The following is a 144,179-nucleotide window of genomic DNA, read 5'->3' as shown; positions in this document are numbered from 1 at the left end:
CTTTGAATTATGATAGTTAAGATCTGTGAAATTCATTCCAAATGAAATGCTGCAAAATTCAAGAACTACCAGCTTGATAATTAATAGATATTTAATAGAACATAATGTTCTAAGATAATGGAATTCTCCTTACCACATGATGCCAAAAAAAAAAAAAAAAAAACCACCGTAGAAAACATTTTCAGTGCAAAACATTAAACACCCATAGCATAAGTACAACTGTTGCAGATAAGAAGTGGGTGGCCAGGGAAGGTGACTGTCACAGCTGGACTTTTCAGGCCAAGGAAGTTAGTGGCTCTTTTGTCTTGTGTTTCTTTAAAATCCTACAGGAAATAATCCAGACTCACTTCCTCTGCACACACCCCTTGACAGCATTAACTGAACATTCACCCTACCGCTGAGCGTGTGAGGTTCACAGCCACTGCAAGACACATAGCCAGCAGAACCAGCAAGAACAGTGGAAGCAAAGAAGCTCTCAGGGATTGTCATAGACCTCAGCAAGTTACACAAAGTTCATGTTTGTAGCCTGTATGTGCTCCTGCATCAAAACTGCAGAGACTTGAATAGAAGAAGAAAGTAAAGCAATAGAAAAGAGAAATATGATTGGGAGTCTGACTTTATAAATATCCGCTCCTTTCATAATCCTGTTTTACTAAATAAAGCTTGGAGCAAGATTTTCACCTCACATCACTCAACAAAAGTTCTTTGGCCTTGACAGAATGAAGCCATGTCAGATCAGTTAAGATTATTCATGAGTAATTCTTTTGTAATACTTTTTTTTTTTCCTGCACACACAAAACCTAGGTGACAATACGATAATTGGCTTTATATTCAGATTTCAAACAACTATGATGAGTCTCCCCAAATACAGGACATATAAATGCTGGTACTTGAAAGTCTTCTAGAATTCTTGAAGCAAAACACTTTGAAATAATGATGCATGGACAAAAACTAGGAAAATTCAACATATAAGTAGAGCCTGTGTTTTGAGGTGCCCTACCTATGGAGTAAGTACTCCTGTATGTAAATACCGCTGAGAAGAGTATGCACATACAAATCATTAGTGAAGGTTTGTTCTTTTCCAGAACAGCTTCAAATGTGAGCCAAGCCACTTCAGTCTTCAAAGGCGGTAAACTCTGTGACTCAGCAGAAGCTGAGACTGAAAATGCCTGTTTCAGCAAGGACTGGTGGTTTTAAGATCCTAAAGTATCCAAAGGCTTTTCTAATCCCCTTAAGATATTTTCCATGCTGTTTTCCTATTCAGTAAGTTGCAGACATTCAAGAGAGCCCCACTGAGTTCCAGGCTGTATATTCCATGTTTGCACTATTTTGCTATCCAATGTCATTTTATTCCCCTGGCCTTGCATATTTGGGACTTGCTTATGGTCTCCCCTTACTCAACTTATGTTTATAGACTGGGAAAAAAAAAAAAAACAAAAAAGAGGATGATGGGAATACAAAGTCACCCACCAAAACACAGCTCACAGAGGAGCTAGAGAGAACAACAGGATCTGTATTCAGCAGCGTGGAAGAACTGCTCAGTTGTTTGCAATATGAAGAACTTTCTAACAAGGATGAAGAGAGTCAAAAGGAGGCAAAAAGAAGATTTTGTTCCAGAGTGGGCCAACCCAGCAGAGTTAAAGATGTCTGTTACATAGTACTCTACATCCACTTACATAGTCCTATGTAGATTTGACTTGGACATCATATATAGGCATTTCATTACATCTACAGAGTTTGTATCTGTTTGTAACAAAACAAACCTTAGACTATTTTTCATAAACTTGCCTCTACATTGAATTACAGTGGGAAAGTTGTGAGTAAATAGTATGACTGCATATATTCAAGTGGTTATAATTCAAGACTTTAATAGCTTATAAGCTTACACTTTGCAATTTCATTAATGAAAATTAGATGGTATGCTATCTGTTTCTGGATCTCATCAGTTTATGTCTGAAATCAAGAACTTTTACATTGATTTAAATTAGAGAAAACCAGGAACTCATGCGAATATTTTCTTCACTGTCCTGTCAGTTCTAATGGGAAGTATGCAGCTGTGGTCTAGGCTTGTTTCAAAGAGCAATTTAAATGTCTGAACATTTTTCCTTTCATACAAGTCAAAGCTCGTGTGTGTCATTTTGTTATTCACTTCACCTCAGTATAAGAGTAGAGACTAAGCCTTTTTACATGTCAGGAGAGTCCATAGCACCAGAAAGCCATTAATGTTGATCAGATGACTACATTTACTGTACCCTACTTACCCAGTATAGCCTGTCCCAGAATCTTGGCCTCTAGCTTTCGCATTACGCTTCTTACACACTTAAAAGGAGTTAACACCAAATGATCTCTGTAGAAACATGCTTGTCTTTGCATTGCAAATTCAAGCTTGTCTGTAAACTGAATGCAGGATTTTGGCAACCATGAGGGAAGACTGAGGGTAGCCATTTTGGAGGTGGTTGGTTGTAGCAACTGCTCAGCAATTATTTAAACAGTCTGTAGGCATAGTACCACTGCCTAATCTTTAGCAGGTAAATGTGCATAATGTCACAGAGTCACATACTGCCTCAGCGTCTCCATTGGTAGTACTGCACATTAGGAAACATTAAAGACAAGTTTAAGAAAAGCATTTTTTTTCCTGTGTCTATCAGAATATCTTTTGAATAAGTACAAGAAGCAAGAGGCTCTTCCTGTTTTAATGTAGTGATGCACTAGCATCATGTAATTTTCATCTGACACAGTTTCCAGGGCTGACAGAGTCTGGGTGTGAATATGACCTTAGGCACAGTCAAAAAAACACGTGGTTTAAGCCAGAGAAAGGCACTCATCTGTTTGTAGAGCTGATCTTCTAGTCCCATGTTTCTGGAGCCATTTTGTATAGAACTAGTCTTGATCATAAATTGCAATAAAACAGAGGACCTTCAAATACTTCCAAAAGACTGTGCCAGAGAAAGCCTATAGACGGTGGTTTCTCATGCATGGTTTATACTTCTGACCTTACCTCCTGTGCTGGCAAGGAAGTTTTGTTGGAGAAATTCCAATCGGTCATATGCACCAGGTCTATGGTCAGAATTCTCCAGTAGATCAAACTGCAAATGACTGGAGTGAATAGCATGAGAAGGAAAGGGGAACGTCTTAAACATCTTGAAAGGAAGTTGTCAAACTGAACATTTGTATAATATGGTAGATTCAAAAAATATCGTGGCTAGTCCTACTAGGTTTGGATTAGCAATAACTAAAGCATTAAGTTTCTAAAGTAGAGAGAAAAGAAGTCTGTAGAGACAGGTAAATTCCATGTTCTTCCATATATATTTTTTAACCCGGAAAAATGGAGGAGTAGGAATTGCTGAGGAATTAAAAGAATTAGAAGTGGACCTGACTCCATGAAGTAGAAACAACCACCACAAACACTGGTGAATACTTTTGTCTGACATATCCATTACTCCACATTGATCACTTCAAGTAACTTCAGATTTGGTTCTCTTTCCAGATCTTAGTTCAGAAACTCTAACCCTTACATTAGTATTTTTTTCTTCTTGAATTGATGTTGAGTTGCAGAGAAATTATGAGGGAAACAGCAACTTGGTGATGGGCAAGTGAACCAGTGGAATATAGCAGCATTGCAGACAGCCTTTTTTTTTTTCTAAAAGAGTAAATGACTGCATAGTTTAAAAAATGATTGATTTCAGGGGATCTGCCTTTTGTAGCAAGTCCTTATTGTGGTTCCTAAGCAATTTCTATAGTCTATACTAATTTTCATTTTAAGTATGGAAACATAATTTCTAAATTAGGAAAAGAACTTTCAGTGTGCTTCATGTATTTAAAATACCTTGAAATTACATGATCTGCAAATAGATGTTAGGTTGTTTTTAACTTTTGTTCCTTAAGCTTTACTCCTTATAGACTTTTCAAGTCACAGCTGGGGGAAGGCATCATTTAGGATGAACTAGCTTGTTTTTTTCAAAATGCCTCTAAGCAAAACACCAATAGCATTTTTTAATGCTTAGGAGATTTTGATTTTTTTGGTCTTTTTGTTGTTGCTTCATTTGTGACTCTTCTTTCCCCTTAAAAATTTTCAAGAAAATGTGTTTTTACATTATCTCTGTTATATCATTCTAGAGATGATAAAAACATATGCATTAACAACCATATCTTCACATTTTACTCAAAATGAACAGAAAACTGAAATTTAGACATAAATTATTTCCATATTGATATACTGGGAGAAAGCATATAAAACAGCAGGATGGATGGTACACACAGTTTTATCATTGTGACAATTCTGTAAGTGTAGAAGATGCCACAGATGATAGATACAAATCCAAGTGAGAGAAATGACCCATTGTCTTTACTGAACAATGGAGTGAGTTTCATGTCTTTACCCTCTACATGCATGGACATACCATCATCTCCAGAAGAGAAGAGCTCTGGGAAGACATGGCAAAAATGAGGCAGAAAATTGAACTGTAATTTTGTGCTAACTCAGGAATATTTTTGTGAGGGTGGAGTAAACTGAAGTAGTAATTTACATCAGTTGTCCAAGACTTCCTACCAAAGTGAATCTCTAGTTTGGGATGTACCTGACAATCAGTCTGTCTAAGAGACACTAAATTCTGTCTCAGGATGAACCCTTCTATGGATGCTTCTGTATCCACCTTTCAAAAGGGATGATCCCCACAAAATGCTTGGAATGTTCTTCCCTTTGTGCAGACAAACTAGGACAAGCCAACCTTAAAGCTATGACTCATTGTTATTATTTAAGAAACACATCAAAGTGTCATTCTTTGTGTTGGTTCTTGTGTAGTATCTCAAATAGCTGTAAATTCACTAGTAATGTTCTGCTTAATTCTTCTCTTCTTTACTAGTAGGAAGGAAAAGAAGTTTGGACTTAAAATACCAAACACATTTGAAAGTAGCAACATGACCACCACTGCTTGATTTTTATATACGTATATATATTTCAAATAAAAAAGAAGTTGATTTTTTCTATAGTCCAATCCAGAAAAGTCAGGCATTGTGGGTCTTCAGTAGGGATTGATACCTATAAGGGAAGCAATTGGCAGTGTGTGAAATCTCAGCCTTACCAAAATCAATAGCATGCTCTCTTTGATTCTAAAGGAAACAGGATTTCATTCCAGAAATTGAAGCCAACTGTCAGTCAAACCATCTGATTATGTAGGAAAATGTAAACTAGAAGCACCAATTTCATAATGTAGGATCTAGGCTGTATGTAAGAAATGCTTTAAAAATTATGTGGTAGTATCTTATTATTATTATCTTTGTTTGCCAATAAATATATATTTATATTCTGAGGCTCAGGCAAGATCTGTATTTCAGTAGCTCATGCTGAGTGATCTTTTGTTTCCATGGCCCATGTTGAGTGATCTTTTGTTACCATGATTCTTATTTCTCCAGTAGTATGAGAGTATCTATATCTAGTTCTGTAAAATTTCAATTCAAAGTAGGTCCAGATGGATTAAATCAAGAATATTGCAGAAATAAAATGTGACTGGGGAAAATGAAGAGGGAAGGGAGGAGGCTGGATTGTAATACTAGAACAAAAGATATGTGAACTTATAAAAGAGTGAATGACAATTGGAAAACGTATTTATACTAAATTAAAACTTTATTGACTAATATTCTCCAGACAACATGATCTGATGGACTATGGTTGCATACATGCAATGAAGTTGAACACAACAGTAGTTTAACATGGAATGTCAAACACATTAATATATCGTATTATATGAAACCATTTATCTGTGTTGCTGCAAAATGAAACCAAGCTATGTATTTCCTTGGTCAATTTGTGTTGAACTAAGAGGCAACGCATTTGAAGAAACTGGTAGATTTCTTTTGAGCATAGATTTCAAATAAATTAGCTAGAATTGTACTGTTTAAAAATCCTTTCAACTTCTCTTGCATTTCAAACAAAATTTAAGTGTAAACACCAAAGTTGCTAGAGTCATCTAGAAAGTCCTGTCACATGTGGACTGGGCATTACAGTTCAGTAAATGTGAATATGTGGCACAAGAAAAATACCAGTTACTGCAAAAGTCATGTAGGCACACTTTATTATTAAACCAGCACAAAGCATTTCTTCTAAGTTTCTCACATAAAAGACTAAAGCTTGCTTACAGTACTACAACTTCTATCGTTCAAGCATCATTATTATCTATCAGGGAAGATTGGCTAGATGACCTAATGGGTCTTTTCCAACCCTAACTTCTATCTAAGAAAATCACTCATGCCAGCAGGAACATGGTTCGCTGTATCTTGGGCTTGATCCTGTAGACTTTGTTCAGGCAAAACTCCCACTGTCTTAAAAGGGAGTTTTTGCAGAGAAAGATATCTAGGATTGAGCCCTTTTTATTTATTTTATTTTAAGGATCCATTCCGGATATATGGATAACATTATATAGAATTAAAAAAATACATGACGTGTTTCACTTGCATTGAAGGAATCAGAGAATGTAAACACCATTGTGGCCCACATCTTCACAATACTCATGAGAAAGTGTCAACTGCAAATATTCTGTGTGCATATGTTCCTCACTGTATGCTTCTGAGGGTGTTTGTGTATACATATACCTCCTAAACCATGATCACACACATATGTACACTCCTAACATACACAGAGGTGTGATAAAATTAACTAAAGGCAGTTGATTGCCTCAGTTAATACTTAAATCTGCAAGTGGTAGCAAACTTTTTTTTTTATATGATACCAATTACACAGTATGTAAGCAGCAGGACATGAATATTGCTGTAGGCAAAAAAGAGTGGATGCTAGTTCTACAAGTGTGGATTCATCCACTTATGCATGTAACAAAGTCTACCTGCATGAAGAGTTAAAAAAGCAGGTGACTAAAGATTTTTTTTTTTTTCTGGTGGGCCATGTCTGAAATTTGAGTTTATCGATTCAAAGGCTGTAGATTATCCTCACAGAAGCCTTTCAACAACCTGAAGGACAATACAGGAAAGTTAACCTTCAAAGTGCACTTTTTAAGAATGGAATGTTCTTGACAGGGAAATGATCAGAGGCAATCCTGGTCTTTTTATCTGTTGAATAGGAAAACTGTTTTCATTTTCAGGCAGCACTTCACCCTGACAAATGTGAGTTCAGTTATTATTGGGTTTCAGTATTACAGAAGATTCTTTAGAAACAAACATAATAGTACACACATACACATACACTCAGATATTTACAGCCTTTCTAGAAAAAAAACCCAACCCCCTACCTTAGTAATGACTACTTATCTTTTTCCTTTTTTCTTTTTTTTTAGTATTTAAATTCTTTAAACCAGCTACATTAAATACCAAAGTGTATTGTACCACCCCACACCAACCCCACATTCCCCCAAAACAGCAAGTATTTTTAAAAGTTTGTTTGCTTGTTTGTTTTTTATGATTGTTAAAATTTCCTGCTTGAGACTGTTAAGTACCACCTCCGCTGGAACAAGATCAGCACTGACTGCATCTTCCAATGCACGTCGTTTCATAGTTGAGCAAGTATTGCAGCGTGAAGCTTAGATCTCCAGGTCGTCAGGTCGAGGCCTGCTGCTGGCTCGGCTGCTGGCTCTGCTGGGGGGCCTTTGGTCCACAATGGTGAGGGGTTGCAGCTCGTGTCCTGACGCTAGTTTTTTAGTGTTCTGGTGCTCATCGGGGAAGTCGAAGGGCTGGGCATGTGAGTTGGAGATGGTGCTGCCCGCCTGCCCCATCCTGTTTTGCTCCGCACTGTAATTGGCCCAGTTTTGCTCACTGGCTTGCTTATTGTAGTTACGACAGGAGGAATTGTTCCTGTCTCCAGTAACAAGCTTGTACCCTGGGGGAGACATAGGAGACAAGGGGGCGGTGGGTGAGGAGCAGCCATTGTAATAAGCATATTTCGGGGAGCCACAGTCCTTGGAAGGGCTCATGGCACCGCTGTGAGAGTAAGGGTCGGTTTTCCCTTTCACGCGATCCTTGACACCCTTGAAGAACACATAGAAAAGCTCGATGATGTTCAAGGCCAGAGACACCAAAGATACCACCAGCATGAAGAGAATGAAGATGGTTTTCTCAGTTGGACGGGAGAGGAAACAGTCCACTCTGTGTGGGCATGGGTCTCGCTCGCAGGTGTAAATGGCATTCAGGCTGAACCCATAAATGTACCACTGTATCAGCAAGAAAGCCACCTCGAAGACAGATTTGAAGAGGATGCTGATGATGTAAGTACGGAGCAGTCCCCCACGCATTTTCACTTTGCCATGTTCTTCGATGCCATACTTAAATTTCTTAATTTCGATTTGTTTGAGGTGCATATCCACATTCACACCATCATTTTGGACCACTTTAAGCTCTTCCTCTCTTTTGTTCAGCTTCTCTTCTTTCCTCATCACATAGAACACATGTGCCAGGTATAAGAGGGTTGGTACAGACACAAATATGATTTGCAGAACCCAAAAGCGAACATGGGAAATGGGAAAGGACTTGTCATAGCAGACATTCTCACAACCAGGCTGTTGAGTGTTGCACCGAAAAGCAGACTGTTCATCTCCCCAAGCAGATTCAACTGCTGTCCCCAGTAGCAAGATTCGGAAAATAAAGAGGACAGACAGCCACACTTTCCCTCCTGCAGTAGAATAAGCTTGCACTTTGTCAAGAAGTTTTCCCAAGGCACTCCAGTCACCCATCTTCACAGGATGCTGGCTAAAGAAGGACACAAACAGAAACAAATAGTGATGGTTAGGAGAGATCTTTGATACTTTTTATTGTACTGAATCACAGATCAATGCTAAGAGTACAGCTTTGTTTTAATTTGTGTGCACTGAGAAATGTCATATAATGTCTCAGAGCAAAAAAAAAAAAAAAAGAGCTTTCTAATTTTACTTCCATTTTCAAGAAGTCCATAAGGACCTTCGGTTGCCACCACTTTTTGCTCAAACCAGATTCCTTGGTGGCAATCTCATTTCAATGATCAATAACATCTGGCTGATGTGTAAAACAGCTGTAACTCAGTGCTAATCAGGGTGTGGAATTTTGTATTGGCACTGCCTGTGTATGCTAGGAATAAATGAAAGATTTCTCTTTTTTGAATGTGCATCACTTATGATAAATTTTATAGTCACTCCTTAAGAGAAAAGCAGAACAAAACATTGCACAATCTCAACGCAAAAAGTTGTATTAATTTAATGTTAGGGTTGCATACCTAAAATTGCATCATCACAAAACATATGCTAAATTTCCTATGGTTGTATTAAACTGAGCTCTTGTATATCAGTACAAGATGTATAATACATTTAAGAGTATAGTTCTTAGCATTACAAAGTTCATAGCATGCTCAATTTCAGATAAAATTTGATGTCTAAATGAAGTTTATACATTAATGTTTGCAGCACAAAGACCAATATTATGTTGCTATTCTTTATCTATCCTTTTAAAAAGGTATAGTACTTGCTAAATACATGAAATGGCTAAGCTCATATTACCCTATTAGACGAACTGCTTTCTTGGTTATCTGTGACTTCCTTAGGTTTTTGTAGCTTCAGCTTTGTAATTGTGTCTTTTTACATTTAAATCTCTTTGTTTTGTTATGAAAGGGGGAAAAAAAAGATTTAGTAAAGAACAAAGGGAAATGTGCTCTTTCTGTTTTAAAAGTAACTTCTGGCTGCCTTCAACAAATGCACCACTCATGCAGTGCGTATTCCAAGGGCTGAACATGGCAAGTTTAAATCATCTCAGGTGAGATGAAGTATTTTACTTGATTTTCTTGATTCATAGAAAAAACAAGGATCACTATGTTTTTTTTTTTTTTTTCAATTGGAGTATGGTAATCTTATCTACATGGGAATTTACATTCTAACTTGTCCCATATGATCAAGCATGTGAAATCAGGTACCTAAGAGAAACAATAAGCACAAAGCTTCCCTTTAAAGTAGGTACTGCCGGGTAGAGAGATTTATCCTGTGCATGCTGAGTAATCTCTTCCCAGTATTTAGTTTTGATAATGTTCAAATGATTTCCTTCCCATTGCATCATGGATATATTCCTTAGTGAAGGTCATTTATTTAAAAAATAAGAATAAATGCTTGTAATTCATAAAATAGGAATTTTTAATACCAAAGATACTTTCTTTCAAGAAGTAATGAGTCACTGGAAAAACAGGATTTTAAATTTGGCAAGATTAATTATAACAATAGATGCCAAACAAAAAACTACCATCCCTTCTTGTTTTCTCATAGGAAAAAGTCTGCGAGTATAATGGAAGGCAAGTGTTTAAAGTGCTCGCTCTGATAGCTCTGAGATGTCAATTATCTTTGAGGCCCTGAAAAATATCTCAGGGCCATTTCCTCAGCACACTTGGTCTGGCTTGCTCTCACATGTGGAGGAAGTTTACCTATTGTCGCCTTCAGACCCTTCCTCACAGAATTAGTTCTTCACATGAATGTTGTCCCATCAAAGGATCAGCCCTACTTTAGACTTTAAAATCTGGACGCTTCAGCGGAGGGATATATGGTGTGTTTATCTCTGACATATTCTTTTAGTCACTCAGAGCTTTAGTCATCCCAGGAGGGAAAGATTTGTTTGCCTTTATTGGTTCAGGTTGATAGAAAAGAGGCAGGCACAAGAGCTTGGAGGTCTCTGAAAAGGCTGGAATGCAATGTTACGGCGGCGTTCCTTCTCCAACTGAGATTGTTAAAACAGAGAACAGTCTGTAACTATACAATATGTGAAGTTTGTTCTAAAGGCAAGCTATTTTCTCCATGTCCTAGAAGTGGAAGTGGACAGAAGAAGCCTTTTTCAAGAAATAAGTTCTTGATTTAATTAGACAGCTTTCTGATGACTTTAAACTACTGAATTAACAGACTTTCCTCACATTCAATGTATTTTTTTACTGTCTAAATGTTATTTCAGATTGGCGGTTTGATTAAGAAAACAGAAGACATGTTATTTCTAGGCGGTTATACGAGGTTTGTTTTTTAATTACCCTCCACTCTGGTCTAATAATGTAAAATGACTTACTTCAGTTTTGACTGACTTAACCCCACAACAGTAATATTTCGAGAATTTAGAACCTCTTTTTAAATCTGCTTCAGCATGTGAAATTGCTAAGTTTCATTGATATCCTCTGGCAATATAAACTCCACGAGGAAACATTCCATGCTTGAATTACTCATACATAGTTTTGAAAAGCAACTTTTTTTTTTTTTTTAAGAGATCAGTTACACACTAGCATTTGACCGTGATAAAAAACCCACATCAATTCATAACATTGTACTGTTAATCAGATAACCTTGTGGTGGCACAAGTGTATTATTCCTTTGCTTAAGCGAATTCTATTGTTTTGTGAAACACAGTACTTTTTTTGTTGTAGAGAAAATTCATTCATCAGATCTGACTTGAGGACATCGAAAGAGTCATTTATTAATTGACTGCAGTATTTATTTACTGCCTATAAAGAGGGTATTTATATCAAGCAACTATTAAAGTATTCCAGCATTATAAATAGTTTTAAATGGATGGAAGATTACGTCTAGAAATATTTCTTCAGCATTTTGCATGTAAACTTCTCTTAGCGTTTCCAAACTTCTTAAGTGAGTCCACTGAAAAACACGAATTGATCTGATAGATTAGTATCATTTCAGTACTTCAGGAATTCAGGGATATGCCTGATTATGAGAATATGAGTTTTGCAAGGTTATACTGATTATTGCTTTATAGTACTATATCCTTTCTGGGATGGACTAATACAGGCCTAGCAACTCTTTAAAAGATGGATTTGTTCCAGGTTCTACTGTGTGTGTGTAAAGACAGGAAAAAAGCCATACAACAGCAGGAGATAGCATTTATCTGCATCAGTTCTGGATGACCACATATATAAGAAATTTGATTTGTAAGCCACAATTAAGAAATTCTAGACTTATTTTTTATGGACAGCATTTATCATGTCATCTGGTTCATATTTGCCAGGGAGAATATTTGCCAGGGAGAATGTGGAAATGTTCTCAGGTCTGACTACTGTGTCAGAAGGTCATATGCTGGTGAATGGAAGAGCAATAAGGGTCAGAATGTGATCTAAAATGGGGTTGTGCAGCTGAAGCAGTTGGGAAATTAGCCAAATCCTTGGTTGTCCTACAAAAGCTTGTGCTTGAAATACCCATAAAAATAATAATAAAAAAGAAGATTCTGGACAATAGCCAACTTTAGCATTTCCCCAAAGTGGCCAGATTACAGAGACGGCAGGTAAGATGTGCAACTGATACTGTTTAAGTGGATTGGAAAAGGGAAAACTATTTTACGAAATCCTATTAACATTAAGAGAATGTTTTTCAGATATTCTCCTGGAAAAATTAAACTCATCCCATAGGTCTGCAAATGAACTTGAGTTCATTTCATCCACAGGACAAAGATTACACACTAAATGGTTGCAGTAACTGGAATTTAAAATGTCACAACAGTTTGCCTTTTGGGCTATCTGCTGGTAGGCACTCACCCCTCACTAGTGGATCTTCCCCCATAGCCTTTGCCTATCACATGCTGCATTCCCTCTACCTAAGTTAATTTTAAATCATAGTTACAAAAGGTCCATAAGCAACCATAAGCATTTCCTTAGGCATTCTGTCATTGTACATGCCAGATTCATCATTTATGTTATTGCTCGAATTCACCCTTCTCCTAGCACAATGCAACTCACTTTGAAACTAAGATAAGAAACTTAATTACTTGAGGGGGACTCAGGCCTTCTGCAGTTAATGCTTGCTTTTAAATATGGAATTCTGAAAAGTGCGTGTGGTATAAACCATAAGGCAGGTGCCTCCACCCGAGATGCACTGGTGGGTAGCATTGGGCAGGATACCAGAGAACAGGAGAAGGGGAGCAGTGATGAAATGGACATATTGCTCAATGTCATCTAATTGTCCTTATGCCCACAGGAACTCCTTCACCTAAACTAATGTTTATGTCAGAGAAAAATATAATTAATTTTTCAGGCTCGCATTACACGAGAGCTGCAATAACTCTACAATGTTTAATCTGTTTGTGCTTCTGCATGTATAATAATTCAGAGTTATGTCACAAATCAAGTCCCTTGTGTCCCTCTCTTCCTTTTGAACTCAGTAGCTGCTCACCCTGCTCCTATTTGTGTTTGTTAGGTATTGTGGTTCGGTGCCAGTGTTTGGCTTTGAAGTTTTTGAAGGAAACACTTCAGTAAACATCTCACTAGAGTAGAGGCTTGAATTCTATGCTGTGGTGTGCTGTCCAGATGTTAAAAATGGCAGGATGAAAACTTCACACAAGTCCTCCAACTTTCTCCATGCACATTCACACAAACAGAAGTCAGACAGAAGGTGTTCCTTAGCTACTTTTTGTTACCATTACCACAGACTTTCATGAATCTCATGCGCCAAAATCTAAGTGAATCCTTCATAAGTATGCCGCTTCACAAGGCTCGCTAGTTATCTTGCAGCAAAATGTGAGGACACACATAAGCACACAATATTCTTGTTTAATTCCAGAATGTGCTACTTGATAAGATAGATCCTGTGCTTCTTATTTCTACTGAAGGTTCTTTTTCCTGCTTCCTCACGTTGTTCTTTAACTACTGGCAAGTGGCAGAAAACAACAGCAAAAAGGAACCATAGCAAGTACTACAATTTAAAAAGCTTTTTAGTTCTCCAAAAGAGAAGCATTGCTCAAGCATTCCTTTCCTCCACATCTTGATATTAGAGCCTTCAAGGTAATATAAAGGGAATGTGTCATACTGGAAGTATGACACATTTAAGACGATTCTTGCTAAGTTCTTCCCAGAAAACTTTCATTTATATCCACCCAAGACTTTCACAGACACTGCCAACGTGGTACGGCATATCATGATATCTTACATTCCTTTGCTAAAATCCTTTACTGAGGTTGCTAAAACAGAGTAACTATATACAAACTAGGTTAAAAGTCCTTAGCCTATGTCTGGATTTCATCACATCTATTTTAAAAGAAGAGGGAAAAATGATCAGGAAGACCACGTGAAGTCACCACTTCGGTAGCAGCAGCACTTAACAAAGCACCTAATTAAGAACCTTGTTCTGTACAAACTATTCTGCATCACTCAGGATTTCTATGGGAAAGCAAAATGTGTGGGGCAGAAATGGGACATTCTCAGAAGAAGGTCTCACTGTTACGAACTTCAGGTTGTTATCAACAGAAGAGACTGGAGCGCATCGAGATATTTTTTTCTTTAAAGCGGTTCATTTAATGCTAGGTAAGTACAGATAGTAGCGATTTTGCCAGCACACTAGCAACAAGTCTGCAACCCAGCTCTGCAGTCAGAATTTCACCACTTTCTTTATGGAACAAGGTTAGAAGTTGAAAAACTATAAATTCAAAGAAAGGTGTAAATATATTGCAAAAGAAAACAAAAAATAATACCTAGGAACTTGAAGTTAACATTTTAGGAGGAGTTATATCTTTTTTATTTAATTATTTATATTGTTTAAAGCTGGACTTCATATATATTCAACCTTGCGAAAAACAATACAAAATTATTGAGGAGGAGAAGTGCTTTTAGGAAAAAAAAAAGAAGAAGAAGAAGAGTATATGCAAAAAGAAGAAAAAGGAAATATGAAAAAGGAAAACTTGCCACTTACCCTTGCTGATCAGCAGTGAAACGGGATAAGAAAACTTCTTTGGGGGGTTAAAGTAAAATGGAAGAGCCCGTTCAGGCACTCAGACCTGTCTATTTAAACTTTAAAAGTCTACTGCTGCTTTGTATTTTTCATCCTTCCTTCCCCACTAATGAAAGAAAAGTGCTGATACCTCGTAAAAAGTTTTTTCTAACTTGGAACACTGGGAGAGCTTTTAACAAGTTTTCAAGCCTCTGACTGTGAGAGAGGAGGGGAAAAGGAGGGGTGGCAGCCCAGGAGGAGGGCTCTGAACTCTGCAAATGGAGAGGAGGAAGGTGGGGGAGGAGGGAAAGAACTGAAGGCGCAGCAAAAAAAAGTGTACGGGAAAGCGGGAGAGTGAGTGCATCAAGGTCCAGTGTGGCTGATGTCATCCCGCGAATGACAGGGCGCTTGGTAGACACCTACCACAGATGCCAAGGGCACCTGAGTAGCACTTTAGCCAGAGCTGGGCTTGCCTGGGACAGCCGAAACAGCTCAGTGTGCTGCCGTGTGCTGGGAGTTTCAATGTAAGCCAAGAGAAAAAGACACGAAAGGCATTAATTGGTAGCCAGAGTGAAGCTCCTGGGTGCTGAGAATAAGAACTGGGCTCCAGGGCTGCTCTCTCCATTCATCTCCTTGCCAATGCACAAGGGAGGAAGTTGTCTCAAGTCCTCTCAACTTCTTGTTGCTAATCTAGCTTTGTTTACTTGGGTCCTTTTCCTTTACGTGCACACATGAAAGCACACGGAAGTAGCAGAGTGTTTGTTACTTCAGGAGATACTCATTACCCTTCTTTTTTTTATCATTCATATTTGTGTGAATGTGTGTGTGCGTGTGCTTGTCTGTCTGCATGTGTGTGTGTATGCACATTCTATGGGAGAAATGAAGAAACGATCTCACATTCCAGGAAACTCTTTCCAGGAAACTTTAGGAAATAAAGCAGGCTACAGAGGTTTCATCCTAAATAGTGAGTAGAAATGCTTCTAATATTTTTTTCAGCTCATTTTGCTGGATAAAGGCATGCTCTAAAGCTGATCTATTTAATTAGAACAAAGCTTCTTTGGTTTTGCTACTGACCAGTTCCTAATCAAACAGTCCCATGAAAATTGCCTCCTCTGTTAAACAGACCAGGATTTATTTCTGTCTCAACATTAAGTTCCTTAGACATGGAGTTCAAATGGCATTAGGAATTGGTCTTCATTTGCTAATGTCATAGGGCATTAGCTTCTGAGAGGGACTGCTATACAGCTGTTCTAGAGGTGTTCAGTGGCTAGATAGTTCTCAAAGAAGTTTCACATTTTTGGTTCTAACAGGCTTACTTGGACTTCGGTTCTCATTATTCTTATGGGCTATTTCTAAACCCACTCATGCTCAGTATCTTCTTTTTTTCTTGAAACAGTATAAAAGAAGGAAGAAGTCAGGTAGTTCAGAGGTTCTCAAATAAAGCTTCTTTATATAATTTCTTCCTGAAACATTCTTCTTAACAACACAGGCTTATTACTCTTCATTTTATTTTTCATAGTCTTTACCTATGTCTTTTTTTTCTCTAGGTAAGAAAACTAAGACCTTTGTAGAAAGGTACTCAGTGGTGAGCTTTGAAGCTGAGGAAGAAACCAAGGATCCTGATTCTGCCTTTGGAGTTCTTTGTAGCAGACCACACTGCCTCCTATTTGAGAAAAGGAGCTAGTACAGTAGATCTGTACTAACCTTCCAGTCTTATTCCTCTATCATTCCTCTGGCTCCTCTGTCTATTTTCTTTCATTTTCCTCCTTTCCACTGATACTGGCTGTTAATTTTGACAGTTTTTTTTATTTTTTACAACTGTAAAACTGTTCAAGCCATGTGGCTAGCAAAAAGAAACCCTTTTTCTTTGTCTTCTGACTGTTGTTTTCAACTTGCTTTCTCTTTACAGCTTGAGGAAAAGAAAAGCAGCAAGAAGCAGAGCTTTGTGTCCAATAGTCTCTGGGCCCTTGCTGAGAGTTAAAAAAAATATAACATACAAGCCATACTGCTTCACTGCCTCATGTCTGTGGTATAGATAGTGAGTGGAGTGCACAATAATAATCCTGCTACTGCCCCTTAAAGCACCGGTTATTCTAGTGCAAAGTACTAGATGATCAGGTGGCTCCTTGTGCACCATTGATGATGAGGAGATTTGGAAGATCATATGCACTGGTGCTGAAAAAGCTGCCCCTTCTGAAAACAGCTAAAAATGCTAAAAAAGCATGGTGTCATATCCTGTCAAAATGAGGAAAGTCACACAGTCCATCTTGACAGATGTTGCAATTGCATCTTTCTTTATAGGCTTTGCAGGCTTTGAAGCATTTTCAGAAGAAAGACTGAGAAAGATTTCTCCACTTAAATAAAAAAACCAATATTCATGAGAAACCCAAAACTCATAAAATCCACCTCGCAAAAGTAAAAAAAAAAGTATGTTAGTAACAGGGAAGAATAATCTTGCAGTAATAATATGTGTAATATTTGGTTCTGATATAGCATTATCCACATGAAAAAAAAAAATCACATGCACACTATTTCAAGCTTTCACAATGCTACCGTGGCTACAGTCTTATAGTGTAGAATTAGGATGAATTGTTATTGTTCCTGCTAAAAGTGCCTTGAAAATGTCTTTTAGAGTTCAGAAACATATGTCTCCATGATCACCTTTCATGGCCTCTTACCAGAACATTCAGCTTCAGATACTGCTATGATCCCCCATTTCACAAGGTGACCAAAAGTTTCACACTCATTTGCATCGCAAATGTAAATAGCCTTTTCAGTTTGAACAAATGCCTTCATACACGCAGAAGTCCTTCACAGCAGAAGCTGGGTTCAATGGGAAAGCATGAACGTGTCAGTCTTCAGATATTGGATCTTAATTAAGGACTAAGAGATGGGTGAAAAGATCACGCTTAGATGTGAAGCCTCCACCCTGCATGGGACACAGACCCTTTTTACACATCAGAACTGAAGATTTTGGAGCCCTGAGCAATTTGGCACTAATACTGCCATCACTGACATTTTGTCTCCTGAAGCAACCTTTCAGCTAAGCAATGTCTGACATCCACCACCGGGCTGAGCCTAGGAGGTGACTTCCACAAGATTTCTTTCTGTTTTCTCAGGGAATCTTCAGTTAAATCAATGAAAGTTCATGGTATCCCTGCTTTTCTACACAGACTCAGCAATAGCAGCTCTAAATTCCAATGGATTATTTAGAATTTTCAGCCTTTGACACAGAGACACTGTTAATACAGAATCAGTCCATTGTTTTCTATTTGCTACCCAAACATAAATACACAAATCTATAGACAAATATTTTCCTCAGAGATGAAATATGTTAGCAAGCTGATTCACCTTCCTGGTAAATGAGCCCTAGTAAATGAGTTTTATTTGATAAACTCTTCAGTCCTATGACCCTTAAAAAATTATCATTGATACCAGCGAGGTTATGCTCTTCATGCGCTGCTCCCAGTTAAAGATGTTTGCGATTTATGGAGCTCTTAAGACACAGAGCACGTCTTCACTTGTTTGAAATTTGTTTGCAAAATTCACTTCCCTTACTCCCATGCACAGCACTATCCTTGGCCTATGCAATCTGGGAGAGGACTCTGTGAAACATAAATTAAACCGAGATGAATATATTCATGCAACACAGATTTTGTTGGGTGCATTTCAAGGCAGCTGTGCAGTCACCCACATCCCCGGGTGGCACGTAAGTTTTGACACGTTTTCACTGATATCTTTCCTCACGCATTTGTCTTTAAAGCCAGACTTGTGACTAATGCGTGGCCTGGCTTCATGTCTTACTGAGGTAAAGCTTCTCAAAATGCCCAGGGAACAATAATGTGGTATTTTTTGATTACTTAAGCACATAAATGTGCAGACTAATATTTTTTGGAGTAGCCTGTGTTTTTTTTTCCTTGTTTAAAGGATTTCTATCATCTAGAAATATAAAATAGTTTTGAATCTTTTGTCCGCAGCACTCACAGGTTCTGTGAGCTGAAGCTATGGGGCTAGGGGTCACTGAAAGCGCTGGTGGCCCCACACAGCTTCCTTGTGTCAATTCTGCAGAATGGAGCTTCCTCCCCAAATTTCAGAGGTCCATAGCTTGTTGAAAGCAAAGTTAAGTGACTTCCCTTAAGGCAGCAGCTGCGTCCACTTGGACTACGTGGCACATAGCGTAGAATATTGTCAGATAATAGCAATAATAACAGCAGTAATAACAGTATTAGTAATAGTAATAATTGTCATAAAAATAGAAAGTAATAAGAGCAATAGTAATAATAATAATAATAAGTAGGTTAATCAAAAGATTCTCTCTTAGTGAGCACACTTGCTGTTCCTTGTCAAAACTGGTCTCTCCTATTCATTGTGTATTGAAAAAACATGTTCACTAGGGGAAAAGGATGCTTGCTCAGCACAAGGCAGATTCTGCTCTTACTGATCTACCCACAAAATAAATAAATGCTGCTTTAAAAGAGACCCTTCTGGAAACACATCAAGGCTGAATCACCTCAGATGAAAGTTCAGAATTCTTAGTGAGAAACACCATCAGATCAGAGTCCAGCGTATAGCGCTAAGCCTAGCGAATACTCACTATTCTCTCATAATATTTTGCACTATTGCACAGTCATCTGTCTAGAAATAAACTGAGTTAGGTTATATTAACTTCTTTTACAAATAGAGGAAGCTTGTCATGAAAAATGTCAGGAACTCGACTGAGTCACAGACAGCTAATGACAAAATCAGAATTAGAATTCAAATTTTTTAACTCCTCGCCCTATCGTTTAAGCAGAACATTATTCTGCCCTGTCTTCTGGTTTCTTTTTGAAATACCAGCTGGCAGTGAAAATAGCTAAGTAGAAGTTTCTTTTTAAAATTTATGGGAATCACAAAGATCAAAAATAGAGTTTAGAGTTTGGGGTGATTGTTTGCTTTCTGTTCTTAGATTTTAAAATGATTTATTCCAACTTTGTATCTGTATCTCCTCAGGGACAGCTGCTCCTTTTATAAAACTGCAATGTATACTTAGGACAGTAGAAAACCATTCAAACCAAGAATGAAGCATGAGTTCACATATACTTATGATTTGGCTCCACCTTCTGTACACAGTGAAAATAAACATGAATTATATTCTACCTTGAATGTCAACTAAGCTTTTTTGTTTATTTTATTTTTCATTTAACTTTCAAAAGCCCTTCATGTTCTCACAGTGTTTTGTGAGGTTTTATTACTCAAATTGGTGTTGATGTTTTCCAGTCATTTGGTTCCAAAAGATGGGTGTTTTTAAAACAAAGTTAGCTGTTTCAGGTTATCAAAGTTAACAGCGATTTTGAAACTGCTGAAGGCAATGTAGTCTTTGACAAAACAGTCTTTTAAATTACTTTGGGGGGTTGCAGTAGTTGAATACATTTACATTTTAAAACAAAGGAAAATTATAGAATGTGTATTGGCATGTTCTGCCATTTAGTCTGGTGACTAATCTCACTGGATTCAACAAGTCTGCACACATTAACTATTATCCAGCAGTGTGAATAAAGGCTATGCAGTGAAACTCCAAAAAGAAACATATATGAATAAAAGAAAAAGTGAGTGGGTCATTCCACAAAATTCCTACCTAGCTGGAAATACCTTTTTTACCTTTACCTTTACTAATTGAAAACATTTTCACTATACTTTAAGGAAAAATCCTTTGCGCAATATTCCTTGTGCTTCTGATATTTAGAAAAGGGGAGTGGTTTTGACATAAATTCTATACTTTTAATCCAGGCTTCAGAAAGGATAATTGATTCTATATACTACTCTTTTGAAATAGGGTAGAGATTGATGAGTTTTTCCCATCTGGCTGAACTGTACAGCAAAACATTTACCCACATGGGAATAGCATGAGGAAATAATAGAGAGGTGGGTGAATGCCCTCCTCCTAAGAAAATGTGACCGTCTCCATCCTGCCCTCAGAATTTCCTCAGGATTGGTTTTGTTCAAATTTTTAATCTTCCATTTCATGCTGTTCCAGGGTTTTTCACTCAGGATTTGAATTAATTTTTTAATGGCTGAGCATGATGTTTTATTCACAGAGTGATATTTTATGTTTGTTGGGCAACATCATATGGTTACAATGAAAAAAATGGAGCTACATTGATACATAAATAAATATTGAAGTCTAATGAAAAGTATTCTTTTATCCATAAGATCACTTATGGTGTTCTACAAATGACTTAGAATATGGAAATGAGTCTCCTTCTCTACCACTTTCTAAACAGAAAATGGTGAACTAGAACCAATTATTAATAGACTCTCATTTGTTATTCCATCCATTTGAAGAATATTTGTTAATCTAATTGTCTATTTATTTATTTTCATTATTCTCAAGATTAAGGCTTAAAAAAGCCTTTTTTTCTGGAGATGAAGTAATTTTGGGGCTGATTAATTCATTCACATTTAACAGTGTGAGTGTGTTCACTCATTTGAAGATGGTACAAGCTGGTCATTTTAATTTCTTCTCACACAGCTGCTGTGCAAACAAAAAGGATTGCATATACTCTTACTTTAAGGTTTTTTTTCAGGCTGCAAACAAAAGAAATTTAATGGGACCTGAGAGATTGGAGCTGAAATATTTCAAAAGAATTCTTATGGTTGGAGGCAGGGTGCTTGGGATGTTCCTGGCTGGGAGGCAGAAGCACATCTGGAGAATTTTTGGACAGTATTATAAGGGTGTTTGAGGATGTGAAAATTTCAAGACTTCATTCCCATCTTTCTCAGGCCACTTGAGAACTCAGAAACTTGTCTTCAGCTTTTTGCACAGTTGCATATTTGTTGGCCAGAATCAGGTGAGGAGCATAGCTGTCCCTTTCTTTTCATGTGTCCACATAATTAACTATGTTGTAGACATGAAAGTGATGTCTGTAAAGAACTGAAGATGAAAAAAAATGTAAAAGCTAGTAAAAAACATTAATAGAGTTGACAGCTGGTAAAAAGCACCAACTGGTTGAAAATATTATTAATTAAGAGGTTCCCAGAAGAATGGCTTTCGGAAAGCAACTGGAAAATTAATCTACTGGAATTTGCAGTCACTGTTATTTATAAGAATTCCCCAGAAAATAATCTCCCAGTATAATCCATGAGTCTTTTTCCCAGATAGTAAGGAATACCAACTATTTTGGTAGCCTATTTTGAACTAAAGTGCATATACTTACGTTTATTTAATCTCTCAGAAATCTTAAAGCAAAATGAGCTAAAAAAGAAAAGGAAAAGAAGAAAAGAAAAAGTAATCAAGTTACACAATGTATCAGTAATGAGCAAAGTAGGCATAAAAAAAAATCCCTGACTGCACAGTTCAGCCTAGGAGCTGCTCATTAACTGCTTAGCAATCATGAAGAGTACATAAGGAACAACCTCACGTAAGAGATAACTATGTCTTTCATCCATTAAGGTATAACAGAAGCTATATTACATCAAAAACATTCCAACATATCAAATAAAAGCTATAAAGTGAGAAAAAGAGGTGTAAACTACTGAACATTATACTAAGGGCTATTTTTTACATGCAAATTTTTGAAAAAGACAAATAGTAAATTTGAAGTTTTATAAAGCTGCATTCTAAAGTAAAAACTTTCAATACCTGCCCTCAAAACTAATAGTAGTATATTATCCGTAAGTGTAGTTTGTGTAAACTTGATTACAACAACAAACACAAGTCTGGTGAAAATTATTTCAGACTATTTTGCATCTAAATAATATGTTTAGAGGCAAGAAATGCAAGACCTCAGTGCTCATTATATTCAACCAAGGGCTTATCTTGCAAATTAATTGCATATATTGTACAAATTAACCCATATAAAACCTAAGCAAAAATGCTTAGGCAAAGCCGATCAGATGTTAACTCCTATGAAATATAGTATCTGTATATGAATAAGTGATTTTTAAGCATGGTGTAGTTGCAACCTTATGGTACAGATTAAATACGGAATTTAGATCTTACTATAGATCACACGCACAAGGCAGGCACGTGAGCCCTAATTTTTGGTCCAGTGACCTCAGTGACTACCAGCCCCTGAAAAAATGCATACTCGTTTAATTTCCACACATCGCTTGTGGTTTTCCTTTTGGTAGGCCCAGAGCTATTCTAGGTTGTGCTTTGAGCCTATCTCTTGGCCTCTTTCTGGTCACTAAGTAGAAACACCTAAAAACTGGAAATGCTGCCACTGCCACGTGGTGAGGCTTGATTTTGTGGCACATCCTGGATACCAGCCGATCACACGCAGACTGGATGGGCTTCCCTCTTAACAAGTTTCTTCACCACGGGAACCTCTTAGGGTTCCACTGCTGCCATCACTGAGGCTTTTGCTAACTATTTAATGATCAGAACATATGCCCTCAACACAGTAAACCTGTTTGCGAGCTCTGCCACAACTGCGAGCATCAAAACTGTGTCTTTAGCTTTCTAGCCCACTGCTTTAATTAGCAGCATAGAGGAGAGCTGAGAGGAGCATGCACCTTTCAGCCCCACAGAGTAAGCTGCATGATTTTGCAGAAAGAACTGAAAAGTTCACGGCCCTGAGAAATAATTCAAAGGAAAATGAATGTGGGAATGTTTGCAGAATGTTAACAGGCTGCTGCTTGAACCAAAGCTGGAGCCCTCTCGCTCGCTATGAAGTTAAATCTCGCCCCTGGTTTTCTTTGACCATGCCCAGAAACTCTAGGAGGAGAATTCATCTCTTCTGGGGGACCTTGAGCTCTCCCCTTCAGGCAAAGAGAACGATAAGCCAAAGAAACTCTGCCTAATGACTGAGATGGTGTTGTACTACCACCACTAGCAGACTAATAGCATGCACAGAAATAATCCCTATGCAAGAATCAAGATCGCTGAAGTCTTTTTACCAGCTAGGCATTCGAACCACTAAGGTAGAAAGTGAGGTTTTCACCTTGCAAACCTCCTTTTCTTTTCGCCATTTTCAGCAAGTCTGAAACTCAATGCAGAATATCACAGTTTCAGGAAGAAAAGATCATTTAGGCATATATTGTTTTGTGATCAATACACACTTCGTATTGTAACCAACTGCCAATATAATTTTATGACCTTGGGAAAATATAGATTTTTTTGATTTTATTTTATTTTTGGAACACATAAAAAATAGTGGTGTGACACAGCACGTTTTTTCTCTTGTCTACTTCACAAAAGGTTTGGAGGATAAAAGTTGACTGTTCACCTCTCTGTTCATACAGAACAGAATGCACATTTTTCAAGTCATGCGATATTGTAAGCAAGGATTGCCTTTCTTCAAAAATTGGATTATCATAAATTCATTATCTCCAGTGAATAAAAACAATAATATGTAAATAATAAATATGTAATAACTTTAAATAAGCAAAATAAATAATAAAGAAATAAATAATCAAATTTGAGGAAATATGCAACATAAATGCAATACATTTTAAAATCTTCCATCTCAATTTCTGAAATGTACACTATAAAAATCCAAAGACTTTCACAGCACATCCTGTAATAAAGTTGTGTTTACATTTTTTGGCAGCTTAGAATGCACAACACCGCCAAATTAGATGTTTTCAAAGTTTTTTCTTTTTTAAAGTAATTTTAGAAAGGGTATATAGTCATAGCAAGATATCTGAAGACAGGATGTTTATCTTTGACAATTTCAGGTGGGCACAGAACAAGCCAATACAATCCACATAATTCCAAGAATGCCTTTGCCATCCATTGCACACTAGCTTTTGGATATTGTGAGTGCTTACAATGTTTTAAATCATTGTTTATATTCCCCTAGGTAAGTTCCTGTTTTGAAAGCTAGAAAGTAGCTGCAACTATGAAGCCAGTTAAGCTGATAAGTATACAAGAAAAGTGCCAGAAATATTTAATGATAAGGAAAAGAAAATCATTTGTTCAGTCAAATAAGATGATAGAGAATGAGGGCTACTTTTAAGTACCATAAAGTGAAAATAAGCAATAACAACTGCAAGTACAACAGTAAAACAAAAGTAAAATCTCTCTGGATTATTTCATTAAGCTCCTAACACAAGCCACAGATAATTTTACAAATTCATGTTCCAGGAAGAGTTGTAGATACTGATGCACCTGAAGTTTTCTTTTTTTATTTTTCTTTTACTTTTTTTTTTTAATTTTCAATCCATATAAGTAGATCTTTGTTACATATTCAACTTTTGTTCCATGCTCTCAATACCATTTGATTTCAGTAGGAATTCCAAATCAGGAACAAATAGGGCCTCTACCAACATTTGAAATGGAAATGAAGACTTCTCAGTGTGAAATTGTAAAAGTCCTTGATATGCAATCTGTTTGACCTGCAGACTATGTCTGGAAAGTGCTGGCATACGTGCTGGAAGCCCTGGTGCTATACAGCATCATAAAACAGCTTGCCTCTTCCTCAAGTTGGGTCTCTGTTATAACAATTTAACAGGAGTTTTAAAAAAAGTATTTTATTTTATTTTTATTTTGATTGTGGATAAATGTATATATTGCATACATATATACAAAATATATACAAAAGTATATATTGCATACATTTACCCTGAATTTCCATGAAATCCTGGAAAAAATATTTAAGAGAAAACTATGCATTGAAAAATGTGTGAAGCCTTGTTTTGGCTCCTCTGCAAAATCCTCAAAGCAGGACTCATAGTCAAAAAGCATATTGCTTCTTTTATTCAACAAATTATCCTGAGGAAGATTTATTCTCATACATTGCAGGCTGTATGCCAGTCTTTTGAATTTAGGGCAGAAAACAAAAGCAACTGAAGAATGAACAATAAATGCATCATCATTGCCTATCTCATTTATGAAGATACTAAGAACAACCAGACAAGCAGGATAGTGATGAGCTTTGGTGATCAGATCTGTAAAAAGATCCCAGCACTGCAATGATAATCAATGTGAGCATGATGATCACTGCAAAAATAACCTGTTTGAATTCTTGTTTTAATTTAGGAAGATTGTTTGCTTGCACATTGCCCACGTATATGCAGGCATCTGGCAGCTCCAAGCTCTTTAGTCTTGCATGCTTGCAAGTATTCCTAGAAGGAAGTAATAAAGGGACTGCTAAGAAAACAAGATGATAAGGCAACTGCTGACTTTGAGCTTTCAGGCTATTACAGTGTTACCTAAACACCTAAAATAGAATGCAGCATCAGCAATGTTGTATATCTCTAAGAAAACAAAACGAAACAAAACAAACAAAAAAAACTTTCTCATAATTCTATGTGGTTATGCTTATCTAAAATCTTTCTTTATGTCACTGTTAATTAGTATGAGTCAGCATTTCTATGCAGCTCTTCAAAGAGAGGATACAGATAGATATTAGTCATGATGTTCAGATCGTGCATAGAAGAAAAACTGCTGCTAGGAAAAAAAAAAAAAGGAAAAGCCTGATGCATTGGTTAACCTCCTGATCCTAACCAGGGTTTGGAGTATTAGAGACTAGAAAAAATATCAGCTGCAGATAGAGAAAATTAATCTACAAGATGCTGAAAGGCAACAGACATGAACCTCCGTATTGTCCTTATTCAGATTTGCACAGCATCTGCTTATAACAGAAGCTCTGTACTTGGAAAAGAGATAAAAGTGCAACTTAAGTCATTAATAAAATGTTGAAAAGATAGATTTTTATGTATTAACGGTGCCTTTATTATTCTGAGTCTGTTAAGGATTGCGATTTGATTCAAGAGCAAGGCTTAAGAAGATAAAAGTTTGATGAAAGACGCAAGATTCACAAAGCTGAGGGTCTTGGAAGAGCCATAGATGTTAAAATTTTGTGCCAGGTCCCACTAGGGGGAGATGTTACATAAAGGAGCTCTGTTGTGGTCCAGGATGTGCTTGTATGAGTTTGGTACCTCTGCTGTAAATATGCTTGCTTGGATGGAGGTTAAAACAGCTGCACTTGGCCTTCAGGGAACTGATTTAGTGGTGGTGAAGGAAATCTGTGAGTCACAGAAGGCTGCCGACCACTATTAGCAGTGCTCGAGGTGGTGCACCCATCATGGCAGTAATTGAGAAACCACTGAAACATAATCCTCATCATCAACAGAAAGGCACCAGCAGATCTCCACTGGTGCTCAGTTTCATCGATTCCTTATTTTTCTGCCTTACTCAGCCCATGGCCATGTATTCACACATAATCATTTCTTCTAATGAATATTTAAAACAAAATATGTTTTCGTGGATCTATCAACAAAAATTAAGGAAGTTATTGAATACAACCTTTAACCATGTTCAGGGTTTACACTCAGACATTAATAGTTTTAGTTCTTCTGGCCATCCTTCCCTTATTTCAGGAACTACAATCTGCCTAATTGAAACTAATGAATTTTGGAGGGTTCCTCTCTGAAACAGTAATGTTCTTGAAATATTTTTTCAGGTTTCTTTTTTTTTTTTTTTATCATGGTCTATAATATATACTTGCCATAAGATTTGCAAGCTCTGACAACTGGACGATTTAGGCCCAATTTTAATTTTTCAATGAAAAACAAGATAAATCTCAGGAATATTCACCTAGCTTAAAATCAATTACCTTGGGACATCTGCAAAATCAATCAACTTTTGTCAAGATGAGTGTATCTCAGAAAGTCTTTGTGTTTTGTACCAGAATTACTGCAAGATATATGAAATATAAAGTATATAATCTTGTGGTTTGGCTTACACCCCAAAATTTTCAAGGTCTATTAGTACAAAGAATTATTTGTCATTAATTTTCCTCCAGATTCTTTACTATCATTCACACTCCTCAGTAAACCTACGAAACGTAGACATTTTTCACTAAGGGTGTCAATGAGTTGTATACAAATGTCCCTGTATTTGATTACTTATAATTTATTTGATCAACTCTTTCTAGGTAATACTCTAGAATAATTGTTTTAACAACAATTTCAATTTCAGAAAATGTGTTCAATCCTAAATATTTCCTTCTGGAGACTGTGTTCATCTACTGCAAAAGAAATACTGTGTATGGTAAATAAACCATAGATATTGTGTGGAATAAATGGAAGATGCAAGTAGCAGAAATGCAACTCTTTCTTATAACTATATATAGTATAATTAAATCACAAGCATCTGTCCAGTTCCACTGCAGAGACAAATTAATTTTAAGGGAAAGAAATTAAGAAATATCAGTGGTATTATCACAATTATCAGTTGTAAATTGCTATAGCAGTCATGCAATGTTGACTACAATATTCAGAGTAAATAGAATATTTAATAAATTTAGACTTATTCCTTCTTTACAAGTTATTTGCAAGAGTTTGATTATTATAAATGCACCCATTCACAATCATCCACTTTAATGTATATGGTAAGCTATTTTAACTTCAGGAATGCTTCAGGAATCCTGATATTCATCATTCCAATTCATTTCTAATGCAAGCTATCTGTAGCCCGTAGTTTGTACTGAAGGAATGAAAGTGTTTTTTTCTACACCTTGATTGATTTCTTTTTAAACCCACAAGGGACTTTTCAGTAGATAATGTGAACGCTTCTGAGTCACCTCTAATAAAAAGATATGTACGATAACACATCCACCTGATTCTAATATTTGTCCTTCAGACAAATAAGGTTTATGCTGCACAACTGTCCTTATTATTTGGCAAATAAGGTTGATGCTGCACAACTGTCCTTAAAAATGTTATTTGGCTCAGCACAAAGATGTAAGAATGAAAACCCCCCAAAAAGTAGCATAACAAGTTGCAATGCCTAAGAGGTCAAGATAATCTAATGATCTCTCATAGTCATAAGCTTTATGACTCCACTGATCATATTGAAGCAGACAGAAATTTTAATTAAAAACACATTTTAACAGAATTTGTCCTGCAGAAGTTATCTGTGTCTGTAACAAATCTTCTGATGCAAACTGCATCTGAATTACACACAGACAAACCTAGGCAATTTACAGTCCGAAACTGTAATACACAGATTGGAAACAATGGGTACAGATTTAGGGTATTTTCCTGCTTGATTACTTGGTTTTCTGCAGGCAAAGAGAGGCAGTAAAAGAATTAAAAACAGAATACAAACTACTAAATACATTCTGGCATGAAGGAAAATCTTTTGCAACTATGAGGGAGTTCAAACTAAAAATTCATCTTGGGGAAAATAAGTTGTTCTCTGCCTCATCAGTCTTTGTATGGTCTGAGTTGTTTACGACTAAACTGGACCAAGCCCTTGAAAGACACCAATTCTTAAATGGCAAAACCATAAATGAGGCCACCTAATAAATGCTTTTTACAGCTCTAAATCTTCTGAGTTTGTAGTTCAGCGGTCGAAGTCCGCTTCTTCATTATAGTTGGGAAAGCTGAAATATAGCCTTAAGAAAATTGGAGAAGACTGCTTCCTGCATCCACCTGGAAGGTTGTGAAGATTAATCTCTGTGAAGGGGACAGCATAAACAGAAATTTCCTGAGTCATGGATGATTTTTAGACATCAAGACAAAGAAGATGAAACTATTCAAAAAAGAAACATACTACATAAGGATGAAAATACTTTATTGAAAGTCATTCTCTGCGTGATGCATAGGTAAAATTATTCAAAGCACATGTTTTCCCAGAAATTTCTAGGAAACTCTTATCTTTCAGAAAGCATGTCACGATATTTCAGAATGTCCAGTAGTTCAAAAAGTACAGAAACACACAATCACACTTAATAGTGGTGCATCCTACAGGCTTGTGAGTAATTTTCACTGAAGATCTTTTAAGAATACACCTAAGTCTGAAATAATAACGAAATAAACTAGACAGTGACAACATGACTCAGTGTAATTTTACTTCTCTAATTGTAGTCTGATTTTGTGCTCTTTACAACCAGATTGAGGTTTTTGCTTCATCGTGGCCATCACACTAACTTAGATTTTTTTTGTTTACTTCTTTTTTCTTCACTTCTTCACTAAAGTGAAAGTAGAATGAGAAATTCACTCAGGGATAGTTATAGGTAGAGAAGGATATTCAAGTCTACAGGGACTCTGTAAGCCCCAGTGCCATCTTCCTAAGCTCTCAGTTCATCAGTATTGCAGTTATCTCCTGATCTAATTTCTCTACAGACCATTCCTTCCCTTCACAAAAGGCCACCCAGCATGTTACTCAAGGCATTGCTGCCAAGGCCGAGCATTTGAATACATTAATGTGGTAACCTCCTGGTATTTGCCAAATGCTGATGAAGCTCTGTGGAAGGCAAAGAGTTGTTGTCTGAAACTAACCCTACCTCATTAGCAGGAATATGTCCTGAGACTGCTCAAGCAGGCAGCCGAGTGTCCCATGGCACATAGTGCGCTCATCCAAACAGGTGAGAAATGACATCTCCGTCATGGGACAATCAACTGATATTGGATGTAGCCATGAAAAAAATATGGTCACTCAAAAACACTCTTCTTCTTTCAGCTGATGATCAACAGGAGACCGTATTATTCTCTTATTTCCAATAGTTTTGAATCAAGAATCTTTTATTTTCCAAGAACAGTTGTAAGTAAAATTCTCTTCTAACAGACATAGGGATTTTTCGAGCAATTTAACTCAATCTCTACCAGACTGTAGTAGTGAATCACCTTATGCATATTCTTTTACTGAGCTGAAAAAAACAAATAGAGGCATAAGAATTCCCTTTAGAAGATTTTCAAAATAAACTTGGCTATCAGATTAACATTCACTTTCTGTTCCTTGGTGTTCTTTACTCCACTGTATGGTTTGCCAAAGGGTAAAACTGTTGAATTTTCTTTCTACCTTGAATCTGGGCATGAGAAAACAGCTGGCTTGCATATGTTCTTCACTTTGGAATTTCATTACTAATATTTTTGAGACTGCCATGATTTTGAATGTTGCTGAATTATTAAATAATGCTTCAGGGTAATGCAGTACTTCTTGGTCTCCTTATTTAAAAATATGACAGTAATTTTATCAACATTTTTAACAGAAATTCATATGGAGGCCCAAGTAGCCAGCTACTAATCAGAAAAATTTATGACAAGCTGATGTAGGAATATTGATAGCTATCTATTTGTCAGAGTGCAGAAAAAAATAAGATTGAAACCATTTTAATAATGGTTTCCCCCTCAGGAAGATTTTAGTTGAATTTTATTTCTATTATCTATTTGAATTATTTAATAATCTGCTGGAGTCCAATTAAAAAGTTATAATGGATGACAACTATTTTTTTGGAAGAATAGGGAATCTCAGTTTCTACTGTTGTCAAAATTCACAGAATAACACAGAATTACAGAATGGTTGAGGTTGGAAGGGACCTCTAGAGATCATCTAGTCCAACCCTCCTGCACACGAAGGGTCACCTGTGCACGTGGCACAGGGTGACATTCAGGCAGGTTTGGAAGATCTCTAGAGAAGGAGAGCCAAAAACCTCTCCGTCTGTTCCAGGGCTCTGTCACCCTCACAGTAAAGAAGCTCTTCCTCATAAGGAGACGGAACTTCCTGTGTTTTAATTTATACCTATTACCCCTTGCCCTGTCACATGAGAAGAGCTTGGCCCCATCTTCTTTCCATTCTCGCCACAGGTACTTATACATGTTGATGAGATCCCCTCTCAATTCTCTCTTCTCCAGGCTAAACTGGCCCAGCTCACTTTCAGTCTTTCCTTGTAAGACAGATGCTCCAGTCCCTTAATCAACTTTGTTGCTCAACACTGGACCCTCTCTAGAAGTTCCACATCCCTCTTGTTCTGGGGAGCCCAGAACTGCACACAATACTCCAAGTGCGGCCTCACCAGAGTTGAGTAGAGGGGCAGAATCCTCTCCCTTGACCTGCTGGCAATGTTCCTCCTGATGCAGGCCAGGATACCATTGGCCTTCTTGGCCACGAAGGCGCACTGCTGACTCATGGTTAACTTCTTGTCAACCAAGACTCCCAAATCCCTCTCCATGGAACTGCTTTCCAGCAGGTCAACCCCTAACCTGTACTGGTGCCTGGAGTTATTCCTTCCCAGGTGCAGGACCCTGCACTTGTCCTTGTTGAACCTCATGAGGTTCCTCTCTGCCCTACTGTCCAATCTGTCAAGGTCCCTCTGAATGGCAGCACAGCCCTCTGGAGTGTTGGCCACTCCACCCAGTTTGGTATCATCTGAAAACTTGCTCAGGGTACACTCTATGCCCTCATCCAAGTCACTGATGAACAAGCTGAACAGCATTGGGCTGTGGGACACCACTGGCCACAGGCTCCAACTAGGCTCAGCCCCCTTTAAAACCATCCTCTGAGCTCTGCCATCCAGCCAGTTCTCAATCCACCTCACTGTCCAGTCATCTAACCCACACTTCCTGAGCTTCCCTATAAAGATGTTATTGGACACTGTGTCAAAAGCCTTGCTAAAGCCAAGGTAGACAACATCCACAGTTCTCCCATCATCCATTCAGCCAGTCATCCCTTCATAGAAGGCTATCAGGTTCGTCAAACACGACTTCCCCTTGGTGAATCCATGCTGACTACTCCTGATCACCTTCTTTTCCTTTCGATGCCCAGAGATTGTCTCTAAGATGACCTGCTATGTCACCTTTTCAGGGACAGAGGTGAGGCTGACCGACCTGTCAGCTCCTCCCTCTTGCCCTTTTTGAACACTGGAGTGACACTGGTTTCTTCCAGTCCTCCGGCACCACCCCTGCTCTCCATGACATCTCAAAGATGATGGAGAGAGGCTGAGCAATAACCTCCACCACCTCCCTCAGCACTCTTGGGTGCATCCCATCTGGGCCCATAGATGTATGGGGGTCCAATTTGCCTAAGTAATCCCTAACCCAATTCTCGTGGACCAGCAGAAAGTCTTCCTCTCTCTTGATTCTCTCTCTTGTCTCCAGACTCCGTAGTTCATGGGGACTGGCCTTAGCTGGAAAGACAGAAGCAAAGAAGGCATTTAGTAACTCTGCCTTCTCTGCATCCTCTGTCACCAAGGCACTCTCCCCATTCAGCAGGGGACCCAAATTTTCCCTAGTCTTCCTTTCACAGCTGATGCATTTGTAGAAGCTCTTCTTGCTGTCCCTGATGTCTGTTGCAAACTCTAATTCCAAATGGAATTGGCCAATGGAAGGTCTTGGCCTTCCTTGTTGCATCCATGCATTCTCTGATGATATTCCTATATTCTCCCCGTGTGGCCTGGCCCTTCTCCCACATTATGTACATACTATTTTTCTCATTAAGTTTACCCAAGAGCTCCTTGCCCATCCACACAGGTCTCTTGCCTGCCTTGCTCAACTTCATTCTTGTAGGAATGCATCAATCCTGAGCTTGGAGAAAGTGTGCTTGAATAATAGCCAACTCTCCTGGAGCCCCTGTCCTTCTAGGACCCTGGCCCAGGGGATTCCTCCAAGGAGGTCTCTGAAGAGGTCAAAGTTGGCTCCTCTGAAGTCCAGGGCTGCAAACCTGCTTCTTGCCCAGCTTCCTCCTTGCGGGATCAAGAATTCCTATGTTTCATGGGCACTGCAGCCAAGACTGCCCCCACTCTCACATTTCCCACTAGACCATCCCTGCTTGTGAGTATCAGATCTAGCAGCACCCCTCCCCTTGTTGGCTCATCTACCACCTGCACCAAGCAGTTATCTGCAATGTTCTGAAGGAACCTCCTGGACTGCCTGCTCCTAGCTGGGTGGCTATCCCAGCAGACATCAGGGTGGTTGAAATCCCCCCTAAAGACCAGGGCCTGTGATCGTGAGGCTTCTTACAGCTACCTGCAGAAGGCCTCATCCACTTCCTCTTCTTGGTCAGGGAACCTGTAGTAAACACCCACCACAGTGTTGTCCCTGGTGGTTTGTCCTTTGAACTCCACCCACAAGCTCTTGATCCCAGTTTGTCCTCCCTTAGGCAGAGCTCCATGCATTCCAGTTGCTCTCTCATGTAAAGGGCAACACCACCACCTTCCCTTCCTGGCCTGTCCTTCCTAAAAAGCCTAAAGCCGTCCATGGCCATGTTCCAGTCATGAGAGCTGTCCCACCATGTCTCAGTAATTGCAGTGAAATCATGGCCCTGCAATTGCACATGCATCTCCAATCCCTTGTGTTTATTCCCCATACTGTGTGTGTTTCCATAGAGGCATTAGAGTTGGGCACCCAATGTGCTCTGGAGTTAGGCAGGTATGAGTGGCATGGCAAGGCATCGCCTTCCTTATCACCTGTTTCCCTAATGATCCCTGATGATTCGAGATAAAACTCGAATGTACTTTTGTCTTGGGTAGGCTTGGCGGTGGGGATCCTTGAATATCAAGCAGCTTCCTAGCAAGCCTCTTCCCTCTCGTGCCCTATGCAGTGGCACAGTACCTCCTGGAGAAACACATCCTTCTCAAGCAGTGAGGTGCAATCTCTTCTTTTGCCATACATGTGTCAGGCACTTGATTTAGGAGAGCAAATTGCACCAAAAGGACTTGGGTATCTCTTTAAAGGCCAAGCAACAGTGAAAAGTCAGGGAAAGAACATCCCTGCAGGGTTTAAAGGCATTTGGACTGGGGCTGAGGTGTAGCCTGCACACACGGCTACTTCTATTTCAGTGTCTGCATGCAGGCATTCCCGTGAGCCTCTCTGCATTTGAATCTTTCTGCAGAGCCCTGGAATGGACCCAAGTCAAGGTGAGATCTTGCTGCCTGCAGGATGGTGTCTGCAGGCATCTGTGGTATCCCCAGGCAATGCAAGGACTTTCCTACTGCATCGCTAGTGGAGAGCAGTCCTGCTGTTTAGACAAGATAATTTTTCCCTAAACTCCTTCCCTGAGTGTGCTTGGAGACGGGATTGTCTTTTCTCATGTTCCTGCCATATTTAGACACCTAGAGAGGAGGCTGACCTCTGGGTTGAGTGAGTGCAGAGGAGGTGTGAAACTTGGCATTTTGGGGGCACCATGTGGGCCTTGGCCCTACTTGACAACTCCAGCCCTGGGCTGGCTGTGCCAGCATGTGCAGGGCATGTTGCAGACACGCAGGCAGGCTGCCCTGTGCCCCCACAGGCCCTGGCCCCTACCCACCAGCGCATCACAGCGTGGTTGTGGCATCACAATGGGTGTCAGTGGCACCGAGGTGGCCTCGGCCACCAGCACCCGCCCGTGCCCCAGTGCGCAGCTGTGCCAGCGCAAGAGAGCAGGGAGACGTGGGCTCCCGGCTGAGCGGCACAGCAGAGCACGGGGACAGCGGTCCCAGTGTTTCCCAGGCCTGCTCGGCTCCTGGCGCTGCTTGGCCTTGTCACCTGGCCCTCGGCAGCGCTATGGGGCAGATGTGCTGTGGTGTGCGGGGCTCTGCCGGCCCCGCTCCCAGCTCGCAGGCCTGGCCCGGGGCCCCTGGCTCCACTGCCAGGAGCTCCGAGCTCCTGCTGGTTGAGCGTGTGCAGGTGACGCGGCACCAGCGCACGCAGGGAAGGCACCTCCTACTCTTCCCTGACGCTGTCGCCTTCGCCAAATTCAAGTAAGCACAAGGACCTCTGCCCCTCTGGCCCAGACCACTGCCTCTGCCAGCAGCCCCAGGCCCCGCTCCTTCCCGCTCCTGCTTCTGCTGGAGCCTCGAGGAGCCCAAAGGTCCTTGGAGGGACCCCAGCATGAGCCCTTCCTCCTGGCCTTGCAGCCTGTGCTATGTGTGGATGCCTGGGCTCCTGACGAGCTCTCGCGCTCCAAATGACCTGCAGCTCCCTGCACAGGTGTCCCTGCGCTGCCAGGAGGGACGCACTTGCCCTTGAATGCAGGGTGGTGTGGGAGGAAAGGGGCTGGCTCCTGGATGTGCCATCCTCATGCACAGCCCGTGCGCACCCTGCTGCTCCTGAGGCTTGGGGTAGCCGCCCCGAGGCTCTGCCGCGGGCAATGGCTCTGCCCTGGGGCTGCCCCCAGAACACCACCTCCAAGGGGCTCCCTGCTCTTCCTCCCACAGACTTGGCACCTCCTTCCTGCTCAAGCGCCGGGTGCCCCTGCACGAGCTCTGGGTGCTGTGCGGGAAGGAGGAGGCGGCTCATGGAGGGGAAGAGGAAGAGGAGGCTTTTGGCCTGAAATGCGCCAAGAGCCTCCTCCTCGTGTGGCCCAGCAGCAGCTGTGTGGTCACATTCGAGTGAGTGTGGGGCCTGGGGAGCTGTGGCTCTGCAGAGCAGCGGGAGGAGGATGGGCCCTGAGCCTTGTCTCTCCCGTGGGCTGCAGGTCGCAGGAGGTGAAGGAGCTGTGGCTCAGCGCCATGCTCAGGTGAGGCCTGCGGGCAGTGATGCCGATGGCGGCACTGGGTGTCCAGGCTGCCGGTGCTGCAGAGCTGCCGGGGAGCTGTTGTGGGGTGCAGGGAGCTCCTGGGCAGAGCTGCCCTGGGCCCTGTGCACGTGGAGGGGGCGCAGGCAGCAGCACCGGGGCCGTGCAGAGCGGTGCTGCCCGCGGGCCAGCGTTGCGGGCAGGTCTGCAGGGGAGGGTGGCTGGAGGGGCTGCGCTGCTGTGCGCGCAGCGAGCAGAGAGCCGGGCAGTGACCCAGCTCTGCCCTGGGGGCTGCCCTGTGCCCAGCAGGAGCCCGGGAGACCAGGGGGCCCGCGTCACCCGCCTGGCCTCGTTTGAGCGGCTCCTCACAGAGGTCATCAGCGTCCACGGTCCCGTAAGTGCCCCTGGGTTTCCCACTGCTCCCCGAGCACCCAGGCCTTTGGGGAAGAGCCCCTGCGCCCAGCGGCTCCCGCTGACCCTCTGCTCTCTTGCGCAGTCGGCGTCGCTGAGCGCCCGGACCGTCGAGGCGCTGATTTCGGCAGCGGTGAGCGGCTGCTCCCGCTGCCCTGGCCCTTGCGGGTGCTGCCAGCAGGTATCTGTGTTTGTGGAGGGGAGGTGTCAGGGGCTGCAGGGCTGGGGACAGCAGCCGCTGCCCAGCGGGGCAGCCAGGGAGGAGCTGCCCAGGCTGGAAGCAGCCTGGGAGGGCAGCCCCTGCCTGGGGCCATGTTTGGGCACCCTGTGCCCAGAGGCTGCAGCCTCTTGGCACCCAGCAGCCCCCCAAGGAGCCCGAGGCTGTGGGCTGCAGGGCTGGCTTGGCCTGGCCCTTGCAGCCCTGGCTGCTGCTGCAGGCAAATCCGTGACCGGGGGCCGTTTCTTGCAGGCTGGTCCCATGCAAGGAGCTGCCGAGGTCCCCGCAGCTCCTCAGGAGGGACCCTGCCCTGCACCCGGTGAGTGAGCTGGGCAGAGCAGCGGGGCAGCTGCCCTCTCCCTCAGCGCCCTGCACGCACACAGCGCTGCTCCTGCTGCTGGAGCCTGACGCTCGCTTTCCTCTCACCGGCAGCTCGTGGACCTCCCCAGAAGAGGAGGTCAATCCCGTGGTCGTTTGCTCGGCACCGCAGCTCGGCCAGCGGGAAGTGCCCAGAGGTGCCGGTTGCCCAGAGCCTTCTGTTTGGGCAGCCCCTGGACAGGCTCTGTGGGGCAGAGGGGAGCCTGCCCCAGCCCATCCAGGTAGGGCAACCAGGCCGCTGGGGACTTGGCCTGCACACGTGCTGCTCTGCGGCAAGGCCCAGCTCCCATCACTAGTGGCCTTTGTGCACCCCAGGATCCCTTGTGTTTGCTTCTGCCGGCAGGATATCCTGGGAATCTTGTACAGGGAGGGACCCACTGCAGAGGGCATTTTCCGGATTGCTGCCAGCGAGCGGGATCGTCGGCAGCTCAGGGAAGCCCTCGATACAGGAGGCAGCGTGGAGCTAGAGAGCAAGCCTGTCTACCTCCTGGCTGCTCTCTTGAAGGTGAACTCCTTCTCCTCCTCCTCCTCCTCCTCCTTGCCCCCCTTGGAGAGCAGGGAGCTCAAAGCTGCTGCCTCCTGGGGAGCCCAAGTGTCAGGGATGCTCCCTCTGGGCTCAGGGCTCATGTCCAGAGCCTCATCTCCATACCCTGGTCTTGCAGGATTTCCTTCGAAACATCCCCTCCACGCTGCTCTCGGTGGCCCTGTACGAGAGATGGATGCAGGCTCTGGCTAAGGCAAGCAAGCAGGAGCAGATGCAAGAGCTGAAAGAGTAAGTGTTGTGGGCAGTGGCAGTGTTCAGGGGTGTGTGGGAAAGCTCGGGGCCTTCTCTGCTAATGGGCAGGCTCCTGCAAAGGCCCATCATTTCTGCGAGCTAGTGTTGATAGTGCACAAGAGGACCCCAGACTTTCATGGGCCTTTGCAAAACCTGCCAGCCCCTCATGTGCTGACGTCCTCCCCTTTCCTCACGCTGCCCATGTCCTGAAGGGCAGGCACCTTGCTGAGACACTGGCCTTTGAGTCAAGGTCTTGGCCTTGCCGCTCTTGCGCTTAAGTGGCCGCTCAGCTGCCATTGGAGGATTCTCCCCAGGACATGTGTAAGGCAGTGAGAGAAAGCAGGGGTCCTGCTCTCTGTGGAGGACACACTGTTTGTGGGAGTTTCCTTGAGACTCCTTGCTCCCAGGCAGAAGCAGCAGGCACTGCCTCCTCACGTCAGGGCCCTTGTGTTTGTGTTCATGCAGGGTGGCTGAGCAACTGCCGCCATCAAATCAGCTCTTGCTGAAGAACTTGCTTGCCGTGCTCAAGCACATCAGCCAGAGCTCTGCACTGAACAAGATGACCTCCAAGAACCTGGCCATCTGCATTGGGCCCAGCATGCTGGGTCCAGGCCAGGACAGCACCTTGCCGCTCCAGCTGCAGATGGAGATGAACATCAAGGTGTGTGGAAGATGCCACGGAGCTTCCCGCGTTGGCCACAGCTGAGCCAGGCCCACACATCCCATGGCCTTTGCAAAAGCTACCTCCGCTCGGCAGTGCGCAAGCCAACAGGCAGAGCTCTTCCTGCAGCTGCAGCCATAGAGCTACAGCCCTGGGGACAGAGCCATCAGTGGGGAGCAGCAAACACTGCTGATACCTTTTAAGGCCTTTGCCTGACGCCCATGGTTTCTGTGTGCAGGTGGCGGTGCTGGTGGAGGTCCTCATTGAGAACCACAGTGTAATATTTGGGGAGGACGTGGCCTTTCCTGGCAGCCCCTCTGCTGAGCAGCCCTCTGAGGACACCGGCAGCTCGACAGGTCTGTGTGCAGAGGGGTCAATGGCTCCTGGCTAAGTTCTTTAGCTGGCAGCACTTGCCAGGAGTTGGCAAGGACAGTGCTCACTCCACACAAGGCTTCCTGATGTTACACCCTGGTAGAGCTCAGCTTTTTGTAGCATTGCTCACTATGGGCTAGGACTGCTCTCTGCCCATGCGGGATATTGGTCCCAGGAGCTCTTGTGTGTCCTGAACTGATCCTCCCCTCCATAATGGCTGAGGTTGCAGCTTGCCATCCTCTGGGGTCTGTGTAGTCCCACCGGCAAAGCCCCCTTTTTCTGCAGGGAGACACTCAGAAGTAGCTAAGAGGCTCTTTCTGCCCACAGGACACCCAGGGGCTGCTCGGGAAGATTCTTTGGCCAGCTCCAGCCCCGCGCCTGAGGCATCCTGCATCCTCCCAGGCTCTCAGGGGCAGCAGCAGCAGCAGCAGCCCCGTGGGAGAAGCCCCAGGGACAGCACGGCTTATGCAGCATGTGCCTCTGCTCCTCCACTGCTGCCTTCCAGGGAGATCAATCATGGCACAATGGACAGGAGCTACTCAGTGCCAGCCCTGTCCATCCCACAGTGCTCAAAAGGCAGCACAAGCTCCCATAAGCGGAGCAGGAGTGCAGACAGTGTTTCTGTTTGGCAGCAAGAGCCGCATTTGGAGCACAAGGCCCTGGAAAAAGAGCCTGCCAAGGTGTCTGCCCCATTCGCCCACGTCGCTCCACCCCAGGCCTCCTCCAGGCGCTCCCTGGACAGCGCCTTGTCTTTGCAGCAGCGCCCCTCCACCATGCCCCTGCGGCCTGCCTCCATGCCCCCCTGCTGCAGGTGGGACACCCAAAACATGTAGGCAGCCACCAGCCAGGCTCTCGCCCGCCGCACGTGGGACACGAACAACAGAGCCCAGGGGGCCGTGGGCCTGCATCGAGGAAGCCGAGAGCGTCGCCAGGGGCTGAGATTAGGCACATCGGAGCAGGATGAGGGGAAAGGAGGAGGAGGAGGAAGAGGAACTTCAGGGGTGTCCCTCAGAGGCAAGAAAACATCAAGACTGTGACCCCTGCAACTGTAACCAAAAAAATGTAACCCTTGTGGTCTGCTGCTGGAAACATCTCAGCATGGAGACGTTTGGGACTCCCATTCTGGAGCCCAAATGGAAAGGAAATATCAGGAACGAGGAGCAAAGGAGACAAAAAAGGAAGGAAAAGAAAGAGGAGACAACGGGAAGAAAGAAAAGAGAGAAAAGGAAATGGAGAAAAAAAAGGAGAAAGAGGAAGGAGGAAAAAAAGAAATGTGTAAAAGGAAGAAAAAAAGTTTTGTTTTTTTTTTTTTAAAAAAAAGACATAAAGGAAAGAGAAAAAGGGAATAAAGCCAAAGGATATGAACCCCAAGGGAAGGCAAAGAAGTAGCAAGTATGCAAATAGGAGGAAAGCCATGAGGAAACTGAAAGAGGAGAAAAGAAAGAAGGACAAACAGAAGGCAAAGTCACAAAGAGATAAGAAGACAGAGGGAAAGAAACAAGGAGGCGAAAGCAAAACACTCTGTGAAAGCAAAGCAGGGAAAGAAAAAAAAATAGAGAAAGACAAGGGGAAAAAAAAAGAGAGAAAAATGAGGAAGAAAGAGACAACAAGAGGCAAGAGACAGAAAAGAAACAGGAGAAGAAAAGTAAGGAAAGGGAAACCTGGAAAGCCAAATTAAAAAAAAAAAAAAAGGTAGAAATGGACACATAAAGGAAAGAAAACACAGAGACAAAGTCAAGGGAAACTAATCCCAAAGGAAAGCAAAGCAAGCAAGCAAGCCAGCAAGTACATAAGAAGAAAGCAATCAGGAAATAGGATACCAAGATAAAGGAAATGATAAGGGAAATCAACATGGGTGGGGGGAAAAACAAGGAAAGAAAAAATGGCAAACAAAGAAGAATTTTAAAAAAAAAGAAAATGAGGGAAGGAAGGAAGGAAGGAAGACAAGAGGAAAGAAAAAAGAAAAAAAAAGAGACACATCTAGGAGAAAGAAGCAGGGAAAGAAAAGAAAAAAAAAAGAGATAAAAGCAAGAAGCAAAAAGAAAATGGCGAAGGCAGAAGCAACCTAAACAACAACAAAAAGCAAAAGCAAAGAGACAGAAAAGAAAGAAAAATGGGAAAGTATGGAAAGAAAAGCCTGGAAAGTGGAAGAAAAAAAGAAAGTAAAAATGGAGACATCAAGGGAAGAAAACAGGGAGAAAAAGGCAAGGGAAAACAACATGGAAATCAACATGGATGGAAAAAAAAGGAGGAAATAAAAAGATAGCAAACAAAAAGGGAAGTAAAAAACAAGAGAGCGAAAATGAAGGAAAGAAGGAAGACAGGAGGGAAAAGAAAGTAAGAAAAAAGAAACCAGAGAAACATCTGTGAAAGAAAAGTAGGGAAAGGAAAGTAAACAAAGACAAAAGAGAAAAACAAGAAAAAGAAAAGGAGAGAAAAAGGGGAAGATAGAAGCACCCAAAGCAAAAATAGAGAAAAGAAATAGGAATGGAAAAGTAAGGAAAGGGGAGCCTGGAAAGTTGAAGAAAAGGAAAAGAAAGTAAAAATGGAGACTTAAAGTGAAGACAAAAGGAAACTAAAGCAAGGCAAACGAACCGAAATGGAAAGCAAAGGAGCAAGCAAGCAAGCAAGCAAGCAAGAGGAAAGCAATCAGGAAACAGGATAGCAAGTAAAAGGAAATGATAATGGAAATCAACATGGATGGAAAAAAAGAGGAAAGAAAAAACAGCAAGCAAAAGGGAAAGTAAATAAAAAACAGAAAGACTGGTGGTAAATAAAAACCAGAGACTGTGGTGCCTTCAGTCGCAGAAGCGCAGTCCCAACCAGTGCGTAGCCCATGTAGCACATGTTTGCAGAGAGCTTAACCTCCAGGACACAGAGAAAGAAGAACAAGGACACAAAAGAAATGGGGATGCAAAAGTAAGGAAAGGAAACCTGGAAAGGATGGCAAGAATAAAGAATAAAAAAAAAAAAAGAAGGAAGAAGCGAAGAGGAAAGAGAAAAGGAAAAGGAAGGTGGCCATGGGCAAGCAAATTGTAAAAATAATAATTGTAAAAATAAAAATTATAAAAATAAAGAAGATGAACAATGCCTTTTCTTGGCAAATGTGCCAGTTCCCTCAGCACTCGTGGCTGCATCCATCTGGGCCCATAGATTTATGGGTGTCCAGTTTGCCTAAATAATCCCTAACCCAATCCACGTCAACCAGTGGAAAGTCTTCCTCTCTCCCAGTGTTCTCTCTTGTCTCTGGGCTCTCTAGTTCATGGGGACTGGCCTTAGCAGTAAAGACAGAAGCAAAGCAGGCATTTAGTAACTGCCTTCTCTGCATCTTCCATCAGCAAGGTACACTCCCCATTCAGCAGGGGACTCACATTTTCCCTAGTTTTCCTTTCACAGCTGATGCATCTGTAGAAGCCCTTCCTGCTGTCCTTGACATCTGTTGCAAACTCTAATTCTAAACAGGTTGTGGCTTCCTTGTTGCATCCTTGCATTTTCTGACAGTGTTCCTACATTCTTCCCATGTGCTCTGGCCCTTCTTCCACATTATGTACATACTCTTTTTCTCATTAAGTTTACCCCACAGCTCCTTGCCCATCCACCAGATGGTTGCAACTGAGTAGTATATGCCCAACTTAGTGCATATCATGATATTTTACTAGTCTCTACACAGAAAGAAATGAGCTAGAGGCTTTTGGATGTGGTGAGTGGGTGTGAATATGGTGTCCTGTCTGATTTTTCAGCAATATTTATCTGCAATATTTTCTGCAATATTTTTTCCCATTAAAAGTACTGAAAATGGGATGTTGCTTGCATGAAAGTTACCCAATGATAATCAAAACTCAGACTTTAATATGCACAAATGCATAGGTCACAACTTATGCCAGAAGTGTAAGCCCTCTATTTATATGGTTCGAAATAGTTAGGAGCAGAAATAGTGCTGCTTGATTTAAGTGACCAAAGGACTAAATTAAATGGATGAATTGTCTGATACTATTTGTTTGCTCAGCTCTATTCAGGAATAAAATGCTGACGAATAAAAACAAACTATCAACAGTCAGTTCTGGTTGCCCAAGGTAGCAAATGCTCTGTTCAGTTTGTTGTTTAAAGCATATAAGGCAAAGTTAAACACAGACTAAATTAATCAAAATCAGAAGATTTTAATAGTACTGCAAAATAAGCCTAAAATTTAAAATTATTAGAAAAAGTTGTAGTGTTTAAATTGAGGCACACTTGAATTAGGAAGGAGGGAGGGGCAAGTAGAGATGGGCCACTTGGTCCTTCAGGCTCTAGCTGAAGTCTTTAAGAAGACTGAAAGCAGAGAGTCAAGCCATAGAAGTGAGGTAAAATAAAGCATCGAGCCATAGAGCAATGATTTCCACTCACACTCTCATCTGGCCTCCAGGGATTCCTTTCTGGGATTACAGTGACTAGCCTTGAAAAGTCTGGCTAGGGCAGAGAGGGGTTTCACCTAGCTCCTGTTTGGTGTACTTCTCTGCGTGCTTGTACCACACTAATTTATGAAGTAATGTGTTCTCTAATGTCTTTTCTTTTTTCTTTTTTTTTTAATAGGTGAAGTTTGTGGAAGTTCTGATAGGTGGAAAGAGAGAAGCCATTTTGCAGTCCCTATGAATCTAGTAATCTAGTAACGATCTCCCTCTTCCTTTAACGATTTAATCTCATGTCTAGATATATAAGAAGACATGTTATCTCTTGTTACCCCCAGAGTCCACTGACTGGTTCACCTTCATGTGACAAAAGTTATTCTCCAAGGAATTCAACTATTCCTACATTTTTGCCTCAAAAAGGATGAGTTTTTGCAGCTCTCTTCAGTACACCATCCTATCTCTATGTAATCCTAATGAAAACAAGATGCAGTTAGTTTTACCATATTGTAGCTAGACAAGATAAGCCTTCAGCTGGTGATTTAATACTGATCTTGACTAACTGAATGATATCTGTCTCAGTATCTCATCTTTTCTTATTGGGAAGGAAATATGACAGAAAAAATGGGTTTCAGCAGTAGAGAATCGAGGCAGACCTTCTTTGAAGGACCTGCTCGTATAGCACATACTGTAAAAACGTCCTGCCCTCTGCCAGGACTCTGGGTACTACAGTGATATAAATAGAGAGAGCTTTTGAAAATGTGGGGACAGTTCTGGAAAACAGCATTAGGGGACTCCTGGTACTGTTCTCTGGGTGCAGACAGGTCGAAGAAAAGTGTGAAGGACAAGCAAGTATAGCAAAACTATAGTGTAAATGCAAATAGGGCTTTTGACCCTAGTCAACTCTCAGTTCCTTAGAAAAGCAGGGAAAACTGAGTTTTGCTGCCTTAAGGAAGAATCCGGAACTACAAGTAGACTATTCTTTGTAGGAAAAGAGAGGGGACGGTGAAGGTGGATGGAAAGTAAGCGGTAAAGCCCAGAGAATTAGTCCTATTGCTTTTATACTATTAGGAATGATATGACCAAGGACTGATTGCAGGAAGCACAATCTTGAGCCACATTTGCTGCTCCACATATATCCTCATTTGTCATTCCAGGATTCTAACAGAATAAGTAGAAGGCCTAGGATTTAGGTAGATTCAGGGGAAAGCATGGCAAGATGTATTAATATTCCATTCACTGCTTGCTGCAGTAGCATGCAGTATTACTACAGCAAACTTGACAAAAAATGAATGTCATACAGTTTTCTTTAATGTTCAGTTAGATAATCCTGAAGAAGGGTGAAGAGCTAAAACAACTTCAGGATGTGTCAAATACATTTATCCCTAAGTGCTCAATAGACACAACAATGAACTGGATAACTGGATGCTGGATAATGGCATCATTATGAAATCTAGCAGTCAGATCCACCACTCAGCTGGACATTTCAGTTTCATCTTACAGGAGAGCAGAGGTAACCAGAAGGTTTTTGACAGAGTTATGAGTTTAAGACTCAGATATGAACATAGCCTTGGTCTCCAGCCTTGCTAGCTCATTGGTGCAGTCGTGATCGGCAGCGGCCATGCCATGATGCTCAGAGGCAGTGTGGCTGAGGCATGGAGATTGAAAGGGTTCAGCTCATTAACAATTCTTATTTCTCATTCGAGCTCCTACAAGAGCATGTCATTTCACTTTAATGAATTCACTGCATGTGTTACCAAGATGTATTTATGAATATGAATTTAGCTTCTGATTATTGTATCAGCTAGAGAAAGGAAGAGAGAAATGGAAAGCAGACTTTTAAAGGCCTCACCATGCAATTCTATATCTTCTGCAAAGGGCAGCTCTTACCTTTCACTCAGCTGTTTATTTATTCACAGCTGATGCTCTTTTCAGTGCAAGCATTCCCCTGCTCACATATATTTTTAAGATATGGTATACTAAGTCTTGCATTATGAAGGAAACACGAGGACAGCAGCATCACTTCTTCATAAATTGCTTGAGGAAGTGAAGAAAGAAGGCTAGAGCAAATATATAGCATGCGACTCAATTCAATGGGTGTCTAGTATAAGCACCTTGATGCCTTCTTCTCCCCATTGATCATGTAAGGGTCTTATGGTCCTGCATAGAAAATGGTCTGAATCACTCATTGCACTCAGGACTTCACAGTCCTAGCAACTGTCCAACCATCTGCCTCTTTACCTGAGTGTAAACGTTAATAGGAAGCTCTCACTGTGGTCAGAAACTGTCTCTGGCTTGAAGCCTCGTTGGGATCTTGACCACACTGACCATGTGTTAGTTCCAGCTATTCTCTGTGCAACTGGGGACAAGGCAAAACACTTCGGCTTCTTAACAAATAAATAGCTCACCAGCCAAAACTTGGATTATTGATTAATTTGATTGTATTTTAGTAAACTGTAAGCTTCCTTTTTATTTTCCAAGCACCGAAACTATGGATCCTCCTTATATTTGTACTAGACAAACTCTTAAAATATCTCAGCAATTACTTCATGTTGGCACAATAACAGCTTAGCTAGAATCTTTTCATACATGAGAATACAGCAAATGACTGTCTTACTAAGAAACGCCTAACCCTTGAGAAGGCTCGTGTTCTTCTAATGACTCACTTCAGGAGAGGTAGATATGCAGGAAGGATGATTCATCATGGGACACCTACTGTACCCTATTCTGAAATATATTTTTCTTCATCTCTCTCCCACTCCATCCATCAGAAAAGGATAAATAAAAATATAATGGCTTGGGTATTCAAAAAGAAGGGGAAATTGGCTAAAATTCAATGCTGGCAGTGGGGTGCCTTTTAAGTAAAAAGCTTGTGACAACAGCACTCTAATATATAATGACCTCACAGGTCAGATGTTCAAAGGCATCATTTGCCTTGGCAGATATAATCAATAAAATCTGCAAATCTCAGGATGCGATTCTGAGTCAAAAGTTCAGCCGTATTCTCAAGTTTTGCCTCCAAGCTTTTGTCATGCAAACTGCAATTTTTGTTCCTAATTCTGTTTCCCCACTGAAAGTTGCAGTGCCTACCTTTCCACCTAAAAAAAACATAAGCAGATAAAATGCAACCGGCCTCAGTATCTGTAAAAATATTCAATAGGATCAGGAAAAAGCGATCTGTGCCTGAGTTAAGCATTCTCCTATTTGCCTACATATCTAGATCACAAAGGAAATCTTTACTATTATCAAAGAAGCAGATCACAGATGTGGCAATACATTCATATCTGCTGCAAAGCACTGAAGCTTTCCAATAATTACAGTGAGTTGAATCCATTACAATCTTGCTCTGAAAAGAAAACTGATATTTTAATGTTCAGTGAGTTTAACAGAGGTGTATTTGTGTGAGAAAGAGTGAGGGAATTAATAACTAAGAACAAAAATATTAAGGTCCATATGTTCCCAACAGCTACACAAGCTGGAAAATTGTTGGAAGCTGGGCCATGACGGTCTAATAGTGTCAACCGCCTGAGTGCGCAGGGTGTATAGCTTTAATGTCACAGTCAAATTGCTGCATATGCTGCCATCTTGATAATAGTTATGGAGCTTCTCCTAATCCACAAGAACCTTCATCTTCTAAACAATTTTGATGAAATGAATAGTAATGTCCTGTCCAGGTACCCCTACTGAGTTCAGTGGGACAGCTTCCAGGGTAAGACACTGCCCAAGAATGGAAAGAGTGGCAGAACTTGGGATATAAAGGTGAGAAGTATCAGAAGATAACATACCATTCCTTCTAAAATAAAATTTGCTCTGTCTGTTTCTATAAGTTGTCATTTAGAATCACTACCTGGGCCCCGGGAATTTAAGTAAAAGCAAAGCTGTATCAAGATGGTTTGTTGTCAGAGTGATATGGTCTCATACAGGAGTTATCTGCCTCCTACCCTGATTCTCCTAACCAACATTACCTTTCCCTGTTGAACCTATCTATCTCTGCTGGGGTGGTAGCCTCAGCTTCAGGGCATGAACATTGCTCTTACTGAATGTGGCCCACCATTGATAAAGCTTGGGCACCTCTGTGGAAAGAATAGGATTCCAGATTTTTAAGTACCAGTCAATCCCTGATTCATAATGATAGTCAAACTTACTTAAGTACAATATAGAACTAAATTAATTCCTATTCTACTGCTAGAATATTACTGGATTTTTTTCCACTGATATGTCTTAAAGATCTGACCCAGGTTTGTCCTTTAAATGACTGAACTAACTACTGTGTTACCACTCTGAAAATCCCACCATTTTGATATGCATTGAACCAGAGCTCTTTCTAGAGCTCAGTAAAGAGTTCTTCAAGGTGAGTTGAACTGTGAAGCTTTGAAATATGTTTTTCTACTAGGAATCTGACAAGTATTACATTTCTACCTTGTGCATTCATTCTTTGAAATATAACTACAGTCAGCTTCTAATATGCCAAACACCTAAGCCTCTTTTTCCTGTCATCTATGAAAGAGTATTTGCTTTACATAGAAAAGTAGTTGCTTTTTTTGGCTTCCCTGGAAAACAAACAAAAAAAAGGAGTCTAATTTTCAGTGATAACATCACATCAAAATGACAAATTGTTGCTTTACCTGGGACAATTCAAAGTTGCTAAGAATAACACACTGCAATAAAGCTGTAACTTTGAGAAAAACATTTGTGACAAAAGTTCTTCTTCTGTGCTATAAAAGCATGTTAAATAAGACACTGGCAATGCTAAATGGATCAACTCATGCCCATGCTCATAAAGTTCATGCATTTTGTTTTAACCATAAGGAAAGGAGTCGATTGTTTTTAATTCATTTAACTTCTGTGTTCATGCCTCTGATCCCTCATTAGAATTCATTTCCAAACAAAGTGCCTTAAAATTAACAGGAATGTGTGATATTACTGAAAAGCAAATAGACTGAATTGACATATTAGACTTAAATGACCATGATCTGCTTCTTAACCAGGACTTAGGAGCCTAAATAGGAATTATGCAGATTTTAAGGATGGAAATTTAGTTGCATGTGTTGCAGGTGGTGAAGCCATCTATATTTATAAATGGTTAGTGTTGTTTGAAAAACCTAAGATATCCAAGACCTCTCTTTGGGACTGGGAGAAGACTGTACAACAATTACTAGAAAAAAATGCTCAGCCCTCTAGCAATGCTTGCCTGTAAATTCTCCTTATCTTAAACCTCACCTTCAGTTTAGGTTCACCCAAAAGAAATATACGGAGGTTACAAAGAGTCAGCTATTACTATTTGAGATGCTGTAGGACACTTAAGACATATTATTGGACAAATGCGAGGCAGGGCATATCTGAAGCAGCTGGATGTCACAGACGTCTCATATGTAAGGTCAACTCAGATGGTACCAAATGCCATTTTTAGACAAACGAATTTGTCCCTTGTTGGCTGGTCAGCTCATTTATTCTCTGAAAAACATTGGTTGCATTAGCTTGCTCATGATGAACAGATATAGGAATTTAAGTCACCTGAGATACATTTAGACATCAGCATGTTCATGTTTAAATGCAAATTTCTTAATGTGAAACTCACCCTTAAAGGTCAATTGAATTGCATGTTATGTTTAGGTGCCTACCTCAGCTCCAAGTGCTGCCCCAGAAAAGCATGGATCTTGTGACACTGATCCTGTGTCATATCTACCCATCTCATGTACCAAGCACCCACCAAGTTCCCTAGCATGTTTCAAATGAATGCACTAGATATCTGTGTTTGAGCAGCCAGATCAAACTCTTCAAGTCTACAGTCCAAAATTCTCATTAAAAAATGCACTTGCAGTGGACTCCTGAAGTCAGCAAGTACCTCTGAGCTTGATCTAGAAGCCCCAAGCATCTGCATTCTGTCTTCCTGCAAATTTTTCTGTACTTATTCCAATAAAAAGTTTAGTGTTATATGTCCTATTTTTTTTAGTGGATGTGGGAGATCATAGAGTACCCCCGCTGGAAAAAAAGAAAAAAAAAAGTCTTTGGAAAACATTAGCCACAATAATGTATTGCATTATAGCAAAAGAAGACATTTTACTGGGAACTAGGAGGTACACTGCTCCAGAACAAAAGCTAGATTTTACTAAGAGATGATTATTTTCTCATGATTATCTTAATATTGTTCTAAAGCATGTTCTGTACATTTGCAGGGTACTTTTACAGCCCTCATTGCCAATCAAAACTGACAAATACCAAGCAAGATGGCTTTGCACTGCAAAGCTCTGCACAGCACTGTTTCACATAGCCAATAGAGTTTGCTGATACTCAATCACGAAGAGCCCAGCTAAGGCAGTAAGCAATTTTATAAGACTCAACCCTTTGAAGTTGTCACTAAACAGAATGCTCTTATTAATTGCTAATTGTATTCTCTTTCTTAATACTGGTGATAGGGAAATGAATGGCCTCAATGTAGTCAGAGCTGAAGTGAGCGCTAGTGAGTACTGCAAGAGCCAAAAGAGTGGAGAAAAAGAAGGATATTGCGAATGTCAGGATTCATTCCTTCTGGGCAAAGCTCCTCAGAGGAATCACTGAAAGTCACTCAAACATTAAAAACAGCTACTGAATATTCAGACATAGAGTTCCTGCTTGAGTTACGCGTTCATGTGAGTGCACTTGTGTCCCACAGAGTCTGTCAAGGAGAAAGGGCTAAGCAGTTGCATACCAAAAGTGTTCTAGCAGAAAAACTACATAACATGGGGTCTACAAATCCATGACTGAACATGGACCACAATCCAGTTAATTCACTTTGTATTTTGTCTTCTGGTAAAGTAATGAACCTTGATCATCGAGAAAGTAGTGGGAAAATATTTTACCTAAGCAAGCTCAGTATTGACAATCTGATATTTTTGAAGAGATGTGCTAAATGTATACAAAGCATAGGACAAAGCCTGTTAGAGTATAGGTACAGAGTTCCTCATACAGGGATCCAGGTATGGAAAAGAAGAAACCAGAAGAGATTAGAACCTGACCCTTAGAAAAACCTTAAACAGAGAGGGACTTTCTCTTCTAAGACAGACCCCTCATTGTCCTGAGAAATATCAAGTCTCCTCCCACCTCCCAGATGTTTGCAGAAGTCTGAAAAAAAAAAATAAAACAAATTATTAAGGTCTAACAAGGTAAAAGCCACACACCTTAATCCAAGTAAAGATCTACAATGAAAAAGAAAACTGTCAGAGTCTGTCTGAATTCCTCTAGGGATTTCAGCACTGCTATTGTTTAGCATGAAAGATGATTGGATACTAAGATATTGAATTGCAGAGTAGAGAACTCTACTGGGAGTTAATTTCAAGACAGAAGCAGTGCAGCTAGCTAAACAGAATGTAAATCTGATTATCTGTCCTTTCCCAAAGGTTGTTGTTTCAGCCACATCAAAAACATAACAAAACCAGCACGGACTAGAAAAAACCCTCATGAAATATCCCATAGGGGGAAAAATCCTTGACAGGCATGAGGATAGCAGATATGACCTTAAGGGCCAGCTTTCAAAGGGCTTTCAGCTTTGACTGTAAATTCAGCACGCAGTCTGCAGACGCAAACAGGATCTAAGCTTGCAGATAAGATTTTGCAATGTTCTCAGATCACTGCTGGGTCAGTCACTTACTTAACGTGCAGGGGATCTATACAGAGTATAATGTCCTCTTGTAAGGTCGATATGATGGGCTATTTCCTTCTCTAATTCTATGACAGTATATGTTAATGTATGACATTAGTAGTAACTTTAGTTACTTTAGTAACTTTAGTAAAATTTATTTTTGTTCTTTCTTCCATTTGAGGACTTTGTTGGGGGAGCGAGGGCTGTCTGCTCCCAAAGGGATACAACTGCACTGAACAATGCAGGAAGCTCAGAATTAATGCAAAATCTTAGCTAAAAGAAACATGCAAAATGAGGTCAGTGTGGAAAAGACCATCAAGAAGCTGTACTGGAGAAGGTGAAACAGTAATGTAGTGTCTGTATAGCTTTTGTTGTTGTTTTTTTCCAAATTAACAGAGAAAAAGTATTTTCTTTCAAATTGTTTTGTTATACCTAACAAATTTGTAATTCCCTGGTGGTTTTTAAAAGCAAACACATGGCCTCATCAATTTTTCATACTTCCCTTCCATTTACATCATTACAATGAAAGTTTTGCTATGAGACAGAAAGGCAGCCTCCGCAGAGAGAAGCAAAGACACCAAGACTATTTACAAAATCCATTATAAAGACACAGCAAATGTGGAAAGCTCATCTCGCTATGATACTTCAGTCAGTGCTTAATATACTCAGTTGCTGAATCCATAAAATCAGAATGTGGCATTGGCTTAGCGTCACCTCCGATGGGAGAAGCAGGACCTTTATGGCCAGTTCATTCTTTCAGTCTTTTTCTCTGATCTGTCGGAAGTTTCTCCTGAGCTCTGCATCCTATGCAGCTGCCTCTTTGCTTTCTTCAATGCACTATGGTTTTCTTTTCTTCATACCAATTCAAGCTGAGCATTTCATAGAGAGGTGTTCTATGTTAAATGGTGTGAGTGTTATCTCTAACACAAGTAATGCAGGGCCCCATGCCTGGTATGAGCATGGAAGGCTGTACAAGGTTAGCTATACAGTGCATCTAATTAGGCATAGTACAGCATTAACAAGAGAAAAATCCCCCAGACCTGTTGATTCAGCAGGGATCTTGTGGCTGATGCCCAGGGATCAGATTACCCATGCCTGCACCTTGTGCTCAGAAGGGAAGACATTTAGGATTTAAATTATGTATAGTTTCATTTGTATAGATAATATTTTTCCCTTTGAATTAAGTTGACCAGCTTAAGATAGACTCACAATGTCACCTCATTGGTTTTTTTCCCACAAAAAAATTATCAAGGCAAGCAGCCTGTACTGAACTGTCACCAGCACTGAAAGAGAGCTCAGCTATCACTGCAGCACTATCATGCTAGTCCTGTTAGACTTGATTGGTGTTATCTGCAGCTTTACACCTGCTCAGGAACACTGAGAAGGTAAGATTTCATTATTATCTGGCTCCCTTAAAAACAACTGAAAAAGATTTCATAGCCAAGGAAAAAGAACTGCAGGAATACAGTTTTCTTAAGAATACAATTCTCTTACAAATTTCTTTCAAGGTTCTCCACTGCACTGTCCCACCAAACTCTCAACCAAATAGACATTAGCTAAACAACCTGCTTTGTCCTGGACAAATCTGGACAAGATCTGGACAATTTTATGTTTTGATGGTTTTCATTTTTACCCTGCTACTTTGCACAGTGTGTGTACAGCCTGCACAGCCAAACTTTTTCAGTTCAGTTTCAACTTTCCAAGGAGCTGTGGACAGTGAGGCAACCTGGCTCTATGCTACAACCCTCTCACTGCTCACTGTCCTGCAGACACATCTGTGTCTTGCCGCTTTCATGCTTCCTTGTTCTCCTTCACTTTAGGAGACCACCAGACCAAAGCCACAGGCACAGTGTGCTTGTGATGTGGTTTCTGAATTTTGGCTTGGTTTTTGTTCACTTGGCAAAGCTTTACTCATTTCCATGCTCTGAGCCAATCCTGTTCCCAGTCAATGATACCTGCATGCATGCCTTTCAGTGCGGGATTTGGCTTCTTGTCTTCAGCTGGTTTCACAACGAATTTTTCTGACTCAGTGCACATTCTGGGAAATGAATTTATTTTTAATAAGTAATATTGACATTTAGCATTTTTAGTAAACAGGTCTATTTCTATTTCAATTTCATTTTTTATTTTACGTAAAAAAAAAATCAAGGCCTCTTCTAAAACTGTTCAGAGCCCACAGTAGATTAAATTTTCAGGTGAGGTAACACATATTACTCACTCTTAATAGATTTTTCTGTGGTGTCTGATATCTCAGGTGAGTAGTTAGAATTATTTACATGGTAAGAAAAGCCTTTCAAATCAAAGAACTAGCATCATTTCTAAACGTTTCCATTTCAGAATGCAGCTATTGCCAAGGATCAAAAATCACCACCAAAGACTGGACGAAGAAAAAGCAGTTAAGTCCTGAGGTCTGTGACATCTCCTATGCAGTTCAGGACTAGCCACAGACCCATCATTTCATTAGAAATCTTAACCAAAAAAAATATCAGATCGGAGGGTCATAAATACTTCAGGCTGGAAGAGAGCTCAGGAGGTCTCTGGTTCAGCTCAGGCTGGTTCAGCTGCATGTCTAGACCCAGGGTCTGTGTCCAGCTGGTTCTGAAAACCTCCAAGGATGGAGCCAGAAAAAGCTCTTAGGACAACTGGCTCCACTCTCGGCCTGTCCTTGAGAAAAAAAGGCTTGTCCGTCCATCTCATCTGAACCCTCCTCGTGTCAGCCTCTGCCCATTGCCCCCTCGTTCTCTTGTCCCGCCCTCTTCCTGCTGCTCTGAGTGTGCCATGTCCTCATATCCATCTCTCCTTGAGCTGACTCAGCCTCAGCTCCTCAGCCTCCCTGCACAGGGCCAGGGCTGCAGTCCCCACCAGTGCTGTGTCCTCCGCCAAGCTTGCTTTGATTTGTTGACTCCCCCCTGGACTGGAAGTCTCAAGAATTGAGACGTGGTTTAATCAGCATCATGTACATGGGATGCTCCATGTCCTGGCCATGCCCCTGCTCATACAGCCCTGGGCACTGCTGGTCCCTGTGCAGTTCACTGGTCACTGGAGCCCCATGGCTTCCATCCTTGAGGCCATTGACTGCTCCTTCCAGTTTGCTGTCATCTGCAAGTTTGACAAGAGCACAGTAAATCACCTTCTTCAGGTTATTGACAATAATAATAAACAGAACAGAGCCCCATCCAACTATTTTTGCTGTTGTTGTTTTGTATACATCTAATTGTCCCACCCATTCAGACAACTTACTGTTGGAAGCCTCACTAAAGCCAACAAAAGTGACATCTGCTGTTCTCCCCTTGCCACAGAACAGTGATTTTGACACTGAAGATGATCAGGCTGGCCAGGCTTTATTTGTCCATCTATCGATGCTGGCTGTTTCCAGAGACCTTCTTCAACTGTCCTGAAATGTGCTCCAAGAGAACTCACTCCATGATGCAACGTTTTTTGTTGTTTTTTTTTGTTGTTGTTTGTTTTTTGTTTGTTTTCGCTTTTTTTTCCCCAGAAGATATTGCATAATGCAGTCACTTGAAATAATTATCAAAATAATGCATTTAGTTTCATTTATTATTAGAGTTGTACAAATATATTTATGTGTGCTCTTGACTATTTTTATTAAAACAACCTGATCTATGATTTGAAATATTAAACATGAAAAAGTTTATAAAATACTATGCTTACAATTGCTAGTGCATCCATTTGTGCATTAAACCTGTGTTTGGGGTATATGGCCAGTCCTACTATACATGAATGCCTGCTGAGATGTCTGGAAGATGGTTTTAAAGGCAATATTAATCTGACATTTGCAAATTTTAAGGGTTCATTTTTTTTTAAGTCTGAGAATATTTTTTCAGCATTTGTCTTCTTGCTTGCAACTATTATTTTTATGCCCTAACTGCACACTGTGACAGGAATTGTCTTTCAGTTCTGTGTTCAGACAATACCTAGAGCAATACAGCCCTTGAAAATGCCTGAGGCTCCTAGCAGAAGCAAAAGAGAGGGATAGAGAGCAGATATGGAGCTGCTAAGCTTTACTCCTAGATTTGGTGTCACATCCCAAACTAATTTTGTCATAACTTTTCTTTCTGCCTACCCCCATAGCTCTATATGATAAAAACAGGAATAGTAATTATCTCTTCTGCATATATAAAAGCCTGGGGATAGATAAGAGGAAGCTGGATTTTCTTCTCTTCCATCTATATATCATACTGCAGGGGAATAGAGGGGTTTTGAGGATTTCCTGCATCAGATTTGGACATAAACCTTCCTCCATTGCTTCAAAATATATTTTGGCAATGTACATGCATTGCATTAGAATGAAAAATTGTTTCTGCTTTGGTTTCTGAATCAGCCAAGCTAAGGAGCTTCGTGGTTTCTGAATATCTGGTTTGCTGCCATAATTTTTTCCCATGGTTCATGGGTGAAAGAATGGAAATGGCAATTTCAAATATTTATACCTCAGCAGAAGCAAGACAGAATTTAACAGGAAAAAAAAAAAAAGAAAGAAAGAAAGAAAAAAAAGATAAGAGACTGCTTTAACCACTCCTTTCCCTCAAAATCCTCATGCAAATAATATGAACTGAAAATGCCTCAGAGAAAAAGCTGACAGAATGTTAATAAAGTGTTAGGAAACCAAGATATGTAATCCCTACTTAACTAGGTTTCCCCCCACTGATAAGAGGAGTTGAAACCTAACACTCTAGAGTTAGGAATATTAAGTGTCAATATAGGAAGCAGAAGCAAAATAATTTTCATTCTTAAATATGTTTCTGATGGCTACTTTAACTGTGCCATTACCCAAGAAAAATAAGAATACAGTTTCTAAGGAACTGAGCTCTTAACTTTTTACTTCAAGACTTGTATAAGACCTCAACATTTGTCCAGCAAGAGATATTCTCTGCCGCACTCATTGAAGAGCTGACTTCATTTGGCTTGGATTCCAACATAAATAAATATGGAATTCATGAATGAGCCAACAGGTCAAATTCAATGCTTAGAATAATTTTATTGAATCAAATTCAGTGGTTGGTCTCCAAAGGCACATTTGCTCAACCACCTTTGAAATAAAGTGGACAAAATTGCAAAAGGTGATATTATGAAACATTTTATTTCTCATTTTATTTATTACCAGTATTCCTAGGAACCGTGATAATCTCTGGAGCACCGGGTCAAATCTGCAGAAAATATTTGTTTTAAAAAGCAAACGAAAATGCTTACATTCTATTCAATTCAAACCTCTAGTCCTTCATCTTTTTTCATGCAATCTATTCAATATTTTTCAAGAAGATTTCTTTGAACAAAAACACAGACAAAAATTCCTGCATATCCTCTTACTTTTACTCATAGGTAAACCACCTGGTTTGATCATTTAGGATGCTTAGCTTTTCAATATCTCCTGCCTTTCATGGCCTTGAAACAACTTTTATCATCTTATTTGTATTGTTCAGTGGTGTCTCTTTATCTCTCTCATAAAACTGCTGCAGACTATCACACATGTTCATCCAAGGAAGGACACCTACAGTCTAAGGAAGACAATAATTGAGTTTTCTTCACTTTTAAAGTTTTGTATTTAGTAGAGATCCTTTCTTCAAATGCTGGTCCTCAGAGCCATATCCAAAACACAAATTTATGACCCCAAAAATATCCAGCAGGGACCTAGACTAACACATGAACAAATTAATAAATCATAATAATTAATAATAAGACATTGCTCTCTAAAACTCCTTATTCTTGAAAGAATTTCTGAAGTGAATTTCCCAGAAATTAAGAAACACAATTCTGATCTAAGCTACATTAAGAATGTTTGCCAACATTTAGAAATGCCCTCTTGCTTAAGAAACACCCAAATGAACAATCTTGTTACTGATACACAGCACCCTCTGAAAGGAAACATCATGTCAATGGCTTCTCCTCATGCGACAAAGAAAAGAGAGAAGGTCATACTAATTTCCAGAGAAATACAATGGTTTCTTAGTTGTTTTATGATAAAAATCACAGAGGTTTTTCACGATCATTTCTCAAATTCCATTGACATGGGTTTGAGTATGTGTTAAAGCAAGACATGTTTTTTTGTGTGTGTTTAAGACCTACAGGAAACCTCTCCAAGCCCGAAACTGAGAAGCAGATGGGGCATTTTCCTGCCTGAATGTCTGATTATCTTCTTACGTTCATTTGCTTTCCTGTTCTCTTGGACTCATGAATATCATGAATCTTGTATATCATGAATCAGATATGATAAATTATTTGAGGACTTGGGTTTGACATGAAGTTTTGTCTTCTCTCCTGGCTTCAATTCACAGTTAGCACTGAACAAACTGCTTATCTGACACACATGATTCCCTGACTGTGTCTTTTGGCTGTTTAAAATTACAAAATTATCATTGTTGCAGCCCCCCTTTTTTCCTTCTGAAAGATCAGTTGACAGAGATATAGAAGAAGAAAAAATTACAGTAAAGAAATCACAATGAATCAAGAAAGAGTGAAATATTATAAATACCAAAAACAAAGCCTCATGTGTGGATCAGTTTGCATGTATTTTATACATTATTCATCTGACATAATTTTAAAGAACAGACCCAGCATAACACACACCCAGGAATTTAAAAACATACTAGACTCTAGTTATTAGAAAGAAATACAAGACCCAGGAGAATTTTTCTGATTTACTCTTGAAGCCTAGAAAATGGCAAAATTGTATCTTGAGCTGAAAAGTAATTGACAAAACACATTCATATAGGAAAGAGATTTTTTTTTCTGAAAGTTAAATCAACAACTCACTCATGAATACGTAGGTGTGCAATGTTAGGAGATACATGCCAAGAAGAAAATTAGGAGCTCCAAACTTTGTAAAGTTATTTCTACAATAGTTCACTAACCCACAGATATTTATGGGCATCCCACAGATGATCACATTATTGCATCAATTTATCCATCAAATATTGAAATTTGAATGAATAGGTTTAGAATTAGCTTACAGCCTCAAATACTTTAAATATTTCAAATATGTTAATCTGAAAAAGACATGTGTAAAAGATAATGCTGAAAAGAATTGACTAAATATCAGGAAAAAAAAAGATAAAAATGAGAATTCCTAGAGGAATGACTACAGAAAGTTGCATAGTTGCATTTAGTACATGAGACATCTTTGTAAAATTGCTCTTTTTGAGGGGGATAGATATATAAATCTGTTGGCCACTACCTTCATAAAAAATATTTTTTCGTGTGAAAAGATAGCAACATTTCTTAATACCATTATTGAAGAGGTAATTAGATTTTACATGGCTCAACATGAGAGTTCAGTCAGAACTCCTCACTGTAGCTCCAGCTACCACTAACTTTTAACAGTATATACATTCTCTGGGGATTACAGTGAGCTTTTACATTCCTTAGGATTGCTGGATATGGTTACTACAGTGTACAGAAAGAAATTCTCACTAACGCAACTAGCCCTGTGGTCTCAGAGATGCTACCAAACTTCTCTAAAATCATCAGGAGTCTCTCCACTGACCTAAGTACATCCTGGCCTTCACTCACAATCAAATGACAATCTGGCTAGCACCCAAAATTCACGGAGGCCCAGAGGGCAAGAGCGAATCTCCCTATGCCTAAACAGGGGAGAAGAACATTAAGAAAGAAGGACTCGAGGCAGGGTTTGCAAAGAAGAAAAGCAACTGCTGGGTTTTCTTCTCTGAAGTACATCTAAGGTAGTGGCACACACTGGGCTCTGCTCCAAATTGGTAGGGCTGCAGGAAGGCAGTGATTGCCAGAGGCTGAGCCAAGGAATAGCAAGGACGAGATAGGAGAGAACTGCACAGAAGAGGGGAATAAAAAGTGCAGGGGCAGCACTTGTGCAGAGCTCCGATTAGAGCTGCGTAGATTTAAGATCCACTACTGACCATATGAATCTCTCTCCATTTCCTTTTCACTAGGTACATATTAAAAATTCAGAGATAACAAGGATAACAAAATATTTTTTCTTAAAGACCTTCCACCTTTGCTTTGTTTTGATGGCAAGAGAAATAAGCAGACCAATTCTAAGAAAAATAATAATGCAAATTATAGACATATAAAAATAATACATTGTATAGTAATATACAGTATAATGCTGCAAGTTTCAAATTGTTAAGAACCCATAACTTTCTGAACTACATACGAACAGGAATGTTCTGGAAATGTATATGACAAGATAAACGAGGAAAAAAGACTGATATATTCTCATGTTTGATCTTTTTCAATAGATAATGACATTTGGTTCTTTTTTTCCTCACATAAGCACTGAAAGCAGCTACCACAGGGTGTCAAAAAGAAATGTATTCCTGGCTTTTTGCCCCAGAAGCCTGTTTAAAAGCAGCTGGGGACATTATTAAGGAAAAGGAGTTTAAGGCTTTTCAGTTGCCCCCGCCTTACAGGCTATTATTCCAAACATGGCAAGACTTATATTTATCTCAGCTGAACAGAGTTCATGGCTTGGCCTTTCCTAAGAAATGTTATAAGGACTAAATCAGCTTACAAAGGGAAGAGGGAGGAGGAAAAAAAAAGTGGGGGGGGAAAGGGAAAAACAAAGAAACACTGCAGGCAAGGTAACTTTTCAGTACTGATTTAAAAAGACCACAGACAGCAGAGATCACCTGTGTCACACCTCACCTGCCTGCATTTCATCAGCTTGGAGACACTGCAAGTGCATCACAATGCTGCTTAATCTCGGAGCTACAGAACCAGAACATCACGAATAAGGAATTAATGGGGAATTGTGTGTGTACGGTGGAAATCTACCATGAGGAGTCAAAAGGATGAAGGATGACAGCCAACTTCCTCCTTTTGACACATACTCAGTGGCATAACCATTCACCTCAGAACGGCAGGTTTGGGGGCCTCAACACTTGCTACCAACTTCAAGTGGAAGAAAATTCGAAGCATGTGTCTCTGTTTCTGTCCTTCTATTAAATTTAGAGAATTTGAATATTGTTCCCTGGCAAGGGCCCAATTCCCAATATAAACAGAGGCTTGCAACTGATTCTGCCATGAAAACTTCGCATATGACATGGCCCATGTCATATGCAAAAGTACAGGAATGCCTGCCATCTCTCTACCAGACACACTTATCCAGCAAAAATCAAACAGCTAAGACAATTTTGTTAGAGCTCGATGAAAACATAAAATATTGCTATATTTATTAATTCTGCATTAATTGTATCTCCATTTCCTTTTACTACTCATGCTCTCTTCCGTTTGATAGAAACTATTAGAGGGGCTTAATCTAATTTTTTATTACAAAACCAGCAAGGAATCTGCAAGATTGTGATTAGTTGCAACTGTGACAAACATTTCAAAGTTTCCTTCTGCAGAAGGAAGCCATATATATCTCTGAAACTATCCATCTATACCAGGCCTTGAAATCCTTAGGGAAAAGTCAGACTACTCTATAGTTAGAAAGTTCTTAACAAAATTGTCATTATAATGTTTTAAAAAAACCCATGTCTTCCACTAATCCACTAATGTGTTATTTGCAGAATAGAATATATTGACAACTGTATTTATGAGCTGCAATTTGTGCTAATAGCAATTTAACTTATGAGTTAATCATCTCTCTTTAATTGCACAAAAGCAGCTTTAAAATCGGTTTCCTGGGAGGCTGCAAGGCCAGTCACAGGCTACTTACTTAGACTGTGTAACCACTGCCAAGGGGACTGTCCCTCATCAGGGGCTACACTGCATTTGGCCAGTAGTGTTTTTAGTGGAAAATTTTGTCTGTCTCCCACTGCCAGGCACTTCTGTAACAATATTTACTCAAATGGGATAAATAGTAGAAATAAATGAAATTTCTTTCTTCCAAAAATTATCAGGACTGTGGAAACAGAGCCAGACATTTAAAAGTATAATCAAGCCACTTAAATCCAGCCATGATATTTGGATTTTGTTTAACCCTAAACTATTTTGTAACTTATTTTTGATGAATCAGCCTTTTAAAAATCTTTACGTAAATGATACTTTCGATTTATATGCAAATACTACCCTTTGTAAATGTTGGAATATATTCTTATTACTCATCACTGATACTTAGTGTGGTTTACAAGCAGTCTAAGCATTTACCTTTCAGATTCTTCTTTTATCTTTTGATGGTAAAATTCAAAGTAAGGTAAGTGCTACCTTTTAGTACATCAATAAAATAAACACGCTTAGGGACCACAAAGGTCCCTCTATTGACATGCAGGTTGACTTTATTCAGATTATTTACTTAGTATGTGCAATTAGAAGAGATTGGACAATTATTTACATTATAAATGAGCTATTTCAAAGACAGATATACTATGTCAAAAGTCATCATCTTCTTCCATTTTGATGTTTCTAGCTAACCAAAATTAAAGCTTTTCTCAAGCTGCATGGAAAGAAGCTTATAGAATATAGACTTATAGAATCTGCTAGTTATTCTGTGGGAAAAAAAAAAAACACTTTCAGCACAAGATGAGAACAAAGCAAATTTCTGAAGCATATAAAATCAAAATGAGTAAAAAAGAAATCTCATGAATTTCTGTTAAGCTTCTCTACCAGACTAAATATATTTAGGAAAAAAATAAGACTGGGAAAAGGATTGTGGACATTTGCCTGCTTAAAAAGATATTTCTTATTTTCTTCTGTCCTACATAGAACCTTCCATATGATACTGTTGAAATAACTGATTTTTTTTTAAGCAGTTGAGACTGGTTTCTATCTACTCTCATGCAATTTCCACATTTACACCAGTGCTGTTGCGCTAAGCATATCTTCATCTCTGCCCAGTAGCCCCGAAAGCTTCAAAGGGTCAGTAAGACTATGGAAAAATAAACTTCCAGTCTGAGCCAATGACGTGAGATAAGAACCAAGCGTGGCTATAGCCTTACACATATTAAACAGTGAGTTGCACTGAAAAGTCCTTGTGCTCACCTTTAAAGACGAACAGAGATTCAAACTCTAGTTTGAACTCTAGAAACCTTCAGAGGTACAGCATGTCTTTACACATCCTGAATGGCAGATAACGGTCAAAACTATTATTTGACAAAAGTGTACTCTTTTTTGGTGTGGCCTATAATTAAGTACCTCTTTGCCCATATCAAGGATGTCAGTTATAGTCAGCTTCACTTATGGATTGCTCACAGCAAGAATTCACAAGAAACTCCCTCTGAGGAAAAACCTCTGCCTAACATGCAGAAAAATGTAAAACCCCTGCAGCAACACATTTTTACATTATACACAGTATAATGCCCTAGCATCAGCTCACACTATTTGCTGTTAGCACATCCTATATGAAAACCTGCAAGCAATGCACTTTAAGTGCAAACACACAGAATAAGCCACAGTGGAAAAATGCAGTGCTGTAATGCATAGACAAAACACTATTTTTTTTTTTCTTAACATCAAATCAAATCCTGGTTAAAGGGACACTAACAATATTTAAGCATCAAGGACTCAGATACTTTAAAGAACTAAGACAAAGTTCCTTACAATACTGAAAAGGCTAGTAAATACTGCAAAGTTTACCTGAGGAGAAGCTTAGCTCATACCTACAAGCCTCTCTCTCTCTCTCTCTCTCCCTTTTTTTTTTTTTTTTTAAATCTGCTGTATACCTTGGTGATGCTGAAGCAAATTAGTAACATGGGGAAAGTACTAGAGGAAAACAGAAGGTGTACATTAATTTCACACCTGATTATTAATTAATTTGACCAAGCTGTTCTGGAATAATCAGCACTTGAACAGCTTTGCTTGTTCCCAATGAGCAGCTGCAGTCGCTCTGTTTAAAATTCCGTGGCGGTGGCAATTGCAGCAGGCTGCATAGTGATGACTGCAGAGTGCCTCTGCTGGCCCTTCTTTCATGCAACCTGCCCTGTGCTCCCTTTTAAAGTCCCAAGCATGGTTATGTCTCTAACACCAAGGTAGATGGATAGGATTTCTTTCTGATAGCTGAGTTATACTAGCATAAATCCAGAGAAAAAGTGAATTTAGGTAAAGTATCTCTATTTGTCTTATGTTGCTGTTAAATCATGAGTGTCCAGACAAAGCAGGCATTACTGACGTTGGAAAAATTATGCAAGACAAGTGAATTTGCATTATGTATTATGAACAGAGTTTTGGTGCTCTGATACAAGCAATGTAGTGTTAGGAGATGACAGGTTCTTCTAACTTTTTAAATAACACACAAATCATCTTTGACAGATAGATGATGTAAAAGGCTCATTGAAATTTTCCATCATGCAGCCTCTCTTCTAGATAAAACTCCTAAAATACAGCACATCTAAGCATTTTCTTACACATTTTTGATGAAGTTTGCCTTTCACTCCTTTTTGCACGCCATGTGTACAAAAGTTGTAATTTGTTGTAATTTGCTACATCTGTCTAATGAAAAGCATTTATGCAAAGTAAGTGGCAACTTGAAAAAGAGCGCTGATATATCATATCATGCGGAAGATATGATATATCCTTGGCATCCTATCCCTATTATAGTACCTTCTAAGGAGGAAGGGAAAATCAACAAGGGGGAGCTTCATTTTGAAGGATCACTAGGACACTCCACTAGGAATAAAGTGATGGGATTGACTCTAGTGTTATTTTTATGCATTTTATATAGTCACTGGATTCAGGAGCAGCGGCAGTAGAAATATTGACACTCTCCCATCACTACTTAGCCTTTCTATGCTACAGAATCAAGCTCCTGTGGCTGTTAACTCGCACTAAGGCTTTGGCTCATGCTAGGGCCTGGTATATGCTGTGACGAGCAGCATTAAGCAAGACTGACACGTACACAAAATATCCAACAAGAGCGAGAGCAAAGTCTGCTATCCTTGTAGTAACCACTACAAGTAGTAACAAGTTAGCTCATTGTTAGACTGAAACCCTTCAGCATTAAGCAAGATTTTGCCTTCTAACTGAAATTACCATGGGGATGTTATAGACCAAACACCTGAGCTGGAAGGTGCAAGTACAGCTCACTCAAACAGGCTGTGAAGTGGATACTCTGCCGGACTGCTGAGGCTCTCGTGTTTCCAGGAGTAGTGCAGGGGACACCTGTATTGTGGCAGAGGAGGAAGGATGAGCAGTTTTGACACCAGCTAGGGAACTATTTTTTCATAAGTGCATTAATTAGTGAACTAATGAAGTAGTGAATTACACAATTAAGAATTTAGGCTAGTCTATTGAAAAGGGATTGAGCCTTGTTTGCTTTCTACATAATGAGCTCATGAAATAAATTTCATTACATTCATCCAGTATATTGTTCTGTCAATTTGAGATATTCAAACAAATGACCTCTTCAGCTTCAGGCTATTTATCTTCTACTGCACAGAACAGCTCTGTGCTGGACAACTTCCTTCCCCTCCCTGTTATGGTCAGATGAAGGACTACTGATACGGATATTCTGCTGGGAGAAGGCAACTTGGGGTCGCCGAAGTTGGAGGATTCACAATATGTAGATCTTCTACTGCCAGTCTCTCCTCATACAGAGCTAAGGTACACTCTGAAAGAATATCAGGAGCTTTGCCGAGTTTATTCAAGCAATCTTCATCTTCTTTCTCTCCCTCAGGAGAGATTTGCTACCTGCAGTTTGTTTGCTCAGCACTTTGAGGGAAGACAAATGAGCAAACAGCAATGAGCTGAGGGCCTTGGGTCACTGAAACTTCCCATACGCTGTCTAAGAAATGCAACTTCATAGTTCCTTTTTTTCATATTTTTTTCAATTTTTTCCAAAATTCCCATTTTGGAATCAGGTGCATAAAATTACATCCTTGAAGTGTATTTTTTTTCTTGGTCCAATATTGCAAACAATTCTAATCATCTGCAGAGGACAACTCACCTCCGTAAATGCAGCTAGGTATCTGAATCCCTGTGAGATGGGAATTGGAACCTTCTAGTTAAATTGTACAAATACTATATATGGGTAAATAAGAGAAGAAAAAATAGTTCAAGTCTGCAAAATGAGATTCTTGGCATTCATTACCTTTAAAAACAACTGAGAATGTGCAGCAACTCTAAACACTGATCTCCAAGTACCCTCTGAGGCAGAGCATTACAAGGAAAAGCTAATTTTAAAAATCAGGTGTAAAAGCCATAAAATTCTAGCAGACCTTATTTCCTACTTTATAACAAGATCTATGTTTGTATGAAATTCCATGAAAATTGTACCTAATTTACCATGGGTTATTTCTTGAATAAGAAGTAGGAAGAAAGGGAACATTTTTGTATTATTTTCATCACAGTGGGCAACCTACCTGTAATAAAAAAATGCAGCAACTCTGATTTTGCAATGTTATGTTTATTGTCCTGAGTTATATACAATATAATATACGTCAATACCATTTGGCGCATAAACAGTAAAACAAAGAGTATGAAACACAATAGCATTACAATTATTTAGTGCTATAAACAGCATAAAACATCGAAGAAGCTAGTGTAATTATGCTGAAAGCTAAGCAGGAATGTTTTTAAAGCTTTTTGAGAACTTTGCCAAGAGCTACTCAGCAGTAAGTGCATCCTCCTTGAAAATGAGAGTGGATTTTCCACTGGCGAAAATTGTCATAGATCTGTCAGTATGAATCAGTTAATTGACATATGCCAGCTCATAGTTTATATCCACATGGATCCTTCCTTTCAGGCATCTATTTATTTTCTGGTAGTAGCCCAGAAAACTGTGCTGAGCCGAAAGTGCATCCCAAAAGCGGAAAAGACTTTAAAATATTAACTGACTGACGCATTATGAGCACACTTTGCATTGCTACCAAGCTCTCATCCAAGAATTCCAGAGAGATTAATCAGCCTTCAATCAGGCCATAAACTCACAAACCCCATTCTACAGATGAGATACTCATTATATGAAAGAACTGAAAATTAGATTCAAAATCAAAATCAAAATGTGCTTGTATGTCCTTTGAATATAGGCAGGCTATGAAGCTCCTGACTCTCACCACTAACTGGCCTTTCCCATCCCAGAATCAAAGCTCTCTTTCTCCTCAGTTGGTACTGATTTGAAACCTGCAAGTCTGCTGCACTAAACAAGGACTCACAAGCTTGGAAAAAAGATACCTTCTGAATCAAGAGATTCCCATCTGGTGGGTTTACACAAACTTCTGCCCTGGAAGAACAGGTAGTTGCCAAACTGGTTATGTTCAAATAAATTTCCTAGATGGAGGAGGTTGGTCCTTTAATCAGGCTGAAGAGATGACTTTTCTGACATAAAGAAAAGCAGGGGAGGAGATATAGATATTATCCTATTTTCCTATATTATCTTATATTGGATAGAAGCTATCCGATTTTCTTAGTTTAGAGATAAAGAATAAAACAAGACATTTGATGTTAGGCCATAACATTCAGTGGTTGGAAGGAGACAATACAGCTTTCATGAAAATTGCTTTTTCTTGGAGTACTAAAATAAAGTAAAATCTGGCTTCCTTGCCAATAATCTTCTGGGACAATGACTTAGGTTGGGATAATGTATGCATTACAAAATCTGTAATACTTGCTGAGAAGCTGTACCAAGAAATCTTTGTTTTATTCCTTGCTGAAAAGAGTCCGAACTGCTAAAACCATGTCTCTTTGCACTTCTACTCCTGCTACGAGAACACTAGAATAAATGCCAATGAAAATACTAAGTATTCTGTTTGTTCCTGGAGATTGTATTATTACTTGTGACAGAGAAATATATTTACAGACTTACTGAATCAAAATCATCTTTAACATAATTCCACTAAAATTTGATGGAATTATACCATAGATGGGTCTGGCCTGTTAACATGAACAAATAAATAAATAAGTAAAATTGTAACACATAACTTCTATATCTCTAAAGAAATAAGATTCATTATATTAAGGGATGTTTGTGTGTTATCATTGAGATTCTGTCACCCGACAGATTTCGTTACCAATCTTAAAATCAGTCTTCATTTAAAGACTAGATTTTTTAATGCAAAGGCACTCATTAACTGTTCATGCATGTATTTGTAGAACCCCAGATATAATCTAATTGAAATTAAAGAGAGTTAAAAAAAAATGTAAATGCAGTGCTTTACTGAATTTAAATAAACAGTGTAAAAAAAAAAGCAATGCTTTTTATTTAAAGCATCACTTTACTGGGTGAAGTTTGCTATGATGCAAATGCTAAAAATATAAAGCAGGCATTGTTCTATGTTCACTATATATAACGTATTTACAGAAGAACATGGCATGGCAAACAAAAGGCCGAATTCTGTCCTATTATGCAAACACTATTAAAATGGTTTAAGAGCATTATAAAAATGGTGCTCTGAGAACGAAGTTTTGTTACTTTTCAATCCTTTTAAAGAAATTCCAGAAATGAAGAGAAGAAGCTTTGTATCTGGTTAGATTAATCTGTGTTCCTAGAGAAAAATAAAACAAAACAGACCCTTAAAAGAAAGTCTATTTACATTAATTTATATTAATTTAGATTAATGATATAATACAAAATAAATGTTAAGTAGCAAATGCCTGAAGTTTGATTCTGCAAACATTTGGATTATGGAAGCACTCTTACAGAGTGCTCCAGAGAAAAAATTAGATTTTTTGATATTGATATTCAGAACCGGGGCAAGTAAAGTTTTAGTATTTTGTGGTGGATACAATTTTGATATGAAGAATGGCAAGGAGAGCATAGAGAAGGTGTGACTGCTCTACAGAAAATCCTTTATACAAGCTTTAGAGTACAGGTGGGTTAACGGGCTACTAAAAGATTTGAAAGCATTGACACTTTTTAGGTAAACAGAAGACAGAAATCTGAAGAGGACTAACTGTAGGCATCTGAAGCAGAACTCTACATCAGCAGCTGAGAAGAGCTGATGAACAAGTTCTGAAACCACAGTGTGGCAGGTGCAGGAATTAATGCCAAGCTTTGCAGAAAATCTGACACAAGTTACTATTGATCAGAGATACTGTAAAAAAGATGAAAAGGAAGTATGGACAGTAGTTGGGGAGGACAAGACTCTAACCCATGGGAGTCCTTATGTACAGACAGAACAAAAGACCACCAGGTCTGCTGAATAGATGTCTTAGGAAGCACACTGTAAGATCAACACACATTTTAAATTGTAGCTTTCCTATTCCATGTCCCTTTATGTGAGGAATCACTCACATATGTACTTGTATTTCAAAGCAGTGGCATTCTTCCTTACCTTTCTCGCAGGGTGAGATGTTCAGGTCCTCAAATCAAAGACATTTTTGGAAGTGCATTTGAACTCATTAAGACAGAAACCTCTGTACCTGCTCTGTGCCTCTAATGGCAAGAAGACTATATAGCGCATGCAAGTCCTTTACTCAGAAGTGGCCTTTGTGAGACAAAAGTACCAAAGCTAGAGGCACCTGTGCGGGATGCTGCATTGTCAGAGCAAATCCGGAGCTAAAAGCAGACTTGCAGGCATAAAGGTCTCACAGATATCTAACATGGCCTTTGACCTCTTCAGGGAGCTCCTTGGAGGAATTCCCTGGGCCAGGATCCTAGAAGGAAAGGCAGTCCAGGAGAAATGACTAATATTCAAACACCACTTTCTCCAAGCTAGGATGGGTGCATTCTGACAAGAAAGAAGTCAAGCAAGAGGGGCAGGAGACCTGTGTGGATGGGCAAGGAGCTGCTGGGTAAACTTAATGAGAAAAAGAGCACGTACGTAATGTGGAAGAAGGGCCAGGCCACAGGGGAAGAATATAGGAACATTGCCACAGAATGCAGGGATGCAAAGAGGAAGGCCAAGGCTTGTTTGGAATTAGAGTTAGCGAGAGATGTCAGGGACAACAAAAAGGGTTTCTACAAATACATCAGCAACAAGAGGAAGACTAGGGAATATGTTAGTCTGCTGCTGAATGGGAAGGATGCCTTGGTGATGGAGGATGCAGAGAAGGTAGAGTTACTAAATGGCTTTTTGCTTTTGTCTTTACGGCTAAGATTAGTCTCCATGAACTACAGAGCCCAGAGACAAGTGAGAGAAACGGGAGAGAAGAGTACTATCCACTGGGCAAGGAGGATTGAGTTAGGGATTATTTAGGCAAACTGGACACCCATAAATCTATGGGCCCAGATGGGATGCACCCAAGAATGCTGAGGGAGGCGGGGGTCATTGCTCAGCTGCTCTCCATCATCTTTGAGAGGTCATGGAGGGCGGGAGAGGTGCCTGAGAACTGAAAGAAACCAATGTCACTCCAGTCTTCAAAGAGGGTGAGAGAGAGGAGCCGGGAAACTACACACTGGTCAGCCTCACCTCCATCCTTGGAAAGGTGATGGAGCAGCTCATCCTAGAGACCATCTCTAGGCATGTCAAGGAAAACAAAGTGATCAAGAGTAACCAGCACGGATTCACCAAGGGGAAGTCATTTTTGACGAACCTGATAGCCTTCTATGATGAGGTGACTGGCTGGATGGGTGATGGGAGAGCAGTGGATGTTGTCTACCTTGACTTCGGCAAGACTTTCGACACAGTCTCCCATAACATCCTCATGGGGAAGCTCAGGAAGTATGGACTGGATGAGTGGACTGTGAAGTGGATTGAGAACTGGCTGGATGGCAGAGCTCAGAGGCTGGTGATAAATGAGGCCAAGTCTGGTTAGAGGCCTGTGGCCAGTCGTGGCCCCCCGGGGTCGGTACTGGGCCCAGTGCTCTTCAATTTGCTCATGAATGACTTGTACACGGGCACCGAGTGCACGTTCAGCAAGTTTGCAGATGACACCAAACTGGGAGGAGTGGCCAACACTCCTGAGGGCTGTGCTGCCATTCAGAGAGACCTAGACAGGATGGAGAGTTGGGCAGAGAGGAACCTCATGAGGTTCAACAAGTACAAGTGCAGGGTCCTGCACCTGCGGAGGAACATTATTAATAATTAATTATTATTAATTAATTAATATTAAATATTTACTTTACGTATATTCCTTTGGCCATTTATTTTTTACCAGACAGAAGAACAAACAACACCTCCTCTCCAGTCAACATATTTTCTTCATATTTTACTCTGCTATTGCTCATAGTATGTGCACAACTAGCATCTGTGCAATCACATTTTTTGTAAGGTATAAATAATAATAAATAGGCACCTACTTGTATGTAGTTTCTTGTTTATTAATTCAGATGAGTATTTTAAAGTCCTATCAGAACTGCTCTTCTATACATTTACATTAAAACAATTACAATATTCCATCTCAACAGGTTCAAGAGTCAACCAACATACAACTGTTGAGTATTGCTGCCACCTTCAGGAAACCCATGACAGAAAAGTCCCCAACTAGAAGATAAATTTGTGATGACACTTGGGTTATTGTGTTTTATTTCAAATAGAGACATTAATCTTCATAATGGCATATAAAGCTAATTTTATTATCCTCATTTGCCAGTAAAAAAAAGCAGGACACCAATGCTGAAAGATTTGCCTTAAGCCGTTAGGACTCAGTGACACATATGTCTTCAGTTCCTTGAAGTTTCACCTAGAAAAAATTGTGGATCAGAAAACCATTTGATTTTCACTTGGAAATTTAACTTTTCATTGAAATGTTAAGATTCGGGACAATTACCTCTCAGTTTCTACATCTGAAATGTAGAATCTATATTTAAATCTATATTTCAATGTAGATTTTATCTGATGTACTGATCCTCAGCCCCACTAGCTAATTCTACAAGGAAAATGTAGGTTGTTCAAGCCTTATTTTTTTTTTATTTTTCCAAACATGCACAGAGTATCTACTACAAACTTCTTCATAAAATATAGCTGGAAATTAAGAATCTAAATTCACTACATTTTCTTATCAATAGAAGTTCTAATTATGTCTAAATAAAATTATATTCCTATAATCTCCTAATTGTTATTGTTGCTTTACAATGTTATGTGAGAGTCCTATTGATTTCTTGTCAGTTTCCTCGAATTGTTTTCCTCGAAAGTAAGAAATCAGGAATAACAATGTAAGATCTTCATTCTTTACGTAGTATTAGCAAAACTAAAGTATAACTCCACACTACATACAGAAGTGACCCAACTTCTATTTTTTGTTTCTTGTCTGTGACCTATCTTGGCTTAGCTCTCACTGGCCAGGTACAAACTCATCTGATGTATCTTAAGACTAAAGCCATAATTATCGAAGTTTTCTAACTGAACACATGTAAATTCTACGTACATACTTTAGTACAGACCTTGCACAGGCCTTACGAGTAGAGGTGAAAGTACTAAGTGATCCAACCTGACAGTCTCATGTCCATTTAGTCACTGTAGAAATGCATTAGCATTTCCCTCAAGTGCATAGGCACAAATTCAGGCTCTGTGAAATGGAACATTGGAGATTATTTGAAAGGACCAGTGTCCTTTACAGTTCATATGAACAAATCACGATGCAATGAGCAATCAAAACCTACTTATTCCTCTAAATTTGGGGAACTTAGTAAACAACACCGTAATCAACAGGGCAGAAGTGGAATCACCACAAGCATATGCATGAAAATAGGCAACAAAGAAGTGCCTATGCGATAGCCCTGTGGGGAAAGCTCTCACACCCTCTCTGGAAAACCAGTGTGCAAGAGTGTTTCTCTGAAGTGCCCATACAGTAATGCACACAGCAAAGGGTGCAAACAGGAGAAATGAGAAATTTGTGCACAGCCATAAAAACACAGTTACACTGGGCACATGGAGACATGGTGGGATAGCTCACAAAGCTGGAGAGTGCACAGGCTCTTTATGGAGGACAGGCTGGGATAGTGAGGAGGGGGAGCTGGCACATGTATGAGAGTCCATGGGAGGGCGCAGTGCTGCCTGGGGATGGGTGACAGATTGCGAGTCAGGATTAGCTGGCAGACCAGTATCGGCAACACTGTGTTGGGTATCTGGTGACCCTGCGTGTGCAGGGGGGTTGGACAAGATGATCTCTAGAGGTCCCTTCCAACCTTAACAATTCTATGATTTTATGATCTGTTGCAGACCACCGAATAAGGAAGAAAAGCCTTCCTCTGACTATTGGAAGAAGCCTGACATTAACAGGCTCTGGTTCCCATGGGGAACTTGAACAACCTGTGGTCCACTCTGGCATCTGCTGGAGGGACAACACAGCAGGGCATGAGCAATTTAGGAGATTTCTGGAGTGCACTGATGGCTATTTCTTAACACAGGTGAATGAATTGCTGACAAGGAGAGCTGCTCTGCTGGATCTCATGAGCAAGGAAGGCAAGTCAGCAAGTCAGTGAGCAGCACTGACTGAAGCGACCACAGGATGGTTGAGTTCAGAATCCCGTGAGGAAGGAACAAGACAAAAAGCAGGATTATAACCCAGGACTTCATGAGAGCAGACTTGCTCAAGAATCTGCTTGTAAGAACCTCATGGGAGACATCCCTGGAGAGAAGAAGGGTCCAGCATAGCTGGATGACATTCAAGAATCACCTCATCCAAGTTTAACGAAGATCCTGCTCCTCTGCGTGGTGCAGTCAGCGGAGCAGTGAGACAGAGCTCTTTTGTGGACATCTGAGGGCACTGGACACTTGTAAGAGCTTTGGAGGAGAGCGCTAGAAGTACCAGGGAGGCTCCACAGATCAAAATCAATGAGGAACTAACAGTAAGACAGTAAGTCTCAGTAAATGGCAATTCCCAAATCCTCAGTTTTATTGCATTTTACCAATTGGCCACAACTTGGTAGCAGTTCTACTGTGGGAAAGTGAACACCTACATTTAAGCAGAGCTCTCCTAACCAAAGGGGTTACAGATTCACCTACAAAAAACATTTCATTACAGAAGATCAGGCATTATCAAAACCTTTAGAAAAGCAGCAGGAATTAAGCTTCACTTTACATGCAGACATGGCGAACCATGATCTGTGCATTAACTGCAACACATCTCCAGCTTGTTACAGCTACGCCACTAGAAAACCATTTCCAAACCCAACCACTTTCAAAGCTCTGCGGTGCATTAACCTGTACGAGAATGTGGGGGGGGAGGGGGGGAGTGTTTTCTGGCATTTCTTCCTCCCAAGGGTAAGAGTTGAGGAGCACAGAGCAGTATGTCGCCACTAGTATTTTTACGTCACCGCTAGTATTTTTATTTACTAAGACACCCTGCGCTTTCACTAAGACGCAGGAACGAGGCGACACGGGCGCTCGGCGCCGGCGCCGCCGCCCTCCCCCGTGCCGAGCCGATGGCGCTGCCGAGGGCGCTGGCGCTGGCAGAGGGCTCCGCTCCCCGCCGCCCGCCGCCCGTCACCGGCTGCCGCGGCCTCGCGGAGCCTCTCGCGATGTTGCTAAGGGCCCCGCGAGACTGGGCGGGCGGCGGCGGTTGCTACGGGCCGCGGCGCGGGAGAGGCGGCGGGAACCGCGGCGGGGCCGCGAGGTGATTCCGCAGGGCCCTTGTAGCGCGGCGCGGCGCGGCGGGGCCGCCGCTCCCCCGTCCCCTGCCCCCCGTCCCCCGCGGGGTGGCGGCGGCGGGAGCGAGCCGGAGGTCGGGGGTTGTCAAAGGGAGGGGTGGGTTCGTCCGCTGTGCTGGGAACCTCCGTGGGGAGGTGAGAGCCGGCGGCGCAAAGCGGGAGAAGTCCAGGCCGTTGGTCTCTTCGTCCTCCTGTTCGCTGGAGTCGTTAGTTTGTGCCTGGGGTTAGCGCTGGGTTGTTCCTCCATCCAGCCCTCCCTGAAAACGTTAGATAAAAATCCCTGAGGAAAAAATGTGCTTCTCCAGTGGGGAACTGGAAGCACCCACCTTTAGGGCAGTCTTTCTCTTTACATTTTGGGATAGTTCCTATGAAATAAAATCTGAATTAAAAAAAAAAAAAGACTCAGATTGCCCCAAACTCGGTGCCATGCTTCCAATTGGGATGTGTGGCAACTTAAATCTTGTGGGGAAACAGAGTGGAGAGCGTGGAGTGGAGCCTGCTGAAGCTAAACCTTTGCCAGGGAATTTTAGGATAAGTATCTCTGCTGGTGCCGGCGTGAGCTGAGAAACACCCTTCAAAGCAGGCTGGAGGTGGACCTGTGGTATCCATGTATTCATGGATTGTGTTTGTAAGCGGTTTGGATTGGTGCTCTGCATTGCTTGCTGGTCAACAGCCAGATATTTACACTTTTTTAAAGGTCTGGTTATGCCAAAGCACTAAGAGAAATTTTTTGGAGGGTAATGTCAAAATGTAGGATTTATGAGTTACTTTGGCCTAAAAGCAAACTAATTAAATACCTAGAAGGTAAAATTCGTAAGAAAGAGGGACTGCAAACCAGGAAGTTGAGAGAATATCACAAGGGATTTTTTTATTATTATTTCAGTGTTATTTATGGTAAGATCATCGAGTTAATTTTGAATTATGTTTGATCAAAGTAATATAGATAGTATTATCTATATATTAGATATATAGTAATATTAGTAATATCTATATATTATCTATATTTTATATATATAATATAGATAGTAATATCTATATATATTACTATATATAGATAGTAATATCAAAGTAATATCTTCATATAGATAGTAATATCAAAGTAATATCTTCAGCCACTATGCCGCTTACCATGGAGAAATGCTAAATTGATTACCCATTATGCTCAAAAAGGGCAGCACCGCTGGTTGGTGCTGTTTGGACCTGATTATATCTATTTAAGTCTGAAGAAGTGATTTATTACACTCTCTCTTCCAAGTGTGCGTATCATTTATTCACAGGTGCCTATAGAGATTTGATTAACCCTTCTTTTTTTTTCCCCCTCAAAAAAAACTGTAGATCATTTCTCCTCAAATAGATTAGAAATATATAAGATGTAACTGCCACTAGGGTTTGGAAGTGTTCCTTGGAATATGAAAAAGCTAAGCCATTAACTTAGATTAATTAATTAAGCAGAAATGGAGCCTTAAAAACAAAAACAAACAAACAAACAAAAGAAAACAGAAAATTGAACTGATAAGACTCCATCTTCTAGACCTGACCGATGTTTCTCATTTTTCACTGCTGCTGCTCATCTTTTTTTTTTTTTTTTCTTCCCCCAGTAGTTTTAGCGCTGAATTGACACATCTCTGTCAGGTCTCTTGGCTGTTAATACCACAGGGAAATTAAAGTGCCCTGACAATTTCACTTGATCCCTTCGACCATGGACGTTGCAGCAGGTCTGAGGGGAGCAATCTAAAAATCAGAACTGGGTATATGAGCATATGAAAAGAATTTTAGAGACTTTTTCAGGTTTCTTTTAAAGACACAACCATTACTTCTTACATATCCTTCTTCTTAACTTGTTCTCTTGTTTAGTAATTACAGTGGAGTCTTTTACCTGCTGGGTTAACGTGTCCAAAATACTAAGGATTTTCTTTTAATGCAATATGTGCTTTAAGAATATTGTACTATGATGCCAAGAGGTCTGTTAAAGCTGATTTAATAATTTCAAAACTAGTTTGTCTGGAGTTAGGCCTTATCAAAAGAGATGACTATAGACAGAAAGTATTTGATAAAGAATATGTTCTCATACTGCTCATAACGGAGAAAAAAGTAATAATTTAAGGCTCTGATGATTTTCTTAGAATATTAGTGGGATAAAAAAAAACCCTGAGAAATATGATAGTATGTTATTCTTACAATTTACTTCATACAGATGTCTCACTTCACAAGTGAAGATGAAGCTCTGTTACAGTCTATGCTCAGACAATTGCTGCAGAGTGTGAAGGAGAAAATCACAGGAGCCCCATCAGTAGAATGTGCAGAAGAGATCCTCTTGCATTTGGAGGAGACGGATGAAAATTTTCACAAGTAAAAATAATTTTGCAATTTTAAGTGTTTTTAAAGAGGTTGAATGTGTTCAGCTATGATATTTATGGAAAATCGTTACAATTAGTATTGATGTGTGTGAATGCATATGTAGTTTCCTGTGGCTAATCAACTCTAGAAAGATGTTAATATAGAGGATAAAGTGAATTCAGCTGTTTTTTTCTCTCTTTTTTCCCCCTCTTGATAATATGTTATTTAGACTGTAGTGGTAATTGAGGAACTGCTTGTGACAAAGGAACTCACAAAACTAGCTCACTTGGCCAACTCTTAATGGACTAAAATGCACAGGTAAACAGAAGCCGGAAGAAATCCTAACAAGAAAGTCAGTGTTTTTTACACTTGCTAGGCAATATATCTTTGCTTGTTAAAATAGGGTAAATTTTCAAAAGACTGTTTGGCTTCAATCTATAATTGATCACAGTGGCTGATAGCATCTCAGCCTTCTATATCTTATCAGATAATAATGCACATTCTGAATAAAACCCCTTAACTTTTTTTTTTTTTTTTTTTTTGTAATATCAAACTTGACAGGGTAATTTCAGTGACATGTTATCTGGAATTTCTTCTGCCAACAGTCCTATTTCCTGTCTACAGTAGCCAAATTTATTCTTACACTACAAAACTACAAGACATAGATTATTTTTAGTTAGTTAGTTCTAGTACTTTTTTTTTTTTTTTTTTTAGGACAAATCTAGGATGTGCCAGGTGAATAACAGGAGAAAAGACATAAATAATGTCTTTAATAATCTTAAAGAAATTTTAATTAGAACCCTAGTTCTGTGATCTGACTTCTCTGGAAAAAGCTAGCCATTGGCCAGTTATTTCAGAAGAATGGCATAAGCTACATTCTCTTAAGTTTGTATGGCTTTGAGCATAATTCTTTTAGTGGTGGAAGTTAGGTAAAAGTAAATGGTGAAATGGTGAAATTTTACATAAGCGCTAGTTTGGTCTTTTTAATTATCATGTGTTTGCTTCCTCTTGAGGTGCTAAATGCTTTAAGATTTAGCTTGTTTAAATGGTGTTTTATGTTGCAGCAGACAGCACTATTAATACGTTGGTAATCATTCAGAATTTGAGCATTGGGTTATCAGGTAATAAACATGAAAGTAAAAAAGATTGGTTGAAAATATGTTGGTATTAAAAATGATATATTTTTTGAAAGCAACATTATCATTTAGGTGAAGACACCTACAGTAAAAAAGAAAAATTCAGCAGAACAAAAAATAGATCTGTCAATATGTCTCCTGAGGAGTAATGCATTTGGGGAGGTGTCTGTTTCCATAACTAGTGTGAAAGGTTCTCCTTTTAGAGCAGTGAAACGTTATTGTATCTCGTATATTATGACATCAGGGATTTCGAGGTTATTTAGTTTTCATGAGAGAAGTTTTAATGTATGTATAAATATAAGTAAAAATCCAGTAATCCAGCACTTACGTTACAGTATAAGACCTGTGAGAAAAAATAGCTACATTAATATAATACTGAAAATGTTTGAAGATGAGCTGAAAGAAATATGTTACATTTTATTTTGGGGTATTTTTTGCAGTTATGAATTTGTGAAATACCTTAGACAATATATAAATAATACTCTGGGATCTGTGGTTGAAGAAGAAACAGAAAAATGTACTTCTGCTCAAAGTCAGGGTGAAGTATCTGGCTATGATACTCTTGTCCAGCATGTTACTAAGAAGACCCGTGAATCCAAGGAGTGAGTATTTACATGTAACTCATAAGTTTGTTTCTTTCTGGTCCTGGTATTCGTTTTTCTTCTCTAGAACTTAATTTGAAAATACAAATTCTCAACTATAAAGGTTAGAAAAGGTTTTTTTTTTCTTAATATCACTGCTTTTCCTATCACAGATTTTCCTAGTTCTTAGATTGCAATTTGTCATGTTTTAACATACACTGAAATTAAGAGTATGAGATGCTGCATAAAAATCTTGGTAGCAGATCTGTCAAGATATTGAAACAACTGTGATTGGAGTTGGAGAGGTACAATTTGAGAGAGTCGCTGCTTGATATTACTTCACTGGCTGTGTGTTATTCAGTCGCAATGTGTAAGTCGGCCTAAAGGATATTTTTGTTCTCAAGATTTTTTTTTCTGGTGGAAATGATAGGATGCATAAAGATATTTAAGTAGAAAAAAGTCTTATGAAATCTGACTCCTTAGTGAAATATTCTTTATTTCTTGTAGTGTAGTAACTAATGTTAAGAAAAGAGTTCATAATCAGCGGTACCTGGCTTTTATTTTCAACTTTAAAACAGCTATTAATATGACTGTTTTTCAAATTGCTTTGTTTTTTAATGATCGGGAACTTATGGTTCCTGTGCTCATTAAAGTTGATTATAGAAGCTCTAGTTAACTGAATATGTTTCTGTGTCTTACGTCTTTAATCGGAGTTGAAGAAGGATGTTAAAACACAATACAGTAATTCATATTATCTTTAGTGACTATAAAATAAATCATAATAGTCTTAAGAAAAAAATAATTTAAAATAAAACCAAAGTCTTACAGTGGCTTTTTTTTTTCCCCTGAGGCAGCAGCTATTTTGAATTGTTCCATGTGGAAATTATTATTCAGTCAATTTAATTGAAAAAAAAACCCTGGTTTTGCTGAAAATAAATTCTTTTGTGTGCATGAGCTATACTTAAAATCTTGAATCAGGAAGTTGTATTCTCTTGCATTGGTTCTGCTGAGGGCTTACATCAGAGGAAAAATTGCATGTTGAACTTGAAGAAGCAGAAAACGTAGCAAGGATCAGAGCTGATCTTTTACTTTCTCAGAGATAGATTCTCCCTTTAGGTGTGTTCATATTGTTCCTTTTCAAGAACCTCTTAGTATAAGATTGTTAGGCATGGTTTCATTGGGTAGTTTTAGAAAGACATAAAGAAATCTTATTACAATTTTAAAATACAGTTACCTAAAATATATATACTTTTTGTTGCTAATTTTTGGATATTTGTTTTTCATTACTTCCTGTTCATTCATGTCTAAGTAACATTTTACCTTATTCAGGATTTTATGTGTAATATTTTTTAATGCTTACTAATATTATATATCATCATTCCTTTGAAGGTACAGAGAAATGATGCTTGCCTTGAAGAATGTCATGATGGTTGTGGTAGAATCTTTGATTAACAAGTTTGAAGAAGATCGGATGCGTAATAAGGAGCTGGATAGTAAAACTAAGAAAGAATGTCAAAGTGGCTACTATACAGACAACTGCTCTGACAGTGACTCCTCATTCAACCAAGTACAATGTGTTTTCTATGTTATGAAATAAGCATGAAACTGAAAAATTGTTAGTTCCTCTGTAGTCTGTGGAGCTTGAGAGGCATCCTTAAAAAGTGATTCATCCTCCCTTTCATATCTTCCCTAAAAGGAATGGATTGCTATTCTTCCACTCTTGAGTATTGATCTTATACTAGACAGTGCATGCTAGATAGAAGAATCCTCTTATGTACCTGCTCAACTCTTCTGATAAAAGATGAGAAAATGAGAAAAACAATCGTTTTTTTTGTGTTTTTACCTTAAGAGCTAGCTAATGTGCAGTTCCTTTCCAGACAGCTGCACTACACTGTGTTACTGAATGAAGTTATTTAGTCTATAAAATATCTTATAATAAAATATAAGCAAAATGTATAAAGGAACTCTGTTGCTATAAACTTAACTTTGGCCAATCGGATAACATTTAGAATGCTGATTTTGATGTTAAATTAGGATAAACGTTAAAATACTAATTAATAAAAGTAAGTAAGATATCCAGAAGTCTAATGCTTTTAGTCTTTTGCTGTTCACTTTAATAAGATATACTAATCATAATTTTAAATGCGTATTACAGAGTTATATATTCATGAATCAGGAACAATTGCAGCTGCTTGCAGAAAGGCTTGACCCTATTCAACCAAAGGAGGTAAGTTTAAAGGAAGAAATAAAAACTTGCTAATACAAACAAATGTTTATAGCTTGTTGGAAAACAGAGTGCCTGTACATAACCATCTCATGCTTATGTATGTAAGTGAAAGCTTGTCTCTGATGGTTTGTGGGGAAGTCTTGACTTCAGTGCAGTATTTCTTTATTCATATCTGTCTCAAAAGCTCTTGTTGGAAGAAGTATATTTTTATGAGGTGATCATGTATTATAGATGATCATTCTTTAATTTGGAAAAGATTGTATGAAAAACAAAATCTCCTAAGCTTGGTTTCCTCTATGCATACCCTTTGCCCCTCTTGATAACTTCATGTTATCCTTTGTGATATTGTTATCAGGAAAGAGATAGGCCTCCTGATTTGCCAGCCAGCTGCTGCCAAATGGGGTATATAGTGTCCAAGTTAGGTTTGTCTTTCCGGGAGTTCTAATAGCCTCTCTGATTACCACTCAGCTGCTGATATTTCTGAAGCTTGCAGAAACATCATTATTTCTGAGAGATTCAGAGAGTCATTATTTTGAGAGCTCTCTCTCTCAGTAAGATTTGCTTGCAATTGTCCAGGAATCGAAGAAGTCATGGCAGTTACAAATCTGATGCTATTAAATATTGTTTAACTCCCCTCAGTTGATTTCAGTAATATGCAATAAATGAGAGGAGACGACATTTGTATGTAAATAGCACAAACCCACTTATTTGAAGTTATTTAGGTTATAAAGCTGATGAAAATTCAAGTGAAAATTCCTTACTGGCTTTTTACAAATCTGCTCAACTCAGTTGTAGAATCTCAAGCAGATTTAAAGCAGAATATAAACAGAAATAAACATAATTTTTCCATGCAGTATTGAAAACCTTATTGGAAAAAAATGGTTTCATTGCTTCTTAAGATGTTCTTCTCACTGATGTAGTGGCTTATCCAATTCGCCATACGAGTTTAAATATCTTGGAACTCCTTATTCTCTTCTGCATCCAAGACTTGTTCCGTCCTTTTTCCAGAGGATATTGCAAGTTGCTTATTTGAGAGGTTGCCGTTGACAGATTTGTGTTGTGTTTATCCTTTGACCGCTTCAGGTGCGCCAAGAAGCACTGCAGACACTGTGCTCTGCCCCTCCCTCTGACATCCTGAACTCCGAGAGTTGGCCCAAGCTGCGTAAGCACCTAACGATGTCCCTGTCGGACCCCGATGCAGCTTTCAGCGTAAGCTGATGTTCTGTGTTCAGTTACCAGATGTTTAGCTAGAATAGAGAGTACTGGAGATGAATGAAATATTACGTGTATGTTATGGGTAGTCCAGCAGTTTCCTAAGGCAATTGTTGTTATTTGTGCACGTATCAGATAAACTAGTTTGGAGGAAAAGAACTGTCAGTTCCAAGAGGTCTTGGCTTAAAGATGGCCTCAACAGGGCTTCAGAGACACATGTACTCCTTTACGTGTTTTTAACGTGGAATGAAGAGGTGTAAGGTAAAATGAAAAAAATATATATATTGACAAACTGTTCTGTAAAACATTTCGTGTTAATATTTCCTGTTTAAGTCAGGTATGTACTTCATGGCAGTGGGAAAGGATGCTAATAGTGATGCACAGATACCAATGAGGGGAAAATTACAGTAGTCTTTTAAACTGCTTATGACTGTTTATTGACTATTTAAACTACTTATTGACTTTATTCTGTAAATCAGGCCTTTTTTTCCAGTTTCAAAGTACTTCTCAAATGAATATAAAATTTATCCCAACTGATCTCATGTACCTCTGTTTTGTAGTTCAGTAGGTCTGCCACTGATTTCAAAATAATGCTAGTTTATAAGTAACTGGTGTATTTAATAACATAAAAAGTAGCATTAATAAAAAAGTGCAGTAATAATCATTACCTTCTGTTTTGCAGATCAGTGAGGCTTTGCATTGGTGCCATCAGTAGTATTTAAGTGAAATTTCTTTGGGACTACACATTTCCATGGCCTCAAATGGTGCATTTTTATAAAATATGCTTCACATCAGTAGAGCTATCTGAGCAATATATGAAGAATAACATCACTATGTATTAGTGATTATGCAACACACTATACATGTATGTGCATTATGTATGTCTTAATATAATACATTGCTTGCTGACTCTTTTTCTCCCTTAGGAGAAAATTTTGAGGTTCTATGCCAAAACCTTTTCTTCCTCTCCATTTAATATGACAAGAGAAGTATATACCAGTTTAGGTATGTGCACTAAATTACATATAAATCTTTGTGATTAAAGCATTTCCAGAAAATCGGTTACATTTTGCTGTATAGCAGTCTAATACAGTCTGTTTTGTCGCTATTTTCATAGAGTTTGATTGTTTCTTCTTCCTCTTTTAGCAAAACACTTGGAGTTGTATTTTCTTTCTGAAGAATTTTATCTTCCTATTTCTGCTGGTCTGGATATATCTAACACAGATATAAATCGTTTACTAAAAAAGGTATCCATGAGCTTTCCATACCTTACACCATTTTTGTGATAACTGGAAAACCCTGTGTTATTTGCGTTTTAATTATACCCCTTGTATTAACAGGTACGCCTTTTAAATGAGTACCAAAAGGAAGCTCCATCTTTCTGGATCCGTCATCCTGAAAAGTACGACACCTTCAATAATGTATTACTGCTTCTAAATTTAATGATTTTGTGCATGTAGTGAATACATATAATTTTAACAAAAGAATGGTGACAGGGTGCACAGACAACTGGTTGTTGGTAAGGAGGAAAATAGAAATGGAATAACGAAATGGCAAAAAAAAGGAGTTATGGGTCATATTAAGTTGTTTATCTTGCTTTTTAAAGCGTTTTGAATGCTTTGTTATAAAAATGCCTTTTACTAAGATCTTTTACTAAGTATAAAGTATAATATTTAGCACTTAAAACTATAGTCATTTTGAAGAATACCAACATGTTGCTATTAAATTTATTCATAGAATCATAGAATCATAGAATGCTTAGGGTTGGAAGGGACCTCTAGAGATCATCTAGTCCAACCCCCCTGCATACGCAGGGACACCTAAAGCACGTGGCACAGGACTGCATCCAAGCGGGTTTTGAAGATCTCCAGAGAAGGAGACTCCACAACCTCTCTGGGCAGCCTGTTCCAGTGCTCTGTCACCCTCACTGTTAAGAAATTTTTCCTTAAGTTCCTATGGAATTTTTGATGTTTCAGTTTCCGGCCATTTCCTCTAGTCCTATCAGTGGCCACCACTGAAAAGAGACCATCCCCGTCCTCTGCACTCCCTCCCTTGAGGTATTTATATACACTGATCAGATCCCCTCTCAGCCTTCTCTTCTCCAGGCTGAACAGGCCCAGCTCCCTCAGCCTCTCCTCATAGGGCAGATGTTCCAGGCCCCTGATCATCCTTGTGGCCCTGCGCTGGACTCTCTCCAGCAGCTCCACATCCCTCTTGTACTGTGGAGCCCAGAACTGGACACAATACTCCAGATGCGGCCTCACCAGGGCAGAGTAGAGGGGCAGAATCACCTCCCTCGACCTGCTGGAGACGCTCTTCTTAATGCAGCCCAGGATCCCATTGGCCTTCTTGGCCACGAGGGCACACTGCTGCCTCATGGTCAACTTGTCATCCACCATGACACCATGACACTTGGTATTAATAACATCATATGATCGAATTAAAGACAGCGTGGTTGATATTTATTTATCTGAACAATAAGAGATTAACAGTAAATTTCTTTGAACGTTACTCTTGGAAAGTTCTAACTAATTTTTGGTTTTTGTTCTTTTATTTTTTTTCCTATTTGTCGAAAGATACATGGAAGAAATAGTAGAGTGTACCTTGTCACTGCTATCACTAAAACTTGAGCCTGGTCATCTTGCCTCTCCAGAGCTTTTAAGTCCAGTCTATTTCTTGGCTCTGCTAGATATCAAAGCTGTTTGGTTCAAAAAATGGACGGTAAGCAAAAACAAAACCAGAAAACATCAACTTTTTAATGTCTGACATGCATCTGGAGTTGGTTTATGCATATTAGTATCATAGATCTACAGTGATCTGATAAAGGTCTGTAATAAACACAGTAGTTAAGAAAGTCTGATTTCTTAGGGATGTATGTCCTTCATTCTTTCTCTGTTTCCCCTTCCCTATCCTACTTTCCCTTTCTGCTCAGGTACTACCCTTAAAACATTTCTGGGAAGTTTATGCTCTTTAAGGCTTAAATCTTCCTTGTCGTAGTTGACTGAAGTTCATCAAAAGATGCACATGGTTCTGTGGAATACATGATGAGCAAGAAAGGCATGAAAGTGCAGTTAGTTATACATGCTACAGGTTATACATGACCAGGAATTAGTGCGTTCTGCAGTTTACCATGTATTCATGATTTATACAGTATTGTGTAAACATGTAGTCCAGATTTTCAGCGTTGTTACTGATTTTTTTCTTCTTCTGTTTTACAATATGTCACCCATTTTCCTAATGGATTTTTTTTAATTAAGGTCATCTCACCTTAGTGCAGACAAAATGCCTAGTTGAGTGTAACGTTGGTTTGCGCCTGCTGTAGTTCAGTTCATCAAGTATGTTGCTGTGCACAGGATTGCTAATGGAACAGAACTAGAGATAATTTTAACTTTGTAGTCAAAAGTAAAGCTATTTTTGAAGTTCACACTATTTCTTTGCAATTTTAGCATGCACATTACAGCAGAACAGTGGTGTTTAGACTTTTGGAAAAGAAGTATAAATCTTTGGTAAGTCTATAATTATGGTTGTCATATTGTGGCTGGAACTGGTTTTGCTTTGTACATTGTAGTTTGAACTTTTTTCCCCCTTTCGTCCTTTTGCGAGAGCTGTTCTCTCCTCTTGATTTAGATAAATCTTTCATTATATAAATCATCGTCAATGAAAAGAAAGATATGTGACCCAATTTGAGTAAGAGGAAATTAGTATGCCTTATAGCAGGTGTTTATTATTAATTAAATATTTATGTTGTATTCATATTGTATTGATATTTAGAATGATTTCTCTAAATGTTGGAAAAATAGCAAAAAGTGCATAGAATTGTGATAAAAGCTATACACTGAATTCAGATTCTTGTTGGAAAAAGCCTCAAAAAACCCCATCATTGTCTTTAATTTGCAGTGTGAAGCATTAAAGATTCAAAGTGACAGAAAAATATATCAGATTGGAAAATGTATGATAACATATTATCCTCTGATAATACTACCGTATATTCTGTATGGGAAGATCTCCATTAGAATGGAAATTTCATCGAATTCAGTGAAACTACAGTGAAACTAATATAGATATTAGGACCATTCATTATTGAAGAGGATTTTTGGTAAAATATCTTAAGCAGATTAATAAATGTAAAATGCCTATAACTGGTATTTCCTACAGATGGAAATAAGGACAGAAATCTTAAGGCAGGTGTTTATGATTTGTTTATCTGTATGCATAGCACAGAACATAGAATAGGCATGGTCCATGCAGCAAAAAATACATAGAGAGGAAATCCATTACAGCAAGCCTGCCTAAGGTAATTTATGAGTATAGGATAAGCTTACAATTAAATATTTATATTTAATTTAGTATATATGTCTATTTTACTTCAGCTTTTTCAATGTGCGTGTATGTCAATGTATGAATATATCTGGAAAATATCTTAGCAGCTGCAAAATATAATGGTGGTAAGCTTACTTTTTTAGTCATGTGCTATATATGTGATTAAATTTTAAATCTGCGTTGATAAAAATAATTTTTTTATGTACAATGACTAGGTGATAATGATATGAAAATGATGCATTAGTTTTGCAAAAAGAGTAAGAGTGCTGACAACCCCAAAACCCCAAACTTAGAGAGATTTTTAGTGTAAATACATTCTAGACAAAGGTTTGCACATGTAGATAATGACAGGCTTCAATATTGATAATAATATAGCAACGAAATACAGACTAATTTCTCAAAATCCTAATGTGTTCTTTTCCTCTTCTTTTTCATAGATTGATTGTTTTAGTGCTTGCAGAACTGAAGCTTCTGATGATGCATTTTAGTAGTGCTGTAAAATTTCACCTTCTTTTGGTTTTCCTCTTCATACAAAGCAGTGAAACATAAGCAGTTGTTGCAGTGATGTGACTATTTAGGTTTTTGCATTAAGGGATAATACTTAGACATAAAAGAAAATTAATTTATTGTAAAATAACAGGCATTTTTTATTTTGTCTTTTTTTTTTGACAGATTAATGCAGCTGTCCAGCAATGTCTTGAGTACTTTGAGTTTTGCAAGTCAGCTCTTGACAGAACTTCTAGAGTGAGCAGCTGTTCCCAGCAGCGCTGTGGTAAGTAACTTTACATGTATTGCACTATATGCATGAGCATCTACATTCTCAAGGTCTTTGAGTAAGCTTTGAGAGAGCTGTAATAGCAGTAGTCACTTGTATACTTGAAACAATTCACTTCTGTTGTGGTAGTTGTTCAAATGGGTGTTCTACTTTTTTAATTTTATTGTTAAAGGTGATAAGCAGAAGTTTTCTTATACCGGACGAGATTTGCAGCACATCTGTTTTGTACATTCGCTATGCCTTTTAGGAAGATTGGTCATCTACAAGGAAGGCCGAAATCTTTTTCCAGTACAGCTAAAAAACAGAAAAGGTAACAGGGGAGCTGAGAAAAATGTAACCCTGAATCTATCAATACTGTGGGTGTGGAGGACAACATTCTGTTCAACAGCGTTTGACCTGGAAACTTTTGTTTAAAGATGGCATAAGTAATCCTGAGCATCAGTACCTTTTTTTTAAAATCTTCTATAGTAATTGAGCTTTTGTCCTTATATTCTGTACAAGAATTTCATCTTGAGGAGAGTTGGATCAATATTTAAACAATTCAGTGTTTCTTGATATGGAGTATCTTTTGTTAAATCGGTTGTTATAATCAGTTAGAAGAGAGACAAGTATTCAGAATCAAAACTGTTTTTCAGGTGTGAATAAAAACCTAGTATTTTAGGCTTAATACAGATGGAAAACAATTGCTCTGAGCTTAATTTATTGATGTAAATATTAAACTGTTGTGAAGGATGTTTGATGCCTGTGGAGTAGAGGTATTAATAAGCAGAGAAGAGATGGTAAAGCCCTCTGATCTGCATACAGTGGTACACTGCAGCATTGGCAAATACAGGAGTGTGAGGAAAAAAGTAGCATACCATTACACTAATGTCTTTATTAGTTCAATATAATTTGCATAATATTTCTGTATACTAGTTCTGAGACTTATTTTTGAAGGGATTTTTTACTCTAGTTGAGGATCAGATATTCAGAGGTCCCATATGAAATGATTGTCTTCTCGGGAAGAAACACACGCTACTGATGGAGTCTTTATGTTGTTTGCAGACTGGCTGTATATTATACTCAAACGGTGGTCAATTGATGTTTATCTTGTCACCTGCAATAGCTAATTATCTTGCTATCTATCCTCTTAATAGAGTCCTTTTCAATTTCAGAGATGCCAAACGTTTCCTCACAAATTGCCTGATTTATTAACATAATTACATTAAACTGAGAGAAGTAGTTTCTAATCTGATTTATCAAAACATTTTTTTTTGTTTCAGATCTGAAGAAGAGTTTGAGTGTTTGACAGTTTAGTTCTTTCAGCTGTATCACTTAATCTGATAGAAAGGATTTTTTTTTCCTACTATCATGTATCCAGCATTCTCAAACTTTGGCTGCCATCCATTTCAATAGAACACATGATGTGATTGCAGTTGGCTAATTTGGGAGCAAGGTCAAGCTTTGCAAATTGAGCAATAAGTAGTGTGGCAAAGTGTCAGGGAGATGCACATCCTTTATGTTATCAGTTGTATATAATGTTGATATCCTCAGTAAAAGGAAGTCTATGTATATTTACAAAGTCCACTTTATTAAAGCTGTATGTTAATTTCCAGATTACATTTTTCTTTCCTTTTTTTATAGATCGTGTATCATTAATAGATCTATTGGTATTATTTACTCAGCTTATTTATTACTCTCCAAGTTACCCAAAGACAGCTCTGACAGGGCAAACAGGTATACATTTATTTAATATATACTAATTTATTAAATAATAATGCATCATTTTATAACTTATGTGTTTTATAAATTTTTTAATTCAGGATATGATAGCATATATGTACTGGGAAGCAAATAATAGTAGTATTTGTGCAAATTCTTCCTTCCTACTACTTTTTCTTCCTGCCTTTAATTGTGTTTAATCAGTGCTTAATGAAGTTATAGTTCAGAGGTATCTACATAAACTGTACAGATACATTAATATATATGTATGTTGGAAATATAAATAAATACTTCTTGTGTTTGCCAGACAATTATTCCCCAGCAAGTCTTGTTATAGAGATTCTGCAAGTATTATGTGACCAGACGGGATGTGCTGCTGAATGTTTATATACTGATGCTGTCATAGATGCCCTGCTTTATCCCATTCAAAATTTACTGAGTGGCACAGAGGTTTGTAGTAGTCTTTCAAATAATATTTAAACCTGCATAGAATCATGTTATATATTTATTTAGAATCATGTTATATATTTATTATATAAAAAATGCATATAGCTATGTGGTATCACTTTTTTTTTACCCACAGGACACATGAAATCATAGATCTGTTTTTTACAGGTGCTTATCTGCTCTGCTTTTACTTAAAATGAAATGTACTTGTATTAATTTTTTAACTCTGCAAGTTGGTTAGGTGTTCTCAAAGCACAGAGTAGGTAAAACATAATACTTTATTAAAAATTGCTGTCTGTAAATTAGAAAAAGGCAGAGGATTTTTTAACATCTCCATGAGACGTAAGAACTTTGTGAAGTATTAGTTATGCTTAGGTTCTTGAAAGCCTAATTAATACTTGTATGGCCACAGTTGTCAGATTTGGTTAATGATGCTGGTGTGCAGCTAAAGGGACTGCTGGACTGCATCTGACCCTGATTACTGTCTGTGCGTGTGACCCTAGCTCCGGTTTGAGGCATGACCTTGGACCTGCTCTGCCTCCATGGGCTCGTCTCGGGTTTTGAACTGTTGGCTGAGCCTGGAGACCATGAGTGGACCAGGTCTGCTTCCCTTGCTTGAGTAGTGTGGCCCTGCCTGCCCGTCTGATGGGGAGGCCTCTGCTTCTGTCCATCTTGCATCAACCCTGGCTGCTACCCGAGGGCCTTTGTGGAGCCCATGCCCTGCTTGCCCACATTTGACATGCTTAGTTTTGGTGTACTTGGCTCACTTAGTTATGAGCAGTGGCCAACTCAGTGTTCATTCAGATAGGATGTTCTGTATTCACAAGTATACTGGACAGAGCAGCCTGAATAATAATGATAAATGTTCAGGCCCTGAATCCCCTGGTTAAATGTTCATGGTCTCCTATGTGCGTAAAGAGTTCTCAAGACGTTCTTGGTTTGCTCTAATGCGGAAGACTTCCCTCCAAGTTTCAAAGCAAATGACTGTTTAGGCCTGCCTCAGCTAGAAAGAGACGTCCATGCTGTAACTTGCGGAAAGGAGGGAGAAACAAGCAAGAGCAAAATTATGAAGAAAGAATTTAAGTGAGGTGGACAAACAAGATCTTGTGAAATTAACTTTCCAATTCTAGCCCAAGGTTTGGTAATTCATACACAGAAAAAAGCCAGTTGCCTTGTTTCTCACCTTGATCAAGATACTGTTTCTACATCCTGAACAGACTTGTAAGGAGTCTTTTTGCATTGATTGTGAAGGGAAAAAGGAGTTAAGAAATGTCTCTTTTCTATATCTGTGCAGTCTGAGGACTTCTGCCTTAATCATTAAAAGTGGTAATTATCGCCATTCATGATTAAGATTTGAATGTAGTCTGCTTGCTTACTATGTTGAACCCTTAAGCAGTCATTAGAAAAAGGACATTCAGGTTCTGCATACACAGACAGACTTGAACTAACAGATTTTACAAAAAGCATTTAATTTTAAACTTTTTATCTTTTTTGGCTTCCAAACAGATGCGTATAAACTGTCTTGAAGCCACTTTAATTCATGTAGCAGATATTTTGGAAAGGATTGCTGCAGTAGAAGATGGTCTTTCTCTTCTTCTTTATGGAGGAAATCAAAAGTCTGCCAAAGAAGATATGTAAGAGTGCATTAATGAGTTACATTAGTCATATAAAGTGAGACTTGCTTTCCCTTTTTCATTTCTTTGTAACATTTCTTTGTTTATGCTTTGACTAATAGTGTCTGATTATCAGGTAAGATACGAAGTATTTTAGCGGGTGTATTATGGAGACAGTTGTGTGACTAGCTGAGGAAATGACACTTTTAAGAAACACTTTTCTATTAAAGAAAATTTCCATGGTTTATGTGTTACTTGTGAGAGACAGAGAGAGAGAGAGAGAGACAGAGAGAGAGAGAGAGCGAGCGCTTTCCTGTCCCTGAATGTAGTTTTAATAACTCATTGTGTTACTATTCAGGCCAAAGGCCTCTCTTTTGCGTGTTTTTTTGAAGTAAATATTAAAAATAAACTTTTTTAAGAATAGATTTACTGTACCATTTGAATCCCTAGTTAAGAGGCATGCTTTTTAATACACCAGGATAGACAGATCTCTTGTGAGAGGCTGATAAATGTAACAGCCTATCATCTAAGCTGTGTCTGTGTGATCCAATAGGTAGCAGCATATTGTTATATGATACCAAAGAGGGCAGTAAAATTGAGAGTAGCCTTTAGAAGTAAATAAGCTGCAGGTCATGAAATAAACTGAAAAGCCACAGCTGTCAGTTATGTGGAATGTGTGTCGGGGGAGTAAAAGATAGTGATTTGCAGGAAAAGGTGTCCTTTGTGTTACTAACCTTGTAGATTTTAGAAGCAGATCTCGGGTAGAGATAAAGAATAATAAGGATAAATTTTTGCCTTGTATATCAAGATGGATAGTACTGATTAAGCAAAAGCTGAAATGGCTATCCTGGCTGGGTGCTTTCTATAAAGTTACACCCTGTATAGCTTGTGGCCATGTGGGATAGATGGAAGGCAACGGATCCATTTTTGATTTATGTAGCCAAAGTAAAATCACTTACCATAAGTTTTCTTATCTTCTGAATGTTTTTACAGGGATTAGCAGAGTGGGCCTGCGTTTCTTTCCTTTAGTCTTATAGAAATGTAAATAAGGTCATGCAAAGGATTTGTTTCAAGCTTTATTGGTGATTACAAAGCAACAATTTTAAGTGTTATTTTATTTCTAGTCCTACAGCTGTTCATGTAATTGTTGAGTTTACAAAGAAACTTCTTCATGACGACATTTCTCTTTTACCTGGATCCGAGCTTTTGCCAGTTGTTAAAGAAGCTTTCATTTTTGTATGTCGTCAGATGTACAGAACTTGTGAAGGTCTGCAGGTGCTCATTCCTTATGGCTTACATGAAACTCTTGCAGAGGCTTGGAAAAAGGTAAATCTCACTGGGGATTGGGAAGATCAGCAAAATCTTACTGTGAGAGCTTCAGTTTGTGCAATAGTTGTTCTCTGGTTTAGATTAAGTAGTGAGATAAGAATGCTAGGAAGTTCTTATTCTAAAAACTAAGTTCTGTTTTTCAAATCTTACTTCTGTATGTAAACTTGGCAGGTGCTTAGTTTGAGGTCTCTGTGTTTTAAAGTGAAACCAGGAAATCTGAAGATTTATAGGTAGATCTGTCATTTGTAGATTAATGTCTTTCTAACCATTGTCCTTATAGAGGTTATCTGATTTTATAATAGCCAGTATCTACCGCAGGTCTGCTCTTGAGTCTTAGCTTTGGATATACGGAAAGAAAAAAGTAGAGATGTGGCCTTAGTATTTTTTAGGCTAATGTAAATAGTTCTGAGGGGAAATAGGAGGAAAAAAATAAAATTGAAATGTTTGATTTATTTGGTTAGATGCCATTGAAATATTTTCAGGAGATCTGAAGAGCTATATAGGCAGGGGTTTTCCCATTTGCACACTTGGATATCTTACTGGAGTGTTGAAAGGGGCTCTTGGTCTGACCACTAGTCCATTACTGCCTGAAAGAGCTTGAGCCCAGCAGTTCGACTGCATATTGCACATGCATTAAATAGTTTAATTCACTAAACTTTTTGTTGTTGTTCTGATACAGTGTGAAAATTCTTACTTGTAACATATAATTGACATAGAGAGTGTTTCTGGATGCAACAAACAGCAGTTTTTAGTTAAGTTCTCAGTGGAGGAAAAAAAAATCAGACATTTGAATCATCAGTATTAGAAAAGGATAGTATACAAAATTTCAGCTTTGAATCCCGCTTAACGGAAACTATATTTAAAGTACAGGTATTAAAAGTATAATGGAAAAATGAAATAAAAATGTTTGACTAAAAATGGATACATCTTTATTTTTTTTTTCCCTTCAGTGACTATAAAATATTTACTTATAAGCAAAGGATCAGACAAAACTAGAAAAAAAATGGTTAAACAAATACATGATTAAACAAGTAAAGAAAGAGAAAGGGAGAGATTTTTGTACCCAAGGAGTAGAATGGAACCGTTAGGCTTCCTGTAAATGCGGCATGCTTTTGTTTTAATTAGAAGTTTTAGAAATGAAAACAGTCCCAATGTATACTGAGACAGAATATATCAGAAGTACATAACATGAATAGAAGAGAGGCTTAAAATAATCAGCTTGTCGTGGATGTTTCCCACTACTATCACATTTGAATATTACTAAGAAAGCATACATTTTTAGTTGAAAATAAAATATATTATTAGAATATAACTGGATCACAGTAAGCTAAGCTTTATAGGAAGGAATGTCTTTTTGAAACTGAATTTGCAATAAGAATCCTAGAATTCTGCTGAATTGAGTTTAGTTTAATTGAATCATGCTGTAGTATAGAATCATGCTGACATAAGTCTATCTTTTTATGCTTTCCTGTTATGTAGCTAGTCATTCTTACTTGAACTAGCTTGTTACTCTATTTAATTATCATCATATGCAGTCCATCATGGTCCCTTGCAACCTCAACCATCCTGTGATTCGGTGTGATTCTGTGACATATGTAGAATTAAAAAGATTGCCAAACATTTAACTGACAAAATGCCATTTTTTTTTCATGTCATTTTGGAGGTCAAACTGAGACTGAAGTGCAGATTACCTATTCACGGCTTCAGAAACACACAAGCTAGTACACTCAAGTTTTCAACTCTGTCGTCTTAATTATTTTTAATAATTTTCTGTCATTGTCCTGCTTTAAAACAACCATGGTTTGTAAAATATTCTGTCACTTATAGTGTAGTTAAAAGATTGGAATTGTATTAAAAAAAGAAAAAAAAATGTTCTATGCAAGCACTAGTTGCAAGTTTTTAAGACTAGTGGCTTATTTCCTTCTACGTTGCATATCTCTTGGCACTTAACACTGGTGGGCAAACAATTTTTTCAGGCCAGATCCTGGTAAAAATTCTGGGCCAAACATTGGCATTGTTGCACAGATAAAAGGAAACTTGACAGATCTAGAACCACTGATCACTTTAATAGAGGATTTTTTTTTCTGGATAAATTGGCAAATGTGTTTGTAAGAGTGGAACTTTGCTATGTTCACTATCTGTACCATATAATGTATATATTTCATTTGAATGAATAGTGCAATAAGCTGCTGATATTTAAAAACAATTTTTAAAGGCATTTTAAGAAAAATAATTTAAAAATATGATTAGCTTTATAATGGTTTATACCTAAGGAAAAAGTAAAAAAAAAAAATTTCTTCAAATACAGAATGGAATGGAATGGTATATTCTCTGCTAGGTTAGAACATAGTCACTCCCCTTTTTGGTGTATATGTGTGTGTGTAGTTTGTGTGTGTGTGTATATACATGTGTGTGTGCATGTGTATACATATATATAAATACACACACATTTTTAACAAAAAATAAGGAAGTCTGCCATTTAAAATTATGCAATTGAGCTGGATTTTGTTCTTAATTTTACAGACAAGTTTGCTTTCAGAAAGAATTCCCACTCCTGTAAGTGATGCAAGCTCCCCCTTGTCAATAAGCCAAGAGTCAAAAAACAGGCAAGTACAGATGTTCAGTTTAGGCACGTGCACAAGTATGAACATGTACTGCTACTTTTCTGGTGTTTGAGACATGTTATAACACTGTATTTTCTTAGCCTTTTGCCAGAAATATACTGGTAGGTAGACAGAGCAATGTCAACCTACATTGACAGACATTGGATTCCTGAAGGAGTTATTTGTATATTATGTTGTTCTCTCTCATCTTTGAATCTTAGCTAGCGTGGGTTTGCATGCTTGTACATAAAAGTCTAATCTAATTTGTAACTTTCTCAATTATTTCTTTTGCTAATATAACATAGGCATAGTCCAGTGAACAATATACTTTTGTTTTTCAAAGCTGCAAATTTTAGTGTTTCTATTTTTTTTTATGCTTTTTTTTTTCTAATATTTTAATGCCTGTTTTTCTACTCTTACAGTTCATTATCAGAAGAGACTTTGCTAGATGCCTTACTAACTTTTTCTGCCACACCAAAAGGACTATTTCTGCTTCATAGTACAGGGGCCATGAGTGACTGTGTGACTTTTATGTTCAGCAGTATGTCAAGAAAAAAACAGGTAAGTATAACAGAGTATGTACAATAGTTTCTTTTTTTAATTACTGAGAGAAAACAATAAGGAAATAAAACTATAAACCCTTTTTATTTAATTTTTGCCAAAAGTAATTTAATATGTGACTCATTAATCTTAATGCATGCCATATAGATTTAACTTTGTTGCATGCCACTCATCTTCAGAATGTCAGACATATATTTAGCTGTGATGACTTTTTATTGCTAAGTGTAAAATGAAAAGTAAAGTTTATTTTTTGCTGTTGTTTTTCTTCTAAGTTGAAGTTTTTGTAAACCAAGCTGATAAGTGCTGATAAAATTTAGGTACAGTATGTAGTATTTACAGTTTTAACATTTTAAACATGAAGAAGTTATGTTTTAGGTGGAAAACCAGATAATGATATTTAAGTCTTACTGAATGGTTATGTTGCGTGTCCCAAATAACATATTTATCATTTCTACTTTGATACTCCCTTAATAAAAATGTTTGTTTTGTAATCTATGGCGAATATGTAGAGTGTGATTTTTATGAACTGTCCAAGTCTAATGCAGATTAATTTCTGTAAACAGAGATTAGGATTTAAGAGTTCCGTGCATGGTGATATCACTAACACTTAGCGCTCTATATTTGTTACTAACAGACAAGTGATTGTGAAGAGTTTGGTAATGGAATGATTTTTACCCAAATAGCAACGATACCTACAGGTGCAGTAGCTCTGCAGAGTTCAGGTAATTAGAAGAACTATTTTATTAGGAGTAATTACTTGCTATAGCCTTCAACAGTAGAAAAAGATTTTGCGAATGATGTTAAAAAAGATGAAATGTTTGGAATAATTATGTAGTATTAGCAAATGTCTTGATTGCCTCGTATTAGAAGTTCTTTCAAATTCTTAAGTCATCCAGTTGTCTTGATGCAGTTGTATTGTTTCTTACAGTATATAATATCTTTATTCTATAGTTTGAATTACCAGAAATTTTCTGTAAATGCATTTATGACTGTTAAGAGTAAGCTCCTTACAAGCTGCAAGTGATCATTTATCCACAGATGAGAAATAATGTTGAATTCTGAAACTGAACTACAGTTTTCCAGGGCTGCTGACTGCTGAAAGAGTGATATAATGCACAGCCCTGAATGTCATTTGTTCTTGAATACTATAGTGATCTAGAATTGAGATTCTTTTTTTCTCGTTTTTTTTTTTGGATTCATATGTGCCAGCCCATGGCGAAAAGTCCCTACAGATTCACTGAGCTTAATGTTGTCATATTATACAAGTGTCTGTGTAGTCTGTAAGTTAGCAAGAGTCTTACCAATAAAGTAAAGCAGCATCTTAAGTTGTTAAAGAAGCCCGTGAGGTACAGAAGTACTCTCTTAATACCTCTAAGTGGTTGATGTGTAATGAAAAAAACTGACTGAGAGACTGCCACAACAGCAGACAAATTCTGCTAGTCAAGGAAGCTGAACTGATTGTTAATTGTTTTATGTATGTTTCTGGGATCTTTTTGAAATTAAGGAGTAGATGTGCTTCAGTAACTCCATCTGTCATGGTTAAATTTCTCAGCCAAGTCACTTCTTGTGGTCTTTGGCATCAAATGGTCGACTAGAAATAAATAGGGTCAAGTTCAACACTTTTTTTTTTAACCTTGAGGGAAGGTTATATAGTGTTTGTGAAGTTGTTTACTAATAGTCATTTTCATCTGGAGAGTTCTGAGTTAGATGGCTTTTTTCTTCCTTCCTTTTTAATGTAATATTTAACATTTTAGATTTGATTAATAATATTTTTCAGTGCTTTGAAACTTATCATTATGGTATGTTTTTAGTTATTGGTGAATTAAATACATTTTTTAGTTTTAAAACCATGGGACAAACTAGAGTAGCGCTGATCTATAGGAATTAACTAGTTAGGGAAGAAGAGGAGCTTACTTTTGTTGGAAAATATATAAATATCATCCTAAACTTAAAAATATTCTTTGCAAACTGCTGTTAGGCTGAGTATAAGCAGAACACTGTAGAAAGCTGATTTGACTGCAGAATTGAGCATAGAGAGGATAAAATGTTTCTTAATGTGACTTTTTTCTGATATTTTTGCCATTCTCATGACTGGAACAAAAATTTGTTATAGGCTTTATAAAAGCACTTGTAACTGAAGTATGGTCTCTGCTGGAATGTGGAAAAGACGATGCGAGGATAACTCAACCCAGGTCTTTTCCAGTAGATCCTATTGACCAAAGCTGTCAAAAGGTGAGAAGTTACTTGAGGGAAGAGAGAATAATTTAGTAATAATTTTCTACACTGGCATAGAAAACAACATTATATTTTATCTAGGATTTTTGCATACCTTTCTGAGTTTTTTTTTTTTTTTATTGCAGCTATACTTGTTTCTAGGTGTGTGGGGCAAAATTGGTGAAATGTGTCAGTCAAATAATTACTTATTGAAAGAGTTGTTGTATTGCACAGAGGGTCACAATGCCAAGGTTCCATTAAAGTCAGTATAAAATAATAACAATTATGGTGACAGTGAAAGTCTAAAATACTGTCCATTGGTTCAAATATCTGAATATTGTAGAAAGATCAGTTATTGGGTTTTTAGGATATGCTGTGTGCCTCTGAATTTTACAACTACACAATAAATTATTATAGCTTTTGAAAGAATTCTAAATTCCTAGAATTGTATTTCCTCTGCACCAGTAGAAAAAAAAAAAAAAAAAACCTCAGTTTTCACTAAGCCATCTGCTTGTGTAATTTTTACAGTTTATACGTATTTCACAGGTATTGCTGCCCTTTTAGATTGTAGATAGACTTGCCAGTTCTGCAGAATTATTTTGGGCTGCTCTACCCATGTCAGTTTTCTCTTCCGTAGAAGATAAAAAACTTGAATTAAATGCCAAGCTATTTTATAAATATGTTTGTTTATACTTCACCGTTTAACATCTTTCTTCCACCATTTTTCTTTTTTTTCCTTCACTAGTCTTTTCTATCTCTGATAAACTTGCTCACCTTTCCAGCAGTTTTTGAACTCCTGAATAAACAAGACATACCAAATAAACCAGTGTATTCACTCCGTGAAATTCCTACCGATATAATTGTAAGTATGTTTTTCCTTTTGAAATAAAAGACAGTGTTTCCATAAAGATGTTTTTCCTGAGAAAATAATAATAAAGTATTTCTTATTATGACTGAAACATATTGAAGTTTTCTGCACTTTGTAATAAAAGCAGCATGAGGGCAGTATATGCACATATCACTTTATGGTAACCTAAATTTTCATTTAAAATTTGTGGTCCAATTTAAAGAGCCAATTTCTTGTATTAGAAATGTGCCTTTCAGGGAGAAAGTGCCTTTTATAGGTATGTGCCTACAATTGCATGCCTACGCATGTGTTTTATATAATACTGTTTTATCCCGGTATCTGGGTTCGAACAAAACCTCAGTCAGTCTTTCTAAATAGCGCAGAGCATTCACACAAACATTAAATCAAGAATTGGAAAATTATTGATTAAGGTATATTTCAGTCTTAAATAAAGTAGTATTACTATTGTAGTACTTCAGAATTGTTCTATATTATTTACATACCCTGTATGACTACAAATCTTGTATGTTGAAATATCCTGTATTATGTAGTAGCTAGTATTATCCTTTATCTAACTACAATCCTTTTTTTCTTATCTACAAGGCACAAGCAATTGAGTTGCAATTAAAATTAATTTTTTGCTAATGAGTCAGTGGTTTTAATTGATGATGCATGAAAGTGTTCAGTGTAAACTCTGGATTGATAGTACTTTAAGTTGTTTGGGCAGTTGGTAATGTAGTAGTGTTTGTTGTGTTGGGAAGATTTTGTTGTTGTTGTTCTGCAATACACTCACCTAAAGGTGGATTTCAGAAGGAAATGCAGTGATAGGTTTAATTTATCCAGTCTTCTCAGTCTTGATATGTCTACTAGTTTTCTTCAGTAATAAGGTTTTGTGAGGCACTTAGAATAGGAAAGATATATGCCAAAGGTGGTATATCTTTGAGAGCTATTAGATTGGGGAGGTCAAGTAATAATTTTGTGGCTTTTGGAGGCCTATGTCACTTAGATTTTTGAGGAACTTAGACAGTTTGGGATTTTTTATGTCCCCGAGAATAGCAGTACCGGTGTTACTGTTGAAAGTTACCTGAACAGTGGTACACGTAGGTATTTTGGATGGGGCTTGGTTCACTTAATTATGGTTTAAAAGAAGACCTTTGTGTAAGTCTAAGATAAACACCCAGGATGAAGTAGCTAATAAAGAAAATGGGTAAGTCTAATGGATGAGACTAAGTGCTCAGAAAACTGTGGAGGTTAGGTGGACATAGTTACTGCATGGTTATTGCAACTGTGTTTCTGGTCACTGACTGCAAATAATTAAAGTTATAACCAGATATAATTATGGCCGTAAAGCAAAGTAAAAGCAATTTCCTTGCCACCAGAAGATTTGGAATAAGGTCTTCTGTCATATGTCTGAATATGCAGGGATAGAAGTAGGAAAGCCAAGACCCATTTGAAGTTTAAGCTGACAGGGCTTGCTGAGGACAGACAGATGGGCTTTATTGTGAATTTTGCTTTATTTTTTTTTCTCTGTATGGAAAGCACTTTCTTTGCAGCCCTTTCCCCCAACCTTCCTCAGAAATCTAATAGACAAAATATAGTTTTACTTTATTTTAAATAAGATTACATTTTAAGAGGACAGTTTGCTTTGGCAACCTTTTTTTTTTTTTCTCTACTTGCGGTGTTTACTTCATTGTCTTTACGGAAATACAACTTTAAGTTCATTTCATGAAAGTATGGATCCTGATTTGTTTTTCTAATACGTTACTGAAAAGACTCATTGATCCAAACAGTTGAATAATAATCCCCTCTGCTGTCTCTGACCATACTTATTAAATAGAAATAAAATAAAAGTTTGGATTTAATCCAGATTTTTAAAAGCCTGTAAAGACTTTGCTGTTTTTTTCTTCTGACCCTAATGTAGCAATCATTTATAACATCAATGGATATTTTTGTTCAATTCCTTTTTTTTTTTTTTTAAATGAAGTTATTACTTCAGAAACAATTCAGATGTGCCGTAAACCTGGGGGAATTTATGGAAGAAATACAAAGCAGCCTTAGATCATTGTCTATTAGGTTAGACTGTGTGTGATGAAGGAGATAAGCCTCAACGTCCACACCAAACCTTGCTATACACAGGACTGATTGCTGGGCACCAAAGCACTTAGAAATATCTGGCATTAGGGAGGGAATTACAGTAAGGGTATTGCATTTTCAGCCTGATATGGCTTATCCTTCTTAATGCTAATTGCATGAAAATAGATGTATACCCATTTCAACTATGTAATAAACAGTTTTATCGTGGATTAGTATTAAAGTATAATATGTAAAAGACTTGATACGCTAGTATCGTTTTGTATGTTTAATATTTTGTTTTCCGGCATAGTAGGTTCTTTCATTTGCACAGCCTGTACTATTTTTTTTTTGCCTTTGGCTTTTTTTGCCTTCTTGACTTTTGTAAGAAGAGGAAAGTCTTTTTCTGCCTTTTTCCCATGTTTTTAATCATAGGTTTCCATCTGTAGTAAACATTCCTATGAAACATATATATATAAAATCTAAAGACATAAATGATTTTTTTTTATTTATTCTCTTTTGGCAGGATGTCGTTGACAGGCTTATAATTTTGAATTCAGAGGCTAAAATTCACTCCCTATTCAGTTACGAGCAATCACATATATTTGGTCTGAGGTAAGATGCTCTTTTTTTTATCTTTTGGTCACAATAAACAAAGAGCATACAGCATGCTTGTTGCATTGCTTCCAACAAGTTAATGTTGTTTGGTCTTATTATACATGAAGATGAAATTCACTTTTTCTTCTTCATTCAATAGAAATTGAATGAAAAATACATCCTATAAAATGAGAATAGCAATGAATCTAATCTTATTACAGTAAATGGATATATTGTAATATGACAAACAGTAATAGAAATTGCTTATTGTTATTTTGTCTGGTTGATTGGAAAGAAATGTAGTACATCCATCATAGTGTATAAGACAGAAATCATACCAAAGTACTAAAACTTTTTTTTTATTATTATATCATGATTCTATCTGGCTTTGGTTTGTCTCCTTGCATTTTTTTTAATGTATCAGTTAAATTATCACTATTTTCACCAATGCTCATTTTGAGAAGTAGCAAATTCCCAAATATTTCTAGAACCTGAAGCAACACTTGAACACTTCAAGTGTGCTTACTCTGTCATGCTCATTTAAATGTGTTATAATATCTTAACACAGAAATCATAGTTTCTCTGTTTATGAATTTATTAATTCACACTTTCATTAGTAGTTTATGCAGGATATACAGTACAGATGAAGTAAAATCTCTATTGGATTGCACTTCATAGTATAGAAAATTTTGATAACCTTCCTTGGGCAAGTTAAAGGTCAGTGGATTATACACCTCAATGTTAGCTCTCTTTAGCCATATTTGTACTATAGTATCAGAATAAAATGATTGTATAATATGGAATCAATAACCGTAATTTATAGTTCAACTTGTTGCTAAGGATGAAGGAGCATGAAGGAGATGAACAGTGCAGGATTTGGGGTTAGGAGATGTTAGGATTTAAGAGTATAGTTTAGTCCTGTAACTCAGGAATTACAGATACTGTTTTGGAAGAATTCGCTAGCTGAATAGGAGTGAGAAGTCCTAAAACAGAATTAGATAACAAAGATGTTATTAGGTATTCAGGATTATCCTGACTTCATAGAAGACTTGACGGAGCTTCCACTCATTTAATTAGGCATAATGGAAAGTGAACTGTTCAGAAGTGTAAAATACCCATTTGCTTTTAGAATGCTTTCTACCTTCAAAAGGTGCTGCCTTAAATTAGAGGTAAAGGAAGAGAGTTCTGCTGTGATATTGGGAACCTTCTTGCTTGTAGGCAGAAATGAATTACTCTCTCTGAACACAAAAGCAGTTAATACCCGTAATGCAGGACAGAGTGTTGGTGAATCCTGTGTTGAAGTTGTGTGTAATGCCTAGAATATTTTTATCAAGGCCTATGTCTTGTGAGGCAACTGACCTACTCATAACTGCTCATATAAGCAACATAAATAGTCCATCCATAATCACCTAAAATAAATCATATGTGTAAGTAGATAAGATGAGCTTTACAGTTCACCCCAGAAATACAGTTTTCCAGAAGTTCATGACCAGGGCACAAAAAACCAAGTGAAAATCTATGAAGTCTCTGATGTTCCTCTTTTTCAGTTCATAATCAAAGTTAAGCTGCCAAGCTGCAAGAAAAAACTAATGAATATTTTATTTTTAGTGTGGATACTTCTTGTTCATAAAAGTGGTAGATATCTTCATTATTAAGTCATAATCAAATAAAGGATAATAATCAAATTAAGTCATAATTAAAAGTTTAAATGTCACTTTCAATAGAGATTTACTCTTCGGAGATTTTGGAATCTCAGTAATACCAAGACTTCATACTTCATGCTTAGCAGATTCAGTTTTTACTGCAGAGGAACCCTCCTCCCCACTGTTTCTTTAATTGTCTTTTGTATAAAAACAAGCCAAATGCAATTTAGGTATTATGAAATGTGCCTGTGCATATCACAAATAGTCTAAGAATGTGTTTTCTTAGTAAGTAAATGGCTTTTCAAGAGCATGTGGGGCTTGCTATACATTTTTTTTTTAATGATAGAGAATAGGCACATACCAACCTTTGATTGTGACTAATTCAGCTGCCAGTACAAAGAAAAACTGTACTATTACATAGCTATTCAGAGTTTCCTATTGAAATCATCTTGGAATTCTGGCTTATTGTTGCATGTGCCTTACTGTTTACAGTATTAACACTTGCAGAAAACTCTTACCCATATTATTTTACTTAGAAAGGTTTGAAGTTTCTTTTTCTCTCCCCCCTCCCCCCTCTCTCTTCTCTGTGTGAATTGACTGTGGATTTGGAGCCCTTTGAGTCTTGAAGGTTCAAGACTGTAATTTTCTGAGGTGCTTCTAGCTGTTTGCTGTCTAGTTGAGATTTAAATTCTAGTCTCTTTTTTACGGTACAGATTTTTCTAAGCTTGTATTCCGTAGATCGCAGCCATTCTGATACTCTTCTAGAACAAGGTTTACTCACTTGAAGCCCCTGCTCAGTTCATGTTTTTTTCTCAAAATGTAAAGAAGTTGGGAATAAGAATAGAAGTGAAAGTACATAGGCAGTTCTTAATGTGAATATAGAAAGCATTTCAAACTGTCAGTTGAGCTTCAAAGCAGATTTGGACTTCTTTAGCAAGTCTCAGTCAGATAAGGTTGGTCAATAAAAGACTGCTGAAGGCTCTTTCAGCTGCTCTTTTGTGCAGCCTGAACATGTAGGTACAGAGGAGCTCAAGCGAAATTCACTGTAGTCACTGTACTTCAGAAGATTCTGAATGTAGACTGCTATCAGAGCACAAATCCTAGAAAAAAAACGGAATTTACAGTAATAATCAGACTATTTCATTTTTAACGTACTGCATGTGCAGAGATTTTTCTTAGTTTAATGACCAGCTTTATTTCCTTGACATGGGTATACCCAGTGATAGTGAAACTGTGTTATTTGCTTGATGAAAATGTGACAAAGTTTCAATTTTTTACCTTGGATAAGCAATGTACTAGCCATGTTCCTTTGTCCACTGGTCTGGTAGACTTGATCTTAATTGCAACTTACTCTTTGCATCTGCAATGTCATTGTAGCTCAGGAGTTTTTTGGAGTATAATAAAGAGTAAATCAAGTTGATGATGAAGATTCTTATGTGCCCTATAATGTTTATATTGGAATTGTTAAAGGAAAATTTAGTTTTGGAGTTCTCTGATGGTGTACCTGTTTATTTAGCAAGAAAGTCTCCTGCTTCTAAAAATTGATACCACATTCTTTTTTTTCCTGTAGTGGATGACTTGTTCCACTTATGAAAACTTGTTTTATCTTCTTTTGCTAGGGCAATTGCAACTACTATGTCCAAGAAGGGTATCTTGCATCTTTCACAGCCAGCAGAACATTTGCAGGCATCTGTGAAGTGAGGACAGACTATGAAATTAAGTTTGGAAAGGACATAAGATCTGAAAGTAAGGAAGAATGGGTTATGGCCTGTAATGGGAGCTGCAAAAAACTAGAATTGGTATTATCATAATGAAAGGTGGCGGAAGAAAGAGGTATGCCTTGAGCTTGAAAGAAAAGCATGTAACTGAGGAAAGTAGAGTAGAAAGAACACCAACTTATTTTGTGTTCATAAAAGGAGCTTAAATGATAAATTAAAAAAATAGTGGAACAAGTCATCTTCATAATAGGCACCTTTTAGTAAATCAGATAAATTCATAGGTGACTTCATTATATGGTATTTTCTGATGAACAAAATTGGACTACAGGAAAAGTAAAAATTGACAAGATATTTTTAGCAACTACAATTATTACTAGAAGTTATATTACCCTTGAAAGATCTTCTGTTCCTCTGTAGTTATACATAGCATTTGATTACACCTACCAAAAAAATCAAAGGCTAGTCAGTTTAAATGGGTGCATAGTACATATGGGTTTATAGTTCATATGAAATAATGGTTAGTGGGTGAGAATCCAGGAAATACCCTCAAGTAACACAGGAAAGGAGAACATGGAAATCAGAAACACGACAGCACTCCTGGCTGTATCCCTTTGGGTCCCATGGAGTTGTCCCATTGGGTCTCATGGACTTGTATGTGTCCAATTGAAATATTCCCTAGCTTGATCCTTCTCCGCTAGCTGGGGCTGTTCAGTTTGGAAAAGAGAAGGTTGAGGAGAGATCTTAACAATGCCTTTATACTTCTGAAGGGAGGGTTTAAGGAGGATGTGGCCAGACTCTTTTCAGTGGTGTCCAGCAACAAGGTGAGAGGCAACAGGTAGAAACTGAAACACAGGAAGTTCTGTCTGAATATGAGGGAAAACATTTTTACTGTGAGAGTAACTGAGAACTGCCCAGAGAGGCAGTGGAGTCTCCTTCCTCAGAGGTACGTAGAAGCCACCTGGATGCAATCCTGTGCAACTAGAGTACCAGGTGTTGTAGGTGACCCTTTTAGAGCAGGGGCATTGGACTAGATGGTCTCCAGAGGTCCCTTCCAACCTCAGCCTTTCTGTTTCTGAAGCCCTTCTTGTCTCTTCCCAGGTGCATTCCACATGACTTCCCAAACTCCATCCTTGCATGCTTGAACAGTGTCTCTGCATTCCTCCTTAGAGATCTGTTCCTGCTTCTGCTTCTTGTACGTTTGTTTTTTTTTTCTTTCTTTTTTCTTTTAAATGTTTTAAGTTTAACCAGGAACTTTTTGATCATCATTGCTGGCCTTCTGCAACCTTTTTTCATGCTTGTTGGGCCATTCTTGAGCTTGGGGGAGGAGGAGGAGGTCCTTGAAAAACAACTGCTTTTGGACCCCTCTTCTCTCCAGAGGTTTTATCATTGTATTCTTCCAGCAGATTCCAGAAGAGGCTCGCCTGAAGTCCAGGGTTGTGATCCTGCTTTTTGTCTTGGTCCCCTCTCACAAGATTCTGAACTCAGCCATCTTGTGGTCACAGCAGCTAACAATGCCCCTGACTTTCATATCCCTGACAAGTCCTTGCTTGTTTAAATATGCCATCCAGCAGAGTGCCTCCCCTAGCCAGGAGCTCAGGCCACCTGAATTACAAAGTTGTCACCACTGCATGGGAGAAGCTTCCTGCCAGCAGATAGCAGAGCCGACGACAGGCTGATCAAGGCTCCTGTGGGGACCAGGAGCCGTGAATGTGAGGTTTCTTCCAGGTGCCTGAAGAAGGCCTAACATACTACTACTTGCTCGGGCAGTCTGTAGCAGATGCCAGCCTCTATTGCTCATGTTGATCTAGTCCTGACCCATAGTCTTTCAGCTGACCTCTTGCCTATCCCCAGGCAGCAGCCCAGACACTTGTCTGGGCTCCCTATGGAGCAACTCCCTTCCTCACCATCCCGCTCCGTCCTTCCTAAAAAGCCTGTCTCCATCCATGGCAGCACTCCATGAATTTTTTTGCATCTGATCAAAGTTCAATGCAAATAATATTTGAACATTTGAAGAAAATCAGTTAATTTCGTTCTGAATCTTGCTGAAAGAAGAGAGTTTTTAATGTATTTTAGACTCTGTTTTATTTTTAAAGTAGAAGGTAGAATGCTCAGATGAAACGTTGCCAAAATCAGGAAATATGCTTTAATTTTATTGTATGTATTTGACCAGTCTTTATAGCTTGTTCATCAATGTGTGCACTCCTTCTACATAGGATAGCGGGCTAAGTGGTCTGCTGCAATTCTTAGGTCTCAAACATGGAGGAAAAAAAAACACAAAACAGCAGCTGTATTTAGGCATACTCAGAAATAGGCGGACTATAAAGTGTTATTTTATTGTATTTTTAGTATTTTATTTATTTGTATATGTATTTACTTTTAATACTTCAGAAAGTAGAAGAAGAGAGTATTTTAATAAATATCTGTACGTTAAGGACTGTATTTTTAATTTTCATTTACACTGAAAAATACAATTTCAGTAGAAGCTGCAGCAGAAATTGCTTACATTAGGAACCCAGGTATTTTGTCATTTATCCTACCACTGTCCCTTCTTACCTAACTCTGTTTATGTTTTGATTTGATTTTTTTTCTCTGCGTTCTGTACCAGAGGAGATGTTATAAGCAAGTGGTTTACACTGCTGGAAACCTTAGTCAGATTCTTTGCCATTAGAGTTATCATGCTTAGCAGAATGAGTTGTGTATCTTCGTAATGATTCCAATGCTCTTTGTATGTATTTTTCTTTCTTCTATGAAATAATAATTATTGCAGTTGAATTGTCATTTCTTGTTTTGTGCTCTAAGGAAATACTAAGAATGATCCAATGTAAGGAAATAGCTAATAGAAAATAAGCAGATCTTGAAGAGGATCGAAACTGAACAGATCAAAGTTATTTAAAAAAAGAGTCTTGGCTATTTATTCCTTGACTACGATTTGTATTGAATTACCCACAGAATGGCTTGCAAATTATTGTTGTCTGTAGAAGCAGATTGAGAATTATGTGGAAGAAAACTAGCATTGACTCACAGTGCAGAAATTTCACACCATACATAATCTCTAGTTCCAACAGAATCTTGTGTGAGAGGAAAATATAATGCTAAGGCTTAATTTATGATGTCGTTAATGGCTGTGATAAACAGAAAATAAGAATAATGAGAATATTTAGTCATACCATTTTCCATGAAGAGGAAGTCTCCAGTTAAATTATCCTGTTACTGTATTAGAGTGAATAGAGTAGTGTTAAAAACAAATAATATAATTTGGATTGCCCTTGCTGATATTTTCATAAAATATATTGAAGTAGAGCACTGTCACTGTTAATTTGGCCTGAAGTTATAAAATAAAATTGTATTTAATGTGCTGCATGCCGTCATGTGTTCTTGTGATTATTAACTTAATTTACCACAGCTGTTCGTTTCTGACATTTAAAAAAAAATTCTCCCAAATAGATGCATTGTTTTTTCACATGTTAGATCTTTTGTTGCTTTTGATCTGTGTTAAATTTGATTATATGGAACTGCTTAAGGAACTATTTTCTGATTGAAATATGTATTTTTATCTTGATTTTTAATTTCCTCAAGGATAACTTGATTCTAAGTTGCCTTACCAGCCTATTGCTGTATAATTTCTTCACGTTTCACAGAATGTCTTATTAAGTCTGTATAATGCTTCTTTTTGCAGTGCAAACAGGAAGCAAGCTGAGTTGACCTGTGAGTGTTTTCTGTGCTTGTTCAGTGCACAGGAAAAATCTGTTAGGAACCTCTCTCTGTTTTCTTAGTGCTGTGGCACTTGGGTGACTAAAAAAGTATAAAAACTTGCACTTGACCTGGATAGATCTGGGTATCTTCAGGCTTCTTTTTTTTTTCTTCTTCTTCTTCTCTATTTTGAGATATCATAAGCATGCTCACCTTTGTTTTATTCTGCGTTCCTGGATTCCTGACTGATGTTCTGTCATTTCAATGTGTCCTTCTACAGGTTGTTGAATGTGTTATGCTGCGAGCTCAATACCCTGTTACTTTTAGAGACTCAGTATAAAGTGTCGCAAGTTTTACTAACTGCTCAGGAGGAAAATGTCATAGAAACTTCTGAAGGACGAGGGTAAGGTGTGACCAATAAAAATGTTATTTCAACATTAAGGCAATTTTCCTTAAAATGGTTTTATACTTTGCTGATTGTATTCATACAAATGCTGTCACTGAAATTAGCTTCTAAATTATGTGAAATATGATTTTTAAACTGTATTAAATATTATAATGTATAGCAGCATGCTAAAGGCATCATCAAAACTCTGATTTTTTGTGTTTATAACTTAATCAACTCTCCAGTCTTCTGTGACTTTTCATTGCTGACTTTTAAAGTTGCATGATGCACCTTTTCAAGTGAAAAAGTACCAGGAAAAGTCTGTTTGCAGAGCACTGGTGAACATTCATTTAGTTACAGATAGTTTATTTCCCGTTCCTCAGCATGTTGAATGTTAGGAGATTTCCACTGTCTTTTTTGCTGTATGGGACGGGTACAGAGCTTAAGTCAAACAATATGGGCCAAAAATCAGCAGAAACAGAGTGTTGTTGTCCATTGAAGATGACCTCTGTTCCATAAACAGAAAGTTTAGAAACTTGGTGTATAAAAAATGTGTTTTCTTCCTTTTAAAAACTTTTATACCTGGAACTACACAGTGACAAGTTCGGTGTGCCTTTAGTTCTGAGTAATTCTGTCTTTTCAAGGAAGCAGAAATTTGCTGCTTGGCCAAATCAGGAACTAAATTTGACTTTACATGAACAGTCTTCTGCCCTGACTGAGCATGGAGGCATAACAACAGTTCTGAAATTTCCTGCTAATGACCACTACTTGCTTAGGTGTTTCCAATTCAGTAGTAGGTAGGAGAAGTAAAAAGTTAGGACAACACTTTCAGACATCTCGAGATAGTTCATGTTTCTATTTATTTCTTCATGTTTATGTGTTGTCCAAGTCTTGGTTTAATTCTGGGGTGTCTCTAAGGTTATTTTTGTTCCTTAATGATTTCTGAAATAAATGATGGTAAATCAAAGTGGTTCTGATTATTTTTATTTTTTTTCAACAGAGATTTTATAATTGATGGTCTGTCAATTGAGAGAAACCATATTCTTGTTAGAATAAATCTTATTGGAGGACCACAGGAGAGGATTTTGCCTTTAAGAGCACTAGATAAGGTCAGAGCATAAAGTTTAACCATTTCTCTTTCCTTAACTCCTGCCTTTATTAATTGAACATTTTTGTTGGTAGCATATAAGGCATATTACTTAACATTAAGAAATGCAGCTTGCCTTTAGTTTTATAAAGGGCTCTAAGAAGAAGAGGTGTGCTGAAAAAAATATATTGTCTCTTGTATCTGGTGTTCAGCTGGTGCCTAGAACATGACATAAAAGAGATTTTTGTACCAGTGTATTTAAATGCTGCTTCTCCCACTATGAAAAAGAATGCAGTTTGTATATTTTTTTTATTTTTGTATTTCTGAGTTTTCCTTATTAGTTTTCCGTCTGTTAAATCTTCCTCTTGTGTAATTGTTTCTCCCTGCCTGTGTTTTCATCTGCAGTATCTAATACCTGTAACTGGCATTGCTGTTCTAACAATGCAGTGTTTGTTAAGCAGTTCCTTTAAGTGCTCTGCCTCTCAATGGCTGTCATTCTTAAGAAGATGAGATGCAAATTACTGTCAGCATAGCAAAAACAATGAGATCAATCTATAAAAATGGAAATACAGGTTTTTTTGTGTGTGTATTTTTTGTTTTTTTTTTTCTTTTGAAAAATGCAGTTTCTCTTTTTGTTAAAAAAATACTAAAAACTCAATGATAAATACTAACATAGGTTCTGGTTGAAATGCTTTTTGGATTTATGTGTCCTATAACTTGTCTTTAATTGTGGATTATCATCTTAAATATTGGTATTTTGGAATATCTCATCTTAAATACGAGTATCAAGCATAGTTTTGGTTTAAAGACAATAGTTCAGTGAATTTTACCTAGTATTAGGTAAATTTACCTAATTTACCTCAGTATTAGTCAAGCAGCTGGTGCTAAAGCATCTCCTAACTTAATTTCTTTCTGGTTATGTTTCTAGGGCAGTGATCCATATCCTTGGCCAATGTTTGCATCATTACCCTTGCCAAACTGCTATCTTTTGAAATTTCCTAAGCAAGCTGATTTCAGACAAGGTATAGAACATGCAAATTGTGTAGATACCAAGCATCTCTGATTTTTGTTCCTTCCTTTCAGTTTATACTTTCATAAATACTTCATTTTTGGCTGTATATTTTTGGCTGCTAAATAAGTAGGTTTGTTTTTGCTTGTTGTGCCTTGTGCAATCTGCAAAGTTCTATTTAGTAATTTAATTATTATGCAAACTTCAAGATTAACCTTTTGGCCAGGCTCAGGTGGGTGACTCATGAGATATATTTATGTTATATCTCTACAGTAACTGAAGCAAGACAGTACAATTAAACTACACTTTTTTGTGTGTGTGTGATTGTTTCCTGTGTTTTCAAAACTTGGTGGTGTGTGAAACAGAGAGTGTTTAGGATAGTTGTTGTTCACATTGAACATCACTTTGGAGTGTGGGCAGGCTGAAGAATCCTTTGAAGACCTATGTAGGCAAAGGAGTTTAATCCATCTCAAAGAATCTTTTTTTTCCCCTCAACTTTTAATTTGTATAGATGATCCAGAAAAATCTGGTGAATTGTCATAATAGATCATTATTTGTGCCTGGTTGTATTCACTATATCCTCCAGACTATATCCTCGCAAGCAATTATTCAAAATTACTTGTGAATTTCTTGAGATTTTCAAAAGTGTAACAAATGAAGAGTATGCATTATGAGTAGGTCAAATAGAAAAGAGTTGGCAAATTTGTCAAGAGTAAATCAGTCTAATTTGCTTCTTTGACAAGACAAAGACAAGTTATACAAGAAGAGAAAAACTTCTTAAACTTTACCTTAGTAGTAATGTTACATGGTTCTCAATACAATTTTCATAAGGTAAGGATTAAAAAAAAAAGTTCCAGATCAAATCGCTATAAAATGATTGGAAATATATTTAAAAAAAAAAAAAAAAAAAAAACTTTAAGGAGACCTTAGCTCTACTACGGAGGTGTTAACTGCTGCTATCACACTGGAAAATTATATTTTGAAGAATTGCACAGAATCTTTCTCTGTTCTCTCGGTTGGAGCAACTGTGTTACTCAAAAGTAGCAAGTTGGATAATGGAGTAGAGATTGTATTTCTGAGTTTAGGGGCACGACAACTAACTAGGAGTAGAACTTGTTGAAATCTTGTCAAGTAACACTGAATTTGCTCAAAAGAAGCCTGGAGGATATTCCATCTACGACAGAGAGGAGGTGATTCTTCCCATCAGCTGAGGCCAGTGAGTCCTTGCCTAGAGCACCTCCAGGCTACCCTGGGAATCATGCTCTGAGGAAAACAAATATGAGAGGTTCTACAGCACCGTGACAAGAGCCATTAGTGACGTTCACAGATGCGAACTTTGAAGCATGATACTTGAGCACAGATCGAAGAAATTAGAACTGGCTGATGCAGAAGTGATGCAAGTCGGATTATATAATAGGGGGTTGTAAAGAGGGCAGATGGATTTGGTTTCCATGTCCCTTTGCAGAAAAAGGAGTAGTTGGTTGAGCTGGCCAAAAAGATTTGTCACAAATTAATAAAAAATTATAACAGGATGCATCTGAGAAAATCATGAAATATTTGTTGGAGATCTTGTGAACAACTCTTCTGAAGTGGTGAGTATTCAGAATTTGTTAGGCAACTTGGCTGTTTTAAGAACAGCCTTAAAACCTCAGAGCTGACAAGCAGTTACTTGATTTTAATTCTGCTTCAGTGAAAGGTGAGCAGGGCTCATACAGAGCTCATCAAGAGTTAGCAGCCATACAAACACTCAAACACTCTCTATGGGTGGGAATTGGATTTGTTATATTTGTAATATTGCTATATCTATCACTAATAAGCTATGGCCAGCACAGTATTTCTGCAGTATCCTGAAGATGTCTGTATTTGGATTTCATGCTGTGGAGGTTTTATGCAACCTGTACGATATCATTCTGTTGTCTTGAGAGTAGCTTATATTACGTGAATAATTAAAACCACTGGATTCTTAGCCTTGTGTAAGAATGTAGCACTAATTTGGGTGAAATGGAAAAGGTTATAACTATAGCCTTTATTTTCTCTGCCTTGACCTCTTACTTACCTCCACTCTTTTTCTCCCAGGAGATAAACACCTGAAGAGAAACTCACCTTTTCTTTTTCCTTTCAAAATTGGCTCCTTGTTCTGTTATTGTGCTGTTAGCTGCGGAAATATATCCTGAGACTTTTTTGTCAGTGGTTTTGGTTTTTTTGTGTTTGTTGGTTTGTTGCTTGATAAGTGATGTCTGCGGAATGGATATTGGAGATTGCTGGGGAAGGAAGAAATGCCCTTTACAAAAGTGCACGGAGAAATGATATTACTGTCTCTGAAGTTGTTTTCTTCTGACCCCTTCCTTCTGATGGTGTTGAAGGACGGATGCAATAAAAGAACCTTTATTTCCTAGGTGTCTCTGCTAAATGAAGGTTGTCTTTTTGAGCGCAAGCCAAAATTACTTGGTGAATATTTTGAATCTAGACTGGCTATTGCTCTCTGAGGAGGTTACGGATTATTGAGGTCAGGGAGCAGTGAACTTCCTTTCTGTGAAACCAGACCTTATGTAGGTACTTAAGGAAGTAGCTGAGATAACAGAAGCCATAGATGTAGTAACAGGTGCTAGGTGTTTGTTGAAAAGGCTTATGCACATTGAATTTTCTGCTGAGAAAATTCAATAAATAGTATAGTTTTTCTATCCTTTAATTCTGTAGTAAAGTAGTAGTAGTAGTAAATGCATCAGTAGGACCTTTCTAGTTTGAACAGTTGAGTAGGGGGAAGATGAATTAGCTGTAAGAAAACACAAAGCAGTGCTGATCCTGCAGCGACAGGAACATCTATTCCCAGCAGCAGTGCCCGAAGCCTGCATCTAGGGAGCACTTACTGTTACGCCCTGCGTCTCGATGTGATGCTCAAACATATTGGCAACTGGATATTTTGCCTCGTCAAACTGAAAAAGAAGTTATCATTTATGCAGGCAAAATTAGTACCTGCATTTCTCCAAGTATGGTGATATTCTCTAATGGGCAGAGTACCCGGAGGGTGTGTTTGTATTTAAGGAACATCTGTAGCACTTCACTCTTAACAAATATCTGCCCCATTTCTGCAGGTGTTAGGCATTCGTCTATATGGGATATATTGCCTTAGGAAAGGGTATATGGAAAAATAAATTTGCTGAGTTGCAATTTAATTTGCCTTAATTATTTCAAGCAATATTTAGAGTTGGAAAACTATTGGATGGCAGTATATTAACACTTCATTTCTGTCAAATATAATTCATAGTGAAGCTTCAAATGATTTATGGAGATCCTTATTTATATGTGGAAATTAATTATGCTATTTCCACCTGTTTGCACTGCAGCAAGATACCCTGTTGCTTTTCTTTTGTCTTAATTGTTCAATTATTATTTTAGTAACATAATTTAGTAACATAATTTGAGAAGGAGCTGTTAAGTGCTTTTCAAAGAGTGATACAGCCCTTTGTTGTTCAGAGTATAGCTGTTATGTGGTTTATTTTACTTGTAATATTTTCTGTAGGTCTTTTAAGGTTAAGTAACTGCAACATTTACTATTTTATTTGTTAAGTTTTTGTTGTTTTGTTTTTTTAGCTCTACAGTTGTAACAGCTGTTGTTCAGAGTGCCTGAACACTGGATTCTATAAGTTTCCTACAATGATGCTTAGCATTTTCCTTATGTATACACATCCCCTTACTTTCTTCCTGACTCATGCAGTTCAGAATTGCATTAGAAAAGATTTTTTCTAATTTTTTGTATTTTGCCAAAAAAAAAAAAAGGAAAAAGGAAGATGCAAGTAAGAAATTCTCTGGTTCCATTTTGTTATGGAAACAAAGTTTCTGTTATCTTTCAGGGCTGTCCTGTAGCTTTCCCCCCTGGGCAGCTGTCAACGATGCAGGAATCCCAGCAGCCTTTTGTATTCAGGGAACAAAGGTGCCTGGGAAAAGGCTTTGATATTAATTCTTTCCATTTTGTGTGATCGGTGTTTTCTATTAGAAAACTGGGTTTGGTCAATTTTAACTTAAAATTACTTTATAAAATTTAGCATTAAAACTTGAAATTTCTTCTGCCTTTTGTTAAAAATAAACTGAATAGTCACCCCTTTATATCACTATTTTCTATCAAATTGTGCATAGGGTAAGAAATGCTCTGGTTTTGACAAGACATATATATGCAAAATTATTTTATTTTTTTTAATTTCTATTTTGCATTACCCAGTATGCTGGGTCGTCATGTGTCAAGCTAGCTTGCTTTTAGGTGCTGTTCAGTGTGGATCCCAGGACAGACATTCTGCTTCCTGACGGTGGTTGGTTTAAAGAGAGAATTCCTCTAAGTACAAACATGGAAAGGCAGCCCAAAATTTCCAGCTATGATGCTGAAAATGCTGGTTTTAGTTTTGTCACTGTGGTTCTCTTCTTTTCAAGACCCTTTTAGACTGAGCTAGTTATGAAATTTACTGCCTCAGCCTGTGATATTGTGTACTATAAAAGTGGCAAAATATGTGTAATTTCCTCTAGTTCTGTAGAAAATAGAAGGTGAAAAAGTGTTTTATTGCTAAGAGAGAACATACTTACTCTCCTTTTGTTATTGCATCAGTACTGGTTTTAATTTTGAAGGCATGCCTCCCTATTGTGTAGGAAAAGAGAATATGGTTTTAATAACAAGGTTAAGGTAACAGTAAGGAGCTATCTTTGAAACCTTTTCATTTTCTTTGTGTTAAAAAAGATTCTTTCACAAAGGCTTTTTGTTAAACAGATACACAAATTTGTTTTATGCCGAAACTGAACTCATAAGGCATTCATGCATTTCATCAGATGTTGTCAGATATATTTGTGCCTTATATGTGTCAGCATTATTCCAGGAGACCCTGTTTTAGTGCTTTGGTACAAAGTCTAAGGGTTCGTAAATAAAAAATGCCTGAATGAAATTGTTGCAACTTCTGACAACACCAAAGAGGGGCCCGTGGCCCTCAGCTGGAGTGTCTTGGGTGCACCTGAAATCAAGAATACAACGTGAAAATCTAATAAGTTTTTATGAATTTTGTGACTAAACAGAACTTGTAAGTTGACTCTTACATTACTTACGTTACATTACTTGCAAGTTGACTCATTTCAGTGACAGCAAAAGCAAACTTTCAGTGTCACGATGTGTCTCCATTTGAAGTCCCTGGGTTAAATCTGGGAAATTCCAGAGAGCATCCATAAAGCTGGTATAAAATCTCTCGTACCATGGACAACCCAGTATATTTTTCCCAAATGTACTAGATGTATGTAGCAACATGAGGCTTAGCATCTGTCCAGACTAGAAGCATCTGAAGGAAACCTGCTTATATAAAGAGGCAGGGATTTTCCATGGAGTACCATTACTTTGACATCAATCACATTTCATTTCATGTTCAACAAAAAGGTGCTCCCACTTCAGTTTTCTTATGCATTTGATGACATTTATTGGAGCTTTGATTTCTCCCATTTCTCTCCCCCCCCCCTTTTTTTTTTTTTTTAGAGTCATGAAATGACATGGAAATATCAAACTATTTAAAATATGTTTTCACCTCTTACGGTTTGGGGACAGGGAGGTTATAAAATGTAGGGGTAGTAAAAGATATGTCTCAGGAACGTCTTAAATGTTCAACACCCTACAAGTAAATTTTCTGTATAAAGTGAAATGTCATCAGCTTTAGGACTACCTACTTCTCCAGTGTAAGTTTCACAGGATAAGGGATAGTTTGTTGGTCTTTTCTTCCTGATGTGTGAGGGCCACCAAAATACCATGTAGTGACAAGGCTTTCAGCTGTATCTGACTCCTCTTTTTCTCTGAAATTATTTCTGGTTTCTGAATGCATCTGTTATATACATTGGGTATTTTGTAGGTTACAGCTTTTCATTAATTAGTATCATTAAGGTTGTTTTTAAAGAATGATGCTCTTTCTTCTTTATTCTAGATAATGATCTGGACAAGCTCTTATCACTTTTAAAAAATCCAGATAAACAAACAGGTTGGGCAGAAAACTGTAGAAAACTTTTCTGCAAAGTCATGAAAGCCAAACCTGACATCATCAGCGGAAAGAGTGAGTATTGCTTCTTCATTTAAACAAAAGCAAACAAAATGCTATTAGGAGCATTTTTCCACTGAGAATGAAATTAAATTGACCATTTATTTTATTCAATTAGTCCATTTTGTATTGATTATGAGAATTATTTTAATTGTGATTTTTTTCCTATGAGATCAAGATTTATGCTTCATGTTCTGTTCGTATCCATGTTTTTGTCCACCAGCCCTGTGAATAACCTTTAAACCCACTGGTGGTTTTGTGCAAAATCTGATAGAGGAAGAGGGTACATGATTGTGGTTTTCAGAAAGTGGAAAGGAGAGCCTGAGAGAAAAGATAAATATTTTCCAGGTATCAGTGAATTACTTTAAAGGGGAAAATAAATGATATGAAAAGCCAATTCTGTTAGTTTTCAGAACTGAGCCTCACTAAACATCAGTGCATCCACTCATTCACTTTCTTTTTTTTTCTTTTTTTCATTCTGTGTGCAGAATGGGTAATGGATAGTGAGCTTGTACTACAGCATTGGTATGAGTCAGTTAAAACAAACCAACTATCCAAAACAAAATCAGCAATTGCCTATGTGACATAAATCACTGGAAAACAGATTTGTAAGAGAAACTTACATAAAAATGACGAAACTACGTGCTTTCAGGAAATACTGACTTGCAGTTCTTGAAGATTATAGGTTGTAATTTGATTATCTTCTGATTATAGAAGATGCTTAGTACATGGTCTGATCTTTTGCTTACATATTCCAAAGACTTCCCTTTAAATTCTTTAGGAAACCAATCTATACCACTGACAGTCAAGGCAGAAGAAATATATTCTATGTGAAATCAAAGTAACGCAATGTGTGGTTTGTATAAGAAACCTGAATTTTACCATAATCAGTAGAGCTATATAAAAATTCCAGGGTCAAAGTCGTTTATAGAGGAACCGATTCAGTATAAAAACAATAAATAAGAAACTTTCACTTGCGTAAATGGGATTAAAGTCTGAAATTATTGAAATTTTCAAAGTTCTTCAAGCTTTGCATTCCTGTAGCTTGTTTGAAATGAGTTTGTGTTTATAATCAGGTAATGATAATTTAGTCAGACCTTTTACCTTCCATTCTGAGGAATGCGTGTCTGTAGACAGAAAATATTTGTTTATAATGCATATATGTGTTTATTATGTATATTACATTGTACACATCCACAAATGGATGTATTCATTCAGAAAGTAAGGGGACTCTAGTAAAACAGATGAACAAATGGAGATTTGTAAACTGAAGTACCAAATGTGATTTATATGAGCTTCTGCTATTGTAAGAAGAATAAATTGAATAGAACACTTAAAAAAAAAAAAAATCTACGTTTTGCTAGCAATAGAGATATGTTTCCTTTTCTTGCTTATTTCTTACAGAACTAGTAATCCAGTGAGTGTTTTTTTTTTTTAATGTTACACATTGTGAAGCACAATTCACTCTTTGCAAAATCAATTTATTTGAATATAGCATATTTCCTAAACAGATATCTTCTTGGATTACATGAAATTCATGTTAAAATTGTTAGTCTGTCTTCTGACATGCAAAAGGAATTACATATTGTATATTAATTTATACAGGAATTTATAGGAATTGTATATAAGAACAGAACATATGCTTAATGTAGTTGGCTTACAAAGAAAAATGAAACAAAATTATTTCATGTTTTTTAGTATTCTACTACAGACAGCCTCAAACCTGTGTAGGTTGTTTCCTGCAAGTTTGCTGGAGGTACCAGCAGTTAGAATTAGGAATTTAAAGAGAATCATTAAAATTTGTTTACCCAAAAGGAAGAGATTAGGGTTTCTTCTGAATAACTGTTTCCAGCTGAGATGGAGCTGGATGTAAAAGCAAGGCAGAAAGCTATCCATGAAATTTTTAGTCTCTTTCACAGCTTTTCTAAGTGCGTTCATAAGCCACACAAGTAAATGTAAAATTGAAACAGTTTGGCTTAATGAAATACTAAATTAAAAAAATACTATTAAAGACTAGCACTAACGTAAAGTGGCGCTACATTAAGGTGAAATCTATGCTGCTCTTTAAATGAGGTAGATCTGCATGCAGATATTTCAGAAACAGCACTATTTCTGCTAGCTGTGTGGTTTGAGACAATATTACATTCACAGAAACTTTTCTGTGAGAGGCAGCTGTGCTGCCGCGTGGGTTCTCTTTTTAGGAGAGTGTGGTTTAAACTTCAGCCTTCACGAGATGAAAGACTTGAGTAAGTTCAGCCTGCAGTCCTGCAGTGTGCTCTCCCACAGGCTCTCGTGTGCGAAAGAAACTTCTCCAGGCTATCATTTCAAAAAGGCGAATCAGAGCGGCTGAATTAGATTTCCATTCTAAATCGGTTCTCCCATGAACCTGTTTTTCTGTATAGTAACCGCGTAAGTTTTCCAAGCACAGTTTCATCTTTTTAAATATTACCCGAATCTTCTGTCTCCAAGATAATTCAATTAGATCTAGATTCTGTTAATTCGTTACCTACTTCCCCCTTTTTTTGGTATGACCAAATTCAGAATATAACATTTGCCAAAGAGGATTTGAAAATAATACAAAAAGATGCTTACCTTTTTGTCCTTATCTGATTTTTGAAGGAGACTTGTTTCAGAACCAAAATGTAGTTCTTTCAGGTCATACAGGAACCATAATTGCAAATTAAAATTTCTTTCTTTTGTCTTCCAAACCAGTTTGGTACAACTTCCAAAGGGCTATCTCTTATGTAAGTGTCTGTGAATGTGCATGCATGCGAGAGAAGATTACACTGTTTGATTAGTGTTGAATTTAAAAGGTTTGTTTTCAATTATTAGAGAAGATGAAGATGTTAAAAATAAGATTTTTTTTTTTTTTTCTTGAAGAAAGTACAATTGGTTCCTTTCTTATTTCACTGTATAAGAATCAACAATCTCCGCGACTGATCCCGGGGATTGAAAAAGGGCCTCTTCATTGTTGCTGTTAATAATGGAATTGCTGACAAAGCTTGTTATAGATTGAATAATTTGAAGCTGATGGAGTTAGAAGTCTCTGACCGCTCTTACAAAAGGAAGCCAACTGCTCAAGATGTTCTCTCCTGAATTTGTAACATCTACCATAAGTCATAGAAGACTCCTAACTCCTGAGAGAGTATTTTTTTTCCTGTTTGTTTGTTTGCTTTAAACACTCCTTAAACTTCTTTGAAGCATCTGAGAGTTGGTACATAATATGATCTAGTAACACTAGAAAATTCTAGAAAATTCTGATGCTTTTTTTAGAGTATATTTAAAGCAGCTCTCTAGTGGCACCTTGTAGTTCTTGTTTTTTTCTGGCTTAAACACTTCCGTGTGTAGCTACTGGATAACCCCTTGTGGTGGCTACATATTAACAGTTTGAATTGTATCTTTTTATCTTTATTATTATTATTATTCATTACTGTGATACTGTTTAATTGTTATAATTGTTTAAAAGCAATTTTGATTACCAGTCTTTTGTGCTTTAATTCTTTATGAATGACTTCAAATGAGTGCTTTTAAACAGTCCTGGCTTTAATGTCCAGCGAGCTTTCTAAATTTGGTTTGTATACTTTTTCAGTTGAAGGAAAAATTATTGGGACAGTTTCCATCTTCATAAGCATTTTCAGAAGGTTTGTAAATAACAGCTAATTGGCTTAGTATTAAAACACAAAAAGAGTAGTCTAGATCACTTGTCATTTCACATGAACATTCTCTTGAAAGGCACTATGTCTTGTGAAAACCTTGCATTTGTGTATTAACCAATTTGTTTTGATACACTCCACTTCTGTGTCTCTCCCTCTCTCAGACTTGATTAAAAGCTTTCAAAGATCCTGATAGGCACTTAGATAAATACGTTTGAATGGTGAAAATCTTGTTTTGGGCTTGAGTTTCAAAAAAACGCGTAGCACTTGAGCTGTCACTTCTCCCATTAACTCAAGCACTGAGCTGAAATATTTGACTGTTAGGTCAGGCATGTGGATGCCTTCCAACAGGAAGGAAACAAATGTACAGCGCTCTGACTCGATTTTAAACTTTAAGACATATATTTAAGACATATATCTGTACTAATCTGTACTATTCCATAAAAAATAATTAAAATATTAATTTGCACTGGCAAATTTCTTTAGTATCCTTAGAAGAGAAAGGGGTAGAGGAACCTCTTGATGCAGTATGCTTTCAGAGCAATATCATGAACTTTCCCATACCCTTGCAAAAAAATGATACAATTGTTCAAGTGAGGTCTATACGACTAACTCTTAAGTGCAGTTTACCTTTCCAAGTGTAAGCCCTTTTTTATAGTTTCTTTGATTAAAAAAAAGACTGCACAGAACAATTATTCTGATATTCACAAAATGAATAAACTGTTGTTCTGTAAAATAAATTGCATTTTGCTAATCCATTTGCTTTATTAGAGCCATGTTTAAAAGAAGCTATATAAAGTTTAATTAGCAGTTTCTTCTGCCTGTAAAGAAAGTGAAAGAACAAAATTTATATGCATAATTTATTTTGATTTCCCAAGAGATGGCTGCTTGTGTTTATGAAGTAGTCTTTTGCAATGCAAAATTAATTCTTTACTGTTGGATCTTTCTGCTTTAACTGCACAATGTGTTTAGCTGTTGTAGTGAAACGTCTCCTCCTCCTGCCCCCCATCAACACATGAACACTGAAGCTCAAACTATTAAAAACTTTATGGGCTGATTCATGACTTATGAAATGACAGTTTGCATTTATTTCTAGAGTTGTGCAAGCATTGCATTCTTTTAAATGTTTTAGGTCACAAATAAGGAAGAGTTATGATTTCATGTCAATATATTAGCTTAAAGTGATTGGAGGAAGACTAAATTTTTGTCTTTATGAGATTTTTCTTCATTATTTTTCTAGCATAAGAGGCATCAGGCTGCAGGCAGAGCTGATGTTTGGGTTTCCTCCCCCTCACACACTAAATAGCTTGCACTGCAGGCTCCTGTGTTAGTTTTCCTGCTGGGAAGGCTAGTTCCAGAGTTCCGTGTCTTTTTTCCATCACCACCTCCACCGCAGATTGCTGTGCCTTGCTTGTGCTTCTAGTGAAATCATCTAGCTTTAAAACACCAAAGCTACCTGTGGGTGCGTGGATATAATGTGCGGGAATGGATGAGCGCAGTGCAGCTCGAGTTCCCTTCTGCTGGCGAACTGCCGAGGAAACGATAGCGTGCGCAGGAAACCCCAAGGGCTGCGGCGCTCATTGCCCTCTAAATCCTCCTCCTCGCTTCAGATCGTTGTGAAAAGAAAGTTGCAGCACTGCTTTTTTAAATTCAATTGATCATGCAGCTGTCTTGGGATAACATTTACTTATGAAAAAAATGTTGTTTTCTTGAATTTTTGATATGCGTCATCTTAGTATGGGCTTTCTCTGTGCGGTATGTGTAAAGGCTTCCTTGTATCCTTTTGCTTGAACCTGTAAGAAGCTGCAGGAGTATCAAGCTTACAGAATCAAGGATTAGCAACAGTCTTTGCTAATGATTTTTCAGAGAGATTTGTAACTCTCATGGAAAATTTCCTGTCTAATTTCCTGGTTAATATTCTGTTAAGGTATGAGATGCGATTTCTTTTAGATATGATTTCTTATCTAGAAACCAGATTTCATCATCTGGCTTATCTATGCAGTAGCTGCAAACTTCAAGAATCAAGCAAGAACTTCATGCTCATTATAGAAAATAAATTTTCTGAAAGGAAATTCTCCTGTCACTTAAAATTAAGTGTGTAATTTTTATCTTGTGATTGCATAGGCAATCTTATATTGTTTACTGGAAACAGCTCTTAAAACTTCATTAACTTTTACTGGTATAGAGGTTTTTGCTTTCCTGTCTACACACACACAGACAAATGAGATAAGATATTGTAGCTTAATTTTAGCTAAATTTCATTTTATATTTACACCATGTAACAAATTATAAAGTAATCTTTGGAGGATATAAAGATAATATGTGATTCCCTTTCCCTTTCAGCTTACACTGAACGTATTCTCAGTAAAGCTATTAAAATTTAATTTAGGTTAGGAATGATGTTAGCAATGCAAAAGCACAAGGCATGCTTAGAGTTGTTCCCCCGTAAAAACATGCATAAACATGCAGCTATTCAGATAGCTTTATTTACTTGCATGCTGTCATCTTGTAATGTAGTTTTACATTTTGTTCATTGCCTCTAATGTTCTAATGGGTTTTTGCTTTTTGTAGTTTTGGCAGAATTAGTGGAAAAGTTTGTGTCGCATCTTTCGGAAAACCCATCGGATTGTTATTTCAGCGCAGGGGACTGTAAAGGTCAGTTTCCTAATAATTCATTACCTTGCAGCCTCTTTGTATTTCAATTACTTTTCTTTTAAATGCATTTGTAACATTTTGGGCATTGTTGAAAATATTCTCGAACAGCTCAGAAATGCATTGCTTAACTGATGGGGAATACCTTGTTTTGGAGGAAAATATGACTTTGAGGAAACAGTGCAGATAATTATTAGTGATGTGTTTCCATATTTCTGTACAGGCAGTGAAGAGACGGAGATGAAATATAGGTGCGGTATGATATAAAGTATGTGCTGACACCTCCTACAGAATGATTGGCATAGCTGACAGCATAGCTCATATCAGGAATCAGTCTCATCTATTGAAAACCTCATAATATATGATCACCCCATAACTATGCCAGTTGTATACATTAGGTACTTTTTAAACATATTGAGTATGTATTTTAAAAATAATGTGAGAGTCGAAGGAACAGAGTAATGAATGTTTCTTACATAGATCCTGCTTACAATCAAGAATAAAGAATGAATGATGATGTGATTTATTCTGAGTGTAAAGTAACAATTTTAAATATTTGAAATGCAAAATGAGAACATTTAGATGAACTTTTAATTCCTACTCAAAACCACAGATTTGTTGCTATCTGCCCAGGACTATTTCTGGGTAGGTCATTTTGGTTAGTCATTACCAGTATTTATTCAGTAATAAGAATACTCAAGAATCTAACCAACTTTGGGGAGAACCTGCATTTATACACTTATTTTATTGGCACATACATAGAATGCAAATACAGTGTCCCAGGGAACCACAGGCTTGCCTTTGAAGTTTCAAAGCATAAAATCACCTCGGTAATTTACAGGACGATTTTCTTTTATGTAGTGGCCTTGCCTTTAGCTATCTACCTGCTGTTAGCTTGCTGATAGAATACCCTTAATTTTACTTGAGAATCTCTCCCTTTGCTTATAGAGTTGCTGAAGTACCACTTCTTCTGATACTACTAAACATTTTTCCTCAGAAGATCAATTCTTGTAAAATTGAATCCCAACGTTTCCTAAACCACACAAATAAAAAGTCCTTGTGTGACCTGTATCAAATTGTCTTTTAGGTTTTGAGTTCTCAGAAAGCACAACAAGGAAGAAAAAGCTTTTTATGGTCTCATAAAACTTGCTATTTATGTATTTCTGACCTTTCTCAATTCAAGTTATGACTCGGATGTTTCCTTTAAGAGCCCTCATAATGCATTCATTTCATTGGTTGACACCAGAGTACCCCTCTTGCTCCCTTCTTGCTCCCTCTATAGGTCGTAGATCAGTCTATCGCTCACTCTCCAGCTATATGGAGAGTAATATGTCTCCATATAAAGAGACAGAGTGAGAGGGCAAATTTAATCTAAAATATATTGTTAGATTTGAAGAGACACAAAGTTTGGAAATTCTATGATAATCACACTCACTAAGTACATTTTTTGGAACTAAAAATCCCAAAGAATAGTTATGATTGATTTTTGTGATATTTTCATTTGCAAACACTTTTGAGGTTCTAAGTGTCTTAATGAAGACAAGTTATAACCAGTAGTGTGATGGTCAAAGCACTTCTGTCAAATGTAGGTAAGGGGCAGTTGTTCCTTTCATGTTTTGTTTCCCTGTCAGCAACACCATTGTCAAAGATTCTTTGGGAGAAGAGTTCTCCAGTCCAGGAAATGGTGTTTTTCAGTCAAGCAGAATATGCTCCAACCTGTTTGTATTTTGAGTTTTATAGGAAAATGGTATTTAAATTTTGTCAGCGTGTTTTTCAGTCAGGTATTGAAATGAATATTGGCCGTGAAGACTAACCAATGAAGTTATTAACATTAAGTCACTTATTAACATTAAGTGAAACAAAAATCTGGCTATAAAATTGAATCTATGGTTGTACTCCACTCTGGAAGATTTAAAGGACTTGAATCTAAGAGTCACTTGTAGAGATGAATTACAGCCATTGCAGATTCTTTTAGACATAATAAAACACGCAGTGTGAAATTACTATAAAAGTGAGAAATATGCTTTAAGACCCAAACTGCATATTTACATTTCCTATATTTGTACAGGATGGACAAGCAAAACACGTTCAAAATACTTTTTCTTTAATATTGGGTTTCTCATTCTGTCAAGGATTAAATAGTGGTTGGCTAGATTTATATATATTCCAAGATTTTTTTTCTGGAGTTTCTAAAGGTGGAAATTTCTCCAAGCAGCACAGTTAATTACTGAATGCCATCCTAAAACTGATGTTACAGTAGCGATATCTTCCTGGTTTCGCAGTAGCTAATGAGTTGCTAGAAGGTAAGCAGTATTCTAAATGTGTCTCCCAGCTCCAGACCCAAGTAAGCCAGAGACACTCTTGACAAGTTCATGTGTACTCCATTCATTCTCTTGAATAAATTTGGGATCTGAGGAACTGAAAAACCTTTTCTAACAGCTGTTTAATTTTAATGAAGAGAAGTCACAATTTTCATAGAAGTAGTTTCAGTACAATGCATAGATATTCGGTGTTTATCAAGTTCCTTGAAATGAGAAATTTATTATCTTAAAATATGACAGCTTTCTAAACCTGTAGGTGTAATTAAAATAGCACAGTCATTCATCTGCTGTGGAATCCCTCAGGATTTCAGTCTATTAGAAAACTTGAAAATATGGAAAAATCAAATTAGTTTGGGTTGTTATCATTTGCAAGATAAGAAAGAAGGAAAAATAACTGATAAGCTACTACACAGTTGCAATGTTTAATTATAACAAGGATCACAAATCTTACGTGAAGTTTACTTCTTCTAGCAGCAGTGGTTTTGCTCTGACCTGGATTCAGATGACAGTACAAATACATAGAATGTGGACTTTAAATGTTAATGAACGCTGTCAATACTCATTTGTTTTTGTTTTTTGATTTATTTTTTCTTAAAAATGTACCGTATTCCTTGAAAGGCAAATCTTTCATGCATAGCTGCAATAGGATGGCATGGAATTGGAATTTGCTGTAGTATTAACAAAGACATTGTGTGCACTAGAGGTGTAAAGTTTTTAAACGGGAAGCTATCAGTGTAGCTTTTCTCAGAGGGATTAACAGACAAGAAACGCAGGACTACACCCATAAAAGACATTTTGCCTATTGCCATTTTTTCTTTTGTTTTGTTTGTTTTGTTTTTTAATTAAAAAATGTAATTGGACTGAAAATGTGGTTGTTCAGCTTATTCAGCAATGGTAAGTTTAGTGATGATCCCAAACTGGGAGGAGTGGCTGATGCACCGGAGCGATGCGCTGCCATCCAGAGGGACACGGACAGGCTGGAGGGATGAGGGGAGAGGAGCCTTGGGAAGTCCATGGGGCGCAAAGGTAGGATCCTGCCCCTAGGGAGGAGAAACTGCATGTCCTAGTGCAGGTGGGAGGTCAACCTGCTGGAAAGCAGCTCTGTGGAGAAGGACGAGGGAATCCTTCCGTGATAAATTGAAGAATATCTTAGGAGTGAGGGAAGAGACCAAGGGGAATTCTCCCATTAGTCATTCTGGGAAAGAGAAAGAAATCATAATCACTTAAAAATAAATAAGACAAGTACATCAGAATTGCCCTTCTTTTGATAAGATTTGAAAGTCAGGGAAACAAGTGTTGGAAACAAGAAGCAGTTTTTCAAGTCGTAATAAAAAATAATGTTCATCATCATTTATTGTATTCCCTTCTTTTTCCATTTAAAGTTACCCTGGCAATTAATAGTTGGCAATCTTTGGCTCTTAAAAGCATTTTAAAGTAAGCATGTTCTGTTTTTAATGAGCAAGATTGTATTAAATAGTGAATATTTTTTTAGAAATATTGGAAGAAGGCATACCGATGTATCTTATGATTGTGCTTCAATAGAAGCACCTTCTGTAGGTTGTGAGTAAAAACATGATCGCATGGCTAGATAAAATATATTGTTTATATTTTTAAATGGTCTAGCCTTATCGTTGTGTTCTTTAATGCATTTTAGAATGATAGATAAAGTTTACTTTATAATCCATTTTATTTATTATAAATCTTTAGTGCTCCTAAAGAAGCATGTGGAATTCTGACATCCTCACTGTCACTAGCTTTGATTTAGATGAACTTCCTTTTACAATACTTTTGTTAAATTAGATATTTAAAATATTTGTTTCATGTTTATTATTAATATTATTATTATTATTACTATAAATGGACTATAAATGGAAAGCTATTGCATAGTTTATTAATCTTTTCCATACATTAGATAATGCTCTGGCAACTTCTCTTTTATTTATATTCATTCAATTTAATAAAAATAACAATGCTGTATCATATCCTTTTCTAATTCAATGTTTAGAGATGTGCTTTGTCCATTGAGGAAAAATTCTTATTTAGAAAATTGATCTTTCAATACCTTTCTTTTGGAATCCGTTGTGTTTCAAAGCCGCAGTTATATCAGTTTTATTGATAAATATCTGTCAGATGAGTTTTGCAGAAAATTGAACTCTGTATTAAATCAGAGCTATTGTGGACTTCATTACAATAGTGCTTTCAGTGCATTCCTGCAAGCTTACTAGTCAACTTTTTATTTGTAATCTGCACTATATCAGCATCCCACTTAGTAGTAATAATTTTATAAGCTTAAAGGAGCACTTAAGGTTTCTAAGTCTGATTTTTAATCAGTGGAAAGTAGTCCTTTGTGTATTCTAAATGACTTTATAGTTTTTTAAAGCCTACTATTCCCAGTCTATTAATTGGAAAACAAAACGGAAAATCAAGACTTTTGACACAGGCCAAAGAACTACAATTTGTATGTTCCCCTTGTGAGTTGTGGATTGGCAGTAACTCAACTGCTTGGTTTACAGACGTATGATTATATCAAATATACTGGTGTACAAAAGCAGGAGGTTTTGCCTTGAGGCGGCGCTGAATCATATTATATTGTTATTCAGTCCAAACTCCGTGTTAATTTTATCTTCTTTCACAATACAGAAGAAAATATCAGAGGGAAAACTGATAAGGCAAAAACCCTTTTCAGCAACTAAGAAGTTATTACAATGGAGAAGAAAAGGCAGTGGAAATGGATGAAATCAGTTGTGTGCTTTTAGCCTTCATAGGCAATAATAAGCATTCAGCCCGCCCCATGGGCCGATACCAAAGGAAAGCCCTGGTCCCGATCAGGGCTTGTGTTGCAGCCGTTCCTTAGGACACTGCAGTCAGACTCCGTGACCAGCTCCAACCTCATCAGCCCCAGAGAGGCCAGGATTCCTTCTGTTTTAGAGATTTTTGTGCTGTTTTGGTCTCTCCTGCCATTGAATACAGTGTTGGGAGGACTGAATTAACCACGAATCGTTCAAACTGCCCCTGGTTTCTCACCTGTCCGGTAGTCTAGGATAGAGTACATCTCTGGCCTCCACAATTGCAAATAGGAACTTGGAAACAAATTGAGGGCAAGGTAGTGTTCTAACTGCTGCATGAATAGGCAGACAGCTTGGAGCATTACCTGAAAAAGATACGGGTTGTTCCACTCAACTTAGTGTTTGTTATTGTTTCTCTTTTTTTTTTCTTTTAATTTTATCTATTATTATGAATATTATTGTTATCTTAATGTGTTTTTATTAAAGTTTTACTACAGAAACTCTTCTGCTGCTGAATTTTATTGCTTCACTGTTAAGTGTAGTTTTGCTGTATTCTTTTCATCAAGAAAATTGCAGTCTACTTTGTGTGACCTGAGAAAAGGCTTTTTTTTCTCTCTTGAACTTTTTCTCTTGCTTAGAGGCATTTCTCCCCTAACTAATAAACATTTTATTTTAATACCATACTATCTGTTCTTTGCTTAGCAGTAGCATAGAGCGTTTACCTGGATGGGTAACCAGGGAATCCTTCAGTTTGATTTTTTTTTCTTTTAATCTGAGAAGACTATAGAAGAAATACATATCAATTTAGTGTGATCCACTTCCTCCAAGTAGTTTTACTTTAACCGCTTGCATGAATATGCTTTGATTTCAGCTGCCTTTCATTTTTAAAAACATGAAAATATTTAAGATTCTTTTTTAGTACTGATTTTGTATTTTTATTGGCACTTTGGTTTTATCCTTTTTATTATTACTATTATTATCCTATTTATTATTACTATTATTATCACTTTGTCTGTAAAGAGGAAAAAATAAAGAGCTTTAGCCTCCAGCTTTGTAACTCATAACACATTTATTGGGTTGTAACATTTTTTCTGATACACTTATCATTTATGAGAGATATACACAAGAAAGGGAGTGCCTTTTTGCATTTAGAATGGAAAAGTTTGAGAAAATGTTACTAAGAGAAATTGCTTTCATTAATGAATATTTAATTTCTCTATCTTAGAGCTTTTATATTCAGTAAGAACACAAAGTGGGATATCTACTAGTATCTGAAAGAACAAAACACAGAAGTTACAGGATTTTTTTAATGTAGCGCTTAAAATGGATTTTATGAGATTGATAGTGGAATAGATCTATTGTTAACATGGCTAACTTTACCACTTGGACACTTAGTCCACTGGAATGTAAGAAAGTACATGAGAAAATACTGATTTGTCCAAATTCCATGCCAGAAGGGACAAAGTTATATTAACAAATGGATCTGAAATAGTTCTTGGTTGTTCTTCATTCCATAAGGCTATAGATCACCATGTAAAAAGTGACCATTTTCTTCTAAAGTTCTTTTATTTAAAAAAAAAGAAAGAAAAAAAGTTATGTAGTTATATTTAAGGTATTGATGCATCCTTTTCAAACACCACTAAACGCATTTTAAGTAAAAAAGTTCTTCAAAACTAGTATCGATACATAAATTTAAAAAAGCTTCATATGAGTTTTCAGTTAAAATCATACTTATAACAATACCTTGTGGTTTTTTTTTTTTTTTTTTTTTTTTTTTTTTAGTTACTGGTACAAATGTGAAGAGTGAAAGCCTTTCCGCTGTGCAGCACCTCGGTGTTGAAATGACAGTCAGGTAAACAGCATTAAAATACTTCCCTAGAGTGTTTCCGGAATTTGTTTGATTTTCTTGGAATGACTGTAATGGTATTTAATCCATCAACTCAGTGCTTTATACCATTTAAACCTAAAGATCTTCTTTGAGAAAATGAATTCTAAGTCTCAAAATGAAAGAGGTATTGGTACATAATTAAATTATCTTTACAAATTATATGTTTATTATTGTTGTAAGCACTAATTGCATCTTGTTAGTAAGATTTACAGCTAAAATTACATTATCTTGAGTTACCTGTCTTTTTCACCTCACATTAGTTCTCTTAATGGCTCTGTTTAGCTAAGCTTAGTTATATGCAATTTACACTTATTATCTGGCTGATAATTTGCAGAGTCATGATGAAGGAAAAGTTAATGTGTCTGTAGTCCCACAAATCATTACCTTTAGCATTAATATTTGAATTCTGCTGCTAATAATTGCACTTAAATACCTAAATAATGAATCGTGTGTTATTACACAGAATGAAATGGATCATATATATGGTTGCTTGTTTATTTCTTAAGAACGTTGCTTGACTTACTATTACAAGTCTAACAAATATGACTTTCTGCTTTTTAGGAATTTTGAAAGATATATTTAACCTTTTTGCCACCTTATTATTTTTGTGTTAGATATGGGAAATACTTAAACTTGCTAAAAGAACATGCTGAAAATGAACTGTCCTTGGTGTTGTTGAATTGTGAAAAATTTCTAAAACAACAGCAAACAACTGTAGCATCCTCACTTTGTATCCTTTCTTGATGATGTGAATTACATTCCCTGAAAAATGCCAATGGAGTTTGAACTCTCACTTTGTGTTTCTGTTGGTGATGTAGATGTGTAGTATATTCTGAAGGGGAAAAAAAGTTCATTTCTCCTGTGAATTCTGGTTGAGCTTGAAGATCTTCCTCCTGGGTTCCTATACTTTTTAAAAATATGTTGCAAGTCTCATTCGTTGTTGTAAACTGCTTAGTTTACAACAATGAATCAAATGTTTCTGATAAAGAGTGTAGGATATTGCAATGTATTTGTGTGCAACGACTCTGTTAGTGATCTTTAATGTTATATAATCTGTGATTGTCATTTGATCAGCAAGAGAGTTTTGATTTCTGACTTTTCAGACTTACTACAGATCTTCTTAAAAATAAAATTAGCCCTTTAGAGGGTTTACAACATTTTTTATGCATTAGAATGCTTACATATTACTAATACTTACTACATAAAAACATATTTCAAGTATATTGGATTAAACTTCATCATTGTTTGAAGCTTTTCTTTTACTTTCTTGCTCTCTACTTAACTATCACAACTCATGTTTTCCTCCTTTTCTTTCTATTTTTCTTTCTTTTACTGTAAGGAGACTTACTTTGGTCTGTGTTTTCAGTTTATTTCCATTTTTGCAAATTTTGTGTTTTGTTTTCTTTTGTTGATTTGGCTTGATAATTTAGAGATGATTAGGAAAAAAAAAGTGAAAAATATAGGGAAAACAGCTTAAATCCCTCTCATAATTCAGGTTTAGAGGCAGGTGTACCTCTAAGATTTTTTTATTCAGAAGTCCATCTTTAGTGCAGCTGTATCCCCAGTGTCCCATCTCTCAATCCTTAGCTCTGTACATTTTGGCATGGGGAGGGAGGAGAGCTACATTTCCTGCATGGTAGTAAAAGGTTCCTTTGCTGGAAGCTCGGTGGTGGCCAGGACAAGGGGTAACGGGTGTAAGTTGAAACACAGAAAGTTCCATCTCCATGTGAGGAAGAGCTTCTTTCCTGTGACAGTGACAGAGCCCTGGAACAGGCTGCCCAGAGAGGTTGTGGAGTCTCCTTCTCTGGAGATCTTCCAAACCCACCTGGACACCACCCTGTGCCACGTGCTCTAGGTGACCCTGCTGGAGCAGGGGGGTTGGACTAGGTGATCTCTAGAGGCCCTTCCAACTTCAACCATTTGTTGCAGCTTGGAGCGGATCAGGAAAGCCAGACAGCAACTTCATAGAAGCTGGAACTGACTTTTTTTTTATTAGCTTACATGCAGTACATTTATATGATTTTAGCAGTTAGTGATGTAATTACACAGGCTCCTAATTGGTAGACAATGATCTAAGACCCTTACAACCCCCCTTACTTGTTTAGCTCATCCTTTTAGTTCAACAGCTCTTTTATTCCCTCTGACCTTGGTCTACTTCCTTATCTCCTAGTTAGCAGTCCCTTTGTCACTGAAACCTGGAAGCCCGGATTGAGCATGCCGGCTGGGCAGCCATGTCCATGGCTCTCTAACCATTCCTCTACAACCATTCTGTGATTCTGTGATTTCCTTAACTTTCTCATGCAGGTTGCTTGCAGGGAGCTTATGCTGGCTACGATTGGTTTGCATCTTCTGTGTTTCTGATAATGTCAGGAGACAGGGAGAAGACGTTAACATTTCTTCAGCGATTTTCACGTCTTCTCGTTTCAGCATTTCTGTGGCTACCAAGACTGCATATGTCTGTAAGTATTTAAAAGCTGTTCTCGCTGAAAGACAACTTAGAAAAATTTTAGAGGACATTTTATCAAGGAACACCTCAGGTGTTTTTCTTTTTCTTTTTTTTATATGTTAACTTCCTGTGAAAGCCCTCTAAGTGAATGTATGTCCCTGGAAAAATTCTCAGAAAAACATAGGTTTGAGATTTGCTCAAATAGTTGTTTAAAATAGAACAGGTGGACTGATGGTAATGGCAGTGCTACTGAATTTTAAAGCTGACAATAAAATAAACTTTGTTAGTAGCATTAAATTTTGTGTGAAGGCTGTGATAGTATTCACTAGCCTTTTTATTCTTGTTGCGGTATGGGAGTTCATCTTTTTAGTAGTAAATCTAGCAGTTTTGTGGAGAAAAATGTTCAACATATTTAACCATTTTGAAAGTTTTGTTTTTGCCTAAGTACTTGAGCTCTTTGTAATTTTAAGTGATTGGTGTTTTCAGTCAAGTTTGTAGTGTAAACAACGTAATTCCATCTGTTGTTAGACCTGATACTATCTATTTAAAATAGTAACCCTTCAATTTAACTTTGTCATAATGTCTAATTGTTTTGGATTTAGACTATCAACTGTAGTCTCTACTGGAGAATTCTGGGATTAATTAAAAAAAAAGATTCGATTCTGTATCCTCTGTATTAATTTCAGCTGGCTTTTCACCAGAAATGCCTGTATTGGATCCACTTAGATCATGGAGCCCAGCCCTGAGACAGCTCCAGCACAAAGAATTTTTGCTCCTTCGTGTGAATACGGTTGTGCCGAACGTCATCGGTGCCGAGACCTCCCGTGCTGGCGCCCTCACTAAACCCCCTCAGCGTGGCAGGCGGGTTACTGCCCTTCTCTGCACACCTACAACCTCGCTCCCTTGTGCTGCACAAAGTAGAATTTCCCTCACTCCAGCCATGCATACCACTGGGAAATCTTCACACAGAATACAGTTTTAGATAATACAGAAGTTCTACTCACCCACCAGCAAAGGGGGAAAAAAATCTTTTTTTTCTTTTTGTTTAAAATATAACAACAGATTCTCCACCCCTGCTTTGACAACTAAAGCATACATGTAATAAACGATAAGGAACAGCTCACATTATTTTCTAACAGTTTAACTTAATTTAACTATGTGTTTTTCCTGATGTTAGCACCAGCTTTTTATGTATTTGCTTATATATTCAGCTATCAATAATAACTACATGGGATGTCTTACCTTGTCACTGGTTGTACTTTTGTTAATCATCAGATGCACCTGCCTATTACCACAGTGGAGTCTGGCATCCATCCAGTGTATTTTTGCAGTGCTCACTACATTGAGATGTTGCTGAAAGCTGAGGTGCCACTTGTCTTTTCAGCCTTCCATATCTCTGGTTTCGCTCCATCACAGGTAACGGATGAGGGCATGTCAAAGTAACCTTAACTGTTAGACTTAAATCCGCAAAATCAAGGACATTCAGAGTTAAAACTGAAAGCAATAAAAGCAATAAAATTCAGTCATAGTTTTATTGCTTACATCATAGTGAAATGATTTAAGAATAATGTTCCAACCTTCCTCCACACCAAACAAATTACTGCTTGTTCTCAGTAGTGGCGGATGGTGGGTATGAAAGTGGGAGTAAGAGATAGTACTGCATGCAGAGCAACTTAGAGCATTTGAAAAGAGAACTTGATTAACTTTGTTAGAGTAGTGGCAGTATACTGCAGCTGATGATCTTCCAGTACATGTTCATTCAAAAAACTTGATAAAAAAATGCTATATACTTAAAACTCAGATTTATAGATAAAAGTGACTAAAATCTATTCTTTTGAATCATTTTCTTTTTTTTTTTATGGAATGGAAATGAGTAATTAGAATTGGTATATAATAGGAAGCAGTTTAGGCAATATTGGAGCTTTTTTTATATTGGCTACCACAGCCATTCCAATCAAGGTTCAAAAAAATAAACAATCCTGTTGCTGTGTATTAAGGAGATTTTGCTAGAGAAGAGTATTTCACCATGATGTTAGCTTTCATTTTCCTTTTCATTACAGTGTTTTGGAAATAACTGAATCCTATATATGGAACATTGCTTGTAAAGACTAGTCATGATGAAGCATAAACAGCTTCATCACCATGGAAAGAGAGCTTATGGCTCTATTAAATTACTGTTCCAAGGCAAGAAAAATACTCTTCATCTTACACATTCAAAGTAACATTTTGTCCCAAGGTTTGCAGTTTAAAAGTGTTCCTACTGAGGATGGATTCCAGCACTTTCCACGTATTGGTTAAAAAGTCAGTCTGAGATTTATGTTTTCAGGAGAGAAAAGTGATAAATGAGGGTTTTTTTCTCATGATAGGAATAATGAGGTATTTATAAGGCTCCTGGTTCGGGGTGGGAAAACACAAGGGGACAATGATTTCCTTCCTTGATTATTCTTGTGTAAGTTGTCCTTTGTGCTCCTCAGTTTGCACTCCCCTCATGGTAAACGATTTAGCATTTTAAGCTGCTAACAAGATCTGATTAATTGTACTACTGAAAGATCATTAAGGGGAGCCACTGTGATAAGAACTTACCTATGTGATTTTCCAGTTTTATTGGGAGGGGAACAACCAAGTCCTGAACTGTGAAAACAGCTCTAGGGTGATGAAGTGCCTGTGTACACAAATAAATAACTGAATGCAGATTTCATTGCAGAATATGGCTGCTTTCATCTAATTAGAGTCTTGGTACTTTCTGTACTGCGTATTCTTAAACGCTTAAAGGACTGATTTGCAGAAGATTTGTGGTCTACAACTAAATGAAATGCTCTGTGCTCTTCTTTGTACATTGTGAGGTACAACTGGAGAAAGGAGTTGCTAAATGTTTTCCATCCTCATTTCATTAAATGCAAAAGTGCCTTAGGGAAGGGCCTAGTGTTCATTTATAAGGCAAGTAACTGTTTTAATTTAAAGGAAAGTCTACATTAAAGACACCTTCATCACCCTCATTACTCTCTAGGCCACGCAAAAATCCTGAGAAAACTCATCATATAAAGACTGATGGCTTTCATTGTTATAACTAGTGACTTTGTTATAGGAAAAGGTGCTATAGAATAAAAAGTTAAGAGATAACGTTAAAGTATAAGATTATTGTTGTAGCTCTTCACTAAATAATGTGTATAATTTCATCTTCATCTAGATCTGTTTACAGTGGATAACTCAGTGTTTCTGGAACTACATGGACTGGATTGAGATCTGTCACTATATTGCTACATGTATTTTCCTTGGTCCTGATTATCAAATATATATGTGTATAGCTGTGTTCAGACACCTACAGCAAGACATTCTGAAACACACTGAAGCTCAAGATCTTCAGGTTTTTCTTAAAGTAAGGGTTTCTTTTTTAGTCTTTCAATTGCTGAAGGGAAGCAAAACTTTGTGAACTGGAAATAAACATATTGTTTAATCTGAAAAACACATATTGACTTTACATATTGATTTTGAGTGAGACAATACTTTGATTTTGATAACTTACCTGGCAGGAAAATGTAATCTAGGATTTTGCAAAGAATAGTATTCTTGCATATTGTCCTGATCAGCACCCTTTGTAATCAATGTAAATAGTAACATTAAGCCCCTGGGGAGATTAATTCAGGTCTCTTGGTGTGGTCCACATCGTATTAAACTAGGTACTCTCCAGGGAGTTGGGTTTACACAAAGAAGTTTGAAAAGATGAGGCACAAAAATCAGTGGGCTATGTTATTTTCACTAGGTGCCATATAATATATACATAACCTAATACTCAACTGATTGTGAGTTCATTAAAACCATGACACGCCATTTGAGGGAAAAAAAAAAAGAAAAAAAGGTAAACTCTCAACTTGGAATTTAGTTCAGATTGATGTAATGCAGATTTTTTTGTATGTTGTTTTTCTACCTATTCTGCTGAATAGATAAAAGCAAGTTGGGATGACACTGATGCAAAATTCTTTGACATTTAGGTTTTCGACATAATGTATTTGATCTCTTTATATCAAGATTAAGCCAAACATTTCAGCGATTCATAGGAAAATTGGTGATTTTGATTTCTAATTTAATGATGAGGCATTAAGGGATTGATTATTTTAAATATCACTGCATCCACTTTGGATCCACTGCATCACAGTAGACTTGAGAGTGAAAAAAAATGTGCAATTTGTGGCAGCCCTGCATTTGAAAGATGTTGGTACAATTCTGACTTGGTGATACTCAACCTCCACATTATTTCACCCTGCAGCTTGTGTGTGTGTGTGTGTCTGGTTTGGCTTATTTTATTTTTGTGATACTTTATGAGATCAGTAGGGGTAGGTATGTTTGCATAACAGATGGATTGTGTGTAGAGGATGTGGTCAGTACATCTCAATACTGACTTTTTAATTTTCCTGCCACTCAGCTGTGGACAGCATAAAAACATGGTTGTTTTGGCTTGTTTGATTTTTTTCCTCTTTCTTTGTCATTGCATTTGCCATGCCCAAATAGGCAGAACTGTTCAATGTTGTGAGTAAACATGGCTTAATAACAGTATTACACCAGCATAAATATTACAGCAGCATAATAACAGTGTAACACCAGCTATAGACTTACTAAAGGAATTGTGGAATATAGTGTATGAAATTGCTTATCCCCTGGCTGGTGCAAACCCATAGATCAGCCACAAACAAAGAAAGCATCCTACCCTTTTTGCCTCCTGGGCCACCTTCTTTTGCTCAAGTTTTTGGGCTTAGTAGGAGTTACCTCTTTTGTGCTAATGCAGAAATGTTTATTCTGTTTATCTTTAAGCATGTTGTAATGATATTTGAAAATAAATATCTACTGTTGCTGTTATGTTTATTGAGAATCTAATTGGTTATAAAAGGCACATTAACAAACTTTAACATCCTGTGTGCCAGTATAAAAAGCTTTTAAAATAATATTTTGGTATCTGACTGTTTAAAACCCATTTTCCTTTAAAGTTTTTACAGTTGTTTTTAAAAACTTGTTTTCCTTAAATATTTTAAAACTTGTTTTCCTTAAAATTTCCAGATGGTGTGTTCTCCAAAAGGAGATGAAGAAGTTCCATCTGAAAAATCTGTTTGTTACCAATCTTGAAATTAGGAAGAACTGTCTAGAAGTAGATATACTAATTCTTTTTTTCCAATTAGATGTAATAAAATGCATTTCAAACACTCAGGAAGTGACAAGCAGAACAAAATGAACTATCTTCAACAGCCTGGAATTCATTAAATTTGAGTCATGCAGTTTTTTTTTCCAAGCTAATAAATGTTTTCTGTGTACTATTGTGCAGGAAGAAGCCCTCCATGGATTTCGAGTGAGTGATTATTTAGAATATATGGAAAGCTTGGAGCCAATCTACAGGCCAGTGTTGCTGAAAGACATGAGGAATATCAGAGAGCAGACGGCATAGATAAAGCAAAGCAGCATGTTATTTTCCAATTTTCATTACATTCTTGCAAAGGATGCTGATTGACATATCAATCTCCATAAAAATAAGTCAGGCTGTGTACATGTAGGTATTGTAAAATAAATAAGTTTTCAGAATATAGTTTCTACAAGAGGTCTTCATCTAAATTGGATGACCTGCAGCAGTGTATTATCGCAGCCTTATTTTTGTTTGGCCTCAGAACCTGCCTGGAGATTGCTTAAGTGTGTTGTTTATAATGCCTGGGATCTGTTTCCAAAGCACTCCATTATTTTCATCAGTTTGGATCACAGTCTTCCTTCATATTTTGCAAGGACCTGACAGGGTGATTTTTCTTTAAAGCAACTGTAAATTTGTGCATGAGAAGTGAACAAATGCAAAACAAATATTCTGTATGCAGCTGTTCTGACTTCGTGGATAAAGTTGAGAAAATGAGGTGACCAGATACATGCAAAGAAAATGCCCCTTTTTTTCCTCATAAATCATTTTGCCATAAACAGCTATTTGTAGCATACGCTCTCAATATGTGGAAGTGAAAGATGGCCCTCAGCAGCCTGGTCTAACTGCACCTGCTTTGAATAGGAGATTATGCTAAAAAAAACCTCTGGGGCCTTCCTTCCCTCCTACGTGGTTCTGTGATTGTAAAATAACAGAGGCTGTTACTGCTCATGCTGTTTACTTATCTGTGCTTGATTAAAGTTAGGATGGTTATCACCACCTTTGGTTTGCCATGCAAACATACTCCAAGAAGGTTGTAGTCAGTTTGCCTGAGCTTCATCTCCCTGTTCTTTTCTTCTGTGTTCTGAGCCAGTACATATGAAGGACTAAGGGAGTTTTGTTTGTTTGTTTTTGTCCTAACATTCTGAGACAGGACTGCCCTCTAAACAGAATCTTACTTTCACTAGATGTGTTTATATGGGATGCATCCTGGGTAGCAGATTTTGAGGTTCCGTTTTTCTCTCATTAAGGTGTCTCAAAAAAAAAAAAAAATCCATACTTTCAAACTAGTCTAGCAGCATTCCTGTTGCCTGGTCACAGGCTATGTGGGTATGTGCATTTTCATTAGCATATAGAGAAGATAAGTTAGAAAGTGATTTTTAAGCTACATGAAAAAATGAAGAAAAATTTTACTTCCAGATATTAGTACAATTTTTATATCATTTAAATTCAGAAAGGAATTTGAATTTACTTTGAACTTTCATTTATTTTTGTCTTGTTTGTGTTTTCTGATTTGAGATCATGATATTTTTTCCTCTTTAAACTTACTGCTAACACTGAAAATTGCTTCCTTTCTTGTCGAAGAGACTAAAGACATTTGGAATTTCAGCCTTAATTATTTCTTTGTACACTGTAATTTTTAATATTTGCAGTTTGGGATTTTCTTTCATTAAAAGGTATTTCTCAAATAACCAGAAACCAGTAGTTATTTTTCACTCGAGTCATTTTTTTTCCTAAGCTAAAGAATTATGAATGAGAAAATGTTTTCTGCAACTTTTTAAAGAATATCTTCCTGGCCTCAAAATCTTAGATCATAAAATTCATAAAATACAACTTTCTTGTTCTTGACAGCATTTGGGAAGTGGAGAAAAAAAATGTTTGACTTCCATCTCCACCTCTCATGTTCACCTTTGTTCTTACTGTTTTGTATCTCAGTAAAAATCCTTTTAAAAAAATGTTTTCATTCATAGCAGACAGGGAAACAGATAAGAAGCTTTTATGTGCTTGCCTTTCATCTTCAGGGAAATGCAAGAATTATGACTGATAGATGTATTCTGACATCATTACCATTCAGGTAAGATTTCTACCCCAAAATTTCACTACAATAATAACAATAAGCTTCACTAAAATAAATATATAAAAAGTTCACCAATCTATAGTTATTTTTCTGAATTCAGTTTCAAAGCACCAGACAAGATTTGAAGTCAGTAAGTAATACTTAATTTGTTGACAGTGTGTTCCTAAAATAAATACTACAGTTGCTCTGATAGGAATTAATAGGATTTTATTTGATTGAAATTATGGCCTATAAAATGATAGCTATTACCAAGCAGGAGGGCTTCCTTCAGCATTTGTAAGTAATCAAAGGATGTACGTGGACAACAAGATACCATACTGTGACCTTTCAGTATGAAAAATGTTACACAGCTGCATCACAATTTCAAATAGAAAATACCAAGTAGAAATCTAACCTTTACTGGATGAGTTTTGATGAAAGGTAGACATTTAACATACTAGTTTACTAACTGCAGAACTTAATAATCACATTTAAAATAGTCCAGAAGTAGAACAGTAATTTAAATTTATTCTCTAAACTTGTTATAAAAGTGTCTCGAAAGGCATTAGGGCAGGTGAGATGGGCGACAGTGTGGTCTATTCGGAATAGCTCAGATGATGGATTTGTTCTCCCGTAAACTTCCTCTTTTGGAAATTTTCTCTTTTCTTTGCAAGTACTTAAGCCCAGAGCTCTTTTGTCCTAGCATTCCCTGTGGCCACTCTTTCATGCTCCCCTTCTCTTCATACCACCTCCACCAGAGCAGAAGCGAGTGAAGCACTTCCTGCCCATTACATGCCAAACTGAAGCTTCCTTTCTCTGTCTCCTCCACTTAATCTTTTTGGTGACAAGTTCTTCATTTGCCTTTGCCATTTTTTATCTGCTCATTTCTATAGTATTTTCTTGACTTCTATTCAGAGTTTTTCATCTGTTCTTTTACGTGTTTTCTCAACAGACAAGATCTATTCTCTGTCTCACAATCTCTATTCCACAATACTTTTTTATTCTGTATAAAAAGCAACATTACAGTGAATAGGACTTGCATCTGCTTTTGCACACTAGCTTACCAGTAGAATTTTCTGGTTTAAAACTCTGCCTTAAAAGTTAACCAAATTCACTGGCTGAGCTTGGTCCTACACATGGTTCAGGCTGCAGGGGGGAAAAAAAGAAAAAAAAATCGAGTCTCTTCCTGTCTGTGTTAGAGGGATTAGCTCAGTATCCAGAGCAAGGACATTGTCTTAGGAACGTTTAGGAGCATTGCAAAGCAGGATTGCCTGTCCGTGGTTAGACACACTCATCTATCCTGCCTCCAGGTTCCAATTTGCAGCATCCAGGAACAGCAAGGGGCAGCTGGCTGACTTTCTGGAGTGTTCAAATCTCACATCTGAAATACCAAGAGAGATGAAGCAAGAAAGAGGTGAAACTTGAAAGTAAGCTAGCTGAAGCTGTCAGCAAACTGAGTGTTCAAGAGCTCAAGAGTTGCAATAGATGTAGAATTGGTTTTAGATATTCACTTTGTCACGCTTAAAAATTATTTTGCAGAGAATTGCTTTGTCTGAAACCCTTTACAACAGATTTAGCCTGTAAAACCAGTGGAAAGCATAGTTAGGTGTCTTAGACTAAAACTGGAAAACATTTTCCAGATTATCTGTAAACAAGTTTGCTTCCAGAACCACCACAACAAGCAGCAATTCCTTAGCTGAATTAATGAGTTAATGGAAAAAAGCTAGGACTGGCTTTTGTGGAGATTTTGCATAGAGATTTCTCACTTGCCCCCATACACATATTTTAATTGATTTCTGCAATACTTCTTTGAAACAGTCGTGCAGAAATTCTAACATAACAGAACAAGCCTCTCATTGAGCCCTTCTTAGATCAAGGCTAATCCAGGATGTGCAATTACAAGGTCTTTTCAAAAAAATGCCTTAAGTTTTATTTAAGAGTTTAAGTTTCTACATTGCAGCCTATGGTCGTGCTGTCTAGGGGCCTGTTCAGTGGTTGGCATCTAAAAAGAAATCACAATTTCATGAGGTAATAGTCATTCCATAAGCAACAGAATATAACTTAGTGGTTATTACTACCTATGAATGTATAAAAAATTCTTTAGTGTCATCAGTATCAGATGTTTTAGTGTCACTGGAGTGATTTTGATTTAATCTTTGGCAATATCTTGTTCTTACTCTGAGATACTCATCCTTCTTGAGTACATTTTCATCAACTCTTCAGAAGTTTCTTGGAATTCTTGCCCTTGCTTCCTAACAACCACAGAGTAAGGCAAATACTGAATATATTCATTCATTCAGAGATTTTTACAGACTTCAGTAAAATTTCACCCAAAGTAATAGTTACACTATTTCAATTTAAAATCAAATGCCCTGTTCCATTACCGTTTGAAGACTTCTTTTTTTTCTTGGTAATTGCTTCACGCAGAAAGTTGTAAAAATCAGACATTCAGTCCCTGTAGCTAGCGGGGTCCCCCAGGGGTCAGTCCTTGGTCCAGTCCTGTTCAATTTATTCATCAATGACCTGGAGGAAGGCACAGAGTGCTCCCTCAGCAAGTTCGCTGATGACACGAAACTGGGAGGAGTAGCCGATACCCCAGAGGGCTGCGCTGCCATCCAGAGGGACCTGGACAGACTGGACAACTGGGCGGTGAAAAACCTCATGAAATTCAACAAGGCCAAGTGCAAGGTCCTGCACCTGGGGAGGAATAACCCCAGACACCAGTACAGGCTGGGGACCGACCTTCTGGAGAGCAGCTCTGCAGAGAAAGACCTGGGTGTCATGGTGGACAACAAGTTGACCATGAGGCAGCAGTGTGCCCTTGTGGCCAAGAAGGCCAATGGAATCCTGGGCTGCATTAAGAAGAGCATCTCCAGCAGGTCGAGGGAGGTGATCCTGCCCCTCTACTCAGCCCTGGTGAGGCCGCATCTGGAGTATTGTGTCCAGTTCTGGGCTCCACAGTACAAGAGGGATGTGGAGCTTCTGGAGGGAGTCCAGCGCAGGGCCACAAGGATGATCAGGGGCCTGGAACATCTGCCCTATGAGGAGAGGCTGAGGGAGCTGGGCCTGTTCAGCCTGGAGAAGAGAAGGCTGAGAGGGGATCTAATCAGTGTCTATAAGTACCTCAAGGGAGGGAGTGCAGAGGACGGTGATGGTCTCTTTTCAGTGGTGGCCACTGATAGGACTAGAGGAAATGGCCGGAAACTGAAACACCAAAAATTCCATAGGAACTTAAGGAAAAATTTCTTAACAGTGAGGGTGACAGAGCACTGGAACAGGCTGCCCAGAGAGGTTGTGGAGTCTCCTTCTCTGGAGATCTTCAAAACCCGCTTGGATGCAGTCCTGTGCCACGTGCTCTAGGTGTCCCTGCGTGTGCAGGGGGGTTGGACTAGATGATCTCTAGAAGTCCCTTCCAACCCTAAGCATTCTATGATTCTATGAGTACCTTGACATTGCTTCTTAGGTGATATAAGGTTCTGTTGCACTAGCAAAAAATTACTTATCATCTGTTTCTTGTAAGTCTTTATTCTAGAAAGTGTAAGTAGCTGGCATAATTCATCAAATGCCTTCTGTAGATAGTTTAATAACTAAGCCATATATATTCCCCAGTTACATAGGCAACATTACTAGGTGATATTATATAGCAAAAGTTAAGCATTAAGCAGAACTTTATTTGAAAACAAATGTGTGAAGACATAAAACTATTCAAAATATAAAATGCATTAGAACCTGCACTGATTTTTTTTCTTTTTGTAATTATATATAACGCAAAAGCAAGCAGAACTGGCAAAGGTTTTGCCAGAGATTTCTGTTTTCTTGACTTTGAATTTCATAAGTTTATGAATTTAGTTTACTATTGAGTTTAAATATTTTGGACTTCTGTGAACTGTGTTGGTTTAGCTAGATTCATAAAAGAATGGCAAATACAAGAAAAGAACTATAACAACAGCTGATGGAACTAAGTTTTGCCTGAAACCAGGCTCAAAAAAATATTAAGACTCTCATAAAGCCTGTATTTTATTTTATTTTTTTTAAATCATAACTTTTGGAGGGCATGTTTCTCAAAACATACCCCAGTGGCAAACATCCAGATGGTTAATAAGCACTTGAAAGCTCATATATGTGTACTTGAAAAATCTATATATTTTCAGAGAGACTATGGCAGATTGCTTTTAAGGTACCAATTATAAAGCCAATTCCTTTATCAGCAACAGATATTTGTCAGGATAATTAGCTTCCATGCTAGGCATTTTGGGTAAACCAGAGACTTTTACCAGCTAAATAACTGCCAATTTCTTTATTAACCCCTGACCAAATAAATAAATAAAGGCACTACAGAGAGAACCCTTAATACCAACCACTTTCATTAATATTGCATCAAATCCATGCAGGGAGGTACAGCACACAGTAATCAGAGAGATGAGCCAAATACCAGTATAGAGGCAATAGAGTGAGTACTAAATGCTGCTTGCTACTGGAAAAGGCTGTTTTCCATTGCTTCCAGCAATTCTGTCAGCTGCAGTTTCCTCATGTGCAAAGAAGCTACAGTAAAATAGTCTGTGAAGGTACTGAGATGATTAGTTGGAGAGTATTTCTAAAGCATTTAGTGTATGAAAATTCAATGTAAACACTAAATGTTACTATCTGATACTAATATAAAACCCCATTATTCCCTATATGATATATGATGAACACCCAAATCACTTGTAGACTGAAATAGAGCTTGAAGTTATGGGAGCCAGAGAAAGCTGATAATTTCTTTGCGTCAAGGATAGCCTAAAAACAAACCCCCGTTTTAGCAACAGATACTTGAAGACACACTGACATACCACAGTACCTCTGGTTTGAGGATTTCCTCATCCAGCCTTGCTGGCTTACAAGTAAATTTTGCTCTTTACTCAACTTCTGCCTTTCAGTGAAATAATTAAACATGGGAAAACTAAATCCAAGTCTCTCTAGCACGTTCTGGAAGTTTTCTGTCTGAACCCATATATACTTCCTTTGGTTGCCTCTTCCTACTTCTCTTACCCTGCCTTTCACTTTCATTCCCTTATTTACTGTTTCTTCTTTTATCCCTCTTATTTCATGTGGCTGTCATTGTCCACAGTCCCCAAACGTAAGCATCGAGGGATATGAAGTGTTTCCTTGCTTGTGACTAACAGCTGTTACTATGATTTAAAATAAACATCATAAATAATTAAAGAAGGAAAAATAATAAAAAGAGACCAACCTGGAAAAGTTCAGTAGTCACCTGTAGGGAGACACCGACACCACCACCCCAAATAAACTGCCAGTGGCACCAACCCAGGCTGCTGCTTTAGGGCATTGACTACCCCTGTCCCTGCCATTGGTCACATCCCACTAACCATCTGCTGAGTAGAAACACCTGTGTTACCCCTAAGACAGGTGTATTTTCCAGACCCCCTCTGCAGCATGGCTCAGCTGACTGAGATAAAGTCAGTAATATACAGAAATTATTTTCAGCTGCTCATGTTTACCATGCCCTTTTCTGTCAGTTATTTTTGCTTCTAAAAACACTGAGTACATATCTAAAAAAATCAAGTATTCCTTCCTTTGGTAAAATGACAGACCTGCAGAGAGAAGCAGTTAAATTAACCCCGTTTCCTTCTTACCGTGTCCTATTCTTATGTTCATCTGATGAGATAAATATTGAAAGTGGAAGCAAGTAGAAGATTTACCAAAAAAAAAAAAAAAAGTAATTTCAATTTTGGCAGGAAAAAGGTAGATTGAGATTAGACAGTTGAACTCTAAACCTGGTGTTCAGTGTTTTAAAATGTAAAACTCAGCCATGAGGTCAACAGATGAACACTCTCTGCTTCTCTAAAGCATTTTGTGTTATCCTCAAGTAACTTTTAGCTAATCCACAGAAACATTCCATTGATTTCAAAAGGAGCCAAGTTAGGCCAACAGGGATTCCAATATCCTTCTGAATAGGCTGAATTTCATTATATCGTATTATCATTAATGAGAAGAGACCTCAACTCAGAATGAAAGCAGAGGCACAGCTGAGCACGTATTCCTTCCTTTTGGAAGGAATATGCCAGACTAGAGGCAATAGGCTGTGGTGGGACATAATGCAAAGTAGTGACTCCAGGGTTCATTTCTAATTCCTGTGTTT

The 144,179-nt window shown here is 37.9% G+C and overlaps 3 protein-coding genes across 3 annotated transcripts; 2 read left to right on the top strand and 1 right to left on the bottom strand.

Annotated features, from left to right (window-relative positions):
• Positions 1-5,604: 5,604 nt before the first annotated feature.
• Positions 5,605-14,849, bottom strand: GJA1 (gap junction protein alpha 1). Its single transcript, XM_010225995.2, has 2 exons — positions 14,619-14,849; positions 5,605-8,688 (listed from the first exon to the last, which is right to left on the bottom strand). Exon 2 carries the CDS (start codon positions 8,670-8,672, stop codon positions 7,527-7,529), a length of 1,146 nt encoding a protein of 381 aa, XP_010224297.1. The 5' UTR covers positions 8,673-8,688; positions 14,619-14,849; the 3' UTR covers positions 5,605-7,526.
• Positions 14,850-35,803: 20,954 nt separating this feature from the next.
• On the top strand, positions 35,804-72,892 carry LOC148595212 (uncharacterized). The gene is made up of 9 exons (XM_088521985.1): positions 35,804-36,367; positions 36,656-36,722; positions 36,836-37,002; positions 37,125-37,286; positions 37,444-37,553; positions 38,022-38,217; positions 38,456-38,573; positions 38,917-39,400; positions 72,634-72,892. Exons 1-9 carry the CDS (start codon positions 35,804-35,806, stop codon positions 72,890-72,892), a joined length of 2,127 nt encoding a protein of 708 aa, XP_088378111.1.
• A 2,204-nt stretch (positions 72,893-75,096) lies between these two features.
• On the top strand, positions 75,097-136,281 carry TBC1D32 (TBC1 domain family member 32). The gene is made up of 33 exons (XM_088521984.1): positions 75,097-75,271; positions 76,836-76,997; positions 78,366-78,543; positions 79,132-79,203; positions 80,287-80,412; positions 81,342-81,420; positions 81,562-81,662; positions 81,756-81,817; positions 82,992-83,136; positions 83,862-83,921; positions 85,408-85,507; positions 85,683-85,820; positions 87,134-87,226; positions 87,519-87,661; positions 89,165-89,292; positions 90,396-90,597; positions 93,124-93,206; positions 93,626-93,764; positions 94,399-94,486; positions 95,878-95,996; positions 96,724-96,840; positions 99,422-99,510; positions 106,824-106,946; positions 107,929-108,037; positions 108,944-109,037; positions 114,964-115,089; positions 121,299-121,382; positions 128,269-128,338; positions 128,989-129,104; positions 130,679-130,833; positions 132,096-132,236; positions 134,008-134,196; positions 136,132-136,281. Exons 1-33 carry the CDS (start codon positions 75,117-75,119, stop codon positions 136,249-136,251), a joined length of 3,906 nt encoding a protein of 1,301 aa, XP_088378110.1. The 5' UTR covers positions 75,097-75,116; the 3' UTR covers positions 136,252-136,281.
• Positions 136,282-144,179: the final 7,898 nt, after the last annotated feature.

The sequence above is a fragment of the Tinamus guttatus genome, unplaced genomic scaffold, assembly GCF_059628265.1.
Source record: "Tinamus guttatus ecotype Peru unplaced genomic scaffold, ASM5962826v1 Tinamus_guttatus_pri_ptg000141l, whole genome shotgun sequence".
Lineage (NCBI taxonomy): Eukaryota > Metazoa > Chordata > Aves > Tinamiformes > Tinamidae > Tinamus > Tinamus guttatus.
Note: the sequence above shows the minus strand (reverse complement) of the source record. Positions and strands in the feature narration are given on the sequence as shown.

What these genes read in the sequence shown, in the direction of transcription:
- TBC1D32 (XM_088521984.1), top strand. Translation starts at nt 75,117, where the DNA reads ATGTCTCACTTCACAAGTGAAGATGAAGCTCTGTTACAGTCTATGCTC. An exon ending in ACCCCGATGCAGCTTTCAGC is followed by an intron (nt 80,413 to 81,341) that starts GTAAGCTGATGT and finishes TTTCTCCCTTAG; the next exon opens with GAGAAAATTTTGAGGTTCTA. An exon ending in AAATTCCTACCGATATAATT is followed by an intron (nt 96,841 to 99,421) that starts GTAAGTATGTTT and finishes CTCTTTTGGCAG; the next exon opens with GATGTCGTTGACAGGCTTAT.
- GJA1 (XM_010225995.2), bottom strand. Translation starts at nt 8,672, where the DNA reads ATGGGTGACTGGAGTGCCTTGGGAAAACTTCTTGACAAAGTGCAAGCT.
- LOC148595212 (XM_088521985.1), top strand. Translation starts at nt 35,804, where the DNA reads ATGGCGGCACTGGGTGTCCAGGCTGCCGGTGCTGCAGAGCTGCCGGGG. An exon ending in GGGACCCTGCCCTGCACCCG is followed by an intron (nt 36,723 to 36,835) that starts GTGAGTGAGCTG and finishes TCTCACCGGCAG; the next exon opens with CTCGTGGACCTCCCCAGAAG. An exon ending in CAGATGCAAGAGCTGAAAGA is followed by an intron (nt 37,554 to 38,021) that starts GTAAGTGTTGTG and finishes GTGTTCATGCAG; the next exon opens with GGTGGCTGAGCAACTGCCGC.